Below are 121,896 nucleotides of genomic sequence, written 5' to 3' on the forward strand. Positions count from 1 at the left end.
CTGAAGGTTGGTGCTCTACCTCTTGCTCCAGGGCCTCCTTCATAATACTAACAACCCCACACCACGCCCCCCGAAGAAGCAGGTTTTTTTGGTGGGAAGTTTTCATTTTTCATCCTTTTAGTTCCCTGTTGCTTCTCCTTAGGAGTGGTGTTCACTTGGGCCGGTGCAAAGAAAGTCAGGAATTTGCCTTGGCCATTACCCAGCCCACTGGGCTCAGAACGACAAGGTCACATGCCTTTGTGCAGGGGATACACGTGAGCCTCTTCCGAGGGCGATCTTCGTGACTATACATCCTGCCATTTGAATGCATCCTTTTAATCTTTTTCTTCTCACTGAGAGATCCACTGAACTACATTTACCGTTTAGGTAGAACATGAGGGTCACAGATTACAAAGGTAAAATCCTGGGGGTGGGGAAGGCAGGGATGGGGGTGGGCAGACAAAGAAGAAAGAGAAGTTTGAAAGAATACGAGGACCTGAGTCCCAGCCCCTGGATTGCCTTGTACACACAGTAAAAGCATCTGGGCTAGCCATGGGTTTTTATTCCACTGTGATAATAATTTGGAGTTATAACACTACACTTGAAGGTTCGGTACACTTAAAATTTTTTTACTGTGGCAAAATATACATAGCTTCAGTACACTTTTAATTTCAATTTTTTCTTATTACAAAATCATTATGTTATTGTAGAAAATCACAAAATAACAGTTTAGCAAAAAGGAGGAAAGTTAAAATAACTTGAAATCCCACTTCCCGGAGAGAAGTCCTATTAACGCTTTAGTACTATGGCCCCCAAGCCCCAGGTCTCAGACCACTACTGGTCCATGGCCCTAGAAACCGGGCGGCACAGCAGGAGGTGAGCGGCAGAGGTGAGTGGAGGGCCAGCAAGCAGAGCTTCATCTATATTTACAGCCGCTCCCCATCCCTGGCATCACCGCATAAGCTCCGCCTCCCGTCAGATCAGCAGCAGCGCTAGATTCTCATAGGAGCAGGGCCCTGCTGCAAACGGCCATGGAGGGATCCAGGCTGCGCGCTCCTCATGAGACTCTAACGCCTGACGATCTGTGTGGAGCTGAGGCGGTGATGCTAGCGCTGGGGAGCGGCTGCAAACACAGATTCTCATTAGCAGAGACGTTTGACTGCACAATAAATGTAATGCGTTTGACTCATCCTGAAACCATCCCCCCCAATCTGTGGAAAATCTGTCTTCCAAGAAACCGGTCCCTGGTGCCAGAAAGGTTGGGGACCGCTGCCTTAGTGGATGATATTTTAGACATTTTCCTTTGTGTATCTAGAGGGCCACCACCTCACCCTGAACTCCAGGGGGCGCCCTGTCACTCTCCATGCCTCCACCCTGGGTGGAGTGGCACACTGCTTTGTGTGTGTACAAACGCTTTTTCTTTTTTTAAGCAAAGCTGGGATCATCTCATTTATTTGTAGTGAAAAATAAAAATAATAGCTAAAAATGATCTGGGTTCCTCCTCTGTGCCAGGCGCTGTGCTTAGGCACTGGAGCAAAGCAGCCAACACAAAAGACAAAAATCCCTGTCCTTGTGGTGCTGACACACTAGCAGAGAGAGGACCCCTGTCCTTGTGGCGCGGACACACTAGCAGAGAGAGGGACCCTGTCCTTGTGGCGCAGACACACTAGCAGAGAGAGGGACCCTGTCCTTGTGGCGCAGACACACTAGCAGAGAGAGGACCCCTGTCCTTGTGGCGCAGACACACTAGCAGAGAGAGGGACCCTGTCCTTGTGGCGCAGACACACTAGCAGAGAGAGGGACCCTGTCCTTGTGGCGCAGACACACTAGCAGAGAGAGGACCCCTGTCCTTGTGGCGCAGACACACTAGCAGAGAGAGGGACCCTGTCCTTGTGGCGCAGACACACTAGCAGAGAGAGGGACCCTGTCCTTGTGGCGCAGACACACTAGCAGAGAGAGGACCCCTGTCCTTGTGGCGTGGACACACTAGCAGAGAGAGGGTCCCTGTCCTTGTGGCGCGGACACACTAGCAGAGAGAGGGTCCCTGTCCTTGTGGCGCAGACACACTAGCAGAGAGAGGGACCCTGTCCTTGTGGCGCAGACACACTAGCAGAGAGAGGACCCCTGTCCTTGTGGCGCGGACACACTAGCAGAGAGAGGGACCCTGTCCTTGTGGTGCAGACACACTAGCAGAGAGAGGTGCCAGTAGGTAAGATCGAGCATTCGTCAGTTAGGGGTAAACGCTAAGGAGGAAACTGAAGTGTGAAGGGAGGGGTCGTGGCCTGTGAGTGTGTGTTAGGTGATTGAGGCCAGGGAAGGCCTCACCGAAAAGGTGACTTTTAAGTAAAGGCCTGCATGAAATGAGGAATAAGTTTGCAGTTATCGGGGGGAGTGTTTTGGGCAGAGAGGGTGGCAAAGGCCATGAGGCAGGAGTATGCCTGGGCTGCTCTGGGAACCAGGAGGCTGGGGGACTAGTGCATAGTGTGTGGGGGGTTAGAGTTGTAGGATGAGACCAGACAGTTGTGGGACAGGGTGGGGGAAGGTGGCACGTGACATAGGGCCTCCAGATCATGGTAGGACTAACACAATCTGACATTGTTATACATTTTATTTATTTATTTATTTTTGGAGACAGAGTCTCACTCTGTTGCCCGGGCTAGAGTGCCGTGGCGTCAGCCTAGCTCACAGCAACCTCCAACTCCTGGGCTCAAGCGATCCTCCTGCCTCAGCCTCCCGAGTAGCTGGGACTACAGGCATGTGCCACCATGCCCAGCTAATTTTTTCTATATATTTTTAGTTGTTCGGTTAATTTCTTTCTATCTTTTAGTAGAGACGGGGTCTCGCTCTTGCTCAGGCTGGTCTCCGACTCCTGACCTTGAGCTGTGCTCCCGCCTCGGCCTCCCAGAGTGCTAGGATTACAGGCATGAGCCACCACACCCGGCCTGTTATAGATTTTAATCTGCAAAGTGCAAAGGTCCAGAACCTCTGAAGTGCCTCTCCCACCAGTCTGAGCCCCTCCACCCTGGCCCAGCATCCACAGCCAGTCCCTGACGTGGGCCCGACCCAGGCCCAACGCAGTCTCAGTTCCGAACCCCCACCTCCCCTGGGCTTGCCCCGTGGGACTTCCAGCAACAGGCTCTGTCTCGGGAGACTTGAGCAATGACACCCATGGCCACAGCCCTCGCACCTTCACCACCTTCCACCATCCCAAGTGACAGAAAGCTTTGGCTTTGTATCTGGGCAAATGTGAGAAACCCTAGTGCGTCACCTCTTGCCATAACAAGAGAGAGAGACAAGGAGAGAAGGAGGCTTAGCAATGGCAGATGGAGAACTCAGGGAATGGAGGAGACAGATACAGAGAATGAGAGGGTGGCTTTGAAGGAGGTGTGGGAGGGAGTCATGTGACAGTCTGGGGGAGGAGCATTCCAGGCAGAGAAACAGCCAGGCACAACCTCCCTCCCCACAGCTGGGGCAAACCTGCTGTGTTGGAGGAACAGCAAGGAGGCCAATGTGGCTGGTGACAAGTGCGCCTGGAGAGAGGGGGGAGGTGCTGTCAGAGAGGCACTGAGGGGACAGACCTCGTGGGCTCTTGGGGGCCACTGTGAAGCCTTGGGCTTTGACTCTGGGTAAGATAGGAGCCACCAGAGGCTTTAGACCAGGGGAGTGGCAGGATCACTCTGGCTGCTGGGTGAGGGGAGCAGAAGCAGGGAGATAGTGAGGAAGCTGCAGACATCCCTGGGAGAGGCCATGGTGGTTACACTGGAGATGGTGAGAAGTGGTCAGATTCTGATATATTTTGAAGGTACAGCCAACAGGATTTCCTGATGGATTGGATGCAAGATCTGATGAGTCATTTGAAGGATTTTTGGACTTTTTGTCCTGAGAGAAAGAGGAAGCCACAGGAGGGTTTTAAGCAGGGGAAAGCCACAGCTGCATTTGTGCTTTTGACGGTCACTCTGGCCACCTGGCAGAGAACAGTCTGGAGGGGCAGGGGACAGCAGAGGACCAGTGAAGGGTGGTGGTGCTTGGACTAGGGTGGAGTGGGGTGGAGGAGGGGACAGAAGGTGGCACAGTTCTCCCCTGCTTCTGGGCCTCCACAGAGGCTGCTGCCGACCTCCCAAAAGCCCTTTGCCATGGTTGTTTCTCTGCCCAGCAAATGGGATCAAGCCCTTCCCCTGTGACCCCACACCCCGGCCTTTCCTCTGTTCTAGCGTCTACCATGCCAGGTTTTCTCTGACACCTGTGAGCTCCTTGCAGTTGGAACTGTGCTTCACTGGGCGTCCTGAGCCCCCAGCCCAGTGTGGGGTCCGGTGCAAAGAAAGCCTTAGAGAGTGTCTGTTGCACAAATAAGTGGAAAGAATGAATAAGGGAAGAGAGCAACACCCTGATATGCCGAGCTCACCAAAGCAGTGCAAATCCTTTATTATTATTCTTTCATATTATACAAGAAACATGTGCTCGTTATTAAAAAAATGAACATTGCAGAGATATATACACAGGCAGCCCTTCATATCTGTGGGTTCCGTATCCGTGGATTCAATCAACCGTAATCGAAAATCATTTGAATAAAGAATGGCTGGTTGCGTCTGTACTGAACATGGACAGACTTTTTTTTCTTGTCATTATTCCCTAAACAATACGGTATAACTTCACACAGCATGTGCATTGTGTTATACGTAATTGAGAGATGATTTAAAAGATAGGGGAGGATGCGTGTACTTTAAAATACTCTGCCATTTTATATAACGGACTTGAGCATCCATGGATTTCGGTATGTGGAGGTCCTGGAACCAGTCCCCCACAGGTATGCAGGAACAACTGTATGTATCAGTATCAATATCACAGCACATGGGGTTCCCCCAAACTTCACCTTCTATACTCGAGAGATAACAAGACATCTCTAGGATCTAGAAATAACAACTGTGCAGAGTTCAGTAAATATTTGTTTTAACTAACAACTATCTAAGCTGCAGAGATGTGGGGGTGAGAGGCTGAGAAAGACAGACTTCCTGCCTAGCAGACAAATCAGATGTAACACACACTGTTTGGTAACTTGCTTTTTGTCTACTTACATTACATGACAATCTTCTACTTACATCACGACAATCTTTCTATGCTAGTACATGTAAATCTACCATATTTTGTTAAAGGTTAAATAGTATTCTATAAAATGGATACATTTAATTGATTTAATCAACTTCTTATTGCTGGACATTTCATTTATATACTCTTCTCTTCTTCCTTTTTTTTTTTTTTTTTTTTTTTGTTGCCCTGGCTAGAGTGCAGTGGTGTGATCATAGCTCACTGCAACCTCAAACTCCTGGGCTCAAGTAATCCTCCCACCTCAGCCTCCCGACTAGCTGGGACTATAGGGATACACCACCACACCACCATGCCTGACTAATTTTTCTATTTTTTGTAGAAATGGGTCTTGCTCTGTTGCCCAGGCTGGTCTCAAACTCCTAGCCTCAAGCCATCCTCCTGCCTCAGCCTCCCAAAATGCTGGGATTACAGGTGTGTGCCACCGTGCCCGACCCCCACCTTTTTTAATTAGAAGATTTCCCTGAACACTTTGTTGCATTTATTTCGGGGCACCAGATTTTAGGAGGGAAATTAAAGCAGGTGTTTCTTCTGGGTTGGTCAGAATTTGTCTTGTGAGGAATATTAGCTGTAACTGAGGATGTTCAGCCTGGCAGAGAGAAGACTAAGGGGTGACATGAGCTCTATCCAAATTTCTGAAGGGGCTTCCAGGTGTGGAATGGAATAGATTTGTCCTGGGCATTTCCACAGGGCAGAACCAGCTCTAAAGCATGGAAGTCACAAAGAAGCTAATTGGTATATGATGCAAGAAAGCATTTTCCTACAGGCGGAGCTGCAGGAAATGCAGTGGATCTTCTCGGGAAGTCGTGAGCATGCTGTCTCTGAAGGCATGTAAGCAGGACACTTAGCAGGAGGTAATATAGAAGGGACTTGGGTGAGGTGGAGGAAGATGGAATTAGGTGATATTTGGGAGTCCTTTCAAATCTGAAATTTTGTTATTACGCTTCTAGTTGAGGTTATGGCACAGAGAAGTTGTCATGATGACTTAGAGGCTTGGGAATATTTTGGCAAGTGGTGACCGGGATGCACTTTCCAGGCGAAAGGGTAGACAGACCAGGGATGGAGGAAGGAAAGCAGGACGTGAGGCTGCAGGGGGAGGCTGGGCTGAGGTATGCAGTAGACGGCGCTTTATCCCAGGTAACAAATAGTTGTGGTGTGTCTGCCTAGCCCAGCCTGCACGTCAGAACTACTTCCCCACCCCGGTGTGGTGGCCAGATCCTGGGTTTGTTTTAGGATGTGCCTTTGTTCCTTTGGCCATAGCAGATTACTGTAGGGTGGACATTTGACTCCAGCTGGATCAACCAGCTTTTCCCTCCTAAGAATGTGGAGATTGGGACGTTAGCCTGCATGGTCTTTTCAATGACGTGTATGCAAAGTGGGGCACTGAGGTTGCCACGGACAGGCAGCCATCTTCACCCTGCACAGGTGGAGAAAGGTGACCTGCGGAAAGAGGAGGGAGAGAGGAAGAGAAGTGCCCTCTTCCAGCCACCAGGGGGACCGAGTGTTTGGGTTCCTCGAAGACTTTCGTGATGTCCTTTAAACAAATTGGTGGTTTGGGTTTTAGCCAGCTCACATGGGCACCTATTACTGGTCACAACATGGGCTGTGGCCAAGACCCTCTAAAGTACCAGAGCGTCAACCACACCTCCCCAAGGAGCTTCAGGAATACTCAGCTGGACGAGGAGTGGCAGAAGGGGTGGAGAAGAGGCCAGTGGGTTGTGGGACCAGCAGGTGGCCTTCGTGACCATGTCGCTGTTAGAGATGATGAGGAAAGATGTCGCTTCCCCGACACTCCACCTCATTACGAGGTGCAGACGCATCACTCGGTAACAAGCGCCCCAGGTGCTGTTTGATTTGTTTTCTAAATGGTCTCAAGCTACTTGTTCAGAAGACAGCGAATGTTGTCCTTTTTCCCCCTGAGGGAGAGTGGTAGTGGGGAGTTCCCGTTCCTTGGTGTAACAAGATTAAACAGGCAGGGATTGCCCACACCCCAATACACATACAGCAGGCCAAGCTTAGGTTTCGGCCCCTTTGGAAGTTCCGGAATGACTGGGCATGTGTGGAGAACTAATGAGGTAACCCCATAGAAGACTTTTTGAGAGGGAGCAGAGGAGCTTTGGGTGGGGCAGGGACTCAAACTAGAATGAGCTTGACCAAGATCAAAGTCCTAGTTGTCAGCGGAGAGGAGTGATCATTCCCATGGCATAGTGGCTATTATTCAAGTATTTATTGGCTCAGTCCCCTGAACATAAATAAATTTGGGTTTAAGAGACAGAGAGGGGCTGGGCGCGGTGGCTCACACCTGTAATCCTAGCACTCTGGGAGGCCGAGTCGACAGGACTGCTTGAGGTCAGGAGTTCAAGACCAGCCTGAGCAAGAGCGAGAGCCCGCCTCTACCAAAAATAGAAAAAAATTAGCCAGGCTTGGTGGCGCGCACCTGTCATCCCAGCTACTCAGGAGGTTGAGGCAGGAAGATAGCTTGGGCTCAGGAGTTTGAGGTTGCTGTGAGCTATGATGACACTACTGCATTCTGGCCCGGGTAATAGAGCAAGACCCTGTCTCAAAAAAAAAGAGAGAGAGAGGAGCATCGGCGTGTCAGTAAACACAGAGCGCCTGATTCACTCGCCTGTGTGCTCTAGAGCCCAAGCCTTAATCACAGACCCCTCGCTGTGATGTAGGCAAAGCAGAGACGGCCATTCCCCCAACTCTGCCACAATGCCCCTCAGCTCTGGCACTTCCAGGCTCAGGGCCAATGTCAAGGAGAATTGCTGTGCCCAAGGACTTGGTTATAGAACAGCAGCCAAGGCGTGAAGCCCAGAGCAGCCCACACCCAGGGAGTGGAGCACAGGGAGAGGTCGCTAGGGGCTCTCTGCAGCGGTGTGGGGGTCTGCAGGACGCTGGAGACCCGGCACCGGCAGGTGGATGGAACAAGGCAACAATATGGGGCTAAGAAGCTAATACGGTCCTGTGTGAACTCACAGATCCGTGAGTCCTGTAGAAGTCTGAGCTATCGACAGAGGGCAAGAGGTTCGTCCACGTCGCAGCAAGAGAGCATCTCCTGTAACTGGTTCCCAGGTCTCTGGCCCTGAACTGTGTGCTCTTCTGGCCACACAAACACGCACACAAATTAACCACACACCTAGAGGCCGGAAATGAAGCTCCTGGAGTGAGGTCACCCAGTGACAAGGGGGCTCATGGACTACATGTGAATACCCAGAAGATGCGATTCTTAGAAAATCCCTACCTGTGGTGCGTTCAGCTTCGCCCTCCCTTGGAAAATCCAGGTTGAGCTTCTAGAACTTTACAATGCCCAGGCCCACCTACCACGACATCACAAGGGCTTTGGAATAGGGGGTGGCATCTAAGCCCCACCCACTCTGAGCCCTACCCTACCCCCACCTCTGAGGCCTTAGTGACCTCCTGTCCCTGAGGCCCAGCCTCTTAACCTCTTGGCAGGTGGGAGGTGTGCAGGGAGCACTGTGGTGGCCCCCACACCTCTGTCTGAGCCATCCTGACCGAGCAGCCTGAGTCATGCACCCAAGAGGAAGTGGTGGATGAGGAGCTGGGCCAGGAAGTCGCAGCTGATAGCGACCAGAGCATCTGCAGCAGCAAATCTTCTGTGTGAATCTGAAGAGAGCCCTTTATCCCTGACTGCCCCGGGCCTGCAGGCAGGCAGTCAGCCTGGTGGGCACGGTGGGCCCAGGGAGGCCCCAGCCTGCGCTTCCAGCCTGAGCCCCGCGGCCATCTCCTGTCAGACGCCCACTGGTCCCCAAGCGCTGAGAGGCTCCCTGCTGCCGACACTCCTGCTTACTCAACATCTTATTCATCTAAGAGCCACAGAGAGAAAGGTTTGGCAGGAGAGCGTGTAGACTGGGACCGCAGAGGCCATTAGGATAGAGGCAGCTCTACAAGCTACTGCTGTTCCTCATCCGTAGCCCTCACGATTGATCTCCCGTGGCATCTGCTTCTCTGCATATCCGCACTGTTCTCCCCGCACCCTCACATTCCTGGGCAGTCCTCTCTGGTCTCCGGCTCCGGTTCTGCGGGAGCCGCCTGATGGGCGTACCTGCCCCCGCCACCCCATTGGCCAGGCCCTCCAGGCCAGTCCAGCTCATTGGTTGCTGAGTAAACGTGGCCAACACTCAGGTTGGATGCCTGTGTCTAAGCCAATCTCTACTCCTGTGCAAAAATCAGCCTGGGCCTGTGTCTCGGAGCAGGCAGCTTTGGGTGGGACAGTTTTCGTTAACAGTAAAGTAAGGCAGCTACTTCTTCATGAGCACCTGCTGTCTGCCGGGCCTGTGCTAAGAAGGTGGGATACAGAGGAATCAGAACAGGCCCCTGACCTCAAGGAGACCGGGCTAGCTGGGAGATGGACGTATTTATCAATAATAAGTAAGAAAACTTTGAAGGTGCCAAGTGCCATGAGGTTGGCACTCACGGCTTGAAGGCTGAGGGCAGAGGAGAGCGCACAATGGCTTGTGGAGATGTATCATCCGGACAGAAGCTTGCAGGGTGGGCAGGATATTGACATGAATACATGGGACAGGGAACGTCAGGCAGAGGGAATGGCACGAGGAAAAGTGGAGCAGGACAGGAAAGCCCTGGACACATTCAAAGGACTCTTCATTCGCCAGAATCAGGAGCTGAGAAACAGAAAGCCGTGGGTATTAAGTTCATAGAAGTGAGAGGCCAAATTGTGGAAGGCCTCCCAGGCCAGCGCCTGGAGTTTGGAATTATTCTCTAGGCAGGCATTCATTCAACAAATTTTATTGTTTATTGTGACAAGGTCTCTCTCTGTCACCCAGGCTTGAGTACAGTGGCATCATCATATCTGTCTGTAAACTCGAACTCCTGGGCTCAAGCGATCCTCCTGCTTCAGCCTTTCTAATAGCTGGGACTATAGGCACGCACTGCCACGCCTGGCTAATTTTTAAATTTTGGGGGATCTTGCTGTGTTGCCCAGACTGGTCTTGTCATTCAATAAATACTGATTGACAAAGCCAGGTGCTGTGGATATGCTGTGAAAAAGACAGTGTCTCTGCCTTTACTTTCTAGTGGGTAGAAGCACAAAATAAAGGCGAGACCGGGGATGGGGGGGGGGGGGAGCTTTGCAGGGCCGAGCACAGGGTGAATGATGTGAACGGCTCTGCATTTGCAGGGGGAGAAAGGGTGTGGATGTGATCAGGCGTTTACTCTCTGTCCCCAAGGGCCAAGCATTCTGACCCTCACTTTACAGACGAGCAAAGAGAGGATGAGTGTGGCTGAGAGAGTTGCCTGAAGTTGTCCATCTGGTGCCCTCTGTGATGCTGGAACGGACTCCGTCAGGCTCCGGATGGAGCCCATGCGTTTCTGGGATTCTTCCTGGCTTCAGGAAGAGGAGTGTGACAGCGGGCACAAATGAGTGGGAGCGGAAGAGCCTCGCCAGTAGGGAGGCTCTTGCAGCAACAAAGGAGAGTTAGTGAGAGCCTGGACCAAGGTGGAGGGTGGGGACGGGCAGAGGGCTGCATTTCAGAGGCATCTCCCAGGCCACCTCTAGCTGCCCAGCTGCTCTCCCTGTGATCCTCCCGGTGAGCTTTTAGCTACCATTCCAGGCCCCCCTAAATCTCCCTAAAAGAAACTCGAATCCTATCAACAATATTCCCAGTAGTTGGTGAGATAGCCTATGCTTCAGTCTTGCAAAGCTCTGCTGAAGGAGATTTCTAAAATGAAAGTTCCAGAAGAACCCTCTGCTGGGGGGAGTAGTCGCATGAAGATATCAGTGTAGCCTATTTCTTTTCTTTTTCTTTCTTTTTTTTTTTTTTTGAGACAGAGTCTTGCTCTGTTGCCCAGGCTAGAGTGCCATGGTGTCGGCCTAGCTCACAGCAACCTCAAACTTCTGGGCTCAAGCAATCCTCCTGCCTCAGTCTCCTGAGTAGCTGGGACTACAGGCATGCGCCACCGTGCCCAAATAATTTTTTCTATATATATTTTTAGTTGTATAGCTAATTTCTTTCTATTTTTTTTAGTAGAGACAGGGTCTCGCTCTTGCTCAGGCTGGTTTTGAACTCCTGAGCTCAGACAATCCACCCACCTTGGCCTCCCAAGTGCTAGGATTATAGGCGTGAGCCACCGCGCCCGGCCCAGTGTAGCCTATTTCTTAAGCTTTCATTGATATTCCTTTAGACTCACAGAACATCTTAAACAGCTGTACAGAGACCGTTGAGATCATCAATGAACGATATCAATATTCAGGCCAGGTTCAGTGGCTCACACCTGTAATCCTAGCACTCTGGGAGGCCGAGGCAGGTGAATCTCTGAGCTCAGGAGTTCAAAACCAGCCTGAGCAAGAGCGAGACCCCATCTCTACTAAAAGTAGAAAGAAATTATATGGACAACTAAAAATATATAGAAAAAAATTAGCCGGGCATGGTGGCACATGCCTGTAGTCCCAGCTACTTGGGAGGCTGAGGCAGGAGGATCGCTTGAGCCCAGGAGTTTGAGGTTGCTGTGAGCTAGGCTGATGCCATGGCACTCTAGCTCTGGAGACAGAGCGAGACTCTGTCTCAAAAAAAAAAAAAATATATATTCATTCACTTGACAAACATCTGCTGAGCATCCACTGTCTGTCAGGGGCTTCTATTTAATGATGTCCTTTAATCCTTTTAACTGTAGTTTGAGATATTATTCCCATTTTGCAGATAAAGAAAGCGAGGCTTGGAAAATTTATTGAACTTGCCCGTCGTCACAGCTATTAAGTGTCAGCATTAGGATTTGAACATAGCTCCAATTTCATTGTCTAGGTCAGCTGTTCTCAAAGTGTGGACCATAGCAGCAACATCACCTGGGAACTTGTTAGAAATGAAAATTCTTGGGCTTTTATTCCAAGACCTACTGATTCAGAAACTTTGAGGAGGGCCACAGCAATCTATTAATATCTTTTGGTAAGCCCTCTAGGTGCTTCTGATACACTCCCAAGTTTGAGAACCACTGGTCTAGACAGATGTGTACAACAATACAATACAAGAGGTAAGAACAAAGGGTGAAGGGGAAATTAGAGAACAAAGCAACCTAAGAAAGGCTTTCCAGGGGAGACAGCGTCTGAGCAGAGCTTGGAAATACAACTCAGCATTCAGCAGGCAGCGTGCTGGGCCTGTTCGCTGTCTCTCAAGGTCTTTGAAGTTGAAGACTCTTGTTGCAGGTGTAACAGGTGTCAGAAACATTTGGGTAGAAAAGAATTACTTTATTTTTCTAAATTAAGTCTGATGTTGAGTCCCCTGTGAACCCATGGATGGAAATACAGTCTCAGTCATGTTAGGGCACTCCCCCATTTTCCTAGGGTAATTTTCGAGTCCCAGGGCCTACGTTGCTGGTGGAAATGCAAAATGCAAAAGACGTTTGGAAATTAACTTGGCAGTTTTGTATAAAGTTAAATATACATTTCCTGTATGATCTAGCAATCCCACTCCTAGGTATTTATCCAAGAGAAGTAAAAACATATGTTCTCATAAAAACCCAAATATTTATTGCAGTTTTATTCATAGTTGCTAAAAACTGGAAACGCCCAAATGTCCATCAGCAGGTGAATAGATAATGCAATCGTGGTGCTCAGGACTACTACTCAGCAATTAAAAAATACTGGACATGTGACGACATGGACAAATTTCAATAGCATAGTGTGAAGTGAATGCAGCCAGGCACAAACAACTACGTACCATATGGTACGGTTTCAGTGTGTCCCCGCAAAAGCGTGTGTTGGCAACATTGTTGGGAGGTGGGGCAGAATGGGAGGTGTTTAGGTCATGAGTGCTCCACCCTCATGAATAGACCAAGCCAATTATAAAAGGGCTTGAGGCTGTAAATTCTACGCAAGGGATCTCCTCTCTTCATGACCAGCTTGGCCACTGGGACTTCCTTTGCAGCCTCTAAAGCCAAGGGTCTGGGGTTCTGTCTCCAGACCTCCACGCTCCACCCTCCAGGACTGCCTCTTTTTTTGGGGGGGGGGGGACAGAGTCTCACTCTGTTGCCCAGGCTAGAGTGCCATGGCATCAGCCTAGCTCACAGCAACCTCCAACTCCTGGGCTCAAGTGATCCTCCTGCCTCAGCCTCCCAAGTAGCTGGAACTACAGGTGTGCGCCACCATGCCCGGCTAATTTTTTCTATATATATTTTTTAGTTGTCTGGTTAATTTCTTTCTATTTTTAGTAGAGATGGGGGTCTCGCTCTTGCTCAGGGTGGTCTCGAACTCCTGACTTCAAACGATCCACCCGCTTCGGCCTCCCAGAGTGCTAGGATTACAGGCGTGAGCCACCGCGCCCGGCCCAGGACTGCCTCTTTAGACACACACAGTCACAGACATCGACCGCTGTCCCTTGCTAGTAGAACCAGAAGCATTCTTCAACACCTAGTCTCTGGGAATTCAGCTCTCTTCTTTCAACTCCTTCAACCTCTCCCTTTTGGACAATACAGACTTTTGCTTCTAAGAGCCTGGACCTTCAAAAGCAAATGCCTCTTAACTTCCCAGGGGCAAGGGCAACCCCAAGCATTCACCCATTCAGTAAATATTTACTAAGCACCTACTATGCTCCGGGCACTACTCTAGGTCCTGGGGATACAGCCATGAACAACAAAAAATAATAATACTGCCTCTGTGCAGCTGACATTCTAATAGGGAAAATGGACCATAAACTGGATGAATAAGTAAATTAGATAGTATGGTAGGAGGCTGTAAGTGCTAAGGAGAAGGTGAGATTTGAGCAAAGACCTAAAGGAGCTGAGGGAGCAAGGCGGGCTTGGGGCTTTCTTGGGAAAGAGCATTCCAAGCAAGTGACCAGGTGTGCTGGAACCGTCACAGTGCAGGGCAGCAGTGTGACTGGCGGGCAGGGGGCCAGAGGGGCGTGATGTCAGAGAGGGAATGAGATCTCAGACAGGCTAAGGCTCTGTAGGCCACAGCGAGAGAACTTCAGCCAGTATTTGGAGTGAAATGGGGAGCTACTGGAGGTGAGCTAGAAAGTCACATGATCTGACCGCCCCCCACCCCGCCCTTTCCCCTCCGCCCAGCCCCTGGCAACTGGCATTCTACTCTCTGTTTCTAAATGGCTTTGAGGACCCTAAATGCCCCCCAGAAGTGGAATCACACAGCATTTGTTCTTTTTTGACTGGTTTCTTTCATTCAGCATCATGGGCTCAAGGTCAATCCATGGTGTACCATGTGTCAGAATTTCCTTCCTCTTTAAGGCTGATATCTTATCACAACTGCAAATGTTTTTAAAAAAGGACTTGGTAGTATGAGAAAATCAACTGGTCAATCATTGCATGTTAACGGTTTACTACGGAGATGTATGAAGCCAGACAGAGGAACGGCGCCCGACACGTGAGCAACAAGGGTGAGCCCGGGACACACACCGCTAGGTGACGAAGCCAGACGTAACCACCCTGACTTATACTTGTAGAGACTCTCTGGCTGCGGCGGGAAGGGGCTGTACTAGGGGCAGAGGTAGAAGCAGGGAGACCAGCTGGGAGACTGTTACCAAAGCCGGGTGAGAAATGAGCAGTAGTGAGGATGGGAAATGGTGGACATAAAGTCGTGTTTGCTCTCTTGAGTGGGGAAAAGAGAATTCCCTCTCAATATTTTCAGATGAACCTATAGGAAAACGAGGCACAATTAAGATCGTTTTATCTCAACAGAGGTCACAAAGGACTTGACGGACACCTTTTACATTCCCCAGCTCACACCCTTTAGAATCCGTGTCTACAGCCTCCAGGTGCTCCTGAGAAGCTCCCAGACGGACAGCAGCAGGTGAACTCCAGGCCTTCATTTCCTGCCCACAACCATATCCCAGGGGCAAAATCACATCCCCTGGGACAGGCCTGACTGCATTTCAGAGATAACCAACTCTCCAGGAAGGCTGACCACTTGTGACTGCCTGCTAATGACTTCACAACAATCACTATTTTTCTCTTTGTCCCCTTAAAATCAGCAAGCCACTCAGCCTGGGCCTGGCTGCTGGCATCTTCCTTCTCTTTCTTTGGGAGGCCGCACCATCTCTCTGCTCCCCCCTCCCCCCACCTCATTCTCGCTGTCCTTCTAAGAGATAAAAGAAACTTTTAACTTTGACATATCTTAATTTCTGTGTGAGAAATCTTTCTCCAGCCCTGGGTGAGCACCTACTAAGGTTTCCACCCTAACAAGCCCCAGGAGGAAAGCAGTCCCCAGGATGGCCAACACTTTGAGTTTCATAAACTCTCTCTGGGGTACTTGGTGTTTGAACACTGGCGAGATACCCGGCACAGCGCGAGTGTGGGTTATGGAGACGCAATGGATGAAGCCCTTGAAAGCCATGCCAAGGAGCTTGGACTTGATCTTGTGCATACAAAAGGGGAGTCATCGGAGGTTTTGAAGCACCCGGCCTTGACTTTTCTATTTTTGATTTTTTGGAGACAGGGTCTTGCTCTGTCACCCCAGCTAGAGTGCAGTGGTGTAATCATAGTGTTATAGTATGTAGTGTGAGAAATGACCACCTAGAGACCGAATTGAGCCAAGTTATGAGTCTTTATTAGCTAGCCAGCGACCACCCCCTGCCCTGTTAGGGTACAGGTACAGAGAATGGCCCCGAGCCGAAAAAAGCAGGAAGGTTTCAGACTATCCTAAGCTAGAGCTACGTGACTTTAGGCACGGCGGTTGAAACAACACTATACCACCTACTCCGCAGCTGTGGGGTCCGGGACCAGCCTCGCCCCCGTTTCGGTTACAGTCTTTAAGCGAGCAGGTTTACAGAAACAGATAGCACCAATTAAGGAACATTCTTTCAGGCGTTAAGCAAGCACAATCAATTTTACGACAGGCAGCTGGAAAGTTTAAGCAATTAGTTACAAGTTAATTGCTTTGTTTTATCTCTGCAGGGTACATATTTCCAATTACAGACATCGGTCAAGCGGACATCGGTCACCTAGCGAGCAAGCATAAGTTTTCAAGTGGGCCTTTACAATAGCTCACTGCAACCTCAAACTCCTGGGTGCAAATGATCCTCCTGCCTCAGCCTCCCAAAGTGCCAGGATTACAGGTGTGAGCCACCGCGCCCACCCCTTTCTCCTGTATGAGCCCCTGATTTCCTAGAATCCTGGGGGCTTACGTGACCTTGTAGCTTTCTCAGCCTTATAGTTCTCAAACAGAAAAAAAAGTATTTGCTATTGGCCGGGCGCGGTGGCTCACGCCTGTAATCCTAGCACTCTGGGAGGCCGAGGTGGGCGGATCGTTTGAGCTCAGGAGTTCGAGACCAGCCTGAGCAAGAGCGAGACCCCACCTCTACTAAAAATAGAAAGAAATTATATGGACAGCTAAAAATATATATAGAAAAAATTAGCCGGGCATGGTGGCGCATGCCTGTAGTCCCAGCTACTCGGGAGGCTGAGACAGGAGGATCGCTTGAGCTCAGGAGTTTGAGGTTGCTGTGAGCTAGGCTGACGCCACGGCACTCACTCTAGCCTGGGCAACAGAGTGAGACTCTGTCTCAAAAAAAAAAAAAAATTTAAAAAGAAAAAAAAAAAAGTATTTGCTATGATTCAAATGTGTGTATCCCTTTAAAATTCATATGTTGGAACTTAAACCCCAAAGTAGTGGTATTAACAATAAGGCCTTTGGAAGGTGATTGGGCAATGAGGGCTCTACCTTCACGGATGGGATTAGTGTCCTCATGAAAGGGCTTGAAGGAGTAACTTTGTCCCCTTTTGCCCTTCTGCCGTGTGAGGATACATTGAGAAGGTGTCGTCTTAGAAGCAGAGAGCAAGCCCTTACCGGACACTGAAACTACCGATGCCTTGATCTTGTTCTTCCCAGCCTCCGGAACCAGAAATAAATTTCTATTATTTATAAATTACAGTCTAAGGTATTTGGTTATAGCAGCCTGAACAGACTAAGCCAGAAACTGGTACTGAGGGGTGGGCTGCTGCTGTAAGGGACACCTACAGCTGGGGAAGCAGCTTTGGCGCTGGGTGACGGGCAGAGGCTGGGAGAGTTCCCAGGTGTTGCCATAGAAGGGGCTTTGAGCGCAATTCTGGTGGGAGCTCGGAAGAGGAGGCTGTAGAGAGAGCAGTCTGCTTAGAGATCACTTAAGTGGTTACGATCTGAATGTGGGTAGAAAAATGGGCAGTAAAGGCCATTCGGATAAGGTCTTACACAGAAATGGGGAAATATGTTATTGGAAACTGGAGGAAAGGTCATGCTTGTTATAAAGTGGCAAATAACTTGGCTGAATTGTGTTTATGTTGTAGTGTTTTGTGGAAGAATTTAAGAGCGATGAAATAGGATATTTGGTGGAGGAAATCTCTAAGCAGAGTGTTGAGGGTGTGGCATGGCTTCTTCTGACTGTTTATAGTAAAACGCAGGAAGAATTAAAGAAAGAATTTATAATCAAAAGAGAAGCAGAACTTAAAAATTTGGAAAATGATCAGCCTGGCCATGTTAAAGAATGAGAAAGCATGCTCAGGAAAGAACACCAAGGGTTTTTGATAAGGAGATTGGTGTGGCTAGAAGGAAGCCAGATGCTATTGATCAAGACAATGGAAGAATGACTCCAAAGCACCACGGAGATCTTCAAGACTGCCACGCCCATCACAGGCCCAGAGTGCCAGGGCTTGAGGGCAGAATGGTTTCAAGGGAGGGGCCCAAGGCACCCATGGGGCCTCAGGGCTCACTGCTCAGGGCTGCCTCAAGTTTCTGCTCCATGTAGTCCAGCCCGGTGCTTCGTGGCTGCCCCAGCTGCGGCTCGGGCAGGTCTGGTGCAGCTCAGGCTGCTGCTGGAGAGAGCACAGGCAGCAAACCTCAGGGGCACCTGCCCAGCGCCATCCCCATGGGTGACGGAGCCCCACGAGCTGTGAAGGTGTGGCTACCTCCACCTACATTTGAAGGAAGCCCCAGAGAGCCTCAGGGTCCAGGCAGAGAACTGACCACAGGGCTGGACCATTGCAGAGTCCCCACCAGGGTGATGCCCAGCAGAGTTACAGGGGTGGGGCACCGAAGGGAACCCCTCAAGTGCAATGCCTAGTGGAGTTGTGCGGGTGGGGCCACCCCTGGCACCCCAGACCCGTAGAGCCACAGTGTTTAACTCCAGCCTGGGAGAGCTGCAGGCATACGTGTGACTCCAACACTCTAACCCTAACCCAGAAAAGCCCTGGGACCCAGCCCCGCCCCAGTGTCTGAAGGGTGGAACATGGAGTCAAAGAAGATTATTCTGGAGCCTTAAGATTTAATGTTTGTCCTGTTGGATTTGGTCGGAACCTGTCATCCCTTTCTTTTTTCCTATTTCTCCTTTTTGAAATGGGAACATGAATCCTATGCCAATCTCACCATTGTATTTTGGAAACACGTAAGTTGTCTGATTCCACAGGCTCACAGCTGGAGGAGGGATTTGCCTCAGGATGAATCATACCTTGAGTCAAACTCAAATCTGATTTAGATGATATTTAAATGAGACTTTGTTTTTTTTTTTTTTTTTTTTTTTTTGAGACAGAGTCTCACTCTGTTGCCCAGGCTAGAGTGAGTGCCGTGGCGTCAGCCTAGCTCACAGCAACCTCAAACTCCTGAGCTCAAGCAATCCAACTGCCTCAGCCTCCCAAGTAGCTGGGACTACAGGCATGCACCACCATGCCCGGCTAATTTTTTCTATATATATATTTTTAGCTGTCCATATAATTTCTTTCTATTTTTAGTAGAGGTGGGGTCTCGCTCTTGCTCAGGCTGGTCTCGAACTCCTGAGCTCAAACGATCCGCCCACCTCGGCCTCCCAGAGTGCTAGGATTACAGGCGTGAGCCACCGCGCCCGGCCTTAAATGAGACTTTGGACTTAGATTTTAAAGTTGATGCTGGATCTAATTAAGACTTTTGGGGCTATTGGGAATGAATGTATTTTGTAAGTAAGAAGAACATGAATTTGGGGGTTCAGGGGCCGAATGCTGTGATTTGAATATTTGTGTCCCTCCAAAATTCATACTGAAACAATCCCTGATGCAATAGTATTTAGAGGTGGGACCTTTAGGAGGACATAGTGAGAAGATGTCACTGTTGAAACAGACAGAGCCTTCATCAGACATTGACTGTGCCAGCACCTTGATCTTGAACTTCCTAGCCTCCAGAACTGTAAGGAATAAATTTCTGTTCTTTACAAATTACTCACTCTAAGGTATTTTGTTGTAGCAGCCCAAACAGACCGAGGCAGTATTATTCTTTTGTGTTTTTAAACCTGAAACCAGAATATGATAAGTACCTAAAAACTTGCCTGCTGAAACTTAAGCCCTAATTTAAGTATCTAAATCTTGAAGATGGCCTAAAGGAAAATCTTCACACTGGGGATGATTGATTTGACTATTAATTCTGGGTTAGATGTTTCGTGGTGAGATAATTGCAGTTTATCCAAACGAGTCAAACCTGTATGGTTAACCAGTAGAACTAAATTTTTTTCAAGAAAGAATGTATGGTTCCCATTGTTAGCAGTGATGACTCTTGGGATCCAGGAATGGGGGTGGGTGTTAAAGGGTTTTTATCCTTTCTCTTTATACACTTCTGTAGTGTTTAAATTTAAGAATGTACATTCTTTTTGTAATTTCAGAATAAAACAAAAGAATTTGGTTAGATGTAAATTGGAACTGCTCTATAGAGAATCAAAGAAACGGCCTGAATTATCTGATTTTAACTGAATTTGAAAAAGAGCATGTGACATCACCTAATTACCACGCGCCAGCTTGTCTTGTGGTAGCTGCCTGGCAGCAGAGACTATAGATGCTCTGCAAAAGCCTCCCCAGCGCAGCGACTGGAAGTGCCTTCCAGGTGGAGCGGCATTTCCTCACAGCACAGGGAGAATCTGAGGTCTTTCCCAATTTCCCGTAAACGAATACACTTTCTTTACTCTGTTGTGTTTCTACTATTTTCATGTTTTTAAAGCCATTCTATTTTTTACGTGGTAATGGTATACATCCTCATTGTAAAAAAAGTTTAGACCGTATAGGAATGTATACACCTCGTTCTGCAGAGGTAACCACTGCGTAGAGTTTGGTTGGTTGTACACCCTTTCAGATTTTCTTTATAGACACACACACACATATAATTTCATTTTTTATTCAGATATAATTCACATACCATAAAACTTCACCATTTTAAAGCATACAATTCAGTGGTTTTTAATATATTCATGAAGTTGTGCAATCACCACCACCGTCTATTTCCAGAACATTTCATCACCTCAAAAAGAAAGCTTATACCCATTAGTAGGCACACCCCAGTCTCCATTTCCTTCTCCTTGGCGACCACTAATCTATTTTCTGTCTCTGTAGATTTGCCTACTCCGGACATTTAGCTTAACAGAATCATACCACATGCGACCTCTGGGCCTCGTTTCCTTCACTGGCCGTGTTCGCAAGGTTTATCCACAGTGAGGCAGGTACCGTACTCCGTTCTTTTTTTGTGGTGAATAATACTATGTTGTATGGATATGCCACATTTTGCTTATCCATTCGTCAGCTGATGGACATGTAGGTTGTTCCCAGTTTGGGGGTACTATGGGTAATGCTGTGAGCATTCATTCATAAGTTTTTGTATGAACATGTTTTCTATTCCTTTGGGTATAGACCTAGGAGAAGAATTGCTGGGCCATATGGTAACTCTATGTTTAACTTTTTCCAAGAACTATCACAATGTTTTCCACGGCAGCTGCCCCGTGTTTCATTCCCACCAGCAATGGATCAGGATTCCGTGAACTAAAATAAAATCTTAAGGCTCACCCCCACCAGCTAACTGAATGGACCCCCTCTCAGCCAAGGGGGTATCCTAAAACTAAATTGCCTGCCACCAGGAGGGAGGTCACACGTGCCTCATCATGCCCCCCTCCCTTCTGGGGGACATCCTTTGTAACCCATTGACAGGCCTGAGGGTGTGCAAGACACACCTGCAGGTCCTCAATTTACACAACAAATCTATGTCCAGTGGCTCATCTCTGAAAAACAGCTCCTTATCTTAAAACATTCCAAGCCTTCAGACAAAGCTTCATGTCTTTAACCAATTGTAAGTCAAAGAATCTTTAAACCCACCTATAACCTGTAAGACTCCCCCCCTTGGAGATGACCCACCTTTTTGGTCCAAAACAATGTAGGCCTGCCGCATTTTGATTTATGACTTTACCTGTAACCCCTGTCTCCCTGAAATGTATAAAACCAAACTGTAACCCAGCCACAGCGAGGCCACTTGCTCAAGGCTTCTTGGGCATGGCTCCAGGTCATGGTCCTCAAATTTGGCTCAAGGTAAATCTCTTTAAAATTATTTTACAGAGTTTGGCTTTTTTTCCGTTGACAGTTCTAATTTCTCCACATCTTCACCAACACTTTTTTTTTTTTTTCTTAAATTCTAGCTATCCTAGTAGATGTGAAAGGTATCTCATTGTGGTTTTGATTTGCATTTATCTAATGACTAATTATGTTGAACATTATTTCGAGTGCTTGTTGGCCATTTACATATTCACTTTAGAGAAATGTCTATTCAAACCCTTGGTTCACTTAAAAAATTAGGTCTTCTTTTTATTGTTGAGTTATAAGAGTTCTTTATATATTCTGGATACAAATCCCTTATCAGAATTTTCTTTTCTTTGAGACAGAGTCTCGTTCTGTTGCCCAGGCTAGAGTGCCATGGCATCAGCCTAGTCACAGCAACCTCAACCTCCTGGGCTCAAGCAATCCTCCAGCCTCAGCCTCCCAAGTAGCTGGGATTACAGGTACATGCCACCATGCCCAGTTAATCATTTCTTTCTTTTTTTTTTTTTTTCTTAGGGAGGGGAGGGGAGGGGAGGGGACCAGGGACAAAGAGTCCCAGTTAATTATTTCTAATTTTAGTCGCCCAGCTAATTTTTTTTTTTTCTATTTTTAGTAGAGATGGGGTCTCGCTCTTGCTCAGTCTGGTCTTGAACTCCTGACCTCAAGCAATCGTTCCAGAGTGCTAGGATTACAGGCGTGAGCCACCATGACTGGCCCCTTATCAGATAGATGATTTGCAAATATTTTGTCCCATTCTTTGGGAGAAAGAATTTCGTTTATTTATTTATTTTTAGAGACAGGTTCTCACTCTGCCACCCAGGCTACAGGGTAGTGGTAGGATCATAGCTCACTGCAGCCTTGAACTCCTGGGCTCAAGTGATCCTCCCACCTCAGCCTCCCAAAGTGCTGGGACTATACGCGTGAGCCACCATGTTCAGCCTGGATTTTATTTTTTAGAACTAAAATTAGTTACTAAAGACACCGTTCTGTAACTTGCTCTTTTTCTTTAACAGCGTATCACAGGCATCTTTCAATGTCAAGAGAAAGCCACCTCATTTTTTCCTCCTATCTTATTTCGCCCCGTTCTTTTTCATGGCTGCATAGCATTCCACTATAGTTTTACCACAGCTCATTTGGTCCTCTCCTGCGCTTTCGGGAGTCTTTGGCTCTGTGTTAGTGAGAGGCCGATGCAGCAGCTCTCGAGCAGGAGAAGCTGTCACCTCGTCACCATGCTGTCTGCTCTTGGATGAGGTGAAAATACAAGTAGGCACAGGAAGTGTCTCTAACCTGCTTACACTTCCTCTCTGAACCCATGCGGTTTCACAACCCCCACAGGCACAGCCCCCGCCCCCCCAGCCCACCCCAGTGTCACCAGCCTGGCGCCTCTGTGAGAAAGTTCCACTGCAGGAGGCCCCAAGGCATCATCATTTCCCTCTTTCACCCTGTCTGGGTTGCCGGCAGATCCCAGGGGCCCGCCGAGACGGGCCGGTCCGCGGTCCCTGCGGCGCTGGAAGGATGGGTTCCCGCGTGGTCCTGAACGCGCTGCTGCTGTGCGGGGCGGTTCTCTTCGGTACGCACGGGAGGGGCGGGGAGGCGCACGTGCCTGCGGCGGGGACCTGCGGGGCTGCGGGCTGCGGGGCTGCGGGGCTGCGGGCTGCGGGCTGCGGGGCTGCGGGGCTGCGGGGCTGCGGGCTGCCGGGCGGGAATGGCCACGGGTGTCAGGGAATCCTGGCGGGAGAGGGGGAGGAGGACAGCCAGCCAGCCAGCCAGCGCCCCGGCGCAGGCAAGGTGCGAGGGGAAGACAGAGAAGGGGGACAAGGGAGCGCAAAGTTGGGGGGCGGGGGGATCCTTTAAAAAGGCAGCCGGCGAATGGGCGCCTGGAGCTGGGAGGAGAATGCCGGGTCCTGGCGCCGCCCTTGGGACCACCTGCGTGTCTGTGTGTCGCAGACGAGTCCTTTCCCCTCCTGCCTCGTCAGTCCCTCCGTCTCGACACATGAAGGCGCGGGCACACCTGACATCCTAGGACGCTGCCCACTAAGCCTCGTGCTGGGAGGAAAGCGGGGCGGGAAGGGACAGCGTGGGACGTGCCCTAGGCAGGCTGCCCGAGCTGGGCCCCGCAGACGGGCTCAGGGAGAGCTGGGCCCCGCAGAGGCCGCCCAGGATCAGGGCAGCTGGAGTCCCCACGTCTGTGGGAAGACGCCCTCCTCCCAAGGCCCAGCATCCGAGTTCTGGGGCGCCGGGGCCCCATGCCCACAGGGGAAGCTGTGTGTGGGCAGGCCGGCCTGCCCTCCTGCCCTGGGGCATCCCCATCTTGGCCTCTGCCTGGGAACTTGGCCACCCTCTGCCCCTGGGGCCCCCAGGGCCTCCTCTCTCGCCGCCTCCGCTGTCTCATTCTGCCGTCTTTGTCCAGGGGCCAAATGGGAAGTGTGTCCTTCTCAGGCCCCGTGAAAAGCTCTCCCCGCTCTGGGTGGCAGGGAGTGGCTGCTTCCATGTCCCCAGGGTCAAGGCCCCGGAGGGGAAGTCCAGGGGCTGTGGGCGGCCTGTGGAAGGGCAAGGGGCCGAGGCCAGCGCCTGCCGGGCACGTGCGGGCCCCGGAAGCAGCTGACAGCGCTGGCCTCCCCCAGCGCCCGCCCGGAGCTACAACCTGGACGTGCGCCACGCACAGAGCTTCTCCTTCGCGCCAGCCGGGAGGCACTTCGGGTACCGCGTCCTGCAGGTCGGAAACGGGTGAGCTGCCAGCCCCCCAACCTCGTCCCCCGGCGTCCCTCCTGGTGCCCCCCACCCCAGGGCTGCCCCTGCGGCCAGGGCTCACCCACCCCGGGCCGGCCTGTCAATGAGCTGGGGCGGGTCTCCAGGACATCCCCGTCTGTCGGCGGGAATTCTCAGCAGACAAGAGCAAGGCCATCAAAGAGTAGACAAGAGCAAGGCCATCAAAGAGTAGAGCGAGGCCCATCATTAGGGCACCACGCCAACGCCTAATAGGGGAAACATCACAGTCCCAACACACTTGGGCACTAGCACAAAGTAAGCCATAAAGGAATCGTGAATTGAAGACTGACCGAATGGGCTTGTAATATGACATTCTGGCGATTACTCTCTGGGCCTCAGTGTTTCTAGACTGTAAATGGAAAGGCTCCTCAATTTTCTAGAATTCTGGCGTATGGAATTATTTCTCTGGGATGCCATAGGGAAGAGGTGGGGGCTGAGGAAGCTCCGTGAAGGGGAGTGGCTGCGCTGTTCTGAGAGTCTTGGGGCAGCTGAACCTCCTTAACAGGCAGCAGTGGGTGGATGGAGACCTGGGCAGCCCCATCTCACAGGTGAGCTTTCTCATCAGGGTTGTCGTGGGAGCTCCAGGTGAGGGGGACAGCACAGGAAACCTCTACCAGTGCCAGCCAGGCACTGGAAACTGCCTACCAGTCAGCCCGAGTGGTGAGTAATCGGGGAGGGAAATGGGAAGAATGGGGTCTCCGGGGAAACTGAGGCAGGCCCCAACAAGCCTGGATTGCCTAAGTCCCTCTAGACCAAACTTTTGGTGCCTACAGGTTCCAACTATACCTCCAAGTACTTGGGAATGACCTTGGCAACAGACCCCACAGGTGGAAGCATTTTGGTAAGAATTTTGTGGAATGGCGATATCCGAGCCTGTGACTCTCAATGCTAGGAACAAGAGATTAAAAAGAGGAAGAAAGAACACGGGTAAAGGACCCCACGAAGGTCAAGAGCATTAGAGAAACTCAGATTCGATCAGTGTTTCAACTATGAGCCAGCTATTTTCAAGCCCTTACTTACCTCGGGTTCTTTCCAAATATGAAATATCTACAACCATTGATAGACAATATGATTTTTGGTGGTATACAAACTTCCAATGTTTTAATAGTTATATATTTATTTATTGGCTTATTATTAACAGAAAAAATATATAAGCACATCATATTCATTATTACCTGGATCTTATTGCTTAGTAACAGGCTAAAGTTAAGAAAAAAATAAATTTAAAGGAAAATATTAAGTAAATAATAGTATGCTCAAATGGCAGAAATTGTGAAGTTATACAAACGTCTAAAGTTTGGGAAACATTACCTTATCTCTTTTAACCCTCAAGACACACAGGTGACATGGGAATCAGTATACACATTCCACACATGAGGAAACAGGACCACAAAGGTTAAGAGACTTGGCCAAGGTCACATGGTTGCAAAGTGGTAGAGCCAGGATTTGAATCAAATTCTCATTTGATTCCAAGTTCATTACTCTTTCCAATTTATCCCAGCCAGCATCGTTCTGTGTGAGAGACAAGGCTGAGGGAAATACTGACCCAGTCTTTAATTATTTAGCTTATTTATTTAGCTACTATTTAGCTGAGTGAAATACTGACCCAGCTTATTTATTTAGCTACTATTACATGCCAGGCATTGTGCTAGGTTCTGATGGGGAAGGGAGAGGGAGAGACAAAGGTGACCATGACAGGAGCCCTGACTTTCAAAATTGCAGTCTGGTGGGAAAGGTAATCATAAATGAAAGAAACGGCATTCTATATTCTGGGAATCGTACTTGATTTAGCCTAAACACAGAATGTGAGATTGGAAATGGGAAAGAATGGCCTGGAAACGTCGGATAGTGCCCAACTATAAACAACGTGTGTGCCAAGTAAGGAGCTTGGACTTCATCCTGTAGGCAGCGCGTGTCCATTGGCACAGAGCATTGGTAGCAGCGGAGGAATGGCTGTGGGGAACTCGTGGAGGCAGTGTCAGCTTGCCCTGGTAGCCAGCTGGATGGAGGGAGGCTGGGAGGGGGACAAGAACTCTCAAGGTTCTTCTTGGCTGATGCTGCCTCAGAAGACACATAGCAACGCCTTTGCTTCCTTTAGGCCTGCGACCCTGGACTGTCTCGGACATGTGACCAGAACACCTACTTGAGTGGCTTGTGTTACCTTTTCCGCCAGAATCTACAGGACCCTGTGCTGCAGGGGCGCCCTGGTTATCAGGGTAAGGAATGGGGGACTCAGTGGGCAAGAATAGCTTCAGTGGCTGCCCCTACATGGGGGCCAGACCTTGGAGACACTTCACCAGGTCCCTTTGTCTCTGGCCTCTGCAGAATGTATAAAGGGCAATGTAGACCTGGTATTTCTGTTTGATGGCTCGGGGAGCTTGCAGAAAGATGAATTTCAGAAAATCCTGGACTTCATGAAGGATGTGATGAGGAAACTCAGCAACACTTCCTACCAGGTAAATATGTCGGGATTCTTGGATATAGGCACTGGATGCCTGCCTGAACTAGCTTGAGCCATCAAAGGAAAATTTAGTGTGCGCTATCACCAGAACCTATGGGCTTGGCTGTAGCTAGACCTCTGGGAGGGACAAGAGCCAGGGAGCGGAAAGCATCTAGGATTCTCTCTAGTTCTTGTTTCCATTTCTTTTTATGCCTTTGCTTCCTTCTTTTCTTGCTTCTCTCTGTAGACAGGCTCCCTTAGCATCTTTGGATTACAGGGGCCTGAGGAAAACTCCTAAGTTCACGTGATAAAGTTCCAGGAGGGTTTTCTTCACCTTCCTCTCAACTAAGCCCGCCCTCTGCAAATTCCAAGTTCTCAGGGAAGAGATTCTGACTGGCCTGCCTCAGTCGGCGGCCATCCGAGGCCCAGCTGACTGCATCCAGTTTAGCGGGTCACTCAGCAGGAATGTGGCTGCTGGGAGGCCACCCCTACTGTGACATAGGCAGGCCCAGAGAACAGGAGCTCAGCAGACATCACTACAGGAAGAAGCAGAGGTTTATTTCATTTTACTTCTGTGTTTACTTGTATATTGCCTCATTTTCAAAAAATGATCTGAGGCAGGGTTGTGGAGCCGGGCTGCCCGTGTCCTGCATAAGTGGAGATTAAATCAGACAGGCAGGAGGGAGTGTGTAACTACATGTCATTTCTGCCTTCCTTTTCTAGTTTGCTGCAGTTCAGTTTTCCTCGACCTACGAAACAGAGTTTAATTTCTTAGATTATGTTAAAATGAAGGACCCCGATGTTCTGCTAGCCAACGTGAAACACATGCTCCTGTTGACCAACACCTTTGGTGCCATCAACTACGTTGCGTGAGTCCCCTTTGCAGGAGAGAGCACATCCGCTCATTCGCTCTGTGTGAACTCGCTCCAGTTTCTGGGGGTAGAAACTCGATAGGTAGGTACAGCAAGGGCCGGTTTATTGTACGAATTCAAGTGAAGCAATTTCAGTCCAGGCTGTTCTTGTTGTAAGTAACAGAAATCTACTCTCTACTAACTAAATCCAGAAGGGAAACCTTGGGAGGATGCAGGGATGGCTCGTGAACCCCCGGGACAGGAGGTATTGGCAGGCCTCATGAGGGACTAGAACCAGGACTTAGAAAGCAACGTGAACCACCGCAGGCACAGTAGAGTCACATCTTAGATGGGGATCAGCTTTTGAACCCAGCACATGAATAAAAATCTCAAATAGTCAAAGTTATCTTCGAAGAATTCCTTGAATTCAAGAAATTCAATATATTCAAGTCCCACATTGGAAACTACGATACCTTAATTTCCTAAATCCAATACAGAATTTTTTCCAGAGTTTGATCAGATTGCTGTGTTTAAGCTGAGGCCTAGATGAGAGTTGTTAGATTGTGTTGACGAGTCATATTGTACATTTTATTTTATTTATTTATTTATTTTGAGACAGAGTCTCGCTTTGTTGCCCAGCCTAGAGTGCCGTGGCATCAGCCCAGCTCACAGCAACCTCACGCTCCTGGGCTCTAGCAATCCTCCTGCCTCAGCCTCCCACATAGATGGGATTACAGGCGGGTGCTACCATGCCTTTAGTAGAGTGAGTCCCGTTCTTGCTTAGGCTGGTCTCCAACTCCTGAACTCAAGAAATCCTCCCACCTCTACCTCCCAGAGTGCTAGGATTACAGGCGTGAGCCACCGCGCCCAGCCTCATATTGTATATTTTAAAAATACCTACCTTGGCTGGGCACGGCGGCTCACTCCTGTAATCCTAGCATTCTGGGAGGCCGAGGAGGGTGGATCGTTTGAGCTCAGGAGTTCGAGACCAGCCTGAGCAAGAGCGAGACTCTGTCTCTACTAAAAATAGAAAAAAATCATATGGACAGCTAAAAATATATATAGAAAAAATTAGCTGGGCATGGTGGTGCATGCCTGTAGTCCCAGCTACTCGGGAGGATGAGGCAGTAAGATTGCTTGAGCCCAGGAGTTGGAGGTTGCTGTGAGCTAGGCTGATGCCACGGCACTCACTCTAGCCTGGGCAACAGAGTGAGACTCTGTCTCCAAAAAAAAAAAAAAAATACCTACCTTTAAAGATTAGAGTGGCCATTGGAACTGAGACCAGTGTGAGGAATAAGAGAATTTAGATCTCCTATTTCATGTGCCCTTCTGGGCGTACCCTCAAACTGAGTGAAATAGCAGGACAGATCTGTGCTCTTTCACGTATTTTTCTCGTTTTCTTTTCTTTGCCAAGCAGGCACAGTTGAATTTGCATAAGGTAAAGGAGCATGTGGTGTACTCTTCAAGACTTCGTGCGTGTGTGTTTCCGACTCTTTTCTTCTGGGGCTGACTCACTCTGTCATGCCCACTCATTCTCCCTCTGTAGGCAGCTTTGGTAGTACGTGGTCAAGCCACATCCACTCAAAAAATGGTGGCCTCAGTTTTCCAATTCACATGAACAACCTGAATTCCAGTTTCCATGAGAGAAAATCTGATGGCCTGAGCCTGGATTACGTGTCCAGAGATCCACGCAGCTATGGCCTGGGTCTGCTTCATGGTGTTAGGTCACGTGGCACAAATATGGATTCCAGGGTCCCACCTCTGTGGGAAGGGGTCTTAAAAAATGTTCTTCTTGAAGTTCTTAGAGAAAGGGGTCACTGCAGGATGAGAAGATACACCAAAAGGTGTCAATTATGGGAGCAAAAAGAAGCAGTCATGCAAATATTTGTCATAATACTCCTTGCCCACCTACTTTGTGCCAGGCAGTGTTCTAGGTCAGGAGTCAGCAACTCTTTTCTATGAAGGATCAGATAGTAAATATTTTAGGCTTTTCTGGCCACATATGATTTCTGTTGCATATTCTTTGCTTGATTTTATAATCCTTTAAAAATATAAAAACCATTCTTAGCTCATGGACTATACAAAAGTAAGCCACGGGCTGGATCCGGCTGTAGGTTCTGGTCTGCTGTGTTCTAGGTCCTAAGAATGTAGCAGCGAATGAAACAAAGAAAAACGTCTGCCCGCTCAGAGCTTAGCATTTCGGTAGGGGAAAGAAATACAATAAACAAGATCAATAAGTAAATTAAATAATGCAGCCAAAGATGCGAGTTTTATAAAGAAAAATAAAGCAGTATTCAGCAGGAAGTTCAGAGAAGGTTACATCTGAGCAGAAGGTTACAACATGTTGGAGGCGAGGAAGCCATGGGGACGTGACCATTCCAGGCAGACAACGGCCCAGGCCCTGAGCCGAGGACGTGCTTGGGACGTTGGAGAGAAGCCAGGCTGCCAGCATGGCTGGAGAGGAATAAGTGAGGGGGGAACAGCAGGAGATGAGGTCAGAGAGATACTGGAGTCCGTTTGAGTTAGGGACTTGGAGGCCATAGCGGGTCTTTGGCTTTTCCTCTGAGTAAGATAAGCAGTCGCTGGAGGTTTTCAGCAGAGGGGTGACAATCTGATTTATGTGTCTAAAAAGATCCTTCTGGCTGCGGGGTTGACATTAGACTGTAGAGGGGGTAAGGGTGGAAGCAACGAGGCCAGTTAGGAGGCTACTGAAAAATCCAGGTGGGAGGCGACAGTGGTTTGAACCAGGGTGGAAATCCATGAACAGCACCTGCGATAGGCCCATGTCCGTGTGGATGGAGATTGGAGAAACATTTTGCATCCAAAATCGAACCAGAGGTCTTGGCATCAGGCAGGTCTTGGCATCAGGCAGGTCAGGTGGTTGACGTGGAGCCGCTGTTCCAGTGAGAGCCATGGCCAGCCCGGCTTGCTCAGAAGGTGGCTGTGGCCCGTCGGGTATTCAGTTCTCCCTTCTGTCACCTCACGGGCCCTGGGCACCTGCTCTGTGCTGGGAGCCAGAGGTGCAGCAGCAAGTCAAGCACGGTCCTTTCCTCATGGTGTGCAGGGGAAATTGACACACAAACAAGTCACCGCAATTCACTCGGTTAAAGGCTGTAGCAGAGCTCTACAGGCAGCCTAGGGGTGGTAGGGAAAGCAGGGGAGGTGCTGTGTGAGCTTGCTCTGGAAGAGCGACTTCCCAATTTTTTCTGGCTGTAGAACCCTTTATTCCCATTGAGATCCCACCTAGGTCAGCATCTCTAACTGGTTGAAGGGTGGTTGCCATGTGATTGCAATGGAGGGTAGGAAGCCCAGAGTCACCCGTCACAAAACCTCCCCCTCTCAGTCCGTGGGCTCTGGGACCCCCTACAAGCTGCCCAGAATTCAGTGTGAAGACCACTGGCCCAGAGGGTGAGGGGGGCAGCAAGAGTGGGGTGGGGGGTTCAGAGGAGACCACCGGAGGCTTGCAACACCTGTCTGGGAGATGCAAGGAGGGCTTTTGCTTAATCTGCAGGGCAGCGACTAAGCCAGGAGGGTGGGGAGACCTGAGGCTGTGGTTTGGGAAGAGACTCTCACATCCCCTTTTCCTGGACACAGGACACAGGTGTTCCGGCAAGAGCTGGGGGCCCGGCCAGATGCCACCAAAGTGCTTATCATCATCACTGATGGGGAGGCCACTGACAGTGGCAACATTGACTCAGCCAAAGACATCATCCGCTACGTCATCGGGGTATGGGCCCCAGACCCCAGCCGCTTCCTAAGCCTCGTCTTCCCTCTCCTATTCCTGAACCCCAGTCCCCTTCCTCTGTGGGGCCAGACTCTTGTGAAGATGATCGAAAACTGGTCTGAGATTCCGGGATGCCAGCTCTTCACTCTTCCCTCCCTCACAGATTGGGAAGCATTTTAAGACCAAGGAAAGTCAGGAGACACTCCACAAATTTGCCTCCAAACCCATAGAAGAGTTTGTAAAGATTCTGGACACATTTGAGAAGCTTAAAGACCTATTCACTGAGCTACAGAAGAAGATCTATGTCATTGAGGGTGAGTGACAGACCCTGGGAGAGAGCGCGGGAGCCTCATGCAGCAGTTGACCCAGGACATCAGATTGGAGGCACACTGAATAATAATAACAAGCACTTACTAAGTGCTAAACAGAAACCTCTAGTGGGAATTTAGGAGAGGATAATTTAGGAGCAGCCTCTGATATTTCCTCTGAAATTCCATCTTCCTCTTGGAGCTCAGCTTGCCCCCGGGTGGGGCGCAGAACTGACCTATGTCTTGCTGGTGTCACCAGAGCCCTGCAGATTGACAGTAATTCCTTTCTCTTCTTGTTCGACTCTCTCATTTTCACTTCTCCTAGGCTCCACGTTTCTTAAGATGAGCAGGCTGGCTGGGGCCACAGGCCCTCTTGCTCGGCCTGGCGTAAGAGGAAGTTTTTACTGTGGTCACCAGAGGACTGGCTCTGGGAGGGTATTTCCCTGAGGAAGCTTAGTCTGCTGAAAGCGACATGATTTCCACAGGGAAGTCACCCTCTCTAGGACATGCCTTGGTGTCCAGTTCAGGGGAAGAAGCAGTGTGGCACGTACCATCTGCCCCAGAATCCTCTCTGCCTCCTACTTGCTGTGTGACCTCAGCCAGGTCACTTCCCTCTCTGAGGCTTACTGTTCTCTGTCAAATGGGATAATAACACCAGTTTAACAGGGATGCGTAAGATTTAACTGAGTTTGCTGTAACAAAATGCTAAAAACTAAGTGACTTTAAGCAACAGAAATTTATTGTCTCAATGTCTGGAGGCCAGAAGTCTTTAGGTGTCACTTTCTCTGTACAAATTCTAGCTGATGCCCCAAGCCTGGGTCGGGTGCTCTTTCCCATGTGCTGCTGTCACCACTGTGTGCTCTCTGTCAGAGGCCTGTGGCATACATTGTATTCTATTATCTGCTCAGTATCTGTCCCCCACGCTAGGCCATGAGGTCTGCCATGGCGAGCCCCGGCACCCGATGCCTGGTTACGCGGCATATTCATTTGATGAGTGAACCAATCATCATAAGAAATTGCTATGTTTCTTGAAAACATACATGTAACAGGCACTTTCCATGATTTCACTCATTTCTCTCAGCATTCTTTCGAGGCTGGTGAGATTATTTTCATTTTATTGATTCACTGTGAATAAGACACTCAGGGATACTGCGAAGATGGAGCTCGTGTTCAAGATGAATAAGGAAAGACAGTCAACAAGGAAACGAACATGATAATGAAAGGCAATTAAATTCACTCTGAAGTGACTTTTGAGCTGAGACGTGAAAGACCAGAGTGAGCCAGCCACGAGAGGAATGTGGAATGTGGGCGGAGAACATTCCAGTCCGAGAGAAACACAAGTGCAGAGGCCGGGCGAGGGGAATGGGCTTGGCATGTTGGGGGAACAGAAGAAAATGTCAGAGTGACCAGAGTGTGGTCGGAGGAGAGGGAACATTGGTGGAAGGTGGAGCTTTCCAGGCCCTTGAGAGGAATTTGGATTTTAGTGTGAAGAGCAATGGGAAGGCACGAAGCCTTCTGAGGAAAGGGAAAGCCACGGTCTGATACATGGTTTTTAAAAAGACTTGCTCTAGGCCGGGCGCGGTGGACGGCTCGCTCCTGTAATCCTAGCACTCTGGGAGGCCGAGGCGGGAGGATCATTTGAGCTCAGGAGTTCGAGACCAGCCTGAGCAAGAGCGAGACCCCATCTCTACTAAAAATAGAAGAAATTATCTGGACAGCTAAAATTATATATAGAAAAAATTAGCTGGACATGGTGGCGCACGCCTGTAGTCCCAGCTACTCGGGAGGCCAAGGTGGGAGGATCGCTTGAGCCCAGGAGTCTGAGGTTGCAGTGAGCTATGATGACGCCATGGCACTCTAGCCCAGGCAACAGAACCAGACTCTGTCTCAAAAAAAAGACTTGCTCTGTGGAACAAAGCTGGGAAGAACGGAGCCAGAGGCCACACGAGTGAGCTTTCGCACTGGTCGGGCCAGAGATGAGATGGCTTGGTCTGCGTGGGGGCAGAACAAGTCATTCAGGGAAGGGGACGAGTGTATTTTGCAGGTAGATTCATCGTGGTTTGGTGACGGATGTGTTGGAGACAGGACGGGGAAAGGGAGGACTCTGGTTCTGGTTCCTAGCGTGGCTCCTTAGCGGGGTGGGGCGCCATTCGCTGAAGCGGGAGGCCCGAGTGGGGGCAGCAACCAAGAGCTGCATCCTGGGCCTGCCGAGGCGGGGGTGACGGGAGGTCCAAGCCCAGAAAGCCGACTCCGAGCGGGAAGCCAATGCCCGGTCGGCCTGGCTCTAACGTGCAGGGACACATGCTGCTCTTCCTCCTCTGTCCTCCCACGAGGGTCGCTGCTTTTACTGCCCGTTCTCCGCCGCTTTGTCCCCCAGGCACGAGCAAACAGGATCTGACCTCTTTCAACATGGAGCTGTCCTCCAGCGGGATCAGCGCTGACCTCAGCAGGGTACGTGGTGGGCCTGAAGCCACGGACGGTGGGGGGCACGGGGACACAGCCGGCTCCTGGAAGGCAGCTGACCCCACTAATCTCCCCCCCCACCCACCCCGGGCAGGGCCATGCAGTCGTGGGGGCCGTCGGAGCCAAGGACTGGGCTGGAGGCTTCCTCGACCTAAAGGCAGACCTGCAGGGGAACACGTTTGTTGGGAACCAGCCACTGACGCCAGAAGTGAGAGCGGGATATCTGGGTGAGTACTTCTCCTTTCTGCTGGGTCTCTTCTGGTTTCAGGGGCCAGACGGTCTCTCAGTCTGGCTTTAAAATAATAATGAAAGCAATCGAGCTACCAACACGAACAAACTCAGAGTTCAAGTCTGGTTACAATGTTCTTAATTTTTCTCTTAATGGCCCCTCATCTGTGTATTAATCATGTTTTTTATTTTCTGTATTTTCTTTTCTTTTCTTTTTTTTTTTTTTTTTTTTTTGAGACAGAGTCTCGCTCTGTTGCCCAGGCTAGAGTGCCGTGGTGTCAGCCTAGTTCACAGCAACCTCAAACTCCTGGGCTCAAGCGATCCTCCTGCCTCAGCCTCCCGAGTAGCTGGGACCACAGGCATGTGCCACCATGCGTGGCTAATTTTTTCTGTTTTTAGTTGTTTGGCTAATTTCTTTATATTTTTAGTAGAAACGGGGTCTCGCTCTTGCTCAGGCTGGTCTGGAACTCCTGAGCTCAAATGATCCTCCCGCCTCGGCCTCCCAGAGTGCTAGGATTACAGGCGTGAGCCACCGCGCCCGGCCATATTTTCTGTATTTGCTGATGCTTTGACACCTTGGGGACTTGCTAAGCCTGGAGAGACTGCCCCTCCCAGGGCTAGCTAACTCCTAGAGATAGGGAACAACTTGCCCGTGAACACCCCTTTTATATGCAAACCCCCAGTCAGGAGCTTGTGTCTCCAACTGCCTCCTTTATCCAACTCTTACATACCAAGCTATTATTTCCTCTGCCCTACGTCAGCCCAGGGTCAGGTACCAGCCAACTAGAGACCACCACTATAGCCCAGAGCCTGCCAAAATCATTCAAACTGTGCAATCCTGAACTTGCCCACGCTACCCCGCCATCCTCCCCACGGAAAGCGCAGTCAGAGCTGTGGGCCGTGCTCTTCCCTCACTCCTGACCTGGCGCTTCCCCGCCTGGCCCTGCATGGCGCCCAGTGCCTCCCGCTTCTGGGGAGCTGTGAGTAATACATGTCTTGCAATGACAGTGGCCTCTCTCCATGTCATCATTCAGTCATCCCTATAAATTAGATCCCAGGTACATTTTAGAACAACCTGCCTCATTAGTAGGAGGATTACTTGAGGACTTTTTGAGGCTTCCTCTTCTTGAATTGTCCAAGAGCTTTAGGGTTTTATTCAGTCTCGAGAGTTCTTTTGATGCCAAGCGTAGAGGAAATGAGTTTAGTTCATCCACAATTGCTATTGCTTCTCTCTGCCTCAGGATGTCACTGTTGAGTCTCCTCCTGCACAGTTCTGTGGATGTTTGTTCACCCAAGGTGATGCCAGGCTCGGGCTGCAGGGGCCTCCTCACCCCTGTGCTCTGTTCTCAGGTGATAGCTCTTTTAGTTCACACTCATACAATCAGCCTGCCCCAGGGTACGAGCTGGCTCCAAGAGCTCTGGGCCAGGACGGCTTCCGGGTTCCACCTTCTCATGGACCTAGAGCCACCATCTTTCCGCCCTGCCTCATCCATGACCACTGTACAGGAGTGGGTCACTCTTTTGTTAAACTCTCAGAACACAAAAGGTTCTTATTAATTTTTTCCTCAGGAAAATTGGTGCTATTCATCTTGCATCTACCCTTCTAAGGAAGTCTACCGTAGTAATTGTCTTCTTTTTTTCTGTTTTTCTTCTTTCTTTTTTAAAAGACAGGGTCTCACTCTATCACCCAGGTAGGAGTGCAGTAGCACAATCATAGCTCACTGTAACCTCCAATTCCTGGGCTCAAGTGATCCTCCTGCCTCAGCCTCCTGAGTAACTGGGACTACAAGCATGCACTACCAAAACTGGCTAATTTTTAAAATTTTTTTAGAGATGGGGTCTTGCTATGTTGCCCAGGATGGTATGGAATTCGTAGGCTCAGGCCAGGTGTGGTGGCTCACACCTGTAATCCCAGCACTCTGAGAGGCCAAGGTGGGAAGATCTCTTGAGGTCAGGAGTTCAAGACCAGCCTGAGCAAGATCAAGACCCCGTCTCTACTAAAAATAGAAAGAAATTATATGGATAGCTAAAATACATACATAGAAAAAATTAGCCGGGCATGGTGGCGCATACCTGTAGTCCCAGCTACCCGGGAGGCTGAGGCAGGAGGATCGCTTGAGCCCAGGAATTTGAGGTTGCTGTGAGCTAGGCTGATGCCACGGCACTCTAGCCCAGGCAACAGAGTGAGACTCTGTCTCAAAAAGAAAAGAATTCCTGGGCTCAAGCAATCGTCCCATCTCAGCCTCCTGAGTTGCTGGGTTTACAGATGTGAGCCACTGTGCCTGGCTCTTTTTTCTTTTTTTGATATTCTTTACTGAGCAATTATGTGCCGGGCACTGTTCTAAGCATTTTACATGTATTAACATCTTTTATCTCATTTTATCCTCACAACCCGATGAGAAGGTATTTTTATCATCTCTATTTTACAAATGAAAGAACTGGGCCAAGGAGAGTTTAAATAACTTGACCAGGGTCACAGAACTAGTAGCAGAGCCTTGGTAATGTAGCCCCAAAGTCTGTTCTGTGTAAACCACAACGCTTATACTTTAGTACGGACACTACTGCCTTCAGGGTGATTTTCTGTTCTTTGGTATTTTGGAAAATAGGTGTACTTTGCTCACTGAAGAAGAGAAAATAACTCTGAAGTTTAATCTCTAGACGCCCACCCCACTATACACACACACACATAATATACACATATGTGTGGACATATGTGTATACAGAGATAAGTATAATCTTAGATGTCTACTATGCTCCTCTCCTTTAGATCTTAGTTTAGCGATCGCTGCCATAGTGCTAAGCATTTTATATCCATGGCCTTATTTCATCCTCAAAACCACCCCACGAGGTTGGTACTGTTCCCATTTTCTAGATGAGAAAACTGAGGCTCAGAGGCACGAAATGATCATCAAGATTACACAGCTGAGGGATATAGCGGCCTTGGGCCCAAATGGCACTGTTTGCACTGCTCAGAGCGATGACTGCTTTTCTCGGGTCTTCTGGCTGCCGATGCGTCTTTGTTAATAACCCAGTTTCCTGGGCCCTCTGCCCCTTTCCCTCTGGGTGTCACCTTCGTCCAGCATCCTTTGTGTCTCTAACTCCAGTCCTCTCGCTCTGTCCCCTCAGGTTACACGGTGACTTGGCTGCCCTCCCAGGGGAACACACGGCTGCTGGCAGCAGGAGCCCCCCGATATCGGCATGTGGGCCGAGTGCTGCTGTTCCGAGAGCCCAATGACAGCGGACAGTGGCGCCAGGTCCAGAAGATAGACGGGAACCAGGTGCGCACGCCCCGCGGGGCATCTGCAGACCAGGGCCTGGCGTGACGTGCACCACGCTCCGGCTGTCCCTTGAGCACTCATCCGCTGACCCTGTGCCAGGCGCTGTGCCAAACACTATCACATTTGTACCTCACGCTCACGCACCCTCTGAGGTGAGCCTTGGCGTCTCCACTGTCCGGTTTCAGAAACCGAGCCCCAAGGAGCCCACGTGTCTTAATCCATACAGGCTCCGAGGGTGGGTCCAGGATTTGAACCTGCCCTTGAGGGAGCGGAATAAGATGGACATGGTGCAGCTGAAGGGTAGGGGGCCGCTGCCAGCCCCGTGTCCCCACGGGCTCCTCCTCAGACGCCTGCCTCTCCCGCAGGTCGGCTCTTACTTCGGTGGCGAGCTGTGTGGTGTGGACGTGGACCAGGACGGGGAGGCGGAGCTGCTGCTGGTGGGAGCCCCGCTGTTCTACGGGGAGCAGAAAGGAGGCCGGGTGTTCACCTACCAGAGAAGACAGGTGGGCGCCGGACACGGAGCCCAGGGGGAAGGAACGGGAGAAATAGAGACTCACGGGCCTACTTCGTCCCGGTTTGCTAAGGGGCCTTCCCTGTCTGATCCGGGGTTAACTGAACCGTTAGAACGACAGGCAGACAGACAAGAACTGCTCCTCACTGCGGAAGGCTGTGTGCAGGGGCCCTGCCAGATTTTTTGTGGACGTGACCTCGTTTGATCTCACGACCACCTCCTGAGAGCCTACAAGCTATACTTTGTAAATGGGAACACCGAGGCTCGCGGGGCTGGGCACCAATGACTTCCCGGAGCCACAGGGCAGGTGGACAGCAAGAGGCGGAGCTGGCCCCTCAACCCAGGTTGGTGGCAGCACCATTCCAGGTCTGCGAGGACCACATCTTACATTTCTTTTCTTTCTTTTTTATTATTTTTTTCTTTTTTAAGAGACAGAATCTTGCTCTGTCATCCAGGGTGGAGTGCAGTGGCATGGTCATAGCTCACTGCAACCTAGAACTCCTGGACTCAAGCGATCCTCCCACCTCAACCTCCTGAGTAGCAGGGACTACAGGCTTGTGCCCCCACACCTGGCTAATTTTTCTAATTTTTATTTTTTTGTGGAGACGGGGTCTTGCTATGTTGCCCAAGCTGGTCTCAAACTCCTGGGCTCAAGCAATCCTTCCACCTTGGCCTCCCAAAGCACTGGGATCACAGGCATGAGCCACCATCCTGGCCTGTCTTACATTTCTTTAGTGTTCTTCACTAATTGTCCTTCGCAATGCCGTGTGCTGTGAAAGCCCGCTGAGTGATCAAGGTGTGACTTGTCTCCTTGCTCTTTCCCAGCTGGGGTTCGAAGAGGCCTCAGAACTGCAGGGGGATCACGGCTACCCCCTGGGGCGCTTTGGAGCCGCCATCGCTGCCCTGACAGACATCAATGGGGACGGGCTGACGGATGTGGCTGTGGGAGCCCCCCTGGAGGAGCAGGGGGCTGTGTACATCTTCAACGGGCGGCAGGGTGGGCTCAGCCCCCGGCCAAGCCAGGTGAGGTGCTCTGCCTGCCAACCCAACCCTGGGCCCGGGGCCTGAAGCCCCCATACCCAGACCCCACTCCGAGGCTGGCCCTTCCCGGCCTCCGTCCTGTCCTCCCCCAGCTCAGCATGATCTCTCTCTTGCTCTCAGCGGATAGAAGGGACCCGGCTGTTCTCAGGCATTCGGTGGTTCGGACGCTCCATCCACGGGGTGAAGGACCTTGAAGGGGATGGCCTGGCAGATGTGGCTGTGGGGGCTGAGGGCCGAGTGGTCGTGCTGAGGTAAGATGGCACCCGAGTCCTCCCAACAACCTCCGCTCTCGTGCTCTGAGTAGTTGAGGTGTGTGGGCACCATGCGGATGCTTGGCAGGCATGGGCTCTGTGGCCTTCGCCCTGGCCCCGTGTGACAGGGCCTCTGTTTATGGAGGCTCGGATCATACTCCATGGTAAGCAGCTGCCATCATGGCAGACCTGGCACGTGAACCCAGGCCTATCCGGCACCGAAACCTCGTAGAGAAGCAGCCGCACGTGACAGGTAAAGGAATGTCTCTAGAACACGGTGCCCTGGATTCAAGTCGAAGATCTGCCGTTCACTTCTGAGGTGTCTCACCCCAGTCACTTTGCTTCTCAGGACCCAAGTTTCCTCATCTTTGAAGTGGTGACATTTCTCGCCTTACCCATATCTTAAGAGTTGTTGGAGGAATCACGTAGGGAATAGATATTTATTGATCACCTGCTATGTCTTAAACACTGAACCAGGCATTGGGCACGGAGTTTACGTGCGGAGAAACATAGAATAAAAAATTAAACAAAAGATAGTTAATTACAAATTGTAATAAGTGCAGTGAAGGAAACGAACAGGGTGCCATGAGAGAGGACAGCAAGGGAGACCTGCTATAGACTGAGTGGCCAAGAAAGGCCCCTGAGAGGAGATGATATTTGAGCTGGGGCTTGAAAGATGAGAAGGAGCCAGGTTTGCAGAAGTCGGGGTAAGAGCTTTTTATGTATTTCACAGAAGCCCAGGATGTGCCCAGACTGCAAGGCAGGTAAAAGTTTGACGTGTCCAAGGGACTGAGCGAGGGCCAGTGTGGCTGGGTCAGCCCAGAGGTCGCGTAGCGGCAGACGAGACTGGAGAGGGCAGCCCCGGGCGCGCAGCGGAAAGCTTGGGCTTCACTGTGGGTGTCGTGCAGCCTCGCTGGGGGGTTATAGGCGCAGAAGCAGCTCGCATGATTTCGCTTCTCAGAGCGCACGCACGGGTCAGCAGGCCGCGGGAGGGGGCCCCACTTAGTCGGCAAAATCAGTGTCGTTGAGAGCAGGCAGTGACGGGGCGGTCTGCTCTAGGCTGGGAGCGGCCTCTGGACTCCGCTCGTGGGAGCCGCAGGTCTGGTGGGGGATGAGCAGAGGGGGCCGAAGGAGAGACTCGGTTGTTCTCTGGCTTGCAGCTCCCGGCCCGTGGTGGATGTGGTCACTCGGATGTCCTTCTCCCCAGCTGAGATCCCAGTGCATGAAGTGGAATGCTCCTATTCAGCCAGGGACAGGAAGAAGGAAGGAGTCAACATCACACTGTGTTTCCAGGTCAAGCCTCTCATCCCTCAGTTCCAAGGTCAGTGCGTCCTCCCGCTCCCCAGAGAAGCTGCCTGCCCCATAGCCAGGCCTGCGGCCCCCCGCCGTTCATCGCCTGCCTTTTCCACCCTGCCCAGGTCGTCTGGTTGCCAATCTCACTTACACTCTGCGGTTGGATGGCCATCGGACCAGAAGCCGGGGCTTGTTCCCAGGAGGGAGCCATGAGCTCAGTGGGAATAAAGCTGTCACCTCAGACGAGTCCTGCTCTGATCTCTGGTTTCACTTCCCGGTAAGGGAGCCAGTGCCAGCACTCTGAGAAGGAGCGGGCGAGCTGACTGCAGGGAGGCAGCGCTAGGCAGGCTCCGCTCTGCTGCTGTCCAGATGGGTGACAAGTCACTTTGATCTCTCTGTAGTGTCATTTCCTCTGCAACAGTAGTGGTAACACCTTTAGCATACTTTCTTCTAGTGTTTTTTTGTTTGTTTGTTTTGTTTTTAGAGATGGGGTCTCACTATGCTGCCCAGGCTGGAGTGCATTAGCAGGTGCAGTCATGGCACACTGCAGCTTCAAACTCCTGGGCTCCAGCAATCCTCCCCTGCCTCAGCCTCCTGACTAGGCTGGGACCACAGACATGCACCACTCCGCTCAGCTGCTAGTAGGTTTTTTTGTTTTTGTTTTTGTTTTTTTGAGACAGAGTCTCACTCTGTTGCCCCGGCTAGAGTGCCGTGGCGTCAGCCTAGCTCACAGCAACCTCATACTCCTGGGTTTCATGCGATCCTCCTGCCTCAGCCTCCCGAGTAGCTGGAACTACAGGCATGCACCACCATGCCTGGCTAATTTTTCTATACATATTTTTAGCTGTCCAGATCATTTCTTTCTATTTTTAGTAGAGACAGGGTCTCGCTCTTGCTCAGGCTGGTCTCGAACTCCTGAGCTCAACAATCCTCCCGCCTCAGCCTCCCAGAGTGCTGGGATCACAGGCGTGAGCCACCACACCCTGCCTGCTAGTAGTTTTTAATGCATTTTTAACGTGATTGCAATTACAACATAGTTACCATTTTTCCCTACCATTTTCACACATCATATATTAATGATGCTATGCAGCTTTTATTAGAAATTTTAGAGATAGAGTCTTGCTCTGATGCCCAGGCTGGAGTGCAGTGGCCTGATCATAGCTCACTGCAGCCTCCAACTCCTGAGCTCAAGCCATCCTCCTGCCTCAGCCTCCCAAGTAGTTGGGACTGCAGATGCATACCTGGCTAATTCTTTTTTTTTTTTTTTTTTTTTTGGAGAGACAGGGTCTCGCTATGTTGCCCAGACTGGCCTTGAACTCCTGGCCTCAAGAAATCCTCCCTCCTCAGCCTCCCAAAGTGCTGGGATTACAGGTGTGAGCCACCATGCCTGGCCTCATAATTATTTTTAATGGCTACAGAATATTCAGTCATGATAGTGTGTCATTATTTGCCAGGTACCTATGGACATTTATTATTAACACCCATCCCAGAAAGAGGTTGTTTGTTTTTAAAATATTAGTTTGAACAACTGCTGAAACACCCAGATTCAGTTTGCTTAGAAGCAGTCCTGTGTAAAAATGGGATTCATAGCAAATTATATGCTCTTAAATATTTCATAAAAGTCTCAGTGTAGGACTGGGGTATAAGACTTTGAAGTTTGTTTTAAATTTGTTGCTGTGGGGAATATGAAACATGGAAAACTAGAAAAAATAGTGTAATGAACCCCCAGCTACTCATGCCCCTATCTCAACAATTGTCCTCTCCCAATCTCGTTTCATTCCTGCCACTCAGCATTCCTCAGCCTCCTTCCACCCCTCCCCTCACAAGATTTGGAAATTTTAAACACGAATTTGCCAGAGAAGAAGGCATGGTGACATGGTAGAAAGACCTCTGGATTTGGACATCTGGGTTCAAATCTGGGCTCTGTCACTCCTAATTCTAGACTTAGGACAATTGCGTCATCCTTTTCAGGCCTGATTCTCCTCATTTGTGATGTAGGGATCATAATACCTGTCTCTTAGGGTCAGTAGGAACTCGAGGTGAAAATCAATTTGAGTGCCTACAAAGTGCAGCGTCAGGCATTGGGAATAGCAAAAGACGAAGACCCATCCCCGTTCTCAAGGAACAGAATTCTAGAACTAGGACATTCTGGTTTTTCTAGAATGTTCTTGTACAACCTTTGACAATGGCTGCCTAAGACGAAGATTCCGGGCTTCCGTTAGGGCTCGGCGGGAGCAAGTGCTGTGGCGGATGCGTGACGTGTGCCGTGGAACTGGGGCTGAGGGCGACAGCTGTGCAGAGAGGCCCCCGGGCAGCTCACAGACGCCTGGGGCGCAGTAAATGCATTTTCACTGCTCGTAAGCGGTAGACAAGAAACTACTAGAATTTCATCATTTGTAAGATGCAGACAAGGTTTGCATTTAAGCAGAAGTGCGGTAAAGGCCGGACTCGTGACAGGTTGTATTCTTATCACCCCCAGGTGTGCGTTCAGGACCTCATCTCCCCCATCAATGTCTCCCTGAATTTCTCTCTTTGGGAGGAAGAAGGGACACCGAGGGACCAAAGGGCGGTAAGGAGAGACCAACTAGGGGAGTGGATGGGAGCGGGGAGGGCAGAAATTCCACCGGCAGGAGGCGGCTGTGCCAAGCAGGAGTCCGACCGTGAGCGCCAGAAGCGCAGTGCGGCTCGCCCACGCGGGAAAGGCACACGGGACTTCGAATGGGAGGGAAATTTGAAAAACCAAGTTTGGGAAGAAGGAGAACAAGGGTGGTGGCCCTGGGGGCCCTCGAGAGGAGGCCAGAAGGGGTGAACCTGCTCCGGGTTCCTGCTGTGCGTCTGCTCCAACCTTGCCAGGTTTCTGACGCCACTCGGGACACACACTCCAGGCCCAGCCCGACCCCTTCTCGGTGCAAGGACAGGGCACCTTGATTCGCTTTCTGACCCGTGTGTTCAGCCAGGGCAGGTCATTCCCTCCGAGCCCAATAGAGGTGCTGTTATTACGTAAAAAGAGGGGGGTAAACAATACCTGCCCTAGTCCACCAGATCGCACAGGCCCTCCCCGTGTCCAAAGCCTGATTGCTCTTTCTGAAATCCCGACGCTGAGCGGGTGGGTTGGTTGTCCGAAGGCAGCGGTGTCCGGTAGAAAGAACCTGGGCCTGCACAAGCATGAGCAGGTTCTCTGGGACTGGCTGAGATTGGGTCCCGGTCTATGCAGTGAGTCCCAGCCTCGGGAGGCCTCTCTCCCTCCTGCAGGGGCTGGCAAGCACACTCTTTCTGGTGGCCTGGGCAGTGGGCAGTGGGCGCAGCCACGCCGCTCCCGGAGATAACAGTGGCGCGCTCACCAGAACACAGCCCTGCCCGCCGGGTGCTCGGATGCACTTGAGGGAAGTTGATGGCGCCGGCTCCACTGAGGGACATACACGTGGTACCTGCCCTTAAGGGCGCAATTTGCTGTTGGAGAAGCTGGAGCAGACAGCGGTGACAACGCTGTGATGACGCTGCGGCAAAGTTAGGGACAGGGCGGCAACAGTCTAGGCCGGAGAGTCCGGCTAGGTAGGGAGAGCCCCCCCGCCCCGCCCCCCAGAGGAGACCTGAAGTCCCCAGGCGGAGAAGCAGGGTGAGCACAGAGCAAGGATGCCAGAGACGGCAGGTGACAGGAGGAGAGAGAGGAGGAATGAATAAGCCCAGAGAGGTTGGCTGCTCTTTTTTTGTTTCTTTTAAACTCCAGGCGGCACGAGAGGGGGCTTGCCCTTGAGCAGCCCTTTCAGAGGGACCCAGGGGTTTGGTCCTTCCCCCGAGGGCACTGAGGAGCCATTAAAGGACTTTGATGCAGAGGAAGGAAATATTACAGACCAAGGCCTTTTTTGATTGCAAGTGCCCCTGACCGTAAGCGAAACAGGAATCAGTTCACTCTGAAGAGACCAGGGGAGGATCCTGGCTTCGCTCATGTCTGCTTCTGGGAACCCAAACAAGGCCACCAGGAATGGGCCTCTCTTCGTAGCCTAACTTATTATCCTTTTGTTGGTGACATCATCCATTATCCTCTCCACTGGGCAAGGTTCCTTCTTCTTGCTGTGACCCGGGGCATGTTCACACCCCTAAACCAACCCCTGGCGCAGGCCTGGGTCAGACGCCCACCGCTGGCCTTGGAGTGGGGCCAGGCACGCCGGGGAGCTGGGAGGCGGAGGCGTAGCGTAGACGGCTCTGCTGCGGAGCATGTGTCTCAGAAGCTCACTCCAGCAGCGACAGGGAGGCCGATTGCAAGGGTGTGAGCCTGGAGGCAGGAGGCTGTTGTAATGGCCCCACCGAGGGGTGGTAAGGCCTGAACCAGGGCAGTTTCTGTGGGAGTGGAGAGGAGGCTGTACATTAAAGCGAGCTGGAAGAGGCAGAATTGTCAGCTGCAGAGGCATGGGGAGAGAGGCAGACGGTGACGCCCATTTCTGACTTGGCTCTGGGTACATGGTGGAGCCACTCCCCACACAGGGGTCGCTGGAGGGGACACAGGGGAGCTGGTGGGTTCAGCTTTGACCTGGCTGCTTTTGGGCCTGTGAGTCATTCTAGGCAAGGGCAAAGTACCAGTTAGATGAACTCAGTTACTCAGTTGCAAACAACAGAGATTCAAATTAAAAGTAGCTTAAAAACAAGAAAAGTCTTTCTTTCCCCTGTAAAAGGCAGGTTGAAGTCGTGGAGGCAGTTCCAAGCCTCTAAATCAGGGGTTGGCAAACTGTATCTGGAAAGGGCCAGACAGTAAATATTTTTGGCTTTGCAGGCCGTATGGTTTCTGTTGGGACCTCTCAACTCTGCTAGCGAGACATCAACGCAGCCACAGATCATGGATAAAGACATGGGTGTGGCTGTGTTCCAATAGCACTTTATTTACAGAACAGGTGGGAGCTGGATTTTACCTTCTGGCCACAGCTTGCCGACCCCTGCTCTGATCTTGCTGCTCCTCCATCCTCTGCGTACCTGCCAGCGTACCTCTGCGTACCTTCCTGCGTACCTCTGTATACCGTCCTGCGTACCTCTGCGTACCTGCCTGCGTACCTCTGTATACCTGCTCCAGCTCCAACCATCATGTCCGCACCTGCCCAAGGGCAGGGGGAGAAGAGCACACATCCTCCCCTTGAGAATATCCCCCTCTGCAAAGCCACACAGCACGTTCACTGACATCTCACTGATCAGAACTCAGCTTTGTGGTCACATCTAGCTATAAAAGAAGCTGAGAAAAGCAGTCCTCTGCCCACACGGCCATGCCCCGGGTCAACAGTGGAGGCGCTGTCTTAAAGGCAGAAGGCGAGGAAGGATTGTCTCTGCTATGGGCAATAATTAAACGCCAAACTGTGTGGTGTGGAGGAAAGAGACCTGAGGTCACTGTTGTCAAAAAAGACTTCCTGAGGGAGGCGTCGCTGGTTCTGGATCTTGCAAAATGAGTAGACTTTGGGTAGGTGGAGCGAGGAGGAAAGACATCGCGGCAAATCAAGGGAAATGGGGAGATGGGCTGAGCTGCTGGCAGGAAGATGGCTTAGCAGGGTGGAGGCCCTGGACACCCATCTGGGCCTGGCCGGGGTCCGAAGGGTGGTAGGAATCTGTGTATGAATGCTGAGGGTAGGTGACAAGCAGTCAGCAGAGGCCACCAGGACCTCAGCCCCTGGAGGAAGAGTCTGGAGGCTGCTTGGCAGGTGATGTGCAAGCAGAGGAGGCCAGCATCTTTCTAGAACGTACAGCTGATAACCCATAAAATCCTTCCAGGGCCCCGTTACCCTTAGGATTAAGTCCCAGCCCCCTAAAATGGCCTGCAAAGCTCAGTGACATCTGGACCCTGCTTTTATCTCTGCCCCTGCTAACGCACAGCGCTCCAGCCAGCACGAACATCTTTGCTCCTTGTGCGACGCACAAGCTCTCTCTGGCCTTTGGGGCTTTGTATAGACTGTTCTTTCTTTCTCCCTCACCATTCAAATCATCTAGCTCCCTCTTCCTCTTCCTTGAGATTTCAGTTGTGATGCCATACTTCAGGAAACTTCCTTGATTCCCAAGTCTGGATAAGAGTCCTTTCTACATGCTCTGAAGATACCCTGTACTTGTCCCACCATGACATTTGACCCACTCTGTTGAAAATGCCGAGTCACCTCTCCCACCGGCATGGGAGGGCAGGCAGTAGTGTGTTTTGTTCTCTGGTATATACCTAGTGCCCAGCATGGGGCCTGGCCCAGAGTAGAAGCTCAGGAAATGTTGAAAAAATTGGCACACCTGTAATCCCAGTGCTTTGGGAGGCCAAGGCCAGAGGATTGCTTGAGGCCAGGAGTTTGAGACCACCCTGGGCAACATAGCAAGACCCCTGTCTCTATAAAAAATGAAAAAAAAATTAGCCAGGCATGGTGGTGTGTGCCTGTAGTCCCAGCTACTCACGAGGCTGAGGCAGGAGGATGGCTTGAGCCCAGGAGTTGGAGGTTGCAGTGAGCTATGATGACATCACTGCACTCCAGTCTAAGTGACAGAGCAAAACCATCTTTAAAAAAAAAAAAAAAAAATTGGCCTCCATCTGATAAAAGACGGAGAGCTGTTCTAGGGGGAGATGGGGTTCACAGAGGAGAACCGCAGTGAAAGAGCTATTCACAGGCAGGTGGGTCGCAGGCTGTGTGGCCAGGGGGTCCTGCCCAGGCAGGAATTGTGGGGGCTGCATTGTCACAGCCCTGGTCTACTGTCCGGGAGAAGGAATGGGGCACCCTGAGCCTCAGCTTTCTGTCAAGAAGATGCCCGCAGAGCAGGGCTGCACAGGCGGCCAGGGCTGAGGCAGGGAGGGGGCAGCCCTGGGAAGGGAGCTGGCGCCTGGGAGGGGCAGACCACAGCGAGCGCCGGTGAGCCGGAGCCCTGCCCCTCCAGCCCTCCTTCGTGAGTTCTGCTGCCTCAACTGATCTCTCCTCCCTCCACCTCCTCCGTGCTCAGCAGGCCAAGGACATACAGCCCATCCTGAGACCCTCACCCCACTCGGAGACCAGGGAGGTAAGAGGGGAGGAGGGGCCGGCAGAGGGGCCTGGGGTCAGCCCCCTCTGGGTTTGGGGCCTGAGCCTCCTGGTCCTTTCTTCTTGGCCTTTCAGATCCCTTTTGAGAAGAACTGCGGGGAGGACAAGAAGTGTGAGGCCGACCTGCAGCTGTCCTTCTCCCCTGTGAGGTCCGTGGGGCGTCCGCCCCTGGCCTGTCCACTCTGTGGTCCTGAGGCAGCCCCCGAGTGCTGGAAAGAAGGGGGCCCTGGAGTCCCTGCCCGCCTCCACTCACCAGATGTGCCATCTGGGGACACCACTTCCCTCTCTGGGCCTTAGTTTCCTTTTCTGAGAAATGCAAGAACTTTGTGGAACTCCCCTCTGCATTTGATGAGCTTGCAAAGCTCACAGCCTGAGCATAGGAGCTTATTTTTTATATTTATTTTTTCTGGCCTATTGTATGCCTCAGCTTTACAATTCCTCACCCTGGTCCTGCTTCCGTCAGTTCGACTCCATAACTCCCCCCCACCGCCCCCCGCCCCCCATCTCTCCGCAGACCCAAAGCCCTGCGTCTGACCCCCTCTGCCAGCCTCTCCGTGGAGCTGGCACTGAGCAACTTGGTGGAAGATGCTTACTGGGTGCAGCTGGGCCTGACCTTCCCCCGGGGACTCTCCTTCCGCAAAGTGGAGGTGCTCAAGGTGAGCCGGAAGGCAGGGTGCCTGCAGGTTGCCTGTCTGCAGCCCCCGCCCGAACACGCGGCAGCGGCAGGCAGGCAGAGGTCTTGGGGTCACATCTGGGTTCTCAGCCGGATGGTCACCCTCGAGCTGTATGCTCTGAGGTATAAGGTTCGCCCTTTGTGAGCCTCAGATTCCACAACCAAAAAGCCAGGCTGGGGACGCCCAGGGGCTCAGTGCAAGGGGCAGGTGAGACGGGGCGTGAGGAAGAGGCCCGCACTGTGCCCAGAGCGCTCGGGGACGCAGACCAGCGTGGGTGGGTGAGGGGGTCGCCTCCCTCAGGAGGTGACCGGAGTGTTTCTGAGGCATGGTCTGGATTATTTTAAATACAGCTTTTGTTTCTAAACTGCTATTATAAAAGTAATATACAATCGCCACAGAATCTTGGAAATCGCAGAGAATTTTAAAGGAGACGATCACCCATATGCTTCAACTCTGCAGTTGCTTCTGCTTTTTTATAAAACCCTGACCACATCAAAGCAGTTACTACTTTGAACCTTTTGGTGTTTACCCTTCTTAATTTCCTGTATTTAGTTATAGAGATTTATATTATCTGTTTATCTGTACACATGCACACACATTAAATTGTGTATTTATTCTACATTTGTTTTAAATAACTGGCATTTTGCTCTCCATATGGTTGGTTTTCCTCAAAAAATGTTTTATTGTGGTAAAATATATGTAATATAAAGTTTACCGTTTTCAACATTCTTAAGCTTACATTCAGCGGCATTGAGTACATTCATGGCGCCGTCAGCCGCCACCGCCGTCTCTTTGCAGAGCCGTCCCGGCCCGCCAGCAGCTCTGCCGTCCCCGTCCCCAGCCCGCCCCGCCCGTGCGTGTCCCTGTGAACTTGCCTGTTCTGATACTTCATACGGTGTCTGTTATTTGTGTCTGGCTTCTTTCACTTAGCGTGATGTGTTTGACGTTCATCCACGTGGTGGTGTATGTGAATTTCCTTCCTTTTTAAGGTTGAATAATATTGATTTCATTGTTATATACCACATTTTATTTACCCATTCATCTGTCTGTGGACACTTGAATTATTCTCATACAGAAACATTCACTGCTTACTTAAGGGGCCTCTAAGAGAGTGAGAACTCGAGATCTCGTGTCGCACAATCCTGTGTCCTAGTTCCTACCGATCCCTGCATCACCCAGTTGAGAGACCATGGGGACGACCCTTAACCTCCCTGAGCCTCTGTTTCCTTATCTGTGTCCCTTCCCAGTCTGAGGCTGAAATCTGTCCCTCACAAGACTGTGACGAAGACAAATGGTTTCATAATGCTCAGCCCGGATCAAGTTCATTTTTAAAATGGTTGCTGAGGGTGTAGATATAGCAGCACATTTTAAAGACTTCACAATATTCTCTTCTTTGATTGCACCATAATTTATTGGACCATTCCTATCTCTTTGAACTGTTTGATCACTTCCAGGTTTTTACTGTTATAAATAGTGTTGCAGTGACCATCTTTATACTAAACCTCTGTCTCCGCATTCCGGATTCTTTAGCCCTGCGTCCCTGAGAACAAGCCGTGGCAGGGACACAACCTGGAGGAGGTGGGACGCTTGGCCTTGCCCACCAGTGAGGCTGTTCTCTCTCCTCCCACTCCCAGCCCCACAGCCAGATGCCTGTCGGCTGCGAGGAGCTTCCCGAGGAGTCCAAGATTCTGCCCAAGACTCTCTCCTGCAATGTGAGCTCCCCCATCTTTAAAGCAGGCGCCTCGGTGAGTGAGTCGGGTTCCTTGGAATCAAGCAGCCAAGGGCTAGGAGCCGGGAGGGGGGAGGGAGCTCTTGGCCCTGGGGAAGGGAGCGGTGATTGCCCAGGGAAGGCCTGCGCCACTCCCCACCCCACGGGGAAAGGATGTGGAGCTGTTCTGTGTCCTGTTTGAGAGCCTGGACTTTGGAATCGAACAAACCCGGAATTGGGTTATTCGTTTGTGCCCTTATGTACATGACTTAGCCATTTGGAGCCTCCGTTTCCTCATCTGTACAATGGGGGTACACATCTAGCCCCGTGTTTGCGGTGTAGCGAGCACTTGATAAGAGCCTCTGGGATTGTGGGGATCAGGTGTGGGGGTCCGGAGGTGCCAAGGCTGCCCCTGAGCCCTTCGTCTTCGTTCCCCTCCTCCCCTGCCAGGTCGTCGTGCAGGTGATGTTTAATACGCTCCTGAACAGCTCCTGGCGGGACTTTGCCGAGCTCCGTGCCAGTGTGAAGTGGTGAGCAGGCCCCAGCAGGCCCAGCAGCGCCCCTGCCCTGTCCCGGCCACCGCGCGGTCCTGGCCAAGCTCGTCCTGACACTGTCCTCTACCTTGCCCCAATGCAGTGACAATGAGGACTCGGGTCTCCTGAAGGACAACTCGGCCACTACCAGCATCCCGGTCCTGTACCCTGTCAACGTCCTCATCGAGGAGTGAGTCCTTCCCAGCCAAGCCTCTGCTCCCTCCTCTGCCTCCCCACCCAGAGCCCCTCCTTCTGGGCCTCCTTCCTTTCCTGGAGCCCCCGTGGGTGATCAGAACTGAGTCCAGCCACAACGCCAGCAGTTTTCAGCACTCCAAAGAGTGAGGGCCCTTTAAGGGCTCTGGGTCGGTCATCTGAAGCTGACCTGATGTCAGACTCTGGGCCAGCTGCACTGCCCCGTAGCTGGCTTTCGCTGGAGCCTTCAACACCTCCAAGGCAGCTGTGCCTCTCTGCATTTAATTAATGGACAAACTGAGGCTCAGAGAAGGCAGATACTTGCCCAGGGTCGTAGTGCTGGCATCGCTGAAGCCAGGGTCTGAACCTAAGCTGTCTGACTCCAGAGCCCCAGCCAAGCTCTGGACTGTTTCTGTCGTGGGAAATTCTCTGCCTTCCTGGGGCCAGCAGTGCTAGAAGAGGTAGCAGAGAAGTTGTCACAATGGCCCTCGCCCTCGGGGAGCTTACGGTCAAGTTGGAAAGGCCAAATTCAGTGAATCTCAGAATGCTGTGGCATGAAGGACCCATGGGGATTGCTGGTTGGGTTATCTTGTTTATAGGGGAAAAAAACTAGACAAGTCAAGTGGCTTTTTCAAACTGGCTCCATGAGATAAGGACAGGGACAGTGTCTGAGCCCAGGTCTCCAGTGTTTTTGAACATAAATGCCAAACGGAATGATACTGGTATGGAATTAGCCAGGAAAGATCAGTGTGGGTTGGGGTAGAGACAGAGTGTTCGTGGGGAAGGTGGGGCTTGGACTGGGGCTGGAGGTGGGGCGTGAGGATATGGGCCAGGAGGGAGGCAGGGTGTGCTCTCATCGAGCTCACTTGGCTTAGGGACAGCAGGGAGGCAGGAAGCAGAGGGCAGATGTGGGGAGCGGGGAGAGGGCAGGCTCAGCCTAGGGCAAGTGTGTGCAGGGGAACAGTGGGGAGGCAGCCTGGACATGGGGGGCTGTGGACCTGACCCTCCTGGGCAGCAGGGAGCCACTGAGGGACTCTGAGCAGCTGAGCGGCAGGAAGGGAGAGACGTTAGGAAGAGCAGGCAGCAGTGTGTGTTGGCAGGATGGGTGGGAGAGGGAGTCAGAGGCCGATGTGGTTACCCAGGAGATGAACTGGGGCCAGCGGACAGCACAGACACTGGTGAGGGCCACACCGTGGGCAGGACACAGCCCCCACGGCACATCACCCTGGGCTCCAGTCCCGTCCCTCCTCCACTGCGGGGCTTTGCGCAAGAGGCTGACGCCTTCCAAGCCGTAGTTTCCCAAGGGAAACAGCGGTCGTTGTGAGGCCTGAATGAGATCATGCCCTGCGGTCCCTTGCACAGTGGCCGGCAGCTCAGAGGCTCCCTGGAGTCGGGGATGCTTCTCTTCGACCTCCCATCTCTTCTTCTCTCTCCACAGCCACAAAAACTCCACACTCTATGTCAGTTTCACCCCCAAAGGTCCCAAGATCCAGCAAGTCAAGCACATCTACCAGGTATGAACACCAATGTGAAAGGTCCTTCTTGGTCACACATTCATTCAGCCCTGTCCTGAGGACTGAGGATGCAGGCGCCAAGTAGACATGGTCCCCATCGGCAACAGGGCCAGCACTCCGCCTACTTCCGTAAGCCTTTCTCCGTGGCTTCGTGCCTGTACTTAAAGGCTCCCGGCAGCAGGGAGTCAGTTACTTACTAACTCCTTTTCACCACTGAATATATGATTTCTAGAATCACAGAACTTGAGAACAAGCAGGACTCTGGGACAGAACCTACTTTTTTTCCCCGAACATTTAATGAGCCCCTGTTCTAGGTCAGGTACTTTGCTAGCAGCTGGGCCAGCAGTAAACTAGACGGGGGCCCTGCCCACCCACCCAAGTTCTGTGCCCGGTGCACGCTTTCTACATGCAACCCCGTCATTCTCGGCCACCCTGTGAGATCTGTAAGATTGGCATTGTCATTCCGGTTGGATAGATGAGAAACCTACAGCACAGACAGGCCAGTGACCTGCCCAGGTTACACAGCTAATAGGGGGAAGAGGTCAGGTTCAAGCACGCACTTGAACATCAAAATCCATGAGTTTAACCTCTGCGTTAACGATCTGCCATTTCTCCTGCAACACGGTCAGTGCTGTAATAGTGACCTTCATTCCGGGGCTTAGAGGAGAAGGGCTGCTCCCTGCCTGGGCTGAGGTTTCCATAGCGGGAGCCTCTGAGGGAGGAGTGGGCACGGACCAAGTTAACAGCACTTTCATTTCGCTTTGGAAGATGACTACAGCACAGTATAGTATAGTGTAATGTAGCTTAGCACAGCATAGCATAACTAGGAGTACAATTGCTCCCTCAAAACTATGGTTTCAGCATATTCTAAACCGAATTTGTCATTTTCCCTAAGCCAGCTTCTCCTCTCGCTTGCTCGGAATCCTTTAAAGGCATCATCTTTTCCTTAAGCAAAACTTACAAGTCGGGGTGAGTTTCTCCTTCCTCCTGCCCAGTCCCGCTGCCTCTTCACGTCCTGCTATGCGCGTCCCCTTCTCTCTTTGGCCCCTGCTACTGCTCAGACCCAGCTCCTCGCAGCTGGACTGTTGAGACAGGCTCCCACCTGGGCCACGATCCGCCTTTCCCGTCTTCTTCCCGTTCCACACCTGCAGTGGACGGACCTCCCTGGAGCCGCGGCCTCCCTCGGCTGCCTCCCTCGGCTGCCTCCCTCGGCTGCCTCCCATGACTCCCCACCGCCGGCCGAGGGGGCCCCGATTCCTTGCCCTCCGGCCTTCGGGGCTCCGATCCTGGGCTTCCTTTCCAGCCTTGTCTCCCACGGCTCCTTCCCAGGTACCCACCCTCGAGCCGCACCTCACTCACCTGGCGCTGCCCTGCTCCCTCTGCTCTCTCCAGGGGCCCCTCCCGCCTTCACCTGCTAACATCTGTCCGTCTTTCACGGGTAAATTCAAATGCTGCCTCTGACATTAGGCCTTTTTAATTTCACAGATATTTCAAGTGTCCACAAATGTTTGTTGAATGAATGAGCAATAGAACCCCTCCAATCAGATACACATTTCCCTGCTTGACCTCCCCGAGACATTACTGCTGCCACTCTTGTGCCACTTTCTTATACATTGCCAGGTCTCCCAGCCCTAGCACAGATAGTTCTTTTTATATAAAATGCACTCAGAAAATGTTTCTTAACGTAGTTGCCAAAATGAGTCATTCCCAACCTGCATTGTGCAAATAATTTTTGCATCTATACTTGCTAAATGTCATTCACTCATTCAGAAAACTACTTTTTCGGAGGCTTATCGTGTGCTAAGTACTGTGTCAAGCAGTAGGGCGTTGGAGATGAAATAGGACATAGTTCCTGTCCTCAGAAGCTCGTGGTCTAGCGGAGATACAGACACACGGGCAGACACTGTGCTGTCCTGCTGGGGACGTCCAGAGTGCGTGGGAATACAGGAGGACAGGGAGCTGCCTCATGCTCGGGGGTCAGCCAGACCTTCCGAGACGACGCTGGCGCGGGGCCGTGCGGGCGTGGGAGGGTGTGCTGTGGAGGAATCGGGGAAGCGCGTTCCACGCAGAGGGAAGAGCCCAGACCCGCACGGTAAGGCCTGGAGGACGTGACCGACTGGCTGGGGTGGCTCGTCACACAGCCGAACGAACAGGGGGCCCTCGGGACTCAGCCGATGAGGACGTGTGAGGAAGAGGCGTGTGAGGGCACGCGGGGTCTGGGGTGGCAGTTGGGGTGGCTGGCATTCAGGGCTCTCAGTCCCTGTCCTCTGTGCCAGGTGAGGATCCAGCCCTCCATCTACGACCAAAACGTGCCCGCCCTGGAGGCCGTGGTTGGGGTGCCACAGCCTCCCAGCGAGGGGCCCGTCACGCACACGTGGAGCGTGCAGGTGGTGAGTGCTGCCCAGGGGCCGGGCTGCCCTGGCCTGTGGGGTGGGCACACGCAGGGGTGCAGGCGGCAGGGCCAGGTGCGTGGGAAGCGTGTGAGGATGTCTGAACTCTCCCAGGGCCAGGGCAGTTTGGGGCAGAACTCGATGCCAGGCTCTTCTCTGGGCTGGGGGAGGCTCTGACTAGCTGAGGACCCCACCCCTCGTTCCCAGGAGCCTCCTGTCCACTGCCATCGTGAGGACCTGAAGAGGCGCCCCGGTTCGGCTGAGGTATGGGGGTGTGAGCTGAGAGAGGGCTGGGCGGGCAGCCGGCAGGGCACACAGGCGTCCCTGAGCCCCGGCTTCCTTGTCGCCGCCAGCCGTGTCTCTCCGGAGCCGAGTTCCGCTGCCCAGTTGTCTTCAAGCAAGAGATCCTCGTCCAAGTGACCGGGACCCTGGAGCTGGTGGGGGAGATTGAGGTAGCGCCTGCTGTGGCAGACGGGTGTGGCCGTGGGGCCAGGTGTCTGCGGGCAGTGGTGGGTGGGCTGCCCACCAGACAGTCTTCTTCCATTTCTTTTTTCCTATCTTGACGAAAAATCCCTCATGTTTACACAGCTACTGATGAAAGGGAACCACGATTTGCTTGAAATTTGCAATGCTGTTTTCATGGGCCTGCGGGTAGTTCTGACATATTCTTTATGGGAAAACTTTCCTTCTAACTACGAGTGACATGTTAGATGCCACAGCAGAGAGCTGAGTAGAGCTGGTGCGCCCTGCTGGGGCCCATGCGCCTCTGCACTCCCACTGTGTCGAGGTCCCCGGCCCTGATGCCTGTCCCCAATCCCTGTCCCCTCCACAGGCGTCCTCCATGCTCAGCCTCTGCAGCTCCCTCTCCATCTCCTTCAACAGCAGCAAGCACTTCCACCTCTACGGCAGCAACGCCTCCCGGGCCCAGGTATCTCTCCCGGCTCAGGAGCCCCCGGGAGCAGGCGGCAGAGGGAGCCGAGCAGCCTGGGGCAGAGCTAGAGCGGGGAGAGCCTCCTAGGAGAAGGTCTGGGCTCCACCAGTCAGAACTTCCCCAAGGAGCCAGCCTTGGAGGAGCTCCCACCACCGCTGGTGGGCAAGCGACTGACCACAAGGTCACCTGAGATGTGGTCATCTTATGTGTCGCGTAAAGATCAATCCGATGGCAGATTAGCCAAGGGCTACCCACCCACCAGTCCCAGGGTGAGGAAGGGAGAGGCTGTAAGCCGAGAGCAGCGGGTGCGGGGCCCACCGCGGCGGAGTGGGCAGGGCAGTGTCAAAGAGCGGGAAGTTCGGTGTGATGGGCGGGCGGAGCACAAGAAGGGAAGATGGATCAGTAAGGCCAGCAGAAGGCAGATCCTGGAAGGCTTTGAATGCTGAGCTGAGATTCTGGCATTTTATCCTGGGATTCATGGGAAGCCACTTTAAGGCCTAGGACAGGCCATGGTGCACGCTGGCCAAGTCACTCAGTGACTGCAGCAGGTAACACGTTGGAGGGAGAGGGGCTGGAGCCGGAGCCTGGTGCTGTGGCGCAGTCCAGATGGACACCGTGAGACAGGGGATGGGATGGGTCACAGGGACTTCAGGGCTGGGAAAGCGTTCTTCCCTGCACTCCCCTCCCCCTCCTCCCCCAGGTCACCATGAAGGTTGACATCATGTATGAGAAGGACATGCTCTATCTCTATGTGCTGAGCGGCGTCGGGGGGCTGCTGTTGCTGCTGCTGATTTTCATAGCGCTGTACAAGGTGAGAGCACCCGGGGGCAGCAGGCGTGGCTCGGACCGCCCGGCTGGCGATGGGGAACTGCGGGAGCCAGGGAGGAGCACACCAAGACCAGGCAGCGTCAAAGCTGGGGGGGCTCACCTATGCCCTCCTACGACAGAGAAGGCTGCCGAGGCCCACAGAGCAAGCGAGACTGCCCCCATCACGCAGCCCAGCACCAGCAGCGGAGGACTCCCAGGAGAGAGAGAGGAAAGAGGCCACATATCGAGGGCCTCCTGGGTGCTGGGCACGGCACCAGGCACCGGGAGGCAGAGGCAAAGGCCACAGATGTGGTTCCTGCCTTTGTGGAGCTCACAGTCTAATGGGGAGACAGACAGGGACGAGCACGACGAGAACTACAGCCGGGGCCGTGTGCGCTGGAGCCCAGAACAGAGGGGCTGCAGGGGCCCGGGAAGGCCTCCCGGGACAGGTGGCATTTGAGTTGGGATTTGAGGGACGAGTAGAAATTACAGATGAAGAGTATCAGAGGCAGATATCCCATGTATAAAAAAAAACCTCAAATATTACAGAAAAGAGAACACAGGCTGGGTGCAGTGGCTCATACCTGTAATCCCAACACTTTGGGAGGAAAAAAAGAGAGAGAGAACATAGAAAATCCAAGTTTCTCCCTATTGCACCCCCAGAGGGTTGTCCTTAACAACCATTTTCTTTATATTCCTCCAGGTTCTAATTTTGTTGTTAACATATGCGTATACATGTGAGCATGAGAGAGAAAGAGAAAGTCAGTTTGTGTGTGTCTAGGTAGAAAACATAAATGGGATAATGCTATATATGTACTGCTCAGGAACTTGTATTTTCCACTTGATGCTATATAATTTTCTTTTTCTTGCTTCTTTTTTCCTTTTTTCTTTTTTCTTTTTTTTTGAGACAGGGTGTCACTGTCTTGCTAGAGTGCAGTGGTGTCATCATAGCACCCTCACACCTGGGCTCAAGCAAACCTCTCACCTCGGCCTCACGAGTAGCTGGGACTACAGGCATGTGCCACCAGCCCGGATAATTTTTCTAGTTTTTGTAGAGACAGGGTCTCGCTCCTGCTCAGGCTGATCTTGAACGCCTGGGCTCAAGTGATCATCCCGCCTCAGCCTCCCAGAGTGCTGGGATTAGAGGCGTGAGCCACCGTCCCCAGCCTATTAATACTATATCTGGATATCTTTCTGTGTCAGCACAATCAGCTCTACAGCTTGCTTTGTAATTTCAGTAGTTCTCTGCTGTCTGGGTGCCCCATCGGTTATTTAACAAGGTCCCTATTGCTGAACATTTAGGTTGTTTCTAATTTACATCCATGTCAAACAATTTGACAAAAAAATGGCTCTTGTTACCCAAATATCTGCACATTTGTCCAAATATTCTTTGGAATTAATTCCTAGAAGTGGAATTGCTGGGAAGAAGAATACACACACACACACACACACACACACACATATATATATAGTTTTCTTTTGAGACACTGTCTCACTCTGTCATCCGGGCTAGAGTGCCGTGGCATCAGCCTAGCTCACAGCAACCTCAAACTCCTGAGCTCAAGCGATCCTCCTGCCTCAGCCTCCCAAGTAGCTAGGACTACAGGCATGCACCACCATGCCCGGCTAATTTTTTCTATTTTTAGTAGAGATGGGGTCTCACTCTTGCTCAGGTTGGTCTCGAACTCCTGACCTCAAGTGATCCTCCCACCTCGGCCTCCCAAAGTGCTAGGATTACAGGTGTGAGCCACCAGGCCCAGCCTGAATATATATGTTTTGAGCTTCCAACAGAGGGTACGGCACATAACATGCACTATGTAAGCATTGGCTTTTACTGTTGGTATTATTAGATAGTGTCAAATCACCTGCCTGAAAGATTGGTACATGACATTTTGATGAGCCCAGAGAATGAACTATTAAACTTAAAGCTTTTGAAAATATTGCCAAGAGCCAAGCGCAGCAGATGCCCCATCGCCTGAGCAGACACCGTGTGGCTGATTAACACAGAAAGTGTCCTCACATTCCCCTGGGGCCGCCCAGTCCAAAGTGCCCCGTGGACGTTTTACTCATGCAGTTTTTGTTTTCGTGCAGGTTGGCTTCTTTAAGCGGAACCTCAAGGAGAAGATGGAGGCTGACTTAGGTGTCCCAAACGGAGTCCCTGGAGAAGACGCTGGGCAGCTGGCGTCCGGGGAAGAGGCCGTGGATCCGGGCTGCCTGGAGCCCCTGCATGGGGGGGAGGCCCAGGATGGAGGCGGCAAGGATGGCAAAGACTGAGGCCCAGGGCTGGACTCAGGACGCCTGGGGCCTGTCTGCCTCAACCTGCATTTCACTGTGTCCTCGGGCAAGTCACTGCCTGCCCCTCCCTAGGCCTCAGTTTCCCTGTCTTGAACATGGAGCTCATTCCTGCCGGCCCCCTTTGCGGGCTCAAGTGGAATCTGCTGAAGGACGGGCCAGGAGGGCTACGGAGGTGAGGCCTTGTAACTGTCCGATGGACCCGGCTCCCACAGCCTCTCTTAGTTCCCTCCCCTAGAAGAGAACGTCCGATCTAATTCTGGAGACACCGTAGTCTCAGGACCTAGTGACACTCCTGGCCCTCACACTGCCCTTAGATGTCCACAGCTGCCTCAGACTCCCAGAACTTGTCCTTGCACTCCCTCCTGCCGGGGCTGCAGTCAGAATGCCATCCTGCTGCCAGAGAGCAAGTGGGACCGGTGTCACTACACGACTGCTACCAACACCTTCCCTCTGGCCAAAGACCAAATTCCCTAATAGGCTTTCCAAGGCCCTGCAAAACTGGACCCCGCGGCCCTCCCAGCCTCTTCTAGAGACATCCCACCTCCCTCTCTCAGCTACGGTGACACCAGCCTTTCTCCGGAACCTTCCTCCGGCTCTCCTAGCTCACCCCCACTCAGCCCAGCTCGCGTGTCATTTCCCCAGGGCAGCCCCTGGCCCTGACTCAGCGGGGCTTCCACACTGCTCACACAAACACCAGCCTGCACCTGCCCCTCAGGACACGGGTCGCATTTGGTCTGTTTAATGATTTATGCACTTAGTATCTGTCCCTCTGACAGCGAACTCCGTGAGGGTAGGGACCATACCTCCCTTGTTCACCAGGGGATCCCCGGTGATAGCAAAGGGCAGGGCACATAGTCGGTGCTTGACACGGTTTCGTTGGGTTAATGACGGAGCCTGTGGAAGACAGAAAAGGTTTGGATGGCCCATGGCGTCCCCAACCTTCAGGGCTCAGTCCTCTCACGCTCCACGCACCCTGGCTGCACAGCCTCCCACGGGACTTGTCACACCCCTGCAGGGGCCCCCACTGGAGACTGTGACTCAAAGTGGGGACCGTGTCTGCTCACCTGGAGCCCCAGCGCCAAGCACAGCACCTGCACACATGTAACCAACAAACGTGCAACTCTGCCCGGCTCTGTGACGCGTCCGCGCCGGTGCACATTGCAGCCCGGGTCAACTACTGCCCCTCAGCCTTCTCAGTAAACGGCACCCAAACAGTCAGCTCTTCGTCCCTGTTTCCTTTTCTTTTCTGCGGGGGACGATGACCCTCACATACTGACCCGTGTGTGACATCGTGAGTTCATTCAAAAGAGAAGCAGGGGCTGGGCGCGGTGGCTCACGCCTATAATCCTAGCACTCTGGGAGGCCGAGGCGGGAGGATCGCTCGAGGTCAGGAGTTCGAGACCAGCCTGAGCAAGAGCGAGACTCCGTCTCTACTAAAAAATAGAAAGAAATTAGCTGGCCAAGTAAAAATATATATAGAAAAAATTAGCCGGGCATGGTGGCACATGCCTGTAGTCCCAGCTACTCGGGAGGCTGAGGCAGGAGGATCCCTTGAGCCCAGCAGTTTGAGGTTGCTGTGAGCTAGGCTGACGCCACGGCACTCACTGTAGCCAGGGCAACAAAGCGAGACTCTGTCTCAAAAAAAAAAAAAAAAAAAAGAGAAGCAGGGAGAGACACAGAACATGGGAAAGGTTAGGGGACATTTGACAATTCATTATCCTGGGTGTACAGACCCTCTGAACCATGTTTGTAAAACAATGATTGAAGGGCAAGGCCCTCAGCCCCCCTTTGGAAGGACAGAGGGGACCAGTCACTGCTGCCCTCTTGTGGTCAGTAGGACCCCCTGGGAACATCGAGTGACCCCAAGACCCCCTTCGGTCCAGCACTGGCGGAGGAGACAAGGCCGGAGGTGAGAAGCAACGTTCTGGTGCCCCCAGCAGCGATCCTTGATGGCCCCTTCTGCCTCCAGGACAGACGGGAACATTCCCGAGTGTAGCGTGCAAGACCCAAACAGTGTGTCAAAGCCCAGCCTCTCTGGCCCTCTCCTGGGTCAGCGCCCAGGGGACCGTGGGGCTGGCGCACGAGTGAGACATCGGGAGGGAAGCAGGGGGGCTGGTTTTCCCAGACAGGAGGAAAAAGGCTTAACTGTCAGGAATATCACAGAACTACTAAACGGACGTGAAATCATTGGTAGGTATCGCGAAATACATCAGCTTCTATTTGTTCATTCATTCGTATTTGTTCAGTGCTGTGTGTGGGGTCCTGCTCTGGGCTCTGCAGACACAGAGATGGACAAGACCAGTCCCTGCCCTCAGGACGCGTTCTTTGCGGTGGGAAAACAGTAACCAAGGAGCGATGTGATTTCAGGTAGCGATGAGGGCTGTGAAGGAAGCCAAGCAGGACCATCGGTTAGGGGTGATGGAGAGGGACGTTTCAGATAGGTGGTCGGGGAACTGTCTCTGAGCAGGTGATATTTTGAGACACTAAAAAAAAATTGTGACTATTTTCATCAAAGCTGAAACCAAAAAAGCGAGTTTCCTTTTGGCATGAGAGCTGCCGCCATCACGTCCGGGAATCTCAACTCGCCCAACAGCACCTGTCCTCACACACTTGCTTGTCTTTCCCCACCTCTGCGCCTTTGCACTTGCTGTTCCCCTTGCCAGCAAGCCCTGTTCCACCTCTTTTCTGTCTACCAAAGTCTTCATTGCCTGAGGCCAGTCATGGTGGCTCATGCCTGTTATCCCAGCACTTTGAGAGGCCAAAGCTGGAGGATGGATTGAAGCCAGGAGTTCAAGATCCCATCTCTACAAAAAAAATAAATTAAAAAATCAGCCAGGTGTGGAGGCTGAGGCAGGAGGATTGCTTGAGCCCAGGAGTTCAAGGCTGCAGTGAGCTAGGATTGTGCCTCTGCACTCCAGCCTGAGTGACAGAGCAAGACCCTGTCTCTAAATAAAAATAAAAAAGAACACCCAAGCCCACAGAGTAATGACATATGTCATCACTTGTCATGTGGCCTCTAGAAAACAGTGTGTTTGTGAGATAAACAGTGAAAAAAGTAAATAACATCTTAGTACTGTTAGGAAAATAGTCAAAACTCAGTCAGCCTTGGGTTTGAATCCAGGCTCTGCTTCCTAGCCATGTGATACAGGCCAATTACTTAACCTCCCTGGGACTTGTTTCTTCACCTGTAAAATGGGAATAAAAACTGGTGCACCTGCAGTCCCAGCTACTCAGGAGGATGAGGCAGAGAGGACCGCTTGAGCTCAGGAGTTTGAGTCCAACCTGGCCAACACAGAGAGACCCTGTCTCCAAATACCAAAACAAACCAAACAAAATTGTATGTGTGTCAGAGTTGTGGTGAGCACTGTGTGTTAAATGAGATAACACTTGTAAACTGCTTAGCACTGGTCCTAGCGCATAAATGCTCGGAAACGGCAGTGGATAGACGTGGCTCCTTTGTGCGGGATGGTGTGGTGTGGAGCAGCGTGCTGGACCACACGTCAGGACACTGCTGTTGGAGGGGCAGCTTTTCCATAGCTCTTCCCGTGACCTTGGGGGAGAGACACGCCCTTTCTGGATTTAGTCTACTCCACCTGGGCTCTGGAGGGACCTTAGGAGCATCATAGAGGAGAAGGGTGGCTCGGAGCAGCGGAGCCCCGACTCCCACCTGCTCTGGTGTATCGCACAGAGGGTCTGTGCACACAGGCCACGTCGTCAACGAAGCACCGCGGGTGCTGCGTCCACGGCCTCTCAGCTCTCCAAGGCCTACAGACATATTTGGGAGCTGTCTGTAAAAAAAAATCCACTCCAAAATATAAAATGAAATAGAATTAAAATGATTGTTTAAGTAAATCTCTACATGTGTAACATCACGTCAGGTAGTCAACTGCATATATATTCAACATACATATAGCTATAGATATACAAACTATTAAATGTAGCAGTTAGGGTATTGTAATATTTGAAATTATGTGTGGCGTCTATAGAAAAACCTGCATAAAGTTTACAAAGGTCTTTAAAACACTGTAAGATTTCACTTGAAAAATAATATTCTGCTTCCAAAAATAAAGTTTGAAAACCACTAAATCAACCAACTTTTATTGAACTACATGATCACCCGTAAAGCCCCTTCCAGAGCTTGCAGATCACGAGAGGTTGCTCTGAAATGTGGTCAGAGACGTTACTTTTTACAAGTTATAAGACCCTGAGGATGGGCGTGGGGCAGGGGGTGACGTCAGGATCCAGAGACCCAAGAAACTCTCTTACATGCCTGTGTGGCCAAGCTGCCGGGAGGAGGTAGAGCCAGGCAGATATGATCTGAATGTCACATCTGCCTCTTGGCCACAGAGTGACTTCGAGTGAGTGGCTTAGCTCTGTGAGCTCCATTTTCCCTATCTGTGAAATGGAATGAATAAACCTCCACAGGGCACCGTCAGGCCCTTAGTAGGCATTCCTCTCAGAATGTGCCTGGCAGATTCCCCAGGGGATGGCCTGTCCTCCTCACCTAAGGTCACACAGGCCACGCTCCACAATCCCCCACATACATTGATGGCACTGACTCCCCATCCATTCCTGAGGGGCCAAGTGGTAAGAAGGCTGAGGCTTGGATAGGAAAGGAAAGCAAGACTAAGTGCAGTGGGGCAATGTGGTCCCACCAACAGGCAAGGGATTCCAGAAAGGAAACAGCTGGGGCAATTAGGCCCAGTCTGGGGGAGGGTCCTAGGGGCTAGTCAAATACACGCCCTGCTACGGGCGGGGCTGGAGCTGCAGACACCGCTGTGCCTGTGTCTCAGAGAGCAAGTCAGGTCAGCACAGGGGGTTAGCTGGAGCTCCGGCTGGGGTGGACAGCTGGGCACCAAGAGCCAGGGAGAGATGGAAAATGGGTTCTACGCCTGGTTATGAGAATCAGTCTGTTTTCTGGCCCCAGGACAGACCCTCTATGTTTAGGAAGCTGGATCTCCACAAAGTTAAGGGCTTTCTCACACCTCCCGCGCTGGGCCCCCTCTGTGTTTGTGCAGGATTCAAAGCATGGGACATGAACTTGGGAAATTATGGGCAAATTATGCCTTCTGAGCCTCAATCTATAAGATTCCAGTGAAACACTGAATATAAAACACTTCCAGCCGGGCACAGTGGTGTGCGGCGTGGGGCAACATAGTCAGACCCCGTCTCTAACCCAAAACAAAGCACATCCCAGATAAGGCCCTGGGCATCACTGGCTGATCATAGTTATGACTAGCATCTCCTGCTGCCCAGCACTGTCCACACACACATTTTAAGGACAAGTCTTTTACCACATAAAAGTTTTTATTGAACTCAAACTCAGGGGCTCCAAAGCCTAAGGAAGACACAGGAGGCTGGGGTGTGCACCCAGGGGCCCAGGCCCACCCCAGGGCCCCACTCCCCACCCCACCTACCCCTTTGCCTGCTCCTGACTCAAACGAGGGTCTCAGCAGCTACCAGTCTAAGCTACCCACTCTAAGTAACCCTCCCCCGCCCTCCCCCCACCCACTCTAGCACTCCGCCAAGTCAGGCACCCACCACGGAGCATGCTGCTTCTGAGGCCAGCTCTCTACTGACCTCTCTCTGGATCTCTCCCAGAGCCTCCTGCTGCCTGTCTGGCTTCCCTCCAACCCCATTTCATAGCGCATTCCCCATGTCTCCAGGGCATGTCACTTCCTCCACCCTGGCCCTCTTTTCCCAGAATCCTCTACGCTGCCGTTCTCCTCCAGCTCTTCCACTATCCTCTCTAAAGTTTTCCCTAGCTCCCTGTCCCCTTCTCCTCTGCCCGCACCTCCCAGCCCTGCTGGGGCCCAGGTCAGCGCCGGCCGGCCGCGTGGGTCCGCTGGTGGCGGATGAGGTCGGAGCTCTGTGAGAAGGCCTTTCCACAGTCATCGCACTTGTAGGGCCGCTCACCGCTGTGGACCCGGTGATGCTGCAGCAGCGTGGAAGAGCGGCAGAAGCCCTTGCCGCACACGGCACACCGGTAGGGCCGCTCGCCCGTGTGCGAGCGCTGGTGCTGGATCAGCGTGGAGGAGCGATTGAAGGTCTTGCCGCAGTCGGGGCAGCTGTAGGTGCGGCCTGGCAGGTGGGTGCGCGCGTGGATGGCCAGCACGGAGCTCTGGCCAAAGCGCTTGCCACACTCAGGGCACTTGAAGGGCTTCTCGCGGGCGTGGCTGCGGGCGTGAGGGATAAGTGCTGACCGCTGGGAGAAGCTCTTGCCGCAGATGCCACAGCTGAAGGGCCTTTGCCCGGTGTGCACCCTCTGATGGCTGCGCAGGGAGGAGTTCTGGCTGTAGCACTTGCCACACTCCGTGCAGCTGTAGGGTCGCTCATGGCTGTGGGTGCGCTGGTGCCGCAGGAGGTAGGAGCTGTCCCCGAAGGCCTTGCCACAGTGTGGGCACTTGTAGGGCTTCTGGCCAGAGTGGGTGCGCTGGTGGCGAAGCAGGTAAGAGCTGTCAGCAAAGGCCTTGCCGCAACGGGGACACTTGTAGGGCCGCTCGCCCGTGTGTGTGCGCTGGTGTTTGATGAGGTCAGAGCTCTGGGAGAAGGCCTTGCTACAGACCTCACATTTATAGGGCTTCTCACCAGTGTGGATGCGCTGGTGCTGGATCAGGGTGGAGCCTCGCCCGAAGCTCTTCCCACAGATGCCACAGATGTTAGGCCGAGGGCCCTGCCCACCTCTGGCCCGGCCACCCCGTCGGCCTGGACCCCGAAGGGCTCCAGTCAGACTCAGGGGATTCTGAAGCATCTCAAACTGGGGTGTAGAAAGCAGGGCCCCTGTGGGCATCTCAAAAGGTGGCCCTATGGGCAGGCCCCCTGTGGGCTGCTCCCCAAACCCCTGAGTGAAGGAGTCTAGGGGGTGAACTCCTAAGGGGATATTCAAGGGATCCTTTTCCTCAGGATTCAGAAGCATCTCTGCACCTTCACGGAATTTGGAACTTTCAGCTTCAAATTCAGAGCTTTGGGTTTTGAACTCAGGTTTCTGGGATTCAAATCCAGGGTTCTGGGGTTCAAACTCCGGGCTCTGGGATTCATATCTGGAGCTTTGAGATTCATATCCAGGGCTCCGGGGTTCATACCCCGGACTCTTGGGTTCATACCCAGGGCTCCGAGGTTCATATCCGGGGCTCTTGGGTTCATAGCCAGGGCTTTGGGGTTCATACCTGGGGCTCTGGGATTCAAACTCAGGGCTCTGAGAATCTGATTCAGGGCTTCTGGGGGCAAACTCAGGGCTTGGGGGCACAAGCCCAGGGCTTCGGGACTCAAACCCCGGACTTTCAGGCTCAAACCTGGGGCTTTGGGGTTCAAACTCTGGGCTTTGTGGCTCAAACCCAGGACTTTGGGGTTCAAGCCCAAATGGTATCTCTTCGACTTCATAGTCCCCAGTGCCTTCTTGCTGGGAAATTTCCTCTTCCTCAGTCTCACTCATATTGCCTGTAGGATCAGAGAATTACAGAAACCCAGATCATGGGGGCCTGGAGGGTCATTTGGTCCATTGGCTGCCACAAACCTCCCCCCTCCTCAAGCAGGGTCGCTGGCCCTTGTGCAGGTGCTGAAATTCCCACGCCCACCTCGGCCAACCCAGAACACCCAGTCCCTGGCCTCCACCTCCTCCAAGTCCCAGGTGTCCAAGCTCCGGGCCCTCTTTCCCTCCCACGAACCAAAGTCCCTTCTCCCGCTCCCAGGTACACTCCTCGGAGGAGCAGTCCCTCCTCACCTTTGAGGGACCCTTCGGGGCTCCCAATTTCGTCAGGACTTTGCACATCCTGGGGCTCCAGGACCCACGGCGACGCCTCCCGTTCCATCCCCGCCGGCTCCCAGTGCAACGGCGGCGGTGATGGCGGACGATCCTGCGACCTGGCCTGAGTGCCCTGAGACCGGGGCTCTCGCCACCCTCCCGCTCAGCGCAACCAAGGGGACGCAGCTGCCCAGTCCCGGCCCCTGAGGCCGGACGTCTTGACCCTGGGCCTCTCCGGCCCGCCGGGCCCCTCCCCTACCCGCGGCCCCGCCCCCCTTCCAAGGTCTTGGCTTGCCCTGTGGCCCTCGCGGGCCCCCACCCGTCGTGGCCTCAGAGATGAGGGGCTTCACGACTCGCCCTGCCGCTCCCGGACACCGCTTCTTGCCCGAGACCCCACCGTCTGGCCCCCCAGCCCCAGGCTGGGCTGCGGCGTCCAACCCCCCTCCCCCCGCACAGGAAGTGTCCGTCCGCGGCCAGTTCCCCCCGCTGGCTAACGCCGCGGCCTCTCTAGGAGCCGCTGGAGGTGGAAACTCGTTGGCATTAACCCTGGCCTGGATGGCCCCAGCGTTGGGGTAGGAGAGGACCGGCGCCCCAGAGCCCGCGGGAAGGGCTGGGCAGTTTATGTGCCTACGTCCTAGGTCTCCATCAGTCCAGGGCCTGTCTGTCCGTCACCCGGGCTCTGCGTCCGTCAGTGCGTGTGGCCAAGGGCGAGGCAACAAGCGAGACCAAGGTCAGCGAGAAGGAGCGACGCTCAACGGCGCCAGCGGGGGCGGTGTCTAGCTCCCCTCCCCTCCCGGGCCTCTGGGTCAGCTCCGGCCGCGCCTCGGGAACCTGGACGGACTACCCCTTGGCCTCATCGAGGTTCTTGAGCCTGGGACCCGCTCCTCGACTTCCACTCCCCTACACCAGCGCACCCACCCCGACTCTTTCTGGCCCCCTCCCTTCGTTGCTTGCCCTAATTCTCCCCTCCCCCAACGGGGAGGGCTGGGATCGTTGCCAAGGAGACAGCCCCGCCTCCGGTTTCCAAAAGCACCGCCCAACTTCCCAGGGAGCTCAGCGATTGGCCGATAGAACTCGTGCTCTCGCCGCCCCGCCTCCTCCAACTCCACGGACTACTAGGCGTTAATGGTCGCCAGGGAACGCGAGGCACCTTTCTGATTGGCTGGAGCCGCTCAGGCCGGTTCCACCTTCACTGTCAGCCAGAAGTGCCTGCGGGAACGAGTGGGAGGGAGATGCCTGGCGTCTCCGCTCAAAACCGGCCTGTGTTTTTAAAACTTTTTCCGCCCCGTTCTCCCCTCCTTTATGTTTTATCTTTCTGAAGAATGAAAGCCAAGAGATCTGAGGACCGACACCCCTCCTCCCCCGGTCTCTCCTACACCCCTTCCTCGCACTTTCCTTCTTCCCACAGGTCCAGGTGCTGAAGGGGCCAGTCTGGGGAGCCTCCCGCGGAAAGGAGGCCTCTTTCTTTTCAGTTACCCTGCCTCTCCCCTCCACCTTCCCCAAAGCCTGAGTTTAACTCCACCCCTGGGAGCCCTAGTCCGTCGTTCCTGGATTTTCTTACAGGGAGGCTGGATTCCATCCAGGTGAGGGTGATTCAGAGTTCAGGAGGGGAAATGGACAGAGAGAGAACCAGCTAGCCTTTAAGGCACCTAAGAACTCTTCAGCCCTGTCTGACTTGAATGGAGGCTTGTAGAGGAAGGGAACCTGAGAAACACCGCCCCAGGTGCAGCTTTGAATTGAGAAAGTGACCCTGGAAAGACAACTTAATATCATCCAATTCTCGTCCTTTTTCTACCCTTCGTGCTGAAACAAGTTTGGCAGCGTTCTTGACCGTTAATGAGCCAAATTCTCCCGTGAGTGATGCAGCAGCCATGGATTATGTGTTTTCTTGTTGTCTATCCAGACAAATTAAGGGAAGAAACTGGGTGGGAGGGAAAAATGGCATCTTCTATTCTTAAGAGATGAGAACAAGAATCTGGGGAATGCCAGGTGGCAAAAGGCTGGAGAAAATCTCAATAAAGGCTTACAAATAGAATCACAGAGGTCGTCCCACAAATGAAATGGGGTACCTTTTTGTCTTCCAGAGGAACAGCTTCCAGCTCCATGCCTCTCTCCCATCTCAATGTCTATTTATTCTAAAACCTTTGCCAAGAATGGTTCACATGGTCCAGCACTAGAGAGCCCATGTTGGCAGAACACCTTACAAGTGCAGCACTGATTGTGGGAAGAGCTGGACATGGGGTGCTCCCTGGTCATCCCTACAGCACTCACACAGCTGAGAAACAAAAGTTCCTCCTAAGACACTTTTCTCTGACCTCCAATTTGCTTATCCGCCACAAAATTCATACAGGAGAGGAGCCACGCCCTACAAGATGTGTGGTGAGGCCTCCAGTCAGAGCCCTGACAAGGTCCACTGCTTGTACTCTTCCTACCATGAGTCCCGAGTGTGGCAGAAGTTGGGCCAGGACTTCCAGCTGCTCTGGCACCAGCATTTGCATGTGGAAATTCAGCCTCACCAGTTCCTAGAGTAAAGGAGTAGCTAACTTCCAGCCAGCCTCTGCCATCCACACTCCCCCAGCAGTGAGAAGCTTTAAGCTTATGATAGCCTCTGATAAGGGTTACAAGTTGACCCAGCACCAACTAATCCAAGGCAGAAGAAACTTGGGAGTCCACTGGCCTTGTTCTATCACTGCATCCATGGTGAGGAGGAGCCCTGTACATACATGTCCTCAGGTGGGCGGCACTTTGCCCACAGCATCGTCCCCTGGTGTGCAGCGCCACAGAGCCATTTGGTGTGCAGCCAAGGCTTATGTTCCAACCAACATGGCCACAACTGCAGGGCCCAGGCTTGAGAGAACACTCACAAAGGTTCTTGGTGTGACAGGGACTTCTGCATGAACTGCTTCCTGCCTGCATGCAAAGCACAAGCCCTCTAAAAGGCCTTCTGTTGGATGCCAGAAGAGATACCCCAGCATATTCAACATGATTCCAGGTACCCAGGAGGAGACCAACCACAGCACAGGGCCTTTAGGGAAGAACAAAGGAAATGGAAATCTTTGTGTGTGGGTAGGTCAACCCCTGGCCTGACACTTGGAACAGGCCCTGGGACCAACCAGTACTCTTGCAAAACGAAGAGCAATTAGAAAATAGTTTTGTTCAGAGCAGTGGTTCTCTCAAAGTTTCGCAGGCATAAAATTCCGTCCCTGGAGATTCTGGTTCAGTAGGCAAGGAGCAGGCCCGGGGGATAGCTACACAGTTTTAAAAGATGCTTCATGTGATTCTGTGGCAGGGAGGCCTCACTTTGGAAATAATGACCTAGAGTAGGTTTTACCTTCTTTGGGTTGTAAACCTCTTTGCATGTCCTATTCCTAGAAAGACACACGTACATAAACATTCCAGGGAATTTTAGGAGTCTTTGGAGCTCAGATTAATACCTACTGTCATTTTATTTATTCATTTATTTCATCTTTATGTATTTATTTTTTGAGACAGAGTCTCAATCTTGTCTCCCTGGGCTAGAGTGCAGTGGTGTCATCATAGCTCACTGCAACCTCAAACTCCCTGGTTCAAGCGATCCTCCTCTCTCAGCCTCCTGAGTAGCTGGGCTTACAGGCACGCACCACTACGCCGGCTTATTTTTCTATTTTTAGTAGAGATGGGGTCTCGCTTTTGCTCAGGATGGTCTCAAACTCCTGACCTCAAGAAATCCTGCCAACTCAGCCTGCCAGAGTGCTAGGATTACAGGCATGAGCCACCACGCCTGCTCTCTACCTTCATATTAAAAGGCCCAGACAAGCTAGGGGTGAGCCATATGGCCATGGCCTTTGCTTCTCACTCTGGCTGGCCATTTGGGTGGGGCTTATTCTGTCTGGTGCAGAAAAACATTTCCCCCAATGCACCAGTGCAGCCCTGGGAAAACCCTCTTCCGGGCTTAAACTGCCCCTGCAGCTGAGCCTCAAAGACCTGTGGTAGCAGAGAGAAAAGGGAGCCCAGCCTTTGATAAAAGTATCCACGCCAAGAAACGAGGAGCTGAGAATGAAGGGGCTGAGGCTTAGGGCTTTCATGACACTAAAAAATTGATGAAACGGTGGGAAGCTGGGTCAGCGGGGCAGGAAGCAGAGGAGCTGGGTCTGGTTTCCGGGCCCTAAGCAAGCTTCAAAGCACTCAGGGATCTCTAAGTTGTGATTATGGCACTTTAATCAGCAGGCCAAAGACGGGTCCAGATCTGGCTTTGAGTTTGGGCTGAGAACTGGTGTGGACAACCGAGCTCTCCCCAGGCAGCGCTGAGGGCCAGGGTAGGGGATGGGGCTGTATGCTGGGAATTAAAAGCTGGTACAAAGGTTGCTCCTACTGCCAAAGTGCCTCTTGTCACCCTAAGTGCCTCTTGTGACAAGGTGGCACACAAGTCAATCCTCCCCAGAAAAGCTCACAGTGAAGGAGGACTTGGTGGCATGAAATTTAAAAATGAGGTTGAAATCAAGTCAGTTCATTATTTCACTAAACAGTGCCTTTTCTCTAAATTTGCTACCTTTCTTAGAAGTTTCTGCAGGTTGGTAAGTCTGGTGTCTTCCTCCCTAGGTAGGCCAGACACAGGGCTGAGACAGGCGAATAAGGCAAGGGCACAAAGGCCAGCAGAGGACACAGGCCCTTGCTGCTTACTCCTCTCTGAGGTGAAGTGTTGCCCTGACCAGAGGCAGGACAGGCTCTGCCCGTGGGTGGCAGCTTCCGTTACTGGGACAAGGTAGGACTCTGGCCACAAAGGAATCAGTGGTAGATGGATAATGGAGTCACAGGGGACAGGTGAGGGATTCTGTGCAGTTTGGGAATACAGATGGGCACAGTCCCCTTTGGCTATAAATCTAACCCCAAATGTTCCTGGCCCAGTCCCCCTTCTGTTCATGATGGTGGGTACCCAAAGACAGCAAAGATACAAGCTTTGCTCGTTTGCCTTGGGACTCTCATCTCTCGCTGGTTTCTCTGTGGCCTTGGTCTTTCATGTGTCTGTTTGTCAAACTCATTTGGCACCTGGGCTTTGCCGACACTTGACTAGTCTGTCCCAATCCAGCTCCGTGTGTGGGTATTACCGCAGGGAGTGGGCAGATGCCCCCGGAACCTGGCTCAACACCGGCAAGGAACTCAGGAGCGATGTGGCAGAGACAGCAGTAAGATAAGAACCCTAGAGTCTCACTGTGTGTGTGACCGTGGACAGGTTGCTGGACCTTCCCTGGTCTCAGTATCCCCAACTACAAAAGGTTGGGAAAGCTAAGATCTCCTCCAGTTCAAAGATGTGATGAGACCCTCCTCGCTGGTTCTAGGGTGCCCAAGGAGGCCTCAGGGTGGCCAAGGAGGACTGCAGAGAGTGCTGGGGACTTCCCCTTCAGACTGCCAGTCAGCTGAGAGGCGGACTGTGGCACAGCAGACATCACTTGGTTCGGGATCAAAGTTTCAGGCCTGACTGACTCTTCAGCAAGGTGCTCCCTTCCCCGGGCACTTATGAGGGGGAAATGCGTTGATGGACAAGATAGTGCTCTGTAAACCATAAAATGTGATACAAGCAAAGGTCTAAAATAAAGGCTGCTTTTACTTTTCTCCTGGGCCATTTCACGTCTGTGCTCTCTACCTGCCATCCTTTCTCTCGAGTCCAGAAACCTTCAGTGCTGGAGGCCAGTTTGCAAATTGAAATGACCACAGGAGCCCAGCAGGTCGGACAGATGAGTGGGAAATGCCACGTGGAGAGAGCCTGCTTTGGCAGAAATGTGGGTTCAAGAAATACTTCACGTTCTTCTTTGCTCTGCTTTAAGAAAAACACCAAAAACACTAAAAGCGAGCCATGACTGGCACCGATGCTCGGTCTGAGCTGGGAAGGAGCGGCAGGGCCGCGGCAATGCAGGGCTCCGGCTCCGGCTCCGGCTGCTTAGGCAGCAGCTGCTCGGCTCCCACCAGCCGTGGTTTTGTGGGAGCTTGGGTTGAGTTGCCAAATCTTTGGATTTTTCAAGAGAAGCCAGAAACTGGGATTTTTGTGTAAAATATCCTGACTTTTTAAGTCTTGACTACAAATTCCTAACCCTTCAAAACACTGCCTGGGCCAAAATAAATACATACATAGGGCAGCTGCAGGCCACACTCGGTACATGGCCATGGGTTTTTAACTCGTGCAGTGAAAACACAGTGGGTAAAACGAGTTTCCCTTTAACACTTCCGAGCTGAAACAGCCTTTGCTTCCCCATATGGAGGATCAGTGGGGGTTCTTACCTCAGCCCTGCTTCAGCAAAGGGAACCTCTGGCCTGGGGCAGGAGGGAGCAAGGTGTCAGCAGATGAAGCTGGTGAGGGCCCTGATGCAACTGTCCTCATGCCCCAGGCCCAGCTCTTGCCAAGAATCCTGAGCCCTCCCTGCAGGCTGCCAGAGGCTCAGGCCCCTGAGCCCATCTTGGGCCTCAGGCAATGTCTAGAGCTTCATCCTTTGCCTTGTCACTTTTGAGGCCATCTCCCACACTCCTGGAATATCTCTGGGTAAAGCTGGAAGCCCACAGGCGGGTCCAGGTCCCCTCGGCCAGGAGCCAGCGGCACAGACAGCCCACTAGCACCCCGGCCCCTGTGCCCCCTGGCCCCTGGCCGATGGACCCACTGGTGCTTGGCCATGGCTGACTTCTGGCCAAAGCACCTGCCACACTGAGGACATGGGTAGGGGCGCTCGCCACTGTGAGTGCGCCTGTGGGCTGCCATCTCCGAGCTCTGGCGGAAGCAGCGCCCGCAGTCTGGGCATGGGTAGGGCTTCTCGCCTGTGTGGGTGCGCACGTGGCGCCGAAGGTCTGAAGCATGGGCGAAGGCGCGGCCACAGTCTGGGCAGGGGAAGGGGGTCTCGCCACTGTGTACCCGCTGGTGCTGGTAGAGGGCAGAGCTCTGGCTGAAGCAGCGGCCGCAGGCGGCACAGCGGTAGGGCTTCTCGCCCGTGTGGACCCGCAGGTGGGTGGTGAGGGCAGAGCGCTGGGTGAAGGCCCGGCCACAGTCAGGGCAGCTGTGGGGCCGCTCCCCTCGGTGGGTGGCCCGGTGCTTGCTGAGGGAGGAAGCCTGGCTGAAGCCCTTGCCGCAGTCCGGGCAGCAGAATGGCTTCTCGCCTGTGTGGGTGTAGAGGTGCTCCACCAGCGTGGAGCGCCAAGCAAAGCTCTTCCCGCACATGTAGCAGCCGTGGCGCTTGTCTGCTCGTGGGACAGGAGGGTGGGCACAGAGCGGGGGACGACCCCGGCGAGGCACCTTGGAGGCCTGCTCCAAACCATAAGGGAAGCCAGCAGAGAGGAGCTGGGGAGCCTTCAGCCCAGGAGGCTGGGCAGCCACAGGAAGGGTCTTCTCCAGTGCTTTGGTCCCTTCCCTTGGTCTTTTCTCTTCCTTGTTTCTGGAATCTGCTGGGAGATAAGGGGAGAGCTCAGACCTGGTCCTTCAATCCCACACCCCACACCGTGACAAACAAGTCTCTGAGATACAACTGCCTTCTGGACCCACGGCTGCCCCTGGGACTCAGTGCAGCAGGGAAGCTAGGAGTGACACTTTTTCCTCAACTGCAGAGACAGAAAGAGGAGGGGAAGGTAGGAGCAGTACACGCTGCCTCAGAGCTGGGCAATGTCCCTAGGAGGGAAGGGAGAGAGAACAATATCCGAGCTGGATCATGAAGGATGAGTGGACACTTGAGGGTGTTCCAGCAGGAAAGGAGCAAAGAAAGCCATGAAGGTGGCCAGCACTGTTCCGGGGGCTGGGCACTCTGCAAAGGTCAACAGGAGGAACTGAAAGTAGAAAACGGTAAGCCAGGTGGCAGAGGTGCCAGCTGTAGGAAAACACAGGGAGGTGATGTAGAGATACAGTCCACAGAGTTTAGATGTGAGGAGCCAGAGGCTGAGAGCTGGGCGTGGAGAGGCAGGTGTGGCAGGGCCATGTCACAATCAGTCACAGTCACAGCCGCTTTCTAGGCTGCATCAGGGGCCAGGCATAAACGACCTAGCTGGGAAGGTGATGCAGGGAAGAAGCTGCTAAGCTACTAGCTGGAGTTGGCAGACGACATGGGGATGAGCCAGGCACGGAGAAATCCCCATGGGACTGAGGACCCGATACTTCACCTGGGTCCGCTTCTGTCGGACACTTCGCCACCTCCGGATCCTGGGCATCCAGACCCCACAGTTCAGCCTCTTCCTCCACCCAGGAGATGAGCGCCGGCTTGGTACCTCCGACTCCTGGGGAGGAAGAACGCAAAGCGCACGCTGAGGAAGGCCCCTGCAGTCCCGCCTGCCCGGCCCCAGGGCCTCCCGCTCCACATGCAGGACCCAGACCGGGCGGGGCATACGGGGATGTGGCCCTGGCCAGCACGTCGGGCCTCACCGAGCGCGCCCAGGTGGCCGTAGGTCTCCCGCATCACGTCCCGGTACAGGGCCCTCTGCGCGGGCCGCAGACACCGCCACTCCTCCGGGGAGAAGTACACGGCCACGTCCGCGAAGCTCACGGCCCAGGGCTTCCTCCGCTCGGGCTCGGCCCCGTTTGGTTCCCGGGCAGGGAGCGGGGCTAGAGGCGGCGCCATGGGAACTGCCAGCCCCGGCGGCGGGCCCGCCACCTCCCTTTGCGGAGCCTCCGGCGCTCAAGAACGCCCCGCAGCCTGGGCCCAGGGGTCGGAGGGCTGTCATCAGAGCCGCGCGAGAGCAGGAGCCGGTCTCTCACGGGCAACTAGAGTGGATGAAAACCAAGAGCAGGAGCGGGTGGCCGCAAGGACATAAGCAGGACTGGAAGATGCTGTCATAAAAAATGGCGGCAACGCGGCCTCTCGAACTTTGCTCCCACGCAGTCGTGCCCACGGTGACGCCCCGCGGTGTCTACGGGTCGCTTTGTCCTCGTGCCATCACCCAAGATGGCCGCGGCGGCTACACGCGCCGACCCTGTAAACCCGCCGCGCAGCTCCAGGCCGGGTGGGCAGCCGCGAGGCTCCGCCCGGGTTCACAGGAACAAAGGAACGCCCGGCGGGAGGCGGCCGCCGCTCGGCCTCGGGGAGTTCGGACGTTAGTTTCTGTCTCTGGACCGTTAATAATCGGGCTGGAGCCCATCATTACCGGACGACCATCATTCTCCCGTTCTGTCCTCCTTATCTCAAAAGCTGGGTGACCAGGCGGGGGGCGGTGCCTCACCCCTGTAATCCTAGCTCTCTGGGCGTCTGAGGCGGGAGGATCGCTCGAGCTCAGGAGTTTGAGACCAGCCTGAGCAAGAGTGAGACACACCCCACCCCTCCCTCCCGTCTTTACTAAAAATAGAAAAAATTAGCCGGGAGTGGTGGCGCATGCCTGTAGTCCCAGCTACTCAGGAGGCTGAGGCAGGAGTTTGAGGTTGCTGTGAGCTAGGCTGACGCCACGGCACTCTAGCCTGGGCAACAGAGTGAGACTCTTGTCTCAAAAAACAACAAAAAAACACAACTGGGTGACAGCAGCCTTTCTCAACGTTGAAAGTAAAAAAAAATGGAAAAGATAAAAGAAACTTCTCTATTGTAAGCTTGTTAGAGCCTGAAATTCTGGATGTCCCTAGGTCGTGGAGGCACCGGGAGAGAGCAGGGTAAGGTGTGCGGAAGGTCACAAGGCTCTTCCCTACTAGCGCGCTTGTCCCCCACATGCTGTGCGGGACTCCTCACCAAGGTCTCGGTACTACCTCTTGCTGCAGTCTGGCTCTCCCGCTCCCCTTCACAGACCCACCTGCCTCCCTGCCCCTGCAGGGATGTCCCACAAGAACCTCAGACTCCGCGTGGCTCAAACTGAACTGCTCCCCCTGGGTCTTTACGTCAGTAAATGGCACCAACTCTCCCGGCAAACCTTCTTCTAACCTGTATTGACTACCTGCTCTGCTCCCACATGCCTTCATAAATACCGTGGCCCCGGAAGACCTCATATTTTTCTTTTGGCTGGCTAAATCAATCACAGCATGTCACACACTTCGAGGAAAGGGCTTCATCTTTGGGGCAGGTCTGGTGTCTGGCCTGGAGCTCATCTGCTTGCCTCCTTTCAAAGGCCTCCCCTAGGCTTCAGCCTGACACCTTGCAGCTGGTGGATGCTTCTCCCCAAAGCCAGGGAAGTTGTGCAAGTAGCAAGAAGAGCTGATGACAGCAGAAAGCAGGGAGGTGCAGGAGAGAAGACAGAAAGCTTGGAAGGGGTCAGCCTGGCCAAGGAGAAAGGTTTGTTGGAAGGCAGGTCAGAAAGATGAGGATACAGAGTTGCCCAGGGGGTCTGGACCCAGCCCTAGCTCTCTCAGCCTCTCAGGGCCCTGAAGGACACAAGAGAAAAACTGAAAAGTTCCCTTAAGAGCAATGGCACTTTGTCATTTGTCAGCACCCACCCCTCAGCATGGTGCTCAGCACCCCCAGGCCTAGGTAGAGTTCTGGGTAGTGTTGGAAGCTCTCTAGGGGTCTGGACCCTCCTAGGGAAGAACCAGGGACAGAGTTCGCATCCCTGGGGCTCCGCCCGAGGCCCACGGCACCAGGTCAGTGGGCCCACTGGCGCCTCAGGCTAAGCACTGTCCATGGCGGAACAGGCGGAGAGCACCTGCCCCTTTGGGTCAGCAGGTAGCATGAGAGGCACTCACTGTGGGAGAAGCAGGCGCTGTACTAGCTGTCCACAAATGGTCACTCACTCCCTGGACGACACTGAGCCAGGCTGAAGGTATTGGTGAAGCCTGACCATACTTAGCACAGGAATGAGGGTGCCAGGAGAGTGCCAGGTGCAGACTGAGGGCTTAGGGGAGGCCTGATTACAGGGAGCCTTGGCCAGAAACTCAGGGACCAGGTCAGTGTCTCTGACCCCAGGGCTCATGACAACTCCCAGATAGATTCCCTCTGCTGGCCCCTTCCAAATGTATCATTTTTCAGAGTGGCCATCAGGAAGCAGCAGATTCAAAACTTATCTCTGGCCCTGTCAACTCCCCAAGAGCTACTCATATGCAGGTGACAGAATCAGCCTTCACACAGCAGAAGTATTCAGACGGGTACCTAGGCCCTAGAACCCACCCCCCACCCCTGGACTGTGCTGGCCAATTGAGGGGCTCACCAGGTGGGGATATTCCCACACACCTCAAGGTTAACCGGAGAAGCAGCTGTTACCAGGCCTAGGGACCTGGAGAGGTGAACTGCCTCCATCCTGAACTTTTTATTTTTTAGTAGAGATGGGGTCTCACTCTTGCTCAGGCTGGTCAGCGATCCTCCCACCTCGGCCTCCCAGAGTGCTAGGATTACAGATGTGAGCCACCATGCCTGGCCCACCCTGAACTTGAATTCACACTACTGCCACTGAATTGGATGAGTTATACAATGTGGCCTGATCGTGGTACCCCTGGATGTCTCAAATCCAATTAAGTAAGAAAGAGAAGGTGTTATGGTCTGAGAGGCGAGAAATGACCACCTAAAGACCGAATTGAGCCAAATTAGGAGTCTTTATTAGCTGGCCAATGACTATTCTCTGCACCGCCAAAGGCGGCGGCACAGAGATCAGCCTTGAGCCTTTGAAGCAGAACACTTTTATCATGGGTGAAAAATCACTGGGGCAGAGCAAGCATGATTCCAGGGACAAAAGGCAGCATTACATCACTCTCATGTCCTGGTGTAACAAGATCTGGGCAGTTTAGGGCTTGGTCATGCAGAACATGGGTGTTGCATTCTCACGCTTGGGGCACTGTCTTTAGCAAGCAGTTTTACAGAAGCGAGACAGCAGGTTAATGATTCTTCGGCACGAAACTCACACTGTGACATTACAGAAATAGCTTTGACAATGTTAAAATTTCAGCCTTTAACACAACATTACATGGCCAAAAGTTATAAAAGTACGTAGTCTTGAAGCTTTTGACCCTTAACAGAGGTCAATCCCAGGCTCCAGTGGGTGTCAAAAATTCAGGTTAGCAAAAATTAGTATCACCGGCAGCAAGAAACACGTGGATAAAGTTTCTTGCTCAACAAAACATTTTCCCTTCTAGCTGGAACTGAGACATCACCCCCATTTCTCACTTTTCTGGCTTCCTCCTTCCTGGGGATCCTGAGCGTTTGTAGCCCCCAGCTGGGACTCCTCCACCAGGAGATGAGGACTGGTTTGGAGTCTTGGAAGCCTAAGGAAGAACACTGATCACTCAAGAAACATCCTAAGACTACCTATGCATTCATCTGATGAAAATGTACTGGGCACCTCTTATGAGCCAGGCATTATTTTAAATGTTCTGGGTGTTGAAGACATGGGTGAACAAGATAAAAGTTCCTGCACGATGAGTTTATACTAAGCTAGGGGAGAGATATACTGGGTATGAATTCAGCTGCCACAAGTTTGGAGAAGACCTTCTGGGCAGATTGTACTGGGGGCTATACAGATTGGCATAGAACCACAGTTGTGACGAGTCTAACATGGGACAGAAAGGCTTCTGGTGGAAATTTCTTGGAGATAGCATTTGAGGGCATTGAAGGTTGGGTTAGATTTGGAGCTGCAGTTAGCCTATATAGAGCAGAATAGCAAAAGCAAAGGCTCAAAGGCTCATTAAGCTGGAGGCAGTCCAGGGAACAAAGATTCCATTTAGCTGGAGCTAAGTAAGATAGCTTGCCTGGAGGGAAAGAATGGGTTTGAATTTGAGGTTACTAAGCCTTGAGGGCTGTTGCGGCACCGAGCCTCCGAACTTTTTGCAAGAGGCCCTGGGGAGCCACTGGAGTAAGCAGGGAAGGCTGTTACAAATTTCAGCGAGGCGGATGTGGCAGAACGACAGGAAATGGAGGCCTGGAGCAGGAGGGGAGGGGGGATTCAGGCACCCATCCCACCCATCCCCTTCCCTTTTCAGAGATCCGAGCCGGTTGGGCCTCACCGAGAGCGCCCTGGCGGCCCTAGGTGTCCCGCGTCGCGTTCCGGTACAGGACATATGCAGCCCAGTGCCGCAGACACCGCCACCGCTCCGGAAAGAAGCGCACAGCCACGTCCGCGAAGCTCTCAGCCCTCGGGCTCTTTCCTCTTCTGGGTCCTGCCAGTTTTCCCAGGTACAAGACAGGGAGTCCGGAGGAGGGCCAGGGCGAAGCCACCAGCTCCCCTGCTCCCGACTGGGACGCTGGGGATTCGGCCTTGGGGGGGCATTCGCGGGGCCTCGGAGACAGGAAGTAGCTTTGGGTGGCTCCGCTCTAGGACAGCGAGAAACAGCCAGTTACGCGAACTCGGTGGTTCCGGGGGCCAAGAAAATAGCGGCGCCCTCAGAAAAGATGGCGACACTCTGGCCTCTTCTCATGCTAGAAGAAGACTTAACAGCTTGAATGTCGACCTGGTGTTGGTGACCTGGTTCGTTCCCCCTCGAGTTGTCCCTTGCTGTTCCTCTCAAGCGGCCGTGGCAGCGCCCTGCCCGTAGTTAAGATGGCCGCGGCCGCGTCGGCGTCCGAGCTCAGGCCGGGCCGGGCAGGGCGAGGCTCCGGAGTCTGAACGCGGGCGGCGGTGAGGGCTCCCGGAGAGGGAAACAGAGCTGGGATCCCGGGGCCGCCGGCCTCACGTCTGCCTCCCAATCGCGCAGGAAGGCCCACTCTGTGACTGAGCCTTTAAAAATACATAATTTTGGCAAACTCGTTCATTTATCAGAACAACTTTTTTTCCATTTATAAAGTACGGAAGAATATTTAGTGACGTCTCCTCCCACCTTATTTCTCTATTAACAGTTTCTTAAATATTCTTCCAGAGATAGTCTGGCCATCTATGGTATTTCCACACACTCACTAGCTCTTTAACACAGGACCCTGTGCCTCAGAGTTCAGTTCCTTAGAGCTCGGAGTCATTTTGCAGAAGAGGGAACCGAAGCCCATCCGTTACCCAGGATGGGACATCAGAGCCCGGCGTGCCGGCCTTTTCCACCGCCTCGCACCGCCCCCTCCGGGCCTGGTCCGGAAAAGCAATGTGAACACTTCGAATTTGCTGACCCCTGCTGACCACATGAAAACGAACTGGATTTTTAATTTATTAAATTATGACTTAAAATTAAAAAAAAAAAAAAAAATGTTAGCCAGGCATGGCGGCTCAATCCTGTAATCTTAGCACTGTGGGAGGCTGAGGTGGGAGGATCGCTTGAGGCCGGGAGTTCGAGACCATCCTAAGCAAGAGGCAGACCCCATCTACACAAAAAATAGAACAATTAACCATGCGTGGTAGTGCGTACCTGTAGTCCTAGCTACCTGGGAGAGTGAGGCAAGAGAATTGCTTGAGCCCAGGAATTTGAGGTTGCTGTGAGCTATGTTGACACCACTGCACTCTAGCCCGGGTGACAGAACAAGACCCTGTCTCTACAAACAATACAAAAGCTAGCCTGGTATTTGGGGGGCTGATGCAGGAGGATTGCTTTAGCCCAGGAGTTTGAGGCTGCAGTGAACTATGATGACACCACTAGACTCTACCCCAGGCAACAGAGTGATACCCTGTGTCAAGAAGTAAATAAATAAGTTGTGATTGAATTAAAAAAATTGGATGTGTGACTGGATGAAAGGACTCTTTGTGTTAATGCTCAACTTTATGCTTCAGATTTCCCAATCTCAAGTTCTCCAAACCATACAAGAACTGCAGTTGATGCTGTGATATGACTAAAAAGATTAATATCAGTTTACCTTGACTGATCACTTCCTAGGTAGTTCGACTGTATTCTAAGTGCTCTGGCCTATGAACTCATTTAACCCTCACAACACTTCAGAGATAGGTCCTCTTATGGATCAGGAAGCTAAGGCCCAGAGAGGTTACCTTGCTCCAGGCCACACAGCTAGTAAGTTACCAGGATTCAAACCCAGGCAGCCTGACTCCAGAAGCCATGCTGGAATGCCTCAAATTATTGAAGGCAAAATTTCAGAAACTAGAGAGAAGTGGGGTTTTAGGCCAGGTTACCAAGATGGAGTTGTAACGTGGGGCAGTACAAGAAGCAGAGACCCAGGTGGTTAGAAAAGCTGCCTCTGGCCACGTAAGCAATTCCATTCCACACTGTCCTATAAATGTAGAGAAAAAAAATTTAAATGATGGGATATGATAAGTATTGTGAAATAAATAAGACGGTTATGTTTAGAGGTCATGTAATGGGGAGTGGGAAGTTATTCAGGTATTTAGGAGGTATGGGAAATTGCCCAGGAGGGAGGGTAACAGAAGCATCACAAAAGGCCCCCTGTACCAGCTCTCACTGGAGGGCTGCTCCTGCTCAGGCCCTTGATTTAAGCCTGGTGTCTCCTAGCTGGTCTCCGGGCCCCCAGCCTTTTGCTTTCCCATCCATCCGGCAGTGCATCCTGGTGCAGCAAAGGACGAAGGGCCTTGACTGGGAAATAAGGAGATTTGGGTTCCAGGCCTACCTCTGCCACTAACTCAACTGGGTGACCTTAAGCAAGTCCCCTCCTCTCTCTGGCTGAGCGTTCTGAGCACGTATCTGTGGAACAGAATTCCCTTGAGATGTTCTGTGGGGAAAAACAAGCCTTCTTCCCCATGGCCCCTTGGAGCGTCCTCTTTAGCGCATTAAGGTGCAGGGCAGTCTTCAGTAAAGACGCCTGTTCACCCACTGCTTCCCAAAGCCTGCTTAAAACATGGAATTAGCTCTAAATGCCATCACCCCAGGGCCACCCCGGGAACTGGCTTCCCCATCTTCCTCCTCACTAAGCCAAAAACCCAACTATCCTCCTGGGCTCCTCTGATGCCCTCAGCCCATGAACAGAACGGGCCCTGACTGTTCAGCTTCCGGCATTTACCTCTGCCCATCTGCCACTCTCTACTTGCCCCGCTGCAGTCCATTCTCACAGCAGCCGGAGCGGGTTTATTTTTTTAATGCAAATCAGATCACCTTAACACGGTTTAAGGTAGTAAAGTTTACATGGGGTCCCTAGAGTAGTCAAATTCAGACTGCTCTGAATGGTGGTTGCTGGGGCCTGGGGAGAGGGAGGAATAGGTAGTTAGTGTTTCCTGGGTATAGAATTTCAGCTGGGGAAAATAAAAAAGTTCTGGGAGCTGGGTGCAGTGGCATGTACCTGTAGTCCCAGCTACTTGGGAGGCTAAGGCAGGAGGATTCCTTCAGCCCAGGAGTACAAGGCTGCAGTGAGCTGCAGTTGAGCCTGTGAGTAGCCACTGAGCTCTAGCCTGGACAACATGGCAAGACCCCATCTCTAACAAAAAGCTCTGGAGACGGATGGTGGTGATGGTTGCAAGACAATGTGAATATACTTAACACCACTGAACTGTATACCTAAAAATAGTTTAAATGGTAAATTTTATGTTATATGTATTTTACCACAAAACAAAGACAAAAACAACCCAGTGGCTTCCCGATATATTGAGAACCCAATCCAAACTTCGCATCATGACAAGCCAAAGCCTCTGTGGCCTGCCCCTCCCCTCTCCCAAGCCCATCTGTCACTCTTCTCCACCCAGTGCGTCAGTCCACCCAGTGTCCTTCCTGCACCTCACCCTGCACTCCTCCCAGGCTCAGAGCATCCCCCTGCTGTTCCCTCTGTTTGGAAACACCTCTGTCTGCTATGCTCCCCTGGCCCCACTTCCCCAGCCTCTGAAACCTGCCCTACCCCGTTCCTCCCTGGCCCCTTGTCATTTGGGGCTCAGCTCAGATGTCTCCTCCTCACCGTGACCTAGCCTAAGCATCCGTCTGCAACGTCTCCCCAGCGCACTCCTCTTTTAGCTCCTCTCAGGTGCTTACTATTTGCAATTACAGTACCTTGCTCTATTCATGCTCTGGTTTAGCCCTTGTCTCTCCCCACTAGAACGTAAGCTCCAAGAGAGTTCCCGCGTCTGCTTTTCCTGCTATATCCTGGCACACAGAACAGCACCTAGAACATGGCACCGGTGCCGATCCAGGCAGCTCCATGCTTGACACACAGCGCCTGGTTCTCCTCCCTCCCTGCCAGTGCCTTCTCTCTCCAGCTCTTCATGTTTGAAACCTCTGGGGCTTACTTGCTCACAGCTTGCATTGTGAGTCACTGACCCATGCAGATTCAACGGCAGAAGCCTCTCATGAGTACCCTTCCTCCCAATTCCAAGGTCACCACCCTTGGTCCCAGTTCCTGATGACCTCCACCTGGGAACAGATGCCCCATAGATCTCTAGTGTCTAGTCTCTTCCCACAGGTCACACCACACTGCTTTGCAAAAACATCTTCTGACAACACCTATCAAATAGCCCTGCTCCTGCTCAAGGATTTTCTAAGGCTCCCCAGTGCCTACAGGATAAGCCTCAAGCTCCTCTGCTGAGACCCATGGCCCCAGATTCGACCCCTTGTCTCAGTGGCATCTGTCTGCCATTCTTCCTTACCTAGTTCTTTGTGTTTCAGTCAAGTGCAACCGCTGACCATTCCCTATACACACCTGTCCAGGTCTACTGAAATCTTTCTCATTCTTCAAGGCCGGTGTGACCCACCTCCTCCAGGAAACTATCTGTGACTCAGAAGGCCTGCCCAGGTCTCCTCTAGGTCCTGTCACATACTATTTTTTATTGTATTACAATAATAACAACAATAACCAATGTTTATTAAAGACTAATGTGCAAGGCGTTGTTCTATATTATCTCACATAATCTCAGCATCAATATTATGAGGCAGGTGCTATTATCCAGGTCTTACAAATGAGCAAACTGAGGCCCACAGAGGGGACTTGAGCTAGAAGCGATTTGCCGAAGATCACATGGCAGAACGCAAGGCTGTCAGGCTGACGGCAGAGCCCACGCTCCCACCCTCTGCTCCACGCTGTGCCCACACTTCGTCCTTTCCATGTAACGAGCCTCCTTTGCTGCTCCCTCTGCCTGCAAACCTCCCCCACACCAATTCCTACTGACTGCCATGGGGAGCACAGCCCTCTCCTTCTCCAAGCAGCACTTCCTGGCATATCACCGACCAGGCTGGGTTAGGTGGGGCCTCTGGGCTTCTTCCGTCACAGCGCCAATCACTCATTTCCCGCATGGAATGTGAGACCTGAGTCAGCTATGTCCACAGAGCTCAGCCCAAAAACCTGCAGAGGTCTGCAAACCGTGGTCATGATACCCTGCCTCCTGAGCAGGCCTCTTTACTCTCTCTAAAGCCCACAGCGTCAACAATAAGTCACTCTTTCAACAAATGTTTATTCCAGATGGTGTTTGCTGAATGAATGAATGAATGAATGAACGGGGACAGCTTTCCTCATCTCAGAATTCTCTTATCAATTGGCACAGTCCCTTCAACAGGAGGCACTCGACACGCAGTGACAATGCTGACTGCGCCGGGTGAAGATGGGGTCTCTGTTTCTCATTCAGACTCCCCCACCCTGGCTGGGCTGGGTCCTGCCTCCTGAGCTCCTGTCCTTTGTTTCTGCCCAGATCTGACTTCTCAGAGAAAGTGGTAGAAATATCTGGGCTTTGGCCAGGCTCAGTGACTCACGCCTGTAACCCTAGCACTCTGGGAGGCGAGGTGTGAGGATCGCTTGAGCTCAGGAGTTTGAGGTTGCTGTGAGCTAGGCTGACGCCACAGCACTCTAGCCAAGGCAACAGCGCGAGACTCTGTCTCAAAAAATAAAAAACAAAAAAAAAGAAATATCTGGGCTTTGTGTCAGTTTCCAGCCTCGCAGCCACATAACAGTGAAACTTGGAGAGTGTCACTTCATCTCTGACCTTCAGTTTACTTATCTGCAAAACATGGTTATTGGCCGGGGGCAGTGGCTCACGCCTGTAATCCTAGCACTCTGGGAGGCCGAAGTGGGTGGATCGTCTGAGCTCAGGAGTTCGAGAGCAGCCTGAGCAAGAGCGAGACCCTGTCTCTACTAAAAATAGAAAGAAATTATATGGACAGCTAAAAACATATATAGAAAAATTAGCCAGGCATGGTGGCGCATGCCTGTAGTTCCAGCTACTCGGGAGGCTGAGGCAGGAGGATGGCTTGAGCCCAGGAGTTTGAGGTTGCTGTGAGCTGGGCTGACGCCACAGGACTCTAGCCTGGGCAACAGAGCGAGACTCTGTCTCAAACAAACAAACAAACAAAAAACATGGTTATTGACAGCCACACCCTGCCTCCTGACTCTAAAGCGTAGTGTCAACAATAAGTCATTCTTTCAACACAAGTTTATTGCACATTTACTATGTCATACATATTATCTTGTTAAAAGTTCAGTCTTCACAGTAACCGTTTGAGGTAGATATTATTAATCCGCATTTTACAGATGAGGGAATGAGGCTCAGGAGGGCGTGCGACCTACCAGCTCTGCCCAGGGCAGCTGCAGAGACTAGACTTGTGCGTGTGCCTCTGTACTCTTCACTCTTCCCACCCTCCCCACACACCATGGGCTCCCTGCTGGTGACAATAGCTAGGGCGTGACCGCATCCTCCATCTGGGCCTCCTCCCCAGGCCTTGGTCCCCCAGCATTTGCCTCTGAAGTAGACTAAGGAGAAATGGACGTTTCCTGAGATGATGGAGAGATCTCTGTTGCACCCGCTACTGAGATAACACTGAGAAAAGTCCGGTGTCTCACTCTCTTCGTTTTCTTTTACAAAAGACCGGGGAGAGGGCAGCAGGTTTAATCTGTTGGAATCTTTACAGGCACTTCTCTTTTTACAAGCTGGAAACTTGAGGGATCCTTGCGGAAAGCCCAAGGGAAGAATTGCAGCCCTCAGGTCCCTGACTCGGGAGCCTGCCCGAGGGCTCGGTCAGTCCGTCCTTAGCGCCGAGGTCAGGCTCAACTCCAGCCCGTGGGAGCCGCTCAGCCGCACTCCTCAAAGATGTCCGGGTAATGCCGGAAGAGCACAGGTGGGTCCCGGTCCCCTCGGACTGGGGCCCGAGGCACAGCCCGGATCCCAGGCCTCCGGCCCCGCCGCCCCCCGGAGCAGGAGCGGTGGATCCACTGGTGCGCTTCCACGGCGAACTTCCTCTTGAAGCGCATGCCGCACTCGGGGCAGGGGAAGGGCCGCTCCCCCGAGTGCATGCGCCGGTGACTGACCAGCAGCGAGGGGTAGGTGAAGCGCCGGCCACAGTCCGCACACACGTGTCGCCGCTGGCTGGCCTGGGCATCCACGCTAGCCACAGGGACAGGTGGCTGCGCACCTGTGACCTGGTCCCAGGCAGCCTTTGTGGGTGGCTGTGCTCTTGCCGAAGCCCCGCTGCCAGTACACTTAGGGGTGTGTTTAACCTGCTCCTCGGGCTGCTCTTTCCCGGGGGCCTTTCCAGGTCCTTCAGCTCTTGGCCCTTCCTTGGGTTCCTCTTCCTTCTTGTCTGGGGCATCTCCTGGGAAACAGGAATTAAGTTACATTTTAAAACACTTTTGCACAGACAGTCTCAGGTTATAGGCTGCTTTTTACTTAAGGCAGTGCCAGAAAAGTCCTGCCCAGTGTTTAGCACCCAGACTTTGGAGGAAGGCGAATAGCATTCAAATCTCTAAATGTGACTTAGCCGGGCCTTGGTTCCTTATGTGTCCAGTGGGAATAATAATGGTTATCTGACTTCACAGGCTCGCTGGGAAGATTAGGGGAGTAGATGTACGTCGAGCACTGAGTAATTCTCAGTCAGCAGTAGCTATTAGTAGTGTGGCTTCTCCACTGTTTGTAGGGTGGGACTGCTTTACAGATGAGGAGACAGTTGCTCAAGATCACTTTGCATGGGGTGGTGAGGGGGGGACAGCCAAACTGTCAATTACTGGCATTTTCTCTGGTACGACCTTGCCTTGCTGGAGGCTTGTGAAAAGCAGATCTGAAAGCACTTCCACTCGTAGGGGGTTTAGTTCCTCCTGAAAGAGGGAGAATGAGAGGGACCTAGAAACCTAAGTCTTGGACTTGGGCTTCGGGTCGCCCACTCTGGTCTCAACATGACTGCTGTCCCACGTTTTGAAAACTTTGAAAGGTCTGCCTTCTCTACTCCTCTAGTATCCAACACAAGTTGGCTCTTTAATTCCCTTAAGGATGCTGATGCTGGAAGTGGGGGCCTGAAAGAAAGCCTTGCTAGACATGTAGCCGTGGCGAACCAAGTGGGGGAAGACCTGGGGCAATCCCTCACCTCTCCGAGCTCCTCCCAGGCTCTCCCCCTCCTCAGGATCCTGGGCGGCGGGGCTCCAAGCCTCGCTCTCCTGTTCCATCCAAGAGATGAGGGCTGGTTTGGGGCCCGGGAATCCTGGGAGAGAACAGGGATCACAGTGCCGGCCTGAGAGGCTATCCTGGGAAGATGGCATCCCCCTGCCTGGGTGACGGCACCTCCTCAAAATTCATACTCGGTCCGGACCCGGTGCAGGGCTCCTGCCTGAATGAAGCGGGTGCGGGATGAAAACACTCCCGAGGGGGTACCTGAAGCCCTGGGAGTGGCAGGTGGCGGGTGCTGTCGGTGGAATAGTGCGGGATTAGGGCTTACAATCCTCTCGGTCCTTCACTCTAGATCAGCTCCCCTGTGAGCCCCGGTAAAGGAGGACAGGGGTTCTGACCCGGGGCCTCACCGAGCGCGCCCAGGTGGCCGTAGGTCTCCCGCATCACGTCCCGGTACAGGGCCCTCTGCGCGGGCCGCAGACACCCCCACTCCTCCGGGGAGAAGTACACGGCCACGTCCGCGAAGCTCACGGCCCCAGGCTTCCTGCAACCAGGCCGGGTCTCCCCGGGTCTCGTCGCCAGAAGCGGGGCTGGGGGCGGCGCCATGGGGTCTTCCAGCCCCGAAGCGGGCGCCTGGTCCCCGGGGCCACCGCCTCCGGCTCCCGGCCTCAGCTTTTGTCGTCCGCAGGAAGGGCTGCCCAGGCCCGGGCCCCGCCCAGCTCTGGCGTCCGAACGCAGTCGAGGGAACCGAAGTAGCAGGGACGAGCAGCCAGGGATTCGGGGATTCTGATAGGGACAAACGAAACTCCTTAGTGTGTATTCACTCCATGGCCGCTTGGACATAGACACCCGGGCTAAGGGACCCGGAAGGTGCCTTTAGAAAATATGGCGATAACCTGGCTTCATTGTCACCGGTTGCTTGTGCGAGCGCCACTCCTTGGGCATATCAAATATGGCGCTTTCTGGCTTCTCTGGCCTCATTGTCCCACTTGCCCGTAAACACAATGGCCGCGTCGGGCGCTTTCTTTGGCGGGGGATGCGGCCCGTCTGGGAAGTGGAGGGGACAGTCTCTTGCCTTTAACAAAGATGGACGGGCCCGCAGCCGCGAGTACCTCTCTTTGGCCGCGAGACACAGCGGCCGATGATTGGACTCAACCACAGGAAGACGCTGGCCGTGATTGGTCCCCGACTGGCGGGACATTTGAAGTGACCCGTGGACCTGAAACCCCTATTGACAGACTGGAACGCAACGAGGGCCTCCGCCTCTAGAGTGCCCGGGATTGTGTCCCCAGTAGCCTCCCACCGTTTCTCCCGACGGCGGGATCTGGAATCTGGTCCCCATCCCTGGCGAGAAGACGCACATAGCCTGGCGAACCCGGGAGACGGCCGGGATCTGGAATCTGGTCCCCATCCCTGGCGAGAAGTCGCACATAGCCTGGCAAACCCGGGAGACGGCCGAGGTAGGAGCCAGGTGCGTGTTTACAGTTAGGAGCGTGGCTGTGGTCCCCACGCTGCCCCTGGCACCCGCGGCTCCGCTCGCTCAGTCTCTGGACCCGAGCTGCAGGCGAAGGAACGTGCTTAGTGAGGAAAGATTCAGGATGGGGAAATTTTAAATCACGTTGTAATTTTTGCCAAATTAATGTACATAGTTTTTAAAAAGTAATACATAAGCCTTACAATCAAAAAAGTAGTCCCCCTGTAACCTTTCTCCCTGTTCCTTAGAGGCATCTACTTTTAGCTTTTTTCATTGATTTGAATTATATTGTACATACATTAAAATGCACAGATTTTCAATGTTCACCAACTTTTGGCAAATGTGTACACCTGTGTAACTGTCACCCAAAACAACATATAAGACATTGATGTCACCTCCAAATGTTTCCTTGAGCACCCTTCCAGTCAATATCTTTTATTGTGATAAAATACATGTGAGATAGAATAACCATTTTACTTTTTTTCCCATTTATTTTTTATTCGTGTATACTCATGGGGTACAAGTACAATTTTGTTACATTGATATATTACATTGTGGTCAATAGAATAATCATTTTAAACCATGCCATTCACTAGCATTTAGTACATTCACAATGTACAAACCATCATCATTTTCTTTTTTTTAATTTTTTCATTTTATTATTTTTTTAGAGAAGGAGTCTTGCTATGTTGCCCAGGCTGGTGTTCAGTAGCACCATCATAGTTCACTGCAGGACCATAGTTCACTGATCCTCCTGCCTCAGCCTCCAGAGTCTCTGGGGTCACAGGCATGCGCCACCTGCCCAGCCCCTCACCATTTCCTATTTTCATCACCCTGAAAGGAAACCCCCTACCCATTAAGCAGCCCCTCCCCTTTTCCCCTCTGCCAAGCCCCTGGCAATCACTGATCTGCTTTTTGTCTCTATGGACTTGCTTTCTCTGGATATTTCATATAAATTGAATCACATAACATGTGGCCTTTGTGCCTGGCTTCTGTCAGCATACTTTTCTCAAGGTTCATCCATGTTATAGCATGTATCAGTACCTCATTATCAGTACCTCTTTTGATGGCTCAATAATATTCTACTGTATGTATATATACTTAAAAATAATTAAAATGGATAATTTTTTTTTGAGACAGAGTCTCACTCTGTCGTCCTGGCTAAACTAGAGCACAGTGGTGTCATTGTAGATCACTGCAACCTCAAACTCCTGGGCTCAAGTGATCCTCCTACCTCAGCCTCCCAAGTAGACTACAGGCACGGGTCACCACACCCGGCTAATTTTTCTATTTTTAGTAGAGACAGGGTCTCGTTCTTGCTCAGGCTGGTCTCGAACTCCTGAACTCAAGTGATCCTCCCACATCAACCTTCCAGAGTGCTGGATTACAGGTGTGAGCCACTGTGTCCCGCCCATTTCTGCTTTAAGTTGTTTCAAAGTACCAAGGATAGCATCAATTCTTAAATCCTAATTTTTTTCCCTGGGAAAGCTCTGTCCTGGAGCCCTCAGTCCTCTCTCCAAACTGGACGGGGCCTCAGCTGTCTTCCAGGGTTCCCCCTTCCTGTTCTCCTGGGTTGTATCCTCCGCTTCCTAGATTCAACATCTTCCTCTTTACTTTTTAGTCAAGATGGGTCATCTTAATAGCTGGTAGCATTGGGCTCTAAGTACCATATGTCTTCATCCCCACATTTGGAATATTCCTGCAATCATGCAGGACACCAGAACACTCTTCGCTATGGGGCTGGTGGCTACAGAGGACACACAGGGCCGACCAGGTTCTGCTGTCAGCCTGGTCCTGGGCCCACTCCTTGCTTGGCTCTCCTGCCTGCCAGAGCACAGGCCCAGCTTCCCCTTTTTGTTCAACAATGTTAGTCATTGTTAATAATGCTAGTGCCTTTTCAGTCAAGATTTCTTTATATTTTCTGGCCTACCCTTGCTGTTTTTCACCAAGAATATTTTCTGGCTTTTAGTCTAATTTCTGCTGATCTTACCTCTTAACAATTATATGCTTATTGTATAACTTTGAGTCCTGGAAGTGCCTTACTGCCCTCACTGTGGTGAATAGTGCAGAAATAGGGTAAGGAAAAATGTACCCTCAGAAATAACTCCCTTTCTGACGGGGTTCGGTGGCTCACGCCTGTAATCCTAGCACTCTGGGAGGCCGAGGTGGGAGGATCACTCGAGGTCAGCAGTTTGAGACCAGCCTGAGCAAGAGCGAGACCCCGTCTCTACTAAAAATAGAAAGAAATGATCTGGACAGCTAAAAATGTATATATATATAAAAATTAGCCGTGCATGGTGGCGCATGCCTGTAGTCCCAGCTACTCGGGAGGCTGAGGCAGGAGGATCGCTTGAGCCCAGGAGTTTGGGGTTGCTGTGAGCTGGGCTGATGCCACGGCACTCTAGGCTGGGCAACAGAGTAAGACTCTGTCTCAAAAAAAAAAAAAAAGAAAGAAAGAAGTCCCTTTCTATTTTTTAAAAAATTTTGAAGTGTTGATTTTATTGATACATAATATTTATACATATTTATGGGGCACATGTGATATTTTGTTACATGCGTAGAATGTGTAATGATGAAGTCAGGGTACTAAGGGTATCCATCACCTCACATATTTCTTTGTGTTGGAAACATTTCAAGTCCTCTCTTCTAGCTATCTTGTAAGTATGCAAAATGTTGACTATACTCACCCAACTCTTCTATCAAACTTTAGAACTCACTCCTATCTAACTGTATGTTTGTAGCCATTAACCAACCTCTCTTCATTCCCTCTCCCTCCCCCCCAACACCCTTCCCAGTCTCTGGTATCCATAATCCTACTCCACCTCCGTAAGATAAACTATTTTAGCTCCCATGTGAGTGAGGACATGTGATATTTGTCTTTCTGTGTCTGGTTTATTTCACTTAACACGATGACCTCCATTTCCATCCATGTTGCTGCAAAAGACATGATTTCATTCTTATTTTTATGGCTGAATAGCATTCCATTGTGTATAAGTACATTTTCTTTATCCATTCGTCCACTGGTAAACACTTAGGTTGATTTCATATCTTTTTTTCTTTTTTTTTTTTTTTTTTTTTTTTTTTTTTTTTTTTTTTTTTTTTTTTGAGACAGAGTCTCACCCTGTTGCCCAGGCTAGAGTGAGTGCCGTGGCGTCAGCCTAGCTCACAGCAACCTCAAACTCCTGAGCTCAAGCGATCCTCCTGTCTCAGCCTCCCGAGTAGCTGGGACTACAGGCATGCGCCACCATGCCCGGCTAATTTTTTCTATATATATTTTTAGCTGTCCATATAATTTCTTTCTATTTTTAGTAGAGGTGGGGTCTCGCTCTTGCTCAGGCTGGTCTCGAACTCCTGAGCTCAAACGATCCGCCCACCTCGGCCTCCCAGAGTGCTAGGATTACAGGCGTGAGCCACCGCGCCCGGCCTCTTTTTTTTTTTTGAGACAGAGTCTCGCTCTGTTGCCCAGGCTAGAGTGAGTGCCGTGGCGTCAGCCTCGCTCACAGCAACCTCAAACTCCTGGGCTCAAGCAATCCTACTGTCTCAGCCTCCCGAGTAGCTGGGACTACAGGCATGTGCCACCATGCCCAGCTAACTTTATCTATATATTTTTAGTTGTCCAGATAATTTCTTTCTATTTTTAGTAGAGATGGGGTCTCACTCTTGCTCAGGCTGGTCTCGAACTCCTGATCTCGAGCGATCCACCCGCCTCGGCCTCCCAGAGTGCTAGGATTACAGGCGTGAGCCACCGCGCCCGGCTGATTCCATATCTTTGCTATTGTGAATAGCGCTGCAATAAACGTGGCGCTGCAGATACCTTTTTGATATACTGGTTTCTTTTTTTTTTTTTTTTTCTTCTATTGGTTTCTCCTGGGAGATATACTGGGTTTTTTTCCTTTGCATAAATACCCAGTACTGGAATTGCTGGATACTATGGTAGTTCTATTTTTAGTTTTTTGAAAAAAAATCTCCATACTGTTCTCCATAGTGGCTGTGCTAATTTACATTTCCCACCAACAGTGTATAAGAGTTCCCTTTTCTCCGAATCCTTGACAGCATCTGTTATTTTTTTGGATTTTTAATCACAGCCATTCTAACTGGAGTAAAATGGTATCTTATGTGGTTTTGATTTGTATTTCCCTGATTATTAGCGATATTGAGCATTTTCTTCATGTACCTATTGGCCACATGTGTGTCTTCTTTTGATTCTCCTTTTAAACAGAGTATTAACTGTAACTAACAAGATACTATAAAGCATTTCATCTGAACCAAAAAATACTTTTGTTTCTTCAGGTACTATGTTCTAAATCACTTCTCTGGACTAAGGATGGAGAAGACTTAAGAAGATGGAGCTAAACAATAAATTTGGTTAACTAATCAGATTGAAACAAACTTTCAAGTAAGACTAAAACTGTTCCATCATAAATGGCTGATATCATGTTGTTTCTCCTGCCATTCATTATAAAAATACACAGATGTTTTGCTTTCAAATTGTTTTATTGCCCATCAAATTGTAAATGTTTGTTCAAGACTCTTGATCGGGCTGGGCCCTGTGGCTCACGCCTATAATCCTAGCACTCTGGGAGGCTGAGGCGAGAAGATCACTTGAGCTCAGGAGTTTGAGACCAGCCTGAGCAAGAGTGAGACCCTGTCTCTACTAAAAACAGAAAAAAATTAGCCAGGCATGGTGGTGTGTGCCTGTAGTCCCAGCTACTCGGGAGGCTGAGGCAGAAGGATTGCTGGAGCTCAGGAGTTTGAGGTTGCTGTGAGCTAGGCTGATGCCACGGCACTCTAGCCTGGGCAACAGAGTGAGTCTCTGTCTCAAAAAAAAAGATTCTTGATCAATGATTATGAGAAGTCATAAAACATACAGGAGACATATGTAGTTCATAAATTTTACCTGTCAATAACAGGGTGCAACTGAACTTTAAGTGAGAGCAAAAGTTTCTTGCACACACTTCCTTAAGCTCAGGTGTTTAGGAGTAAAATGTATTGATATCTGCAACTGACTTTGAAATACATTAAAGAAAATAAAATGGGCCAGGCACAGTGGCTCATGGGAGGCCGAGGTGGGAGGATTGCTTGAGGCTAGGAGTTCAAGACCAGCCTGGGCAACATAGCTAGACCCCCCCTCTCTACAAAAAAACAGAAAAATTAGCTGGGCATGGTAGCATGTGCTTGTAGTCTCAGCTACTCAGGAGGCTGAAAGAAGGATCGTTTGAGCCCAGGAGTTTGAGGTTGCAGTGAGCTATAATGAGGCCACTGGGCAGCAGAGTGAGACTCTGTCTTGAAATGAAATGAAAAGAAAAGGAAAAAAAAGGAAAGAATAAAATGGATAGAGGGATGAATAGATGGGTTGCCATGTGAAAAGCATGGCAATAGGAAAAAAATGTTAATTGTAGAACCTAGGTGATGGGCATACGAGTGTTTACTGTAAAATTCTTTCAATTCTTGAATGTTTGGAAATTTTTATGGTAAAATGTTGGTGGGGGGGAAGATCAGTCATTTGCTCTTCAAACTATAAAGACATGCTAGGTGCCTTTACATGTATCACATTTTACCTCAGACAACCCTGTGAACTTGCCATTAGCCCCATTTTATAAATGAAACAACTAAGGCTCAGAAATGTTGAATCATATGCTAAAAGCCACATAGCTAGTGGGGACTGAGCTGAGCCTGGAATCCAGGTCTGCCAGTTCAGGAGGGGCTATGTGGTGAAGTAAAAATAACACCCAGTTCCCATTAATAATCATCTTTGGAACCCAGGAATTCAAAGAAGCAGTCTTTTGGTTCAAAGAGATATCTGAGTCATTCAGCACCAGTCCTGGCATGCAGACATGCTTAGATCCACCCACCTCTGTTTATTGCTTTAACAATAATGGATCTATTAGACCTAAATGCACCAGAAAGACCTCCCTTAACTGTTGTCATTTAAGAATTAGATTGGAAAGACCATGCCTTGATTTCAACTCTAATCAAAAGTAATTTATTCTTTCTTTAAAAAATAAAAAAAGAAGTCCCTAGCATTATAACTCCAGCTGCCATAAGCCCAAGAATACATCTTTATTCAAAACCAGGGAACGAGCAAATATCTGAGAGGAAGAAAATGCTGCAGTCACTAATTCATACAGTGAAGAGATGGACCAATTCTAAAGTTCATGTGCACTATGTACAGAGTGAAAGTGAAGCAGGACAGTTCCCCACCTGAGGCCATTGTCTATGGCCACCTCTGGACCAAAGAATGAGAACAATGTCTTGATACCACGTGTCTCCTTGCCAGATGTTTCACCTGCATTGGCTAACAGGAGAATCCTGGGAGGAGCTTCCTCCCATGGGGACAGGCCCATGGTGTGCCCTATATTCTGGGGGATCCAGATTCAGTGCAGGCTCCTTTAATAGGCATTTGCATCTGGGGTACCCCATCTTGGAGAAGCAGGAGAGACACTGGCCAAAAAAGACAGTGCTCTAAGGGAGAGAACAATCCAGAAGGAAAAGCCAGCCAGGCAAATGGTTTTCGGTGAAATAACCCCAAGTGGGGCATAGAACAAGCGGCTCTGGGAGCAGGAGCCTCGGAAAATGGCATCAGCCCTCAGGCAGCTTTTCAGATGCCTGCCTGCTTCTGCCCACGGACCTTCTCTGTGCCCCTGACCTCTGCTTTTTTCCTAACACAGTACTTCCTCTCCTTATCCCCCCAATGCATAAACTTTGCCTTTTCCTTACTACACTCTGATCAGCTTGTGCGAGCTCCATCACCCACACTCTTGAAACATATCTGGAAAGTACCGGAAATGAACTGGGGGATCCTGGCCTTCCAAAACTGGGATCGGCTCTGAAAGCCCTCCTGCAGCCCGCTGCCGCCTCAGCCTCTTGCTGCCAGAGCGGTGGGTCCACTGATGCGCTTCCAGGGCATACTTGCGCTTGAAACCTTTCCCGCACTCAGGGCAGGGGAAGGGCCGGCTGTCCGAGTGAACGCGCCGGTGACTGAGGAGGAGAGAAGAGTAGGTAAAGCGGAGGCCACAGTCAGGGCAGGGGTAGGGCTTCTCACCTGTGTGTGCGCGCCTGTGGATGGCCAGCAGGGAGGTGTAGGCGAAACGGAGGCCGCAGTCGGGACAGCTGTAGGGCTTCTCGCCTGTGTGCTTGCGCTGGTGAATGGCCAGCAGGTAGGGGTAGGTGAAGCGACTCTTGCACTCTGGGCATGGGTAGGGCTTTTCCCCAGTGTGAGCCCGCCTGTGGATGGCGAGGGAACCCCTCTGGCGGAAGCGGCGCCCACAGTGGGGACAAGGGTAGGGCTTTTCACCTGTGTGGATGAACTGATGCTGGAACAGGTACTTGCGCTGGGAGAAACAGGCCCGGCACTGGTCACAGGGGAAGGGCCGCTCCCCAGAGTGGACCCGCTGGTGGCTGGCCAGGAAGGAAGGGTAGCTGAAGTTGCGGCCACAGTCTGGGCAAGAGTAGGGTGGTCTGGGGGTTAGAGTGTCCTTGAGCCAAGGTTTGATGGGGCTTTGTCTCGGGTTCCTGCACAGCTCTGGGCAGGCAGCTTTGGGACTGGAGCCAGGCGGTATGTTGGCTGGCAACCAATCCTTGAGAGACATTTCTTCAGATTCCACTTTTTGTTTTGCACTCTTCTTCAGCCTTTCATTCTCCTCATTCCCATCCCTGGATCCTGAGATAGAGAAAAAGATAAAGCCCGAAACTTAGCAGTGTGTTCCAGACCATGTCCTGCCTTGGAAGACAGCATGAATGGCTGAGAATGAGGCCCCCTGGGAACACAGCTCAATGATGGAGGCCTCATTAAGCCCTGAAAGCCAACCTAGAGTAAAAGCAAATTCCACTGTCTGGAGGTTAACACAGGACGGCCTGAACACTGGAGATAATGGAAGAGGAGTTAACAATATTGAACACCTACTCTAAGTCAGATATTCAGAACAGTGATGGTCCCAGCCCTCATGGAGCTTACAGTCCTGAACTTATGTGTGCTCTTTTTGCAAAAGAGCCATTAATGACCTTTGATGCCATTCAAGGCCATCACCAAAATGCCTACGCTTGGACTGCACACTAGGTTCCATGGGAAGACCTCCCAGAACACTTACTATGACATCATGGCCGCAGGAAAAACATTTTGTCTTCATTTTGAAATCTGATGAATGGCATTATCTACTACACTGTGATCCACATAGTTAGATTCCAAGAGAAACATTTGTCTTTATTTTATCACAAGAAAAATTAAATTACATTTGTTTCCTCTTTTCCCTTTACTTCCCAGGAAGCTCAAGCTCTATTTTGTGTTCATCTGGGGTTTTTTTGTTGTTGTTTGTTTGTTTGTTTTGAGACAGAGTCTCGCTCTGTTGCCCAGGCTAGAGTGCCGTGGTGTCAGCCTAGCTCACAGCAACCTCAAACTCCCGGGCTCAAGTGATCCTCCTGCCTCAGCCTCCCGAGTAGCTGAAACTACAGGCATGCGCCACCATGCCTGGCTAATTTTTTTCTCTATATATTTTTAGCTGTCCAGATCATTTCTTTTCTGTTTTTAGTAGAGACGGGGTCTCGCTCTTGCTCAAGCTGGTCTCAAACTCTTGACCTCGAGCGATCCTCCCGCCTCGGCCTCCCAGAGTGCTAGGGTTACAGGTGTGAGCCACCTCGCCCGGCCTCAACTGGGTTTTTCCAGGATGATTAATTGGCTCTATAGGTCCAAATTTAGCTGTTCTCTTGGGCTATTATGCAGTGAGATAAGGTGCAGGGAGCCACGATGGGACTCTGGAGGGGTCAGTGTGTCCTGAGGATCTGAGTTGTGGGGTGGGGGTGGAGGTTTCTCAAAGGCCACACACTAGGGTTTCAAATGAAGTACCTGCTACCTTTCCCGTGCCTCTGCTAACAGCAGCCGAGCTCTCACCCGCCGGATCCTGGGCTTCCGGGCTCCATGCCTCTACCTCTCCTTCCACCCAAGAGACAAAAGCGGGTTTGGGGCCTGAAAAACCTGCGAAGGAGAAACACTAGTCTCGGCTGAGAACACAGGAGGGGAGGACGAGGCTGCTTTCCCAGTGCCCCGCCTCCAGCCCACCCGCCCCTGGGGACAGCAATCCCCCCATCCCGCAGATCACTGGGGGTACCGGCCCGAGCGCCGGGCCTCACCCAGCGCGCCCAGGTAGCCGTAGGTGTCCCGCATCACGTCCCGGTACAGGGCCCTCTGCGCGGGCCGCAGACACCGCCACTCCTCCGAGGAGAAGTACACGGCCACGTCCGCAAAGCTCACGGCCCCCCGCCTTCTTTCCCTCGTCCGCGGGGGCCGGGCCTCCCCGAGCACATCCTCCGGGCGCGGAGCCAGGGGCGGCCCCATAGGACACCTCCTAAATGCTTGACAAAGAGGGGCTTCCAGGATACGTGGAAACGCTGAGCTTCCCTGTCTTTCCTCAGAGAAGTCCGTAGGGGCCCCTAGCGCTGCCCTTAGCCAAGATGGCGCCTTTCCGGCGTCAACGCCCCTTGCTTTTCCTCTCCGCCCTTACATACCGGGGAGCAGACCGGACCACAGGGAAGGCTGGACCCGCAACACAGCCGATAGACGACATGAGTTGATTGGACAGCACTGGGAAGCCAGGGAAGAATGGAGGCTACGATTGGTCTCTCCGGGGCGGCCTGTTTGAAAGGCTGAGGGTGAAGGGGCAACTGATCTGAACGTGGTTGGGGGGCCTTGGTGTCTCTCCTAACTCGCTTTTCCCGGACGGCAACCTAGGAGGGAGGCTCTACCCGGTTGACTCTACTCCCTCCTGCCACTTAGGTGGGACCTCTTACAGGCGGATTCGGATGTCCCAGGGCTTCGAGGTGAGTAAAAGCTGAAGGGCAAAGACTGAGGCGGATTCTGGAGGTGAGGGAGTGAGGGACGGCCCATCCCAACTCTGTGCCCTCTGCACTCAGGGCAGGGCTAGCCCGGGGTGGCGGCTACCCAGCATTTGATTTGGCCTTTGCCCCGAGGTCACAGGTATCTTCCCTTTTAGAAATGCAGAAGGCCGGGTGGCCTGCCGGATTCAAAGTCAGCTGGTCCCCAGGTTCAGTTAAGTAAGTGCTTAGTGTAGGGCCCTGCACAAAGTAAGTACTTAATAAATATGGGTTTATAGTTATTATTGTAATTATTATTACCATCTGTGTTCTGTCTCTACCAGAAAACCTGTATTCAAATTACAGCTGATAAATGAATCATAAAACTGGGAAATGAATCACATCATCACTTAAGACTGTTCTTCAAACCTTTCCAATCAAGTATTCCTAGAAGCAGTGGAGGAAAGTTCTAGATGTGTAACAAAAAGCTGCCCATCCCCACAGTGAAACCACTTTGAAGACATAGCTTTAAAATTTACATGAATTTACGTTCTATTTCATAATATAACCAGATTGAAAAGAATATATAGTCAAAAGTAAGTTTCTCAAATATTGGACTCTTACACTACTGGTGGAGTATGAGTTGGGGTAACTGCTTTGGAAAACTGATAGTAACTACTAAAGCTGGAATATATGCATACCCAATGACCCAGCTATTCCATCCCTACCTATATACTCAACAGAAATGCATACATATATGTTTCCTCTTAAGACATGTACTCATGTGTTCTCAGAAATACTAGTTGCAATAGCCAAAAACTGGAAACTATCTTCAACAGTAGAATGGATCAATAAATTGCAGCATATTCATTAAATGGAATACTATTCAGAAACGAGAGTGAATGATCTACAACTACATGTACAATATGGATGAATCTTGCAGGAAAAGAAGCCAGCCACAAAATAGTATGTAATATATGATTCCAAGAGATTGCCAGAAGCAGGGAGGAGAAAACATATTTCCACACTCTGGGACTTCCTGACTGACTTGAATTCCAGCAGTGCAGAGTTAGTGCCTGCTCTGCAGGCTCTGGGTTAGGCCCTGTGGCTGCAGGAAAAACTCAGGAATAAAATGGAAGTCTGCACTGTGATTTCCAGCAAGAGAGAGAGGAGGAAGAGCTGATAGAAAAGCTCCAGAAGGAGACCCATAAAAATTAGGATTCTGAGGATAAGAATGAATTTAAAACATATCTGGGTGCAGGTGCAGTGGCTCACAGCTTTAGCACTTCGAGAGCCTGAAGCAGGAGGATCGCTAGAGGCCAGAAGTTCAAGACCAGCATGGGCAACACAGCAAGATGCCATCACTAAAAACAACAGAAAAATTAGATGAGTGTGATGGCACGCACCTGTAGTCCCAGCTACTCACAAGCCTAAAGCAGGAGGATCACTTGAGCCCAGGAGTTTGAATTTGCAGTGAGCTATTATGACACCACTGCACTCTAGCCCAGGCAACAGAGTGTGACCCTGTCTTTTTTTTTTTTTTTTTGAGACAGAGTCTCACTCTGTTGCCCAGGCTAGAGTGAGTGCCGTGGCGTCAGCCTAGCTCACAGCAACCTCAAACTCCTGAGCTCAAGCGATCCTCCTGTCTCAGCCTCCCGAGTAGCTGGGACTACAGGCATGCACCACCATGCCCGGCTAATTTTTTTTTTATATATATATTTTTAGCTGTCCATATAATTTCTTTCTATTTTTAGTAGAGATGGGGTCTCGCTCTTGCTCAGGCTGGTCTCGAACTCCTGAGCTCAAAGGATCCGCCCACCTCGGCCTCCCAGAGTGCTAGGATTACAGGCGTGAGCCACCGCGCCCGGCCTGTGACCCTGTCTTAAAAAAAAAATGCCCAACACCATCTGGCCCCCAATCTTGACTACATGCTCTTCAGGAGCCAAGCCTATGAGAAGAATGAGTTCCCCAGCAGCAGAACTAGATGTCCCCTGTCTCTGAACCAGGTTCTGGACTGAAAACAATTAGAACCTTGACCTTGATTCCCATTGAGAGACTAAGGAATATCTCAGTTCTGTGTACTCATAGCTCTTCCACTTCCCCAAACCCAGTGTCATTAAAATAAAATTGGAAATTGGAGGCCGGGCGCGGTGGCTCACGCCTGTAATCCTAGCACTCTGGGAGGCCGAGGCGGGTGGATCGCTCGAGGTCAGGAGTTCGAGACCAGCCTGAGCAAGAGCGAGACCCCGTCTCTACTAAAAATAGAAAGAAATTATCTGGCCAACTAAAATATATATAGAAAAAATTAGCCGGGCATGGTGGTGCATGCCTGTAGTCCCAGCTACTCGGGAGGCTGAGGCAGTAGGATTGCTTAAGCCCAGGAGTTTGAGGTTGCTGTGAGCTAGGCTGACGCCATGGCACTCACTCTAGCCAGGACAACAAAGCGACATTCTGTCTCAAAAAAAAAAAAAAAAAAAAAATTGGAAATTGGAAATGAAAAAAATATGATTCCATTTATATAAAATATAAAAACAGGCAAACCTAATCCAAGCTAAATAAAATCAGGATAGTGGGTCACTTTTACGCTTCTAGGATGCAGGTAATGTTCTGTTTCTTGATCCAGGGGCTGGTTACTCAGATGTGTTCAGTTTGTAAAAAGTGAGCTAGGCACTTATGTGAGTGTGCCTTTATGTATATGATGCTTCAATTTAAAAAGTCTCCTTTCCCTCCCCAGTGGCAACCTCTAGTACCAGTTTCTTGTGTTTTTCCTGATGTAGTTCATGTACATAAAAGCATATGTACCTTTTGGTTTTTCTTTTCGCAAGTAGCATACTAAACATGCTGTTTACATTGCTTTTTTTTCCCACTTAATATATCTTGCAGATTGTTCAACTTGTTCAACTGCAGCACATAAAGATCTTTTTTTTTTTTTTTTTTGAGACAGTCTCACTCTCTTGCCAGGGCTAGAGTGCCATGGTGTCAGCCTAGCTCACAGCAACCTCAAACTCCTGGGCTCAAGCGATCTTCCTGCCTCAGCCTCTCGGGTTGCTGGGACTACAGGCATGCACCATGATGCCCGACTAATTTTTCTATTAATATTTTTGGTAGAGAGAAGGTCTTGCTCTTGCTCAGGCTGGTCTCAAACTCCTGAGCTCAAGCAATCCTCCCACCTCGGCCTCCCAGAGTGCTAGGATCACAGGCGTGAGCCACCGCGCCCGGCCAAGATCCTTTTTTTAATGGCTGCATAGTGTTCCATTGTATGGATGAAACTATTTAACCCATTTTCTGTTGTCTTAATTACCTTTTTGGATTGTCCAATTAGTTTGTTTTTCAGATATACTTTTATAAACTGATGCAGTCATATCTTTAGAAATACAGTTGACCCTTGAACAACATGGGTTTGAACTGCACAAGTCCACTTATACACAGATTTTTTTCAATAAATATATTGGAAAATCTTTTCAAGATTTGTGACAATTTGAAAAAACAGATGAACCATGCAGCCTAGAAATATTGAAAAAATTATGTCTTGAATGCATAAAATATATGTAGATACTGGTTTATTTTATCATTTACTACCATAAAATATACACAAATATAAAAAAAAAATTTTTTTGAGATGGGGTCTTGTTATATTGCCAGGCTGGTCATAAAAAGTTAAAATTGATCAAAACTTACATACAAAAACACTTACAGACCATACATGGCACCATTTTCAGTAGAGAGAAATGTAAATATATGTAAAGATGCAATATTAAATCATAACTACATAAAATTAACTGTAGTACTGTTACAGCAAGTGTTCTAGCGAGCGGGTGGTCCCGAGGACAAACCGAGTGGCACATGGAGAGTTGGAGAATCAAGGTTTATTTGCCAGCAGGCTCAGAGAGGTCTCGCCACCAAATTCTGAGCCCCCTCTACCCGATTTTTCCCACTTTTATTAGGTTGGGGTGGTCCGAGGGGCAGGGTCTCAGGTGGCTGATGGGCCAGGTAATAGGTGGGGGTCTTCCTTATCAGTACATACTGTACTTCTGTAATAATTTCATAGCCATGTCCTTTTGCTATTGCAGTGAGCTCAAGTGTTGCGAGGATCCACTTCAAACGCCATGTGATGCAAATCATCTCTGCTTGAGCAGTTGTCTCTCCAGTAATTTGCATATCACAGCAAAAAGTGATCTCTCATGGTTCTCTTGTATTTTTTATCGTGTTTAGTGCAATACTTTAAACTTTGATTAACACCATGGAACCCATACAGAGTACCCCTAGAGATGTTGGAAGTGCTGCCAAGAAGCAAAGAAAAGTCATGACATTATAAGAAAAAGTTGAATTGCTTAATATATACTGTAGATTGAGGTCTGCAGCTGCAGTTGCCCGCCATTTTGAGATAAGTGAATCCAGTGTAAGGACCACTTGTTTCAGGAAAATCCTGGGACACTATAGAAAGACCACCTTCCAAACTGAGATGGAGTCAAGAGACCAAAGAATGACTCAGACAAGTCCAGCTTGTCGAGTCAAATGTGTTTATTAGAGTTTACTTACACAGGGCGCTCACTGTGGATGACACAGGGATTCTCCCAAGAGCAAGATCCACCTGGCCTACCCATGGTGTCACTTTAAACTGGAGATTTTAGTTTGACAATTAGCTAAAGGGTACTATAGCACAGTTAAGGCTGTTCTCAAGCAGTCAGGGCTGGTTTAAGCCAGTTGCCTATCAGTCAAGAAAGAGGGCCAGGCGCGGTGGCTCACGCCTGTAATCCTAGCACTCTGGGAGGCCGAGGTGGGCGGATCCTTTGAGCTCAGGAGTTCGAGACCAGCCTGAGCAAGAGCGAGACCCCATCTCTACTAAAAATAGAAAGAAATTATATGGACAGCTAAAAATATATATAGAAAAAATTAGCCGGGCATGGTGGTGCATGCCTGTAGTCCCAGCTACTCGGGAGGCTGAGACAGGAGGATCGCTTGAGCTCAGGAGTTTGAGGTTGCTGTGAGCTAGGCTGACGCCACGGCACTCACTCTAGCCTGGGCAACAGAGTGAGACTCTGTCTCAAAAAAAAAAAAAAAAAGAAAGAGCTAAAGCACATCTCCTGTGGCTTGTAGTTATCTCTGATATTTGCTTAATCTATTTTGTAACAATTTTATTGAGCAATCCCAGCTAGCACAATATTTCTGTGTGTGGTAGGGAATTTTGTATTTTTCTTTCACCATTGTAAAAACAAGAAAAGGAAATTCATGAAGCTTTCACTGCAGCTATGCCAGCAGGCACGAAAACCTTGCACTTTTTGCAAAATACCTTTTTACCTGGTATTGAAAATGCAGCTTTTGTCAATCATTGAAAGGGTGAAAATAGAGTAAAAAAAATAAAGAATAGAAAATGCAGCTTTTATGTGGGTGCAGTATTGCTATAAGAAAGGCATACATATAGGCTCTAACATGATTTGAGAGTGAAATTATATGACAACTTAAAGCAAAAGGAAGGTGAAGCATCTAAAGCTAGAGAACTTAATGCCAGCAAAGGAGGGTGTGACAATTTTAGAAAGAAGTTTGGCTTTAAGAATGACAAGGTAACAGAAGAAGCAGCTTCTGCCGACCACAAGGCAGAAGGCAAGTTCCCAGACACCATTAAGAAAATCATGAGGAGAAAGGATATCTGCCTCAAATAGGTTTTGTTTTTTGGTTTTTTGTTGCCCAGGTATGAGGGCAGTGGTGTGATCACAGCTCACAGCAATCTCAAATTCCTGGGCTCGAGTGATCCTCCTGCCTCTCGGCCTCCCGAGTAGCTGAGACTACAGAGGCATGTCACCACGCCTGGATAATTTCTCCATTTTTTACAGAGATGGGGTCTGGCTCTTGCTCATGCTGGTCTCAAACTCCTGACCTCAAGCGATCTTCTCACCTTCCCAGAGTGCTAGCATTAGAGGTGCGAGCCACCACGCCCCGCCAGTTAAATTTATTCCTAAGTATTTTATTCTTTTCAGAACTGACACTGTTAGCTTTTTTTGATGAATATTTGGGTTTGGACTGTGTTTTGGCACTTCATCTTTATCCAACCATTGTGCCAAATGCTTGTGATTGTTAAAAAGAATCCATTTTTCATCACACGTAATAATACGGTGTAGAAATGGTTCGCCTTTATGTCGTGACAGCAAAGAAAGGCATGCTTTGAGACGATTTTTCTTCTGATGCCCATTTAATTCATACAGAACCCATCTATCCAGCTTCTTTACCTTGCCGATTTGTTTCAAATAGTCCAATATTGTTGGAATAGTAACATCAAACCTTGCTGCTAATTCATGTGTAGGTTGAGATGGATTTGCTTCCACTACAGCTTTCAGCTCATCTTTATCCACTTTAGTCTCAGGTCACCCACATGGCTCCTTTTCAAGATTAAAATTGCCGGAATGGAACTTCTCAAACCGTCAACGTACTGTTCGTTCATTAGCCACATCCTTTCTTTGGTGTCAGTTTGGTGGTACAGTGTTGGTATTATCCACTACAGCTTCATGAAACCTGGTCAATTACAGCTTGGATAAAATGATGAGGATGCTTGCGATTAAGCAGCTGAGATTAGTCAGTAGAGACAGGCCAATCCTCTTACAAGACAATGCTCTACCACCTGTCGTACAAACAACGCTGCTCAAACTATAGCTGCTGGACTTGGAAACTCTGTCATCCACCATATTCACCAGACCTTGCACCAACTCACTACCACTTCTTCCAGGCTTTGGACCACTTCTTGCAAGGAAAAATATTCAATTCTCAACAAGCTGTGGAAAACACCATTTCCAATTTCATTGCCACTTGCTCTCCAGGCTTCTTCGCTGCTGGCATAAATAAGTTATAGATGGCAACACTGTGTCGATAGTTTAGGTGCACACTTTGATTAATTGTACTGCTTCTTGTTTGAGATATAATAAACTATGCTTTTTGATTTGAAATTGGACATTTCATATTTGATAACCTAATAGTTAGTCATACCCTTCAGTTCCAGGGAAATGCCTCTGAGTGTATAATTTAAGTGAAAGTGTTGTAAGGTCCTTATATTATTCTAGAGTATGGAGATTTTGGTCAACATTAGGGTTTTTTCCCCCTAAAAGATAAAAACCTTTTCAATTCTTCAGCAAGTCCCTATGAAAATAATGTGCTTAAAATAAAAGTTAAAGAGGACCAGCCTGAGCAAGAGCGAGACCCCGTCTCTACTAAAAATAGAAAGAAATTATCTGGACAACTAAAATATTATATATATAGAAAAAATTAGCCAGGCATGGTGGCGCATGCCTATAGTCCCAGCTACTCGGGAGGCTGAGGCAGGAGGATCGCTTGAGCCCAGGAGTTTGAGGTTGCTGTGAGCTAGGCTGATGCCACGGCACTCTAAGCCAGGGCAACAGAGTGAGACTCTGTCTCAAAAAAAAAAGAGAGACAAAAACTGGGTCTCGCTCTTGCTCAGGCTGGTCTTGAACTCCTGAGCTCAAACGATCCGCCGGCCTCAGCCTCCCAGAGTGCTAGGATTACAGGCTGAGCCACCATACCCGGCCTTTCCATTGTAATTTTTAAAAACCAACTTATTTACTTCCAAAAGCAGATTTCTTTAACACCACTCATAGGATTTGTACAAAGTATTCTGTGAGTATATTTATTTTATTTGCAAGAATGACTCATGGTTAGCAGCAGACAGAGCCAGGCTCACGGACTTGTAAAATGGCAACAGCTGTAAGCAAGACTGCCCGATCATGTAGTGACATCTTTTCTTTTAGGTGCTCCTGTCTTTTTTCCAGAGATGTTGACATTAACTTTCACTTCTGTGTGTCAGTATTTCCTCTTTTTGCTTTCAGTGATATTCTTTGAACTAGTAACTTTGCTATGTTGATTGTTAAAATTTAATTCCCACAGATTTATAATACTTTTTTGCATTTTCCCAGTTTCTTGACTGATTGTTCTTGGGATTTGGAAAAACATATAAATTTCCCAAGAAATGCTGGAAAGAATTCCCACATGTGCACACTTGAAGAAGCCACAAGAGGGACCAGGAAGGCGAGAAGAATGTAGGGTATGAAAGCTAAGTTACAAGAGAGTTTAAGTAGGAAAATTAAGGTAAATAAAATAAAAGGTGAAGTATTGATTTGTTAATTAGGTCATTGGTCATCCTAAAGGACAGTTTCAGTGGAACAGTACGTCATATAGCTGCTGGCTTTGGAGTCAGATCTGGTGTAGAGTACTGGCCCTCAGAATTACCTGTGTGATACATACATGATCCTGGGCAAGTAATTTAATATCACTGAGCCTCACTTTCGTCTTCTGTTAAAGGGAGATAATATCTACTGTCAGATCTGGAATTTGAAACTATCCTACTTACAAGTTAATAAATTAATCTGTTACTGTTTCATGGATTCTGGCAGAAAACAAGAGATTCCTGGGTCAAAGACAACAGACCTATTGTTCACGGCACAACAAGCAACGTGAGCATGTAGGCATTGGTTCCTTTTGCCTCCTACAGAGGCAACATGGGAGGGGCCCAAATGGATGCTAGGCACACTAGCTTGGGGAACCTGCTGTTTTATAGTAAGCAGTTGGTAAGCTGCTTTTTGTCCCAGATGGAGACATTACCTCTCCCCCCTGAGACATGGCCTGGGTAAAGAGTGGCTACGGCTTTGCTTATTTTTTTATTTAATTTTTTGCTATACTCACAGTTATAGTTTATTGAAGCAAAAGGATACAGATTAAAATCAGCTAAGGGAAGAAGTACATGGGGCAAAATCCAGAAGAAACCAGACACAAAATTTCAGATGTCCACCCCCAGTGGAGTTGTACAGGGATGTGCTTAATCCTCTTATTAATGATTTGTGACAATATGTGCCAATTGTTTCCAACCAGGGAAGTTTACCTGAGATTTGGTGTCCAGGATTTTTATTGGGGGTCAGTCACATAGGCTTGGAGTACCTACATGATTGACCTCAGCTACTCAGAACCCAGCCTCCCAGAGCGAAAATTGGTGTTAACCAGAAATCACATTGTTAGGATAAATCTACCTGATCCAACTTGTATGGTATGGCCCAAGACCTCCAGGATACAAAAACACTAATCAAACAGAATATTCCAAGGGCTCAGTAGTTATTTCCCAGGAGCAGGCCAAGTGCCAGTCCTAAAGGTGAGCTTTCCTTGGAATGTGCAGGGTTTGAGAAACCTACACCTGAGTTAACCCATTCCCATTCCTACACACACATAATCATGAGTCCACTGTGCCTGGGGAACTACAGTGATTTTTTTTCTCTCCCTCTCTTTTTTTTTCTTTTGAGACAGGGTCTTGCTCTGTTGCCTAGGCTACAGTGCAGTGGTATCATCATAGTTCACTGTAACCTTAAATGCCTGAACTCAAGTGATCCTCCTGCCTCAGCCTCCCAAGTAGCTGGGATTACAGGCACATGCCACCATGCCTGGCTAATATTTCTATTTTTTATAGAGATGGGGGCTCACTATTTTTCTCAGGGTGGTCTCCAACTCCTCACTTCAAGTGATCCTCCCACCCTGTCCTCCCAAGTGCTGGGACTACAGGCATGAGCCACTGTGCCTGGTCTACAGTGATATTTTGGATCTCCTACAATTAGAATCAGTTTAGATCCAATGTCTAGTAATCCCTGAAAATTCTAGTTACTTCCCTGTCTCCAATGCCCAGTCCGATACCCAGCCTCTAATGCAACCCAGGCTGCAAGTACATTTGAAAAAGATTAGGAAGATCTACAGCATATGTTTTTGCCACTATAGTATGGTCCTATTCAAAGGGACCAGGCCACCCCTTACTCAAAGGGCTCTAGGTCTGTGAATAGGCTCATCTGAGGATTCGTTGAGGGCAGGGCCTTGCATTTTGGCATATTCAGCAAGATATATGGGAACATGAGACCCATGGAAATGTTATCTCCTAACACCTACTTTATAGAATTCTTGTAAACATAAGATTGGAATGTGTTATATATAAAGTACCTTAACACAGCACATGGCACATCATAAAAGCTAATACTGCAGTAGGCCAAAGAATAAACAGATACTATGAATGAATGTAGGCTTCAGGAAATTTAGCTGAAAATGGGAGATGGAGACAGAGGGAAAAGTTTTTTTATTGTTTTAAGGACCTATCCTTGCATATTTACAGGCTGGAGTGCGTTTGGGACAAGAGGACTCTGAAACCATGAAACTAAAAAAGGAGAAACCAAGGCCTATCAAGTTTTATGAATTACAATCCAGTCCCCAAAAAAGTTACAAAGTTCTCAGGTGAGGAAATACTGGGGTCAGCCTGGCGATAAAGGGTAGGGAAAAAGCCAGTTCTCCAACGGGGGCTGGGCAGATGTTCTCTTCTGTCTCTGCTAGGGCAGGGCAGGGCAGGCCTGCTGGACTCAGGGGTGCATCTCCATCAGAACAGTAAAAGTTTCCACTCAGTCAAGGAACCAGATTTACACTGTGTAAACAGTAATTCCACACAGAACATAATTCATTCATCAGACATTTTAATGAGACCCAGTCTGGTATGACCCCTGCCTGGGGGTAGCTCATCATCCAAGGAGAAACAGACAAACAGTTACAATGCGGACTGGCTAAACAGAAACAGAACAGAGGTAATTACACAATGCTGTGCTCCCCAGCTGCTCCCACACTCTGGCGCTGAGATCAGAAGAGCTGTAGGAAAAAGCAACAGGGGGAGGAGAACTACCCACTCCAGCTGTTGGAATATGAGAAGTCACGTTTGGAAATTCCAATTTGGCGCAGCTGCCCAAGGCAAAGTGGTGGACCTTTTTCACATTTATAATAATTCGGTAAAGCTTTACTGAGCTAGGGAGGCATATGAAAGATTAAGACACATTGCTGCTGCCACTGCCGCCGCTGCCCCTCTGAAGGGAGGCAGGCATGGATGCCATTTGATGACTATAGACTCCTCCTCTTTGTAGTCAATTCCTAACTTTCGATCCTCCTTCAAAGGCCTCACCTAATTCTATGAAAAAATGTTGACTGAGGCTTCATAGAAGGTTCTGTGCTGATTCTCCTAATTCTGATGAGACCCAGGGAGGAGTAAGACCCAATTCTCAAGGATTTGCCAGCCACTGGCTGCCTGGAACTAATCCAAGTCCACCAGATAAAGCATAAGCCAGTCCTGTATTTACTTCTTGCTGCTAGACCACAGGTCCCTTGTTTTTCCTTAAGTTCAACCTTCTCCCAAAGCTTACTGCACTTATGTCTCATACCCGACTTGAACCAATTTTCCAAACACAGCAGGGAAAAGACTTAGCTCTATGGCTAAGTCTAAAAAAAAAAAGAAAAAAAAAAGGTTCAGGGCATTTAGACATCTGCAACACAATAAAGCCCTGGTCCAGTGCAGCTGCACCCAAATCCAGTGCAGCCGGGAGCTGCTGAGACAAGGACAGAACACGGAAGTGCACAGCATACACTGTGGGTGCCGCCTTAGTTTTGTATGACCCTTTTAAAGGGACATTGAAAACTAGTGCGTTTGGAGAGAGATCATGTGGGAACTGAAACCCCATCTTAAGGGATGATTGATCACATTAGTGCTATTTGGCCTGAAAACTTGGGGCAAAGTGGTTGTGATTAAGTCATCTGAAGGGCTGCCATATAGACGAACTATTTAAACATATTCTAGGCAAGGTTTACAGAGAACGTGGTGCTTGACAACCTTCTATAAAGACCAGTGCTATCCCAGGTGAAATGACCTGCCTTGTGAGGTAGTGAGCTCCCTGTCAAGGGAAGTTTTCGATCAAGGGGTAGAAGACCACTTGGCAGGAATGCTGTAAAAAGCGGGCCAAACCAGGTTTCTCCAAGCTGGTAGAGAGGAAGAGGAAGAGGCAGAGTAGAAGGTCCTACCCCTACAATGGGATTCTCCTGACTGCATGGGAGGGGCCATGTAACCCCTGCACGAACACACTAGAAAAGCAGACAGCCCCCGAAACAGATGGGGAGAACTTTAGCCCTGATATCCACACACATAAATTATTTTAGGCTAGAGTAGCTGGGAAAACTTTAACCAAATGATGTCGCTACTCCTAATGGGACTGTCCTTGACACACAAGGAAGGCAGCCAGCGCAGCGGAATATACTAAAGTTCAGTTCTGTGCAGCAAGAGACCTGGGTTTCAGTTCTGACTTTGCCCTGCGTGACCTAGGGCTCCTCCTCCCCTCTTCTGGGCCCCTCCATGAAATGAAATGAACGTTGCAGTCCTTCCCATTCTAAAGGGCACTGCCCCTCTGACTGGGCCCCCCAGCAGATCTAGGGCTACAGTTTTGGGCCTTGGGGCTACACTTGTGGACAGCCAGAGACCACCTCTGGCGGAAGCATCGGCCACACTCCAGACACGGGAAAGGCTTCTCCCCAGTGTGCAGTAGCTGGTGCTGAGCCAGGTGGCTCCACTGGGCAAAGCGCTTGGAGCAAAGGTCGCAGGCATAGGGCCGCTCGCCTGAGTGCACGCGACGGTGACTGGACAGCAGCGAGGGGTAGGCAAAGCGCCGGCCACAGTCGTCACAAGCGTGCAGTTTCTCCTCCGTGTGCGTGCTGCGATGTATGGCCAGGGAGCCGCTCCGCCGGAAGGCACGTCCACAATCTGGGCAGGGGTAGGGCTTCTCTCCCGTGTGCAGGAGCTGGTGCTGGAGCAGGGTACTGCGCTGCGAGAAGCGGGCCTCGCAGTGCTCGCAGGCATAGGGACGCTCCCCAGAGTGTACACGCCGATGACTGACCAGGCGAGAGGACGAGGAGAAACGCCGCTCACAGTCTGGACACGGGTAGGGCTTCTCGCCAGTGTGGATGCGCTGGTGAATGACTAGGGCAGTGCGCTGGCGGAAGCGGCGGTTGCACTCGAGGCAGGTGTAGGGCTTCTCTCCTGTGTGTGTGCGCTGGTGGATGGCTAGCAGGGACGGGTAGGCGAAGCGACGCCCACAGCTGGGGCACTGGTGGGGTTTCTCGCCTGTGTGCGTGGTCCGATGATTGGCCAAGGACCGGCTCCTACGGAAGCAGCGGCCACAGTCAGGGCAGTGGTAGGGCTTCTCGCCTGTATGGATAACCTGGTGCTGGGAGAGGTTCTTGCGCTGAGAGAAACGTTTGCCACACTGGTCACAAACATAGGGGCACTCACCAGAGTGTGCCCGCCGGTGACTGACCAGCAGGGATGGGTAGGAAAAGCGGCGCCCACAGTCTGGGCAAGGGTAAGGCTTTTTCAGATTCTGGGCACACTTGTGGCTCTCCAGGGCCGGGTGATCAGGGAAGGTACAGCCACAGTCAGGGCAGATGGGGCCCCCGGATGTTTGCCTGGGAATCAGTCGGGGTTTGCTGGGCCGCCGGCCTCGCTTTCCCTTTCGGGGTGGCTCCTTAGGTGGGAATACTTCCTTCTCCCCATTCTTCTTTCTGGTTCTGTTGTCTACAGGAACACAGGGAGAAATTACTTTAACAAACACTGGGCTCCTACCATTGCCTATTACAAGTAGAAAGCCAACAGCCTCAGGCCCCATCCTCAATTGTGACTGCCACAGACAGCTAAGTGTTACATACTATTATGGAAATATGGAATTTATTAAAGGAGCCCCTAAACCAGCTTGGAGAAGTCTGGTAAGATTTCTTGGAGGAGATTAAGCTGATTTAAAAAACTGAACATTTTTGAAGAGGTAGCTTACATAGTTCAAACTTCAAAATATTTTAAAAGGAGCACAGAGATGGCTTGCTCCCACCCTTGTCCCTGTCTACCTTGCAGACACTGTATTAATTAGTTTCTTCTAGTGTTTTCTTGTGCGATACAAATATGTTCTCTTCTCCATCTCTCTTATATTCTAAAGATCGTTCTATGTTGGCACATGTCCTTATTCTATTTCGTGGTTGTGTAGAATGAGCCATAGTTTATGTAACTCAGTTGATTGTTAAAAGATGAACTAACATAATGGAGTGTTGGGAAGGTTGAAATGGCAGAGCAGGCAGAGAGACAGCATGAAAGTTCCCAGGCTCAGTGTGCACGGGCTGTAAGATCTTAGACAAAAAGTGTAAGGCAGGAAGTGGAAATGAATGAGGTGTGAGCTGGCGGTGACTGGCTCATACGGCCCTCTAAGCCAATGGTTCTTAAATTCATTGTGACCAGAATCCTTTGAAGGGCTTACTGAAACAAGTTGCTGGGTCCTGGATTCAGCAGGTCTAGGATAGGGTCCAAGAATTTGCATTTCTAACAACTTCCGGAGTTATGGTGCTGCTGGTCTGGGACACTTTGAGACCACAGATGTTAGAACTATTAAGAATCCTGGACTGGCGAGGCGTAGTGGCTCACACCTGTAATCCTAGCACTGTGGGAGGCGGAGGAGGGGGGATCGCTTGAGCTCAGGAGTTCAAGACCAGCCTGAGCAAGAAGGAGACCCTGTCTCTAATTTAAAAAAAAAAAAAATTAAAATTAAAAAATTTTAAAAAAAGGACCCTGGACTATATTTTATCTAATGGCTCACAAATTTAGATGTATATCCAAATCAACTGAGGCTACTAAAAAAATATAAGTTCCTAGACATCCGTCCTGGAATCTGTATTTTTACCAAGTTCCCCAAATGACTTAGATACAACCGACAGCCATTTGACAACCTTGGCAAAAACTAACTGAAAAGTTTTAAGCAAGGAAATACAATGGTTAGATCTGAACCTCTGAAAGATATCCCTGGCCTTAGAGAATCTGGCACAGAAACTCCAGCCCAGACAGTTCCATCTGCCCCTGGTGGATCTGGCTGGCGCCTTTCTACCAGAGTGGTGTTAACCAGAGCTTTGCTTGGTCCTGAGGAAAGTGCAGTATGTCCTTCACTGATTAGGGTCACCCCACCATAAGGGCAGAAAGAGGCCTGCATCCCAGGTTCCCCACGAGCTCCTTTCAAGCAAAACCCAGAAAACTCCCAGAAGTTTAGGGTCTCTCAGTCAGGACCCAATTCAAAGGAGGCTGGGGGCAGGGACCCTGGGAAGGAGACAGGAAGGCAGCTCCTTTTAAAAGCTCACTGATTCTTTTGGACGCGATCGGGAAGTGCAGGTGGTTAGCTTGCAAAGGGACGTGGGAATCTGTGTGGTGGACCGCCCCACACCACCACAGCCAAGAACCGGAGGCTGTGAAAATAAACACAGTAAACGCAGCACCACAGCATGGGTCATGGGACAAAACTCTGGACTGAGTCATTAGAGGCTAGCACGTTACAGGAGGGCTGCAGGCTCTCCAAAGTTATTTTTCACTCACTTCTCTGGACTGTTACCCTTCTTGGGCACTCCTGTGGGTCTAGGGCAGCTGGTTCCCAGTCATCGGTATTTCGTTCCAACCAGGAGATGAGGGCTGGTTTGGGACCTGCGCACCCTGGGGAAGGAGAACAAGTCAGAGGGCCGGCTCCTAAGTAACACCGGGTAAATATCTACCCGATGGCATCTCCTGCAGAGCCCCTGCCCCCTCCCCTGACACAAGCTGGTCGCAGGCCAGGACCTTGAACTCCCTTCCCTCCCCCCGCCCCCAAGCTCCTCCAGCCCTTCGCGCCCCGCGGAAGCGGATTGGGCCCGGCCTCACCGAGCGCGCCCAGGTGGCCGTAGGTCTCCCGCATCACGTCCCGGTACAGGGCCCTCTGCGCGGGCCGCAGACACCCCCACTCCTCCGGGGAGAAGTACACGGCCACGTCCGCGAACTTCACAGCCCTCGGCCTCCTTCCCCTTCTCCGACTGGGTCTGGCCTGTCCTGGTCCCCGCGCGGCTAGCGGAGCCGAAGGCGGCGCCATTGGGCCCGAGAAGCCGGCCCCACGGCCTTCCCCGTCCAGGCCTCGGCCCTTGGTCGCCGGCGGACCCAGGGATCTGGGAGCCCCAGCCGGACGGGGGCTGAGCGTGGCCGGGGAGGCCCGGAGGGAATCGGAATCGGCCGCCCGCGGGGCCGGCGGAAACCTCTCTCTGTTATTCAGGAAACTCCTGCCCGAACTTGGGGGAAAGGCACCGGAAGATGCCTTCGGGGAAGATGGCGGCGCTGCCACCGCACCGCCTTTGCCTGGAACACAGGCAGCTTCCAGCTATCGATTTTATTGACCGGAGCGCCATGCCGGCTTCCTAACCTCTCTGCCCTCAAGTGTAATGGCGCTGCGATTGGGCTTCACGGCCCCGTTTTTCCGCGTCCCCGTTCCACGCGTTCATTGGGCGTTGGCCGAAGATCGAGCGTTCTCATTGGGTGCCGGCAAAGGCGCCTGTTTGAACGAGGCCAACAGATGCGTAAGGGCAGAAGCCGGTCCCTTAGCGCCCGCTACTGCCTTGAGTTGCGCGCAGGTTGCGGCGACCTAGGATCAGTGGAAGGCCCTCTGGCTGTTTTTCGCTGTTCTCTGGCAGACTCAGCCTATCTCTGAGTTAGGGAAGGATCTGAGCGACAGAGCCCCTCGGGCCAAGCTGGAGCTGAGATTATCGTTGGTTCTTTTTGTGGTTTTCTCAGAGCATCCTTCGTTTTGGATGACGGTTAACTTTATTGTTACCCTTTTAGGGGAGGAAATTAACGTTATCGTTTCCTGGGGGCAGGCGGCATGCCCAACATATCACACATTTCCTCTTATTTATTCTTTGCTACCATTTTGTGAACTGGTGGTTATCCTCCGGTTCTACCGTTGAAGAAACGATTTCAGAGGGATTCCATGAGTTTCCAGGGTCACATTGCTGGTAAAGAGGAGGGACAAAGATTTAAACCTGGGGCTGACAGGGCCTTTATTCACGTCACTGGACTGGGCATCTTTCTTAACACTATCCTAATTTGCTTGCCAACCCAGGAATTCCTCAGCTCTTGGTCTCTTCTAAGGTTCAATCTTCTGCATAATCTCTATACATTATTTTTACATGACATTTGTTCAATGCACAAAACATAGTGCTAGGCAGTTAGGAGATGCAGGGTTACAGAAATAAGTCATGGGCTGTTCTTTGAATGGAGTTTACAGTCTAGTGAGGCATATAAATTCACAACTACTGGTAATAGAATGATTCAAATATGTATGTGAGGGCACAGAAAATTGCTGATGGCAGCAGCCCGCACCCACCCCATCATTCCTCTCGCCTGTGTAAGTGTTAACGGTGCAGTTTCACCAGCTCAGTGCCATTTCCCAGGGGATCGGGGGCAGGAGAATGTGCCATTTGCCAATCTCTCACCTCAGTTGGTGACATACACATCTATCTCTCTAACCCATTCATCAATATTTTAAAGCACCTACTGTGACCAAAACACTACCTCAAAGCCTTCAAGGAATAAAGACAAACAATGTGACAGAAAAAGTCACAAAATAAGACAGGTGGTGAGACACTCTGAGGAAGATGTTTGAACAAAGGTGACAGAAAAAAAAACTGCAGTTAACATTTCTTGAGTTCTATTCTGACCTAGGGAAAGGTGGCTATTTATTGAACTAGTGGGGATTTGGGGCAGGGAGGGGGTGGACAGCATTGGTAGAATGTCAAAATTGCCCAAATGATGAGTAAATCATAATCCCTCTTCTTCTTCTCCTCCTCCTCCTACTCCTCCTCCTCTCTTTCTTCTTCTTCCTTTTTTTTTTTTTTTTTTCTCTTTTGAGACCGAGTTTTGCTCTGTTGCTCTGGGTAGAGTGCGGTGGCATCATCACTCACTGTAACCTCAAACTCCTGGGCTCAAGTGATATCCCTGCCTCAGCCTCCAGAGTAGCCTGGACTGGCTAATTTTCTTTCTTTCTTTTCTTTTCTTTTTTCTTTTCTTTCTTTCTTTCTTTCTTTTTTTTTTTTTTTTTTTTGGTGGAGACGGGGTCTTGCTCTTGCTCAGGCTGGTCTCAAACTCCTGACCTCAAGCAGCCTCCCAGAGTGCTGGGATTACAGGCATGAACCATTATGCCTGGCCAGAATCCCTCTTGTTAATGAACTTCCAAATTGATGCATCAGGTGGGAAACAGGTTTGGTCTATGAAGGGGTAGGATTTAGGCAGGGCATTGGTGCTCAATATACATTTGTTGAATAAACAGCTGAATTCCATGGCCATAAAGGTCCATGGAAAATCCAGGAAATTGCTAGGTGTGAAGGGAATAATGATACTTTCTGATGTAGTAAAATACATTTATGGTGAAACTGAAGGATTGAAAGGGTGAATTGACACCAGATATGGGAGGGCTTTATCCTGTACATTGGGAAGCTCCTAAATAAGTCTATAGAAGTGAATGACCTTCCAATGTTTCAGGAAGTTTGTGGTTTCTGGTAGTTTGCAGGATGAACTGATAGCTTTGTGCCTACTCTTTCTGTGTACACGTAGTTCACTTTGCAGAAATAAGAATGTAAATTTAGGCTGCTAAAAGAATAAAAAGGCAAATGGATAGCAAACCATTTCATTTGGAAGGAAGGAAGGGACTGAACAGAGGAAGCTGGGAAGGAATCAGACTTTTTCTGTAGACATCTTGCCTTAATGGTAAGGCTGTGCTATCACCTGAATGAGGAGAAGATGAGATTGAACAGGAAAGGAAGATGATGAAATACTGAGGTGAGGAGGTGCCCATCCAGGAAGGGGGAAGGCAAGCTGGACTGAAGATGCAGCCTCCTCCTGGTCGTTCTGGACTCTTGCTGTCAAGAGCCCATTTGGGCCAGGCGCGGTGGCTCACGCCTGTAATCCTAGCTCTCTGGGAGGCCGAGGTGGGCGGATCGTTTGAGCTCAGGAGTTCGAGACCAGCCTGAGCAAGAGCGAGACCCCACCTCTACTAAAAATAGAAAGAAATTATATGGACAGCTAAAAATATATATAGAAAAAATTAGCCGGGCATGGTGGTGCATGCCTGTAGTCCCAGCTACTCGGGAGGCTGAGACAGGAGGATCGCTTAAGCCCAGGAGTTTGAGGTTGCTGTGAGCTAGGCTGACGCCACGGCACTCACTCTAGCCTGGGCAACAGAGCGAGACTCTGTCTCAAAAAAAAAAAAAAAAAAAGAGCCCATTTGGCCAGGCTTGCCATTGTCCCGGCAGGAGCCACTAAGACAGGACCCAGGAATCAGGCACAGTCAAATGCTCTTAACTGTGGGAAAATACTTGGGAGAAAGAAGTAAGCAGGACTTAATGTGAGAGCAGAGCCCCCATGCTCCCTTCTGTATAAATTCCTGGGTCCCCTCGAGGAATGGGGACAAGCAGCGCTCCTCTTAAAGGAAGATTGCCCACAACAGAGAAGGGTGGAGGAGACCCAGGAATCTACACACTAAGAGGCCACATAAAGACCAAAGGCACCCTGTTCTGGTTAAAAGGAAATGGTGTTGAGGGCCAGTGAAGTACCTGGCACATTGATATAGATGATCTCAGTTGAAACTCACCTTCCAGGATCCTTATGGAGACAATTATCCTTATATCATAATTATCAAAAACCTGAGCAGGCCTGGTCACAGTGGGAGGATTTTGGGAGGCTTGGCGTGAGGATCACTTGAGGTTAGGAGTTCAAGACCAGCCTGAGCAACATAGCAAGACCCCGCCTTTATAAAAAGTAGAAAAATTTAGCTGGCTGTGGTGGCACACGCCTGTAGGCCCAGCTACTCAGGAGGCTGAGGCAGAAGAATTGCTTGAGTCCAACAGATTGAGGTTGCAGTGAGCTATGATCATGCCACTGCCCTCATGCCTGGGCAACAAAGCAAGACAGTATCTCCAAAAAAAAAAAAAAACTTTGAGCAGCTTGTTCAAAACTTCTTCATGAAGGCAGGGATGAGAGTTGAACCTGGAATGTCCTTTGCAATGCACTGGCAGCTCTAAACTGGGTGAAGGCTTTGAAATTCATATCTCCTTGTTGCATGTTTGGTGAGGGGAAGTGGCTGGAAGTGCAGCCTCCAGTTATAGCACACACAGATTTCACCTTGTAGACTGACTGGGCTGCCCTTTGCCGGAGGTGTCCCTGCACCGTGAACCCAGACCTGGGCAAACAGTGTTAGTCCTTGGGGAGGGTGAGGAACAATAAAGGAGGCTTGCCCCTTCCTGACAGTTCATACAGCCCAGTTCGACCTGTCCCTTCCTGAGCGGCACGTTCCTCACTGATACATTTCTCATTACCTCCAAGTCCTGCTCTCTGAAGGGGGACTTCCAGACACCTAGACATTTTGTACCTCTCACCTTTCTTCCTTCGTCCGGCCCTCGCTCACTCTGCACGGCCTTCCCCAACACTCAGTGAGAAAGGATATGTTCTGTCACGAACCCCCTCACAGCACCTGACCCAGCGCACATACTCCTAGAATATACCTGCAAAATAGTGGACGTGAACTGGGGGGTCTGATCCCCAAGGGCAGGGGCCTGGCACAGGGACTGCCCAGGAGGTGGCCCACACCTTGCCTTTCCCTGTCTGCCTGCCGGATGCACTGGTGGGCTTGCAGAGCACACTTCCAGTGGGAGCTTTTCCCACCCTCGGTGCGGGCAAAGGGCCTCTCCTCAGAGAGGCCGAGCAGGAGGGAGATGTAGGAGAAGCAGACGCCACGCTCTGGGCAGGGGTTAGGCTTCTCACCTGTGTGTGCGCACCTATGAATGGCCAACAAATCGCCTTTGGTGGACACGTGGCAAACAGTCAGAGCAGCAGTGGGGCTTCTCTCCCGTGTGAATAAGCTAGTGTGGAACAAGTTTCCCAGCCAGCAAAGGGAGTGCCACATCGAGGCAGTGGGGGGAGGGGTAGGCAAAGTGGCACCCACCGTCCGTGCCCTCGTGTCTGCAGACACCCAGGTGGAAGAGGTGGCTGCAGGCAGAGCAAGGGGTTTGTGCCCCATGCGGAGCAGCTGCTGCTAGACCAGGCCAGCCCTCTGAGAGCAGGGAACACTCCGTGACCCACAAACATGGAACGGTCACCAGCATGGATCTGCCTGTGTCCACCCAGCAGTGAGGGGAAGGCCGGGAGCTGCCCACCATCAAGACGTGCACAGGGCTTCTCCCCTGTGTGTGTGCCTGCGGGGGGACGAGCCCCACTTTTTCAAAAGCAGCAGCCATACTGGGGGCAATGGCAGTGTCTCGCCTGTGTGGATGAACGGGCCGCACTGGCGCAGGTCCTTGCACTGCGGGAGCAGTGCCCACGCTGCCACAGGGAAGAGCTGCTCCTCGTGGTGGTGGCTGGCCAGGAGGAAGAGGTAGCCAAAGCTGCTCTCACAGCCCAGCCACAGGCAGGTCCTTTTTGGAGCCTGAGTGCCCTGTCGCCTCGCAGCTCCGGAGACCTGAGGCCGCAGCTGACCTCTCCCTCACACAGGCTGCATTAAGTTTCTTGGCTCCCGTTTCTTCTTTCTTTTCTTCTCTCTTTTCACTTTTGCTTTCTGCAGTGATAAGAAAATTAGTGGCATGTGCCTGTAGTCCCAGCTACTCAGGAGGCTGAGGTGAGAGCATAGCTTGATACCAGGAGTTTGAGACTAGCTTGGGCAATATAGCCAGACCCCTGTCTCTTAAAAAATAAAATAAAGAGAATTGGAACTAAAGATTGCAGGGTGCTTTGGATCCCCACAGTTGTCTTTCCCTGAGTCGGGCAGTTGTGTGGGGGTGGGGCAGTAGGGAGACCAAGGGCCTCTTCACTCCAGGCATACGGCCTAAGGGGATCCCGCATTCAGAGAAGCCTCACCTGCCAAAGACAGCAGTTTCCCATTTTCTGAGAAAAGTGCCAGCCTTCTTGCTCACTAAGCATGTCTGGAACGGTACATTGTGCTCATAAGGAAAAGCTAAACTCTTTTCAGCGGTAGCCTGGTGCCTCTCCCTGGCTAAAGATCTTAAACGTAGGCCGGGCGCGGTGGCTCACGCCTGTAATCCTAGCACTCTGGGAGGCCGAGGCGGGTGGATCGCTCAAGGTCAGGAGTTCGAGACCAGCCTGAGCAAGAGCGAGACCCCGTCTCTACTAAAAATAGAAAGAAATTATATGGACAACTAAAATATATATAGAAAAAATTAGCTGGGCATGGTGGCATGTGCCTGTAGTCCCAGCTACTCGGGAGGCTGAGGCAGTAGGATCGCTTGAGCTCAGGAGTTTGAGGTTGCTGTGAGCTAGGCTGACGCCATGGCACTCACTCTAGCCCGGGCAACAGAGTGAGACTCTGTCTCAAAAAAAAAAAAAAAAAAAAAAAAAAAAAAAAAGATCTTAAACGCGAGCATTTCGGTGGAAATAGATTTCTCCAAAAACTCAGACTTCAACAGGAGGTCACAAAGCCCCATCTGATTCCATACTAGTTGGTAAGTGCTAAGTCATCAAGTTCTTTATAGAAAGAAGGTTCTGGCAGCCGCTCGTGTCAAGCTATGCCATGAGAAACAAGGGCAGGCCGACAAACCTGGCTCGGTGAACTTCTGGCCCATCTCTGGGGTCAGTCAGGAGGAGCCTGCAGACCTTTAAGCTTAAGTTAATGAAAAGTAAAAATTAGGCCAGGTGCGGTGGCTCACCCCTGTAATCCTAGCACTTTGGGAGGCCGAGGCGGGAGGATCGCTTGAGGTCAGGAGTTTGAGACCAGCCTGGGCAAGAGTGAGACCCCATCTCTACTAAAAATAGAAAAAATTAGCCAGGCTTAGTGGTGCTCACCTGTAGTCCCAGCTACTCGGGAGGCTGAGGCAGGAGGATCACTTGAGCCCAAGAGTTTCAGGTTGCTGTAAGCTAGGCTGATGCCACTGTACTCTAGCCCAGACAACAGAGCAAGACTCTGTCTCAAAATAAAAAAAAAAAAAAGAATAAATAAAAATAAAAGTAAAAATTAATTTCCTCAGACACACTAGCCCAATTCAAGTGATAAATAAACACATGTGGCCATTGGCTTCTAGGTTGGACAGCACACATCTAGGACGTTCTTATATTTGTAGAATGCTCTACTGGACAGAGATGCTGAACAGCAGGCACTCAGCAGAAAGAAAACAAAAGACCTCAATCTCCACTCTGCCACCTCCCTCCCACCCCATGAGATCCGCTGTGCTTGAATGTGAGGAAGACTTTGTCTTAGTCCATTTGTGTTGCTATAAAGCAATACCTGAGGCTGGGTAATTTATAAGGAAAAGAGGTTTGTTTGGCTCACAGTTCTGCAGGCTGTACAAGAAGCATGGCGCCAGCGTCAGTGTCTGGTGAGGGCTTCAGGCTGTTTCCACTCATGGCAGGCAGAAGGTGAAGGGGAGCTGACATGTGCAGAGATCACAAAGCAAGAGAGGAAGCAACGGAGGGGGAAGGTGCCAGGCTCTTTTTAACAAGCAGCTCTCAAGGGAATGGAGTGAGAACTCACTCCATTACCTTGAGGACAGCACCAAGCCATTCATGAGGGATCTACCTTCACAACCCAAATATCCCTCATTAGGCTCCACCTTCAAGACTGGGGATCAAATTTCAATGTGAAGTTTTGGGGGAC

General features: G+C 51.1%; 5 protein-coding genes across 8 annotated transcripts; 1 reads left to right on the forward strand and 4 right to left on the reverse strand.

Moving 5' to 3' along the window:
• Nucleotides 1–22,789: 22,789 nt before the first annotated feature.
• On the forward strand, nt 22,790–59,786 carry ITGAL (integrin subunit alpha L). 2 transcript variants are annotated; one of them, XM_069486032.1, is made up of 31 exons: nt 22,790–22,918; nt 23,973–24,075; nt 24,683–24,777; nt 24,891–24,958; nt 26,216–26,333; nt 26,443–26,573; nt 27,281–27,426; nt 31,003–31,135; nt 31,296–31,446; nt 33,818–33,891; nt 33,998–34,130; nt 37,258–37,409; nt 37,775–37,912; nt 38,746–38,943; nt 39,082–39,212; nt 40,373–40,533; nt 40,631–40,782; nt 42,985–43,074; nt 47,448–47,504; nt 47,600–47,673; nt 48,039–48,180; nt 49,833–49,943; nt 50,357–50,436; nt 50,543–50,629; nt 52,070–52,145; nt 54,422–54,535; nt 54,743–54,799; nt 54,889–54,987; nt 55,368–55,463; nt 56,167–56,277; nt 58,365–59,786. In XM_069486032.1, the coding sequence occupies exons 1-31, from the start codon at nt 22,864–22,866 to the stop codon at nt 58,545–58,547; spliced, it is 3,516 nt and encodes a 1,171-aa protein (XP_069342133.1). In that variant the 5' UTR covers nt 22,790–22,863; the 3' UTR covers nt 58,548–59,786. The 2 variants fall into 2 exon arrangements, with proteins under 2 accessions (XP_069342133.1, XP_069342134.1); XM_069486033.1 differs by having other exon boundaries at nt 47,451–47,504.
• Nucleotides 59,787–63,892: 4,106 nt separating this feature from the next.
• Nucleotides 63,893–67,020, reverse strand: ZNF768 (zinc finger protein 768). 2 transcript variants are annotated; one of them, XM_069485730.1, is made up of 3 exons: nt 66,289–67,020; nt 65,672–66,005; nt 63,893–65,608 (listed from the first exon to the last, which is right to left on the reverse strand). In XM_069485730.1, the coding sequence occupies exons 1-3, from the start codon at nt 66,374–66,376 to the stop codon at nt 64,387–64,389; spliced, it is 1,644 nt and encodes a 547-aa protein (XP_069341831.1). In that variant the 5' UTR covers nt 66,377–67,020; the 3' UTR covers nt 63,893–64,386. The 2 variants fall into 2 exon arrangements, with proteins under 2 accessions (XP_069341831.1, XP_069341830.1); XM_069485729.1 differs by having other exon boundaries at nt 63,893–66,005.
• A 4,055-nt stretch (nt 67,021–71,075) lies between these two features.
• LOC138394570 (zinc finger protein 764-like) lies at nt 71,076–88,158 on the reverse strand. The gene is made up of 6 exons (XM_069486658.1): nt 87,723–88,158; nt 87,293–87,406; nt 86,012–86,527; nt 74,675–74,926; nt 74,416–74,529; nt 71,076–73,707 (listed from the first exon to the last, which is right to left on the reverse strand). The coding sequence occupies exons 1-6, from the start codon at nt 88,153–88,155 to the stop codon at nt 72,779–72,781; spliced, it is 2,358 nt and encodes a 785-aa protein (XP_069342759.1). The 5' UTR covers nt 88,156–88,158; the 3' UTR covers nt 71,076–72,778.
• Nucleotides 88,159–94,748: 6,590 nt separating this feature from the next.
• On the reverse strand, nt 94,749–98,231 carry ZNF785 (zinc finger protein 785). 2 transcript variants are annotated; one of them, XM_069486046.1, is made up of 3 exons: nt 97,910–98,231; nt 97,671–97,754; nt 94,749–96,446 (listed from the first exon to the last, which is right to left on the reverse strand). In XM_069486046.1, exons 1-3 carry the CDS (start codon nt 98,112–98,114, stop codon nt 95,533–95,535), a joined length of 1,203 nt encoding a protein of 400 aa, XP_069342147.1. In that variant the 5' UTR covers nt 98,115–98,231; the 3' UTR covers nt 94,749–95,532. The 2 variants fall into 2 exon arrangements, with proteins under 2 accessions (XP_069342147.1, XP_069342145.1); XM_069486044.1 differs by having other exon boundaries at nt 97,626–97,754.
• Nucleotides 98,232–109,118: 10,887 nt separating this feature from the next.
• ZNF689 (zinc finger protein 689) lies at nt 109,119–114,645 on the reverse strand. Its single transcript, XM_069486039.1, has 3 exons — nt 114,138–114,645; nt 113,820–113,933; nt 109,119–111,992 (listed from the first exon to the last, which is right to left on the reverse strand). The coding sequence occupies exons 1-3, from the start codon at nt 114,340–114,342 to the stop codon at nt 110,812–110,814; spliced, it is 1,500 nt and encodes a 499-aa protein (XP_069342140.1). The 5' UTR covers nt 114,343–114,645; the 3' UTR covers nt 109,119–110,811.
• Between the last annotated feature and the right edge of the window lie 7,251 nt (nt 114,646–121,896).

Source organism: Eulemur rufifrons, chromosome 14, assembly GCF_041146395.1.
Source record: "Eulemur rufifrons isolate Redbay chromosome 14, OSU_ERuf_1, whole genome shotgun sequence".
Classification (NCBI taxonomy): Eukaryota; Metazoa; Chordata; class Mammalia; order Primates; family Lemuridae; genus Eulemur; species Eulemur rufifrons.

Excerpts from the sequence above, each read along its gene's own strand:
- ITGAL (XM_069486032.1), top strand. The coding sequence starts at position 22,864 with ATGGGTTCCCGCGTGGTCCTGAACGCGCTGCTGCTGTGCGGGGCGGTT. Across the intron at positions 31,136-31,295 it reads TCATCCGCTACGTCATCGGG|ATTGGGAAGCATTTTAAGAC; the intron begins GTATGGGCCCCA and ends CCTCCCTCACAG. Across the intron at positions 33,892-33,997 it reads TCAGCGCTGACCTCAGCAGG|GGCCATGCAGTCGTGGGGGC; the intron begins GTACGTGGTGGG and ends CACCCCGGGCAG.
- ZNF785 (XM_069486044.1), bottom strand. The coding sequence starts at position 98,114 with ATGGGGCCGCCCCTGGCTCCGCGCCCGGAGGATGTGCTCGGGGAGGCC. Across the intron at positions 97,755-97,909 it reads CGGCTACCTGGGCGCGCTGG|GTTTTTCAGGCCCCAAACCC; the intron begins GTGAGGCCCGGC and ends TCTCCTTCGCAG. Across the intron at positions 96,447-97,625 it reads AGGCACGGGAAAGGTAGCAG|GATCCAGGGATGGGAATGAG; the intron begins GTACTTCATTTG and ends TCTCTATCTCAG.
- LOC138394570 (XM_069486658.1), bottom strand. The coding sequence starts at position 88,155 with ATGTCCAAGCGGCCATGGAGTGAATACACACTAAGGAGTTTCGTTTGT. Across the intron at positions 87,407-87,722 it reads CGGCCACCTGGGCGCGCTCG|GATTCCCGGGCCCCAAACCA; the intron begins GTGAGGCCCCGG and ends GTTCTCTCCCAG. Across the intron at positions 86,528-87,292 it reads CCTGGGAGGAGCTCGGAGAG|GAGATGCCCCAGACAAGAAG; the intron begins GTGAGGGATTGC and ends CCTGTTTCCCAG.
- ZNF768 (XM_069485729.1), bottom strand. The coding sequence starts at position 66,376 with ATGGAACGGGAGGCGTCGCCGTGGGTCCTGGAGCCCCAGGATGTGCAA. Across the intron at positions 66,006-66,288 it reads CCCCGAAGGGTCCCTCAAAG|GCAATATGAGTGAGACTGAG; the intron begins GTGAGGAGGGAC and ends CTGATCCTACAG.
- ZNF689 (XM_069486039.1), bottom strand. The coding sequence starts at position 114,342 with ATGGCGCCGCCTTCGGCTCCGCTAGCCGCGCGGGGACCAGGACAGGCC. Across the intron at positions 113,934-114,137 it reads CGGCCACCTGGGCGCGCTCG|GGTGCGCAGGTCCCAAACCA; the intron begins GTGAGGCCGGGC and ends CTCCTTCCCCAG. Across the intron at positions 111,993-113,819 it reads AAGGGTAACAGTCCAGAGAA|ACAACAGAACCAGAAAGAAG; the intron begins GTGAGTGAAAAA and ends GTGTTCCTGTAG.